General features: G+C 34.7%; 9 protein-coding genes and 3 pseudogenes across 13 annotated transcripts; 8 read left to right on the top strand and 4 right to left on the bottom strand.

The window, feature by feature from the left end:
• The first annotated feature begins 4068 nt into the window (after window positions 1-4068).
• Window positions 4069-12077, top strand: LOC147412216 (developmentally-regulated G protein 2). The gene is made up of 12 exons (XM_086457718.1): window positions 4069-4235; window positions 5167-5251; window positions 5546-5613; window positions 6431-6507; window positions 7482-7662; window positions 8127-8183; window positions 8589-8663; window positions 9218-9337; window positions 10306-10476; window positions 10823-10936; window positions 11051-11221; window positions 11649-12077. Exons 2-12 carry the CDS (start codon window positions 5182-5184, stop codon window positions 11742-11744), a joined length of 1200 nt encoding a protein of 399 aa, XP_086313844.1. The 5' UTR covers window positions 4069-4235; window positions 5167-5181; the 3' UTR covers window positions 11745-12077.
• Window positions 12078-18375: 6298 nt separating this feature from the next.
• LOC147412215 (serine/threonine-protein kinase CTR1-like) lies at window positions 18376-20859 on the bottom strand. Its single transcript, XM_086432631.1, has 4 exons — window positions 20614-20859; window positions 20194-20282; window positions 19994-20081; window positions 18376-18939 (listed from the first exon to the last, which is right to left on the bottom strand). Exons 1-4 carry the CDS (start codon window positions 20815-20817, stop codon window positions 18376-18378), a joined length of 945 nt encoding a protein of 314 aa, XP_086288757.1. The 5' UTR covers window positions 20818-20859.
• A 1283-nt stretch (window positions 20860-22142) lies between these two features.
• On the bottom strand, window positions 22143-27011 carry LOC147412214 (vacuolar protein sorting-associated protein 2 homolog 1). Its single transcript, XM_086457712.1, has 5 exons — window positions 26816-27011; window positions 25313-25443; window positions 23986-24090; window positions 22544-22804; window positions 22143-22427 (listed from the first exon to the last, which is right to left on the bottom strand). The coding sequence occupies exons 1-5, from the start codon at window positions 26850-26852 to the stop codon at window positions 22290-22292; spliced, it is 672 nt and encodes a 223-aa protein (XP_086313838.1). The 5' UTR covers window positions 26853-27011; the 3' UTR covers window positions 22143-22289.
• A 9304-nt stretch (window positions 27012-36315) lies between these two features.
• On the bottom strand, window positions 36316-38115 carry LOC147412213 (protein BIG GRAIN 1-like A pseudogene; annotated as a pseudogene).
• A 6709-nt stretch (window positions 38116-44824) lies between these two features.
• Window positions 44825-53905, top strand: LOC147412212 (polyadenylate-binding protein-interacting protein 4-like). Its single transcript, XM_086457695.1, has 16 exons — window positions 44825-45171; window positions 45736-45787; window positions 46994-47192; window positions 47259-47417; window positions 48000-48136; window positions 48246-48436; window positions 50178-50355; window positions 50448-50609; window positions 50931-51022; window positions 51198-51270; window positions 51397-51430; window positions 51621-51949; window positions 52062-52208; window positions 52967-53068; window positions 53169-53231; window positions 53533-53905. The coding sequence occupies exons 3-16, from the start codon at window positions 47126-47128 to the stop codon at window positions 53551-53553; spliced, it is 1755 nt and encodes a 584-aa protein (XP_086313821.1). The 5' UTR covers window positions 44825-45171; window positions 45736-45787; window positions 46994-47125; the 3' UTR covers window positions 53554-53905.
• Window positions 53906-62241: 8336 nt separating this feature from the next.
• LOC147412211 (nuclear transcription factor Y subunit A-3-like) lies at window positions 62242-69361 on the top strand. 3 transcript variants are annotated; one of them, XM_086457678.1, is made up of 6 exons: window positions 62242-62665; window positions 65074-65431; window positions 66515-66627; window positions 66709-66774; window positions 68522-68689; window positions 68770-69361. In XM_086457678.1, the coding sequence occupies exons 2-6, from the start codon at window positions 65317-65319 to the stop codon at window positions 69127-69129; spliced, it is 822 nt and encodes a 273-aa protein (XP_086313804.1). In that variant the 5' UTR covers window positions 62242-62665; window positions 65074-65316; the 3' UTR covers window positions 69130-69361. The 3 variants fall into 3 exon arrangements, with proteins under 3 accessions (XP_086313804.1, XP_086313795.1, XP_086313813.1); XM_086457669.1 differs by having other exon boundaries at window positions 62243-62665; window positions 66709-66777; XM_086457687.1 differs by having other exon boundaries at window positions 62245-62665; window positions 65074-65374; window positions 66709-66777.
• Window positions 69362-70604: 1243 nt separating this feature from the next.
• WAV2 (alpha/beta-Hydrolases superfamily protein) lies at window positions 70605-77855 on the top strand. Of its 2 annotated transcripts, none has more exons than XM_086457644.1 (8): window positions 70605-71004; window positions 73198-73233; window positions 73344-73422; window positions 73847-73901; window positions 74025-74141; window positions 75914-76078; window positions 76206-76446; window positions 77395-77855. In XM_086457644.1, exons 1-8 carry the CDS (start codon window positions 70767-70769, stop codon window positions 77418-77420), a joined length of 957 nt encoding a protein of 318 aa, XP_086313770.1. In that variant the 5' UTR covers window positions 70605-70766; the 3' UTR covers window positions 77421-77855. The 2 variants fall into 2 exon arrangements, with proteins under 2 accessions (XP_086313770.1, XP_086313779.1); XM_086457653.1 differs by having other exon boundaries at window positions 70611-71004; window positions 77404-77855.
• A 7788-nt stretch (window positions 77856-85643) lies between these two features.
• LOC147412209 (6-phosphogluconate dehydrogenase, decarboxylating 3, chloroplastic pseudogene) lies at window positions 85644-87989 on the top strand (annotated as a pseudogene).
• Window positions 87990-91746: 3757 nt separating this feature from the next.
• Window positions 91747-97139, top strand: LOC147412208 (PHD finger protein ALFIN-LIKE 4-like). Of its 2 annotated transcripts, none has more exons than XM_086457616.1 (5): window positions 91747-92184; window positions 92317-92349; window positions 93341-93569; window positions 95608-95740; window positions 96640-97139. In XM_086457616.1, exons 1-5 carry the CDS (start codon window positions 92085-92087, stop codon window positions 96910-96912), a joined length of 768 nt encoding a protein of 255 aa, XP_086313742.1. In that variant the 5' UTR covers window positions 91747-92084; the 3' UTR covers window positions 96913-97139. The 2 variants fall into 2 exon arrangements, with proteins under 2 accessions (XP_086313742.1, XP_086313746.1); XM_086457620.1 differs by having other exon boundaries at window positions 91830-92184; window positions 96643-97139.
• Window positions 97140-101524: 4385 nt separating this feature from the next.
• Window positions 101525-103370, bottom strand: LOC147412207 (uncharacterized). Its single transcript, XM_086457605.1, has one exon. The coding sequence runs from the start codon at window positions 102779-102781 to the stop codon at window positions 101735-101737; it is 1047 nt and encodes a 348-aa protein (XP_086313731.1). The 5' UTR covers window positions 102782-103370; the 3' UTR covers window positions 101525-101734.
• A 1913-nt stretch (window positions 103371-105283) lies between these two features.
• On the top strand, window positions 105284-105989 carry LOC147412206 (17.3 kDa class II heat shock protein-like). Its single transcript, XM_086457593.1, has one exon. The coding sequence runs from the start codon at window positions 105357-105359 to the stop codon at window positions 105831-105833; it is 477 nt and encodes a 158-aa protein (XP_086313719.1). The 5' UTR covers window positions 105284-105356; the 3' UTR covers window positions 105834-105989.
• A 2474-nt stretch (window positions 105990-108463) lies between these two features.
• On the top strand, window positions 108464-109246 carry LOC147412205 (17.3 kDa class II heat shock protein pseudogene; annotated as a pseudogene).
• The last annotated feature ends 3672 nt before the right edge of the window (window positions 109247-112918 follow it).

Raw genomic sequence — 112918 nt, 5'->3', positions numbered from 1 at the left:
TATTTTCTCTCATATTACTCCACTCTTAAAATTAAAAACCAATGCTATTTTATCATATTCCTATATAATGCAATCAAATATTTGCAAAAATATTTTCATGAAAATCCATTTCCTTACAATCATTTTCTTATAAATTATTTTCCCAATAAAGCATTTTCTTTGTAATTATATATGGCTTAATGGAATTTTCAGAAAGGGAAATCCACATTATTGGATGTGAGTAGTAAATCCCAAAGTTAGATTTTCTACCTAACAAAATCACTTCCTCATTTATATTTTTTGTTCTATAAATAGTAATACACAAGATACGAAAGATTTACATTGGACCAAATATTTCATTTTTCGAGGTACCGACTTCTTATAAAAGAGTTCATCCTAGCTCCATAACCCATAACTGATCAAACAATTACACAATCCAAAGGCCCCCGCCCTTAGCTTCTCAATCAAAAATAATGGGTTGTTCAAAGTACTCAATAAGGCTCTGTGATGCCATGTTCCAAGGGTAGAAATATATAGTCTATATCTCTCTTTCTCTTTCCTATTTTCTTTTTTTCGAATTGATAGGTTTGATTTGATCTAGAAATGTGATCAAAAGTTTGATACCAGAATGATGAACAGTTCTAAAAAAAAATAAAAACCTATGAGCTATAAATCATGATGATTCTTGGTAAAATGCAATTTCTTTATGTTTGATTGTGTATTTTTATAGGAAAACCATTTCCGTATAAAGATCGATTTTATATTTCTAGCATAATGTTATATTATTTACCGACCCATCCTCCCCCTTCTCACAAGAAAACAATTATCACGTAAGAGTAGGTAAATCCTAATATTTTCTCTCATATTACTCCACTCTTAAAATTAAAAACCAATGCTATTTTATCATATTCCTATATATATGCTATCAAATATTTGCAAAAATATTTTCATGAAAATCCATTTCCTTACAATCATTTTCTTAGAAATTATTTTCCCAATAAAGCATTTTCTTTGTAATTATATATGGCTTAATGGAATTTTCGGAAAGGGAAATCCACATTATTGGATGTGAGTAGTAAATCCCAAAGTTAGATTTTCTACCTAACAAAATCACTTCCTCATTTATATTTTTGTTCTATAAATAGTAATACACAAGATACGAAAGATTTACATTGGACCAAATATTTCATTTTTCGAGGTACCGACTTCTTATAAAAGAGTTCATCCTAGCTCCATAACCCATAACTGATTACTGATCAAACAATTACACAATCCAAAGGCCCCCGCCCTTAGCTTCTCAATCAAAATAATGGGTTGTTCAAAGTATCTCCTTTGTGTGTTCTTCTTGATAGCCATTTCTTCTCTCCTGCAGGCTCATGCAGTATTCGAACGCCTTCCAATTGTTGTTGACCTCCAAGCCCCCTCACCTATTCATCCCCTACCATGGGGTTTGTTAGATTTTTTCTTGCATGTTTTCTATATTGTAATTTTATTTTATTCTTTTTCCTCTCAAAGATATTTGATCTTAATGCATGATTATACAGGATGTAATGGACCATGCAAATGCTGTTTATGCACAATGGTTCGGACAAGGCCATTTTGTGCGATTTGCTGTGAAGATGGGGAGACTACCACCTCTCAACTACCTTAACTCCCTGTGAAATGGGTTATGTACTAGACATGGCTTTGTTGGTGAATCCTTACTTTTAAAGATGGAAATCAAATGAAATAAAATAAAAGGGTTCTTCTCCAAAAAAATATACAGATGATCATTTATCGAGTTCAACCCCTCTTTATTAATATTATTATTATTAATTTCATCATTGGTCCCACTTCGGAAACTATGTAAAGAGTTTGGTTGTGCCCCTGTGAATCATAAATGACCTTAATTATCCATGCCCTAGCTCAGTCCAGACAGGCCCAAGCTTAGTCCGGGTTTGATGAAGTTTAATATACATATTTTCAACTCCTTCCCGTGGAAAGTGGTCAAGAGAAAACAAATTCTATTAAAAAATAAATTGTGTTTGATTGTTCTTAAAAGATGTCAAAAAGAGAGTTAATTTTGGGGTGAAGATGAGTAAATAAGATCAAGAGATAAGACAATCATTTTCTTGGGAGGTCATTTGGTGGAAAAATAGCTTTTAGTCTGAGGGAAAAACCCGCTTTGAATCGTGAGGAGTTGACTCAATGGCAATTTGAGACTGATAAACAGTTAATGCCCGTAGATCATGAGTTCGATACCTAGTATGAGCATTAATTCCTCAGAGGCAACCCTCGAAGGTGCTCTCTCACTTACTTGGTGTGTGTGATGTGTAGGTGTTGCATGTGCCTTGGGATTAATCCTTGGACAAAACCATAGTCTATGGACTGGGCAAAACCTAAATACGGACCTGGTTCCCTATATATAGGAATACCCAATTATAATAATAAAAAATCATTTTTGGCAGGAAAATGATTTTTGTAATGAAGGGGAGCCACTTTATATATATATACTTAAAAAACACTTTTTTTTTTAATACCCAATGGTGGATGGCTATTTGTAGGGTCAATTTTCATTCAAATCCATCCCCAACTAAAACGAATAAGAATTGAAATCAATATTTATTTAGATTTCAGTTCTCAATATGTGGAATCGTACTATAATCAACCCATCGACACAATTGGGTCACAAATTGAAAAGTCCAAATCAAGTACAATATACGATATTATTACTACTTGATGAACCTAAACTTAAGTGCTCCATGTCTTTCAAATCCTTACATTTTCAACTTCATTACAAAATCTTAGTTTACAATGACATTCATTTTAAATGACAAATATACACCGCATTATTGAAGATAAAATGCCAAATAAAATTACAGTATCTAGTTGTATTGGACACAAAATATTTCACACCATTAAAATTATACAACTTAATATTTTATTTGAAAAATAAAAGTAAGCATAATCCAACAAACAAACAAAAAAAAGCTAACATCCCTCTATATATATATATAATAAAATCAAATACCATGATTTACTTGGAGACACCACTAAATATTGTCACATGACACATCTTATGGCCCATTGACACCACAACAATTTTTTTTTTTTTGCTCTACTCTTAAATGGAAATAAACACAATAAATTAGTCAGGTTATAATAATCTAATTATTTGTATATGAGTATTTCTTATTTTTATGATGGATGTAAAGTAATTTGATCTAACAATTTTAAAATAAGAATAAGAACAATCATTTTAGTACCTCTTTCTACAGTGTGACAAGTAAAATCACTAGATACCTTTGATTTGGTTGTGTTTCATTCTCTCGTGGTGAAGATTTTGTATTAAAAAATATATATTTTGGTTAACTAGGGGCCTCCTTATAACTTAAAAAGCAAGATGTATGCTAATACTATATAATTTTTATGGTGTTTGAAAAATAATTATCTTATTTCTATTTTATCTTCGATAGTAAAGGGTGGTATTTTTGTTATTTAGAACAAATAGTATTACGATTTAACGAAGGAAGATTATGAAAGAAACTTTAATAAGTAAAGTTTTTGAGAGATTTTTTCTTATTTTAGGGGTGAGATGTAAATTTTATTTGGATTTTAGGTAAAGGTGCAACTTGGGTTGCTTTGATTTGGTTTGTGTCAAAATTAAAACCAAACCAACATAAGACGATTCCATTAAACAAGAACTAATATATATTTTTTTCCTAAAAATACACAACTACACATGTTTTATGAGGATGTACAGTTGTGTATCTTGAGGGAAAATTCTTCAATTCTTGCAAGATACACATTAGTTGAGTTTTTGAGTTAGTCATTAATTGATCCATAAAAAAATATGTCACTCATTTATTCATAAAATAAAATCATTAATGTATGTGCTATAACGATATGAGTTTGGTTTTTGGTTTGGTTTGGATTGGTTCAGTTCTATGGAAGCCTTGAACCCAGAATCCAATCAAATTGATTGATTCCATTTTCTTAACCCGGAATGAACAGTAATTTGTTTCAAACCAAATCGGTTTGGTTTGGTTCGTGGTTTGTGCTGGACCAAGTTGCACCCTAGTTTTAGGGGTGGTTCGGTCATCGGTGAGGTGATCTTGTTTTATTATTGAACTCTCTCAAGAGGTTCCGAAAAGCTGAGTCTCAGGGTTTTGGTGGAGTGTACACTAAATCCTCGAGAAGGGATTCTGGTGATCACAACTAAGAGTGTCAGATTCCTGCAAGTTCTGGTGCATCAGAGTTAGAGTGGAGATTAAGAGGTTTGTTAATCCGTTCTGCCCCTTTTAGTCTTCTTTTTCACCATTAAATTTCAACTTCAATGGCTGATAATCAGATTTCCTACAAATTGTACTTGTTTTCGATCTGAATTTTTAAATCTGCTGATACCCATCTCAAAATTTTCAATATTCTCCAACTAAAACGAGAACCCCATGTTAGGATTCACATTGGTTTCTGGCGAATTACTGTCTGTTTCCATCAGGGGTTCTCAATGCATTGACGCTCATCTCAAGCTTTCCTTTTTCTCTTTTTTTTGGCAATTGAGAGAGAACTACTTTGGTTTCTGAAGAAATACAAATTTGAATCCCCACACTTTGATTTCTGCAACCAATCTACGATTGTGACAAAGGGAGTGTTTTTTTTTTTTTCTTCAGAACACAGAAGAACCGAATTCTTTCTTTGAATTTATTAGCCCTATTGGATTTTGGATACAATGGGTATTTAATTTTAAAAAAATGAAGAAAAAAATTGATATAAATCACCAAAGCACATGACATGATGTTCTTGGACTCATTGATCTAAACCATTTTATAAGCTAGAGACTGTTAGGATGGGATTGGTTACCAATAGATCGTTTTGGATTTGTTAGTAGCTTATGTTGCTAGGATTCTTCTAAAAGGGTGAACTACTCATGTCGGATTCCAACACCCCACAGATTCTTGAGCAAAACATTATTTTTCCAATCATTATTGTAAGATAGTGATTGGCAATTATCATACATTATTAAAGGTAACTTTCTAACTATCATTGGCACATAAAACACCAGATACATCTAGTGAACTTTTACCTTTGCTGCCGGAACTTTCTATCATATCTGATTAGGGTCAGTTCACTTTGTGCTCAATCAAACTTTGTGATCATTTTTTCTGTTTTAAATGTGTCCATTTATACTAATTTTTCTCTTGGTAACAGGTTTATTGAGGAAAAATGGGTATCATAGAAAAGATTAAAGAAATTGAAGCCGAAATGGCACGCACACAGAAAAATAAAGCTACAGGTTCGTCTTTACTTTATCCATCACAGATGAATGTTATGTACCTCATATCATATCATAACTTTTCTTCAAATTAGTGATGTTGCCATACTCTTCAAGTATTCAATTTTAAGATTTATTTCCTGTAGTTTTTTCCCCAAATTGCATCCACCCAAGATATTATTATGAAATTGCTTTAAGTTCCATTCTGTATAGCTTTTATATTTTGGAGAATCTGCAAATGCTGGCTTTCTTTTGTTCTGTAGTAAGGCTGTTACATACAATTGAAATATTCATCTGATTTCACTGATTATACAGAGTACCATCTTGGGCAACTCAAGGCAAAGATAGCAAAGTTAAGGACACAGTTATTGGAGCCTCCAAAGGTATTTAGAAATCTCATCCTTTCATTCATGGCAGATATGGAGTATTTTGTAAAAATAAATACATCAGTGACTTGCTTATTTATTATATGGGGTATTTCATTCGCATAAACACCATTAACAATGCCTTAATCTAGTTATTTGGGGTTGGCTGCTTGAACCCGTTCTACCAATCATCTTGAGCCATATTCTTCGAAGTTTACTGCATCTGCAGTCCTGTCGAATACCGTGCCACATTCAAATCTTTACATATAACTTGAAGATATTTTAGTATCTGTAATTTGTGGAATTCTGTGGTTTATAGCTGACTTCAAAAGCCGCCTTCACCCACTTGCTTACCAAAGAATTCTGTGTATAACCACTCACAGACTTTACCACTTCACCAATGTGGCACCTTGGTTCCATTTGCCACACTTTTTGTAATATTGGATACCATATCGGGGCATTTTAAAGCCTTCTTATATCTTTATCTGCTTTTACTGATATCCTGGTATCTTCTCCTTGTTGGCCCCCCTTGTGAGGGACAAGAATTTCAATGATGCTTTTGTGGTTGTAAAAAATCCAAAACTTGTCTATAAATGAGCCATTTTCTTCGTATTGTTAATTCCGGGGTTCTAAGGGTTGTATTTATATTTTATGTAAATAGTAGTTTGATGCTAATCACCACATTTGCTCTTAGTATTGGTATCTTTATGGTTTCCCTGGATCAATAATTACTCTTTTCAAGCATATAATTTTCAGCACACTGTTTTATGTTTTACCAATCCACACCCTTTTATTTGTTGTGGCAAATTTGATAATATTGAAACTTATGAATCAGGGTTCTAGTGGAGCTGGAGAGGGGTTTGAAGTTACGAAGTTTGGTCATGGACGTGTTGCGCTTATAGGATTTCCAAGGTTTGTTGCCTGATATGAATTATCAATCAGATTTAAGGAAGCAGCAGATATTGATTTCCTAGCTTTTAATAATATAGTATGGGTCAATTTAGATTCCCTATTTTCTTGTCTATGAGCTTCTAGATATCCCTCAATACCAGATGCTTCAAAGGTTTATGATCACGAGGAAATCTAAAGGGGAAAAGAAAAAAAAACAAATTTCTTGGAGAATATTTTACTTTCTGTTTCATCATAATAGTTGATTACCCTTGTGTATTATATGCAATCATACACACCAGTGCTTTTTTTTTTTTTTGTGGCTAATTGATGGTAATCAGTGCTGTTATTAGTAGTAATCTTTCTTCTTTTCCCCAGTATGCTGTATTATATATTTCCCTTGCATTCAGGTATTTGAAAAACCTACCCAATCTCATTTTCCTTGCAGCTCTCTCTCTCTCTGCCATGAAAAAATATTATGTTATCCAATTGATTAAAAAGGCAAAATGATAAGCTTTCTGTAGACATTTTAAAATACATCTATTGTCTCTACCCAACAGGCTGTTTTTCTATTTGATTCACGGTATGACATAATATTAATTATCCATCATATTAAGGATATTTGGATAATATTTTATCACAATGGTTAATTGTCCGTGCCTTATACACAATATCACATAGTACTCACCAGTGCTCTTTTAAAAAATAAAAATAAAAAAAAGAGTACATGCCCATGCTATTATTAGTAGTAATCTTTCATTTTTCTTTTTTTCCTTCTCTTCTCTTTCTTGTTTGCCGCATCACCTATTTCCCCCATGTTTTGCTATTTGACAAATATCAACCTACTTATAATCTAGCTTTCCTTGCAGATGTCTCCCTGCCGTGACAAATTATAATGTTATCCAATTGATCAAAAGGGATAAATAATAAATTCTATGTAAATATTTTAAAATCTACATATTGTGTCTCTTAATTGAATGTCTTTTTTTTGTTGGCAGTGTGGGGAAGTCGACACTTCTAACTCTGTTAACTGGAACACGTTCAGAAGCTGCATCGTACGAGTTTACGACACTTACTTGTATTCCTGGAATTATTCATTACAATGATACTAAAATTCAACTTCTTGACCTTCCTGGAATCATTGAAGGTGCTTCCGAGGGCAAGGGACGCGGTAGGCAGGTAAACAGCCTGTAGTGCTTCTTCTATTCCTGTATGCATATATATCTGCAACAATAGGACATATTATCATAATCTTACTTCTGATCTTTGGATTCGGCAACATGCATAGTGCATATTTTCTGTTAAGGCATGTGTCCTCATATATATATTTAATGCATTTGTCCACATCATTTTGGGCTAGCCATTTGCCCTTTTGAACCCTCAACTTACACCAAAGCACTCTTCCTCAATCATCCTATCCTTGATCTTCATTATGTATACTCAATCCATCTCAATTGAATGTCGTTTATATTATCTCTTCTACTAGGCCTGTATAGGCCTACTGTTTGTTATTTTTCCTTAAATTTCATTTAATATGATCCTTGAAGAGATGCTAAAATTGCTGTAATTAGTTGTATTTGCCAAAATGAAGTTGATTATTATTTGAAATCACAGAAGTTCTAATTAATATTTATATTTTACAGGTCATTGCAGTTTCCAAGTCTTCAGATATTGTGTTGATGGTTCTTGATGCTTCAAAGGTAAGTTTCTATTTTTGGCCTGCAATACTTTTGCTAGTACATGATTGGATGCCTTTTGTAATACTGCCACCCATGACTTTCCATTGCCTAATGTTTTACTAGTTCCCAAATAAGATATGGATCACCCATAACTGATTATTCTCTGATGATTGAATTTATAAAGGATTACATAAACTTGAGTGTGGTTGTACTTTCCATGTTCAGATTGTATTAGTTTCCATCAAACAAATGCATTACAGTGTTGTCAAATATTCATTGTTATGCAATTTTCCTGACATCTACAGCCTGCCTTGAATTAACATATTCTTTTGTCCATTGTAGTTTTTCCTGCTATTTCATTTTATATGTAATTGTTCTCTTCTTGTTTTGTCATTTTAAAAGTGTGCTTCTTGTAACATACTTTAGAGTGAAGGTCATCGCCAAATTTTGACCAAAGAGCTGGAAGCTGTGGGTTTGCGTCTAAACAAGAGACCACCTCAAGTAAGATTATCCCTTCAAGGATTCTCATAGCTGTCTGTAAGCTCAGAAATCATAACATTGCTTTTATACCTTTTTCACATTATTTATTTATCATATTTCCTAATGTTTGAGTTTTTCAACTGTGCTTCAATTGGTTGTCTAATAATTTTATCCAATTCTTAATGATAAATCTCTTATCTAGTTGATGTCTCTATCAATGAGCTCTCACTCTCACAATGTAATGGGCATTTTAGGTTTCTTGAGTACATAGAGTGAATATTATGTATCATTGAAAAATTATAATACCAGGTCTATTTGGTATGAACATATTTGCAATATCAGAGGATGTGGCTTTAGAATTGAATGGAAGAACAAAATTTATTCAGCTGACCCCCAAATTTTGGGATAAAGTTTTGATGGTGATTGTGATGATGATCTATTTGGTCTAAAATGTGAAGAATGGATGGCTAATAACATTGAACCATGGAAAGCTTGCAAGAATTAGTTGATCATTACGTACTCTATTAGGGTTTTCCTTATTATTGTTTCTTTTTATGATGTTGTCCCATTGACAGATCTACTTCAAAAAGAAAAAGACGGGGGGCATTTCTTTCAACAGCACATTACCTTTGACTCATGTGGACGAGAAGCTTTGCTATAATATTCTACATGAATACAAAATACACAATGCAGAGGTCTCATCTTTTTTATCTTTACTCCTATTACATTTATTTTTGTAGAAATTCAATAAAATTAATTTTTGGTAAGTATAAGAAGAAGCTGAAGTAAAAGTGATAAGTCGATTATACAATTTTCTTGTATTGTCTCCTGATAATGCACACTTTGAAGGGTGATTTTCAATTTTAGTTCATAGGCAACTTAATATTTGAAGGTATTTTCTTCTCAGTTTCTAGTCTCTACATGGTTTATATATTTTTTGAGCAATTGGTCACAACTGCTAGAGATTGAAGGATCATTCTAATTCTATTGTGGGCGTCAAGAAATTGTTGGGAGTTGGGGCCATAGTAACTTGTTAGTTTTAGCTACTATTTTCGTGATCTTATTGTGAAACTTAGTATTGTGTTTTTGTGTACGTACAAAATTGCCTATGAGAATATTGTGAACGTACAGAATTGCCTACGAGAATTGTAACCAAAGTGTAGAACAGGTAGGATATTTTTTTATTTGACAATCATAAAAAAATTAACTTTTTGAAGAGCTAGCCCTATCATCCCAACCTTGCAATTTACGCCATCTCAACCAGCTTCTCTGAAAAGCTAGCCCTATCCTTCCAATCCAAGCCTGCAGGCACCGTTCAGTTGAACCCAGGTCTATGGTACACCTTTAAAGGGCCTTCATGGGACAATTTTGCATTCAAATGGGACATCACTGTAAAGGATCAAAGATTATACTTTATCATTGGTTAAATGAACTGCTCTAGTGGTACTTGTCCTAATGAACTCAAGGTTTTCTATGCAAGCGTGTTTGAAGTGTTCCTTTGAAAGAAAGATGTCAGGGATCCCTTTAAAAAAATGAATAAAAAAAAAAGTTCTGCTGCTATTTGTCTAGTCACTGCTTACAAATTTTAGATATTATTATTAAGAATTTACCAGCCTACCTAACAGCACGTATGTTTTTTTTTTCCTGATTGCTTTTCTTGTAGTTGTTATTTCGTGAGGATGCCACTGTGGATGATCTCATTGATGTCATTGAAGGAAATCGCAAATACATGAAGTGTATTTATGTCTATAACAAGATTGATGTAGTTGGTATTGATGACGTCGACAAACTAGCTCGACAACCAAATTCCATCGTCATTAGTTGCAATCTGAAGGTAGGTTCTATTTTCCATTTACCCTTCTTAACTTTTGGATCGGTATCTTCCATTATAATTAACAGAGCGAACTAATCAAATCTCACTTTTGGGTGCAAAACTTGGGCAACCGAGAAATGTATACGATTCTTGTAAGACTTGGCCCACTCTATCAGTACTGTGCTTACTTGGTCCACGATTATGTGAAGTTTGCCACCTCAATGACAGATAGCCAAGTTGCACCACACCCAACTGGACCAAAACTTTAAACCCTATAAATAAAATGTGACTGGTGTACAACTTTTGCATTTTTCTTGGTGCATGGGACGTGAGGTATTGACTAGTTCTTTTTGTTCAATTAAAACAGCTCAATTTAGACAGGCTACTTGCAAAAATGTGGGAGGCAATGGGGCTTGTAAGAGTTTATACAAAGCCACAGGGGCAGCAACCTGATTTTTCTGACCCTGTAGTTCTTTCTGCTGTAGGTTATCTGATCTTCTTTGTTTCGAGTATCTACGTTTTGTATAAGAAGATATTTATGCACAGAAGTTCTGTTTGTTTTGTAATCCGGGTTTCTGTGGTACCTTGATTTCAGGACAGAGGTGGCTGCTCGGTAGAGGACTTTTGTAACCACATACACAGGAATCTGGTGAAGGATGTGAAATATGTGCTAGTGTGGGGCATAAGTGCGAGGCACTATCCACAACATTGTGGTCTTGGTCATGTTCTTCATGATGAGGATGTGGTTCAGATTGTAAAGAAAAAGGTACGTGAACATGGTTGCCACTTTTAGATGTTTTTTTTTTTACCTTCCATTTCTTTATGGCTGGTTAGGGATGAAATCTTCAGAAACTCCATGACCCTTTATGTTGGACAAGAAATACAGAGAGCTTCACTTGGCAAATAACGATTTGAGCCTGCCCGATGAGGTCTTGGATTACCGAATCAATACCATGTTTAACTCAACACCAAGTCCTATACACTTATTTATAGATCAATGAAAAGAAAGAAACTTCTAACCTTGTTTAGAACATAAAATCAGTTTTCCTTGGGTATGCAAGTTGTGAATGTGGGGTTATTTATTCAAAGAACCGAAGAAAATTTTCTATGGTCTATTTTTTTTGGTAGAGGAGGTTATTTCCTTGGGAAGGAAAATTTAAATTGCTCATAAGTAACCTCTATGCTTTCTTCAGGAGACTGATGATGGGGGAAGAGGCCGGTTCAAGTCGCATTCTACAGCCCCTGCTCGAATATCTGACAGACAAAAGAAGGCTCCTTTGAAGACATGATCTTGCAGGTGGACATGGCTTGCGGTGGTGTTGGAGAATGATCAATGGTTTAGGGTATAATTTGTTTAAGACCATTATTACGACTGTCAGAGAGTAAGTCGGTGTGGGTAATTAGTGAAGATTAAGAAACCATATATTCGTCCATTTATTCTCATTTTTATAATGAAGGAGAGGGCGAAAGAGAGATGAGCCTACGAAATCAGGTGATCTTTAGATTCACATGGCATTGTACGATCAAATGGGTAGTAGCTTTATTGTGATGCATTCAATCGGGAATCATAGAGGCTCAGTTTTTGGATCCCGTATTTTAATGTGAAATGTGATTTTATGTTATGTGGCGTCGTTAAAGATATTTGTTTTGGTTTTACTTGCTTATATTTACATAGAGAGTATGCAAAATATAAAAAAGTCGGACCAATTATATGACATAAATGTTACCTGGTTGGTTTGGTTCAAATTTTGGCTTCTTGGTAACAATATGATGCATCATCACTGTTTGGTAACAAATCTTAAAGAGTCGTCCTGTGTTGGACAGTGTCAGATCCAGGAGAAAAGCATCTATGGTTCTGAAAAAGGATGGCTGAGCTTCCACCTAACTTCCAAATTTAAAATTAAAATTTTACATTGAAAAATAACTTTTTTTTTTCAAAGTTCATTCTACAACCCTATAGCATCGGGTCATGGTTTTGGATGCCACTAGTTGAGCCCAAGGACCCTGCTAAGGGCAAAATCCTTAAGATTAGTTGGAAGTGCGTTAAAGACCAGATTGGACCGATGGTCCAATCGGAAAATTTTAAAAAGTTGGTTCGGTTCCAGAATTACTTGGAAATCGTCGTTTTTTTCAATTTAGTGGTTGAACCGTTAAAATCGACGATTTATATTCCTAAAAGAAAAAAGGAATTTTTTTTTAATGAGAAATTAAATAGCTAGTCTTGACTTATACGTACTTCCATCTCTCATCAGTTTTCGAGATTTTTAAAGAAACTTCTAAATTGAGATATTATAAAATGTGCAAGCCTTTGAAGAATTCATTTTTATGGGCTTTTAAAAAAAATCGTCTTAAATGTGATATGGGTGAGTTTCTAAAACATGGAAAAAAAAAATATTTAAACCAATCTTTGTAAATGATTAAAGAGTTTGATTATTCAAAATGCTATAAAATTCATAAATTCTTCACCTATTTATTAAAAATTATTAATAATTAAAATTATATGTTATTTTAAAATATATATAATTTATTATATTTTAATATTTTGAGTTATATTGAGTTATACTTCACTATAATTTACACACACACGTGCATATATACTTCACAACATTCTAGACAAAGCAATTTGTCTTATATGAGTTAAAAATTTTGGAATAGGCAAAATTTTTGTGAGGATGATCCCTATGATGAGAAAATCATCCTCACAAAAAATCAATGAATTCTGAAAATTTTAACCTTAATTTATAAGATGAAGAATCGTGAACCATCAATTTTTACCGTTAGTTTGTAACAATTTTCATGGGGTTAGAAATTTCAGAATTGGCTGATTTTTTGTGAGGATGATCTACTAACTATAGAGGTCATTTTCACAAAAAATCATTTTATTTCGATACTTTTTAGTCATATAAGACAAAACTTCGTCTAAAATGTTGACTAGGATTTTGTCAAAAGAATGCTACCCATATATGTATATATGGATTAAAAGTTTCAGAATGAGATAATGTTTTGTGAGGATAATCTCTATGATGAAAAAATCAATCAATTCTGAAATTTCTAACCCTAATTTATAAGTTGAAGAATCGTGCATCGTCAATTTTGATCATTAGTTTATAACCACTTTTCATGGGGTTAGAAGTTTTAGAATTGGCTGATTTTTTGTGAGGACGATCTAATAACTATAAAGATTATCCTCACAAAAAATCAAAACTTTTTAACCCTATAAGACAAAACTTTGTTTAGAATATTGTCTAGAATTCTATCAAAACAATCCGACCCGTTCGATTTTTTATGACATTGCAGACTCTTGATAACACGCCACCTGGCTTATTTGAGTACAGAGGGCTTTGATGGAGTAGCGAAGAAGGTTTTGGGGAAGCATTGGGATGAGCACTGAATGGTAGTGATGGGTTTGGGTTCTTCGTAAGCGGAGTCATCGAGTTTTGTTGTGATGACAGCCAAAACGATTTGCTTGGAGTTACGTGGCAAGCATGCAAGGTTGATGCATCCCAGTATTTTGTAGTTTTGTGCGTATTAGAATTTACAAATAAAAATATAGGTTAAGCATTTTTAGGATTTGATTTGCTGAAGAACTTACATAATCATAATCTTTGTGTTTGTTTGTGAATTGTGAGAGTTGAAGATTGGTCTGTGGCAGGTTGTAGTAAGTTTGGACAAGGACAGGAAGCAAATTTGTTTTACCTGTTGAGTTGAAGATTGGTCTGTGGCAGGTTTTAGGAAAGTAAGTGATTGTCCAGATATTTAGTTTTTCACATCCCGATCATCATATGAGTACCCCCATGATGATCTGAAAAATCTAAAACAACTTATAGGACCCTATATATATATAGTTCTTGTGGTTCTCAAATGATTGCAAAAACAAACTTCATGATAGATTGATCTCCTTGTGGTGTACATACAGTATTGGTTCCATGGTTGGATGAATAAAGTTATGTCAATTTTCTTCTAAATAGATATTTCACATTGGTAGCCTTAATTAGGATTGTTGCTCTACTCTCAGACTGTGCTACAAGTAAACTGGTTACGTGATTGTTAATAGCTTGAGACTCAACCCTCAACAATGAGGATTCGAGTATTAGGTGAAACCACTCAGACTATAACTTCATAACTAATTGAGTTAATCAATTCATTCCTTTAATTGAAGACTTGAAGGAAAGCTAAGTAGAGAACAAAAACAGTATCAGAAATGTAGGCCAACGCCTATAAAATAAATAGCCAAGATTGTAATATGTTGTGATAAATACTAACAAGTGGACTAAGACATGTAAACAACCGATAGATATTTAAAAAAATAAAGTCTCACAAAAACTACTTACTAACTAAAGTGTCTTCATTCTTAATCAGAAGTCAGTCCATCCACTAAAAATCAAGGTTCCCATCCAATAACCCATTTGACCTAACTGATGTGAATTGTCAAACAAGAAGACCTAGAACAGGCACTACAACATTTTTGATCTATAGCGACGGATTTTTCCATCGTTACAAGGTATTTTTTCCATCGGTAAAAACTATAACGGCAGATGAGCAGAAGTAGAATCCGACATTGTTCCCTCGATCGCTAAATGTAGCAACGGACAAGCTAATCCGCTGTTGCAGGTATTATATTCAGCAGCGGATATTAATATCCGCTGTCATAGGTCATTTTTTTAACAAATAGAATATAATACATGTAGCGGCGGATATTAATATTCGTTGCCATAGGTTAATTTTTAAAAAATTAAATAAACTACATATAGCAGCGGATATTAAGATCCGCTGTAATAGTTCAATTTATCATCCCTAGGGAGTGATGGGTTATGTGTATTTATCTGATAAAACCAGCCAGGTAATTTATTGACACCAATGAAAAATCTAATAACAAGTTAAGGGGCTGAAATAAACTGCTATTTCCGTGCTTTAATTCTCAGCGACAACTAACTTTAGCTCCACAAACAATAAACACAGATTGACTCTCGCTCAGGTTGTGTAGTCTTCTTTCTTATTTACAGCATAAAAGCACATGACAAATGGATCAGTTACCATGCCCTTATATTTGGATGAAAAACTTTTACAATTTTTCTATTATTTCTACTCTATTGTCCATGTTGAACCTTGCCTTTATTTATATATCATGACTTCTATGATTTTTTTCACACAATGCATTACATATTCGGCACCTATTAATCCTTCCACTTTCTAATTCCAAGGCAGCTGATAATCAGGTATTTTTAAGCACTCATCCTCTTCTGACTTTTCTTCTTGTGATACAAACATGGGGTTTGTGAAATTAGTGTTTATGAGCTTTATTTTGTTTTGGTGGTATTTGTTCGTTGCGACTTGCTCACCAGCTCAGAACTCTTGTGGCTACTATATGATTTGGGGCCATTCTACTCTTGTTGGACCTGTAAGAGTGAACTTCACACTAGATATTATGAGACCCCATTCAAGACATTTGAATGATAAAAAATTAGGTTTTTTCATGAATTGCAGTTTGGTGAAGTACTTGCCACTGCAGGCAATGAAGAGACAACTGTGATTGCTGAGATCGATTATTCTATGATTGAACTTTAAAGGTGACGCTAGCATACTGGAATAAAATAAATTTAGTTAATTTAGTTGTAGCTCTAGTATTAAATCTGATTTTTCTGTAGGCAAGATAATCATGTTCACTATTGGAAGAAATATTCTACTAGGGTGGCTTTGTTATAAATGCTAAAAGAAGCTTTAAGATTAGTAAAAGGTTCACACTAGAGTCTTAAGTGAACGTGGTTGGTATGTTGTATGCAAGTCTCAAGCAAAGAAGCAGCTTCAAGAGAGCAAATCCAAATCATTAATCTAATTAGCCAAGGTTTTAGGCAACACTTTCTTTTTGAGAAGCTCGTGTCTAGAAAATCCTAACACTGCAATGGATGCGTGTCATCGTCATCATGGAAGCCTATTCCAGAAAGCTTGGCGTTTGATGTATTAGAGTCATAGGAAGCACTGTAAAAAGGTGTAATGTGATGCACCAAATCATATTTTAAGATTAAATCAAATAGCTAGAGATTAGGTTAGATCTAATTGTGATTTTCAGATAGGTTAGATTTTTAGGATTTATAATATTTTCTATGTAAACCCTCTTAGGGTTATTGTACTTCGTCAGCTCATTATCAATTATACTTGAGTTATTACTCTAGTAAGTTGATGGGATCCTACTTCTCCACCATATACCATCTAAAGCCACAACAACAACAATAACAATCAACTCTTATCCCTAGGTTTAGGATTGGCTAAATGAATCATGTTCCTCATAGCATATAAAAACTTTCTTTTTAATTTGATTGGGATGCATCCATCACATGGCATATAAATCTAAGTGTGATGTCCTTCACCTTCTTTAATATTATGGAGAATGTTTTTCTTTCTCCTCAAATTGGAATGTACAAATTTCCAAAGTAAGCTCATTTTATTCTCAACTTACTCTCTTATAATTAAATTGTATGTATTTGCAGAGAAAACCTCCCTCTTGAGAAGCAAAGGCGGGGAGATACATACAAGTTTGTTGACATTCATGAACTGAACACCAAAAGTGGGATTTCACAATACTTTTTGCCTACCTCTAATCCAACATAATCAGGTTTGTACTATTCCAACATGATTTTTGTTTATTAAGGGAAGATGTAAATATCTTTTAGACTGTTAAATATAACTTACAACAAAAATGACAACAACAAAGCCTTATCCCAAAGATTTGAAGTCCAATGAGAGGTAAAGTGGTCTCAATTACTTTTTTTCCTAGTAGAAATTTTTTACATGAAGCATTGAGGGCTCTTAGTCTTTTACAGAGCTAAACAGCTGTAATTAATCTCTCTAGGATCTTTCTGAGAGTACATGTGATGGTAGCAAATGGTGGTCTGATCGAGGTGTTTTCATCCCATGATTGGCGAATGAGATCAATGAGGTCTGCAAGTTGGCCATCATCCTCGGGAAGCTTTGGCCTAAGTTTACCCTCTCCAACTTCCAGGGCGATCTGTTTGATATTAAACAAAGTGACGATGGAAATTAGTGATTAGTATATTTCAATTGCTAGCACTTGAAAATAATTACTTTTCTTTCTGGGTTGTTTTATTGTTCGCTAAACGCAGTTGAAGCGTGGAAAAAACAAAGGAGAGGATCACCTTCTTATTACGATAGAACCTTATATTCACAACTACAAGGCAAAACAAGAGAAGAGTTTATGTGGAAGAGTTGAATTTGATTTGATAAGTAAAATAGAAATCAAAATAGTCTATTATATTGGCTTAAATAGACTTGTGGACTTGTAATTTGATTCCATTTCCTACTATACTCTGGACTTACCCAACATAGTAAAGAAATTGAATAATGACCCAAACTTGTAGTTGATCCTATAGTAATACTAAATTTAACTTTTAATCGCCTAAATTGACTAAAAATAATCTAGGCAAAAGAGTTGCTAAAAGTACTGAAGTTTAACTTTGAATTAAATTTTCAATAAGTAAGGAATATTCAAAGTGTAAGGAACACGTGCATGTATCACACATGTGCCATAGGCACCGGCATTTGCTAGTAATGGTACAAATTCCAAAAGCAGTATGAGTGAAACTAATTCGATGGAAAGAAGTGTGGGTTTAATACCTCGGTGGGACCATAAGTGGTCTCGATAAAAGGATGTTCACCAGTGATGAGTTCATTGAGTATCACACCATAGCTGTACACATCACACTTCTCATTGTACGGCTCGCATCGTATCACCTCTGGTGCCATGTAAACAAAGGTCCCTACAAGATTTTTTTGAAAAAATCCGTCATTTTTTTTTTTATCCGATAATGTTCATTAAATGGTCTAAAGTTTGACAGTCTCGGAATATTTTCCTCCAAACATCAAAATTTTGAAGATCATTTTGAAATATCTTGGTCTGAGATGGTCTCAATTTTTCTTCTGCGTAAGATATAGTCTTGAGATGAGATTTAAAATCTTGCCTATTTCACCACTGTGTGCTTTCTCTCCATCTGACAAGAATCGAGCATGGCCAAAATCAGCTACTCGGACATGCATAGCATCATCCATGAATATGTTACTGGGTTTCAAGTCACGATGAATTAGCTTCGGCCTTTGTTCATGGAGGTATTGCATTGCTTGGGCGATCTCCAGCGCCTTTGCTACTCTATCTTCCAATGGCGGAAGAGGGACTGACCTCTCATCCCGCCTTTCCTCATGTCCATGCAACCATGCCTGCAGTGTCGTGCCTAAGAACTCTGTGACCACCCACCCATGGTCCGGTGGGTCTAGACAAGCCCCCATTAATCGAAGTACAAAAGGGTGGCGTTGTCGTGATAATGACTCAATTTCTTGGACAAAGAAAGCAACACCGTTCAAATTTGAGTTGAAGAAGTTGGGGTATATACACTTCACAGCGACATCGAGTCCTTTCCATGATCCTCGATATATATTAGCAGTGCTACCTTGGCCTATTTGTTCACACAGTTCAATCTGTAGATTGTGTCCCATGGATATACTTTTAATACCTCGTAAAAGTTTTTTATACAGCAAAAAAAAATTTCATATGTATATGACATATGGGTCGTTGAAAATTGTGAAAGTACGATTGGGTTATATGTTCATAAAGTTCTATGTGGATGTTTATGTAGCATCCAACATGATCCGTCACATCAGCCTAAAGGATACCTAAATCTTTTAGGGTTCACGATTTAGATTAAGTTTAAAAAAAATCAAAAGCCATTGAATTTTCAAACTAAAATGTGTAGATGAAAATATATATATATATATATATATATATATATATATATATATATATATATATATTTTCAAGTTTGTAAAATTTTGCATTCTACATCCAAGTAAAACCTCATCATGTGTTTGGTCAACGTTATATCTATACTGGTATTTTAGTCAGGGGCAGATTTAAAGTGGGGGAAATGGGGGCACTTGCCCCCATAAGAATTTTCAAACCTTCTTTGGAGAAATGAACTATTGCAATAGATAACAATGGTGAATAATGAACTATTGCTCTCCCAATTTGTTTTACACTCTTAGTTGCCCCCACAAAACAGTTTCCATTGTTATGTTGCCCCCACAAAAAAAATTACAATCTTCGTTGCCCTCACAAAAAAACTTATACTCTTACATTGCCCCCACATGAGTTAAATCCTGGCTCCGCCCCTGATTTTAGTAGATACAAATTTTGAGATTTTGTAACATTTAGAAAAATCTAATTATGTAATGACAATCAAAACTCGTTCTTAAATCACTGTAAAAAAAAAAAAGATTATATTAAAATATATTTGGTATTCGTGTTTGCTAACATCACCCCATTTTCTTGGATCTTGAATATCATTTTTTATAGGAGTGGGGATAATAAGATTCCCCCAAGTGGTAATGGGGATGTGCGGTTGTATATCTCGAGGCATAAAGTCTATGGTCCTGGCACACCCACGATAGGGGAGTCGATTGAGTATGCCACGTGGGAGAGTCATATTATCACGACTCTTTTTATAGGGATAGAAATTTTAGAATGTAAACTGACCTCGTGTGGCTCAATATACCATCCATTGATCTTGGCTTGATCTATGATGACTGCTAGATCGAGATTGCTGGTCAAGATAGGTGATACTCTGGGATGTAGCAATTTAGACAGAAATTAATTTGGAAGAAATAAGAAATAGTTGTTAGTAAATGGAAGCAGAAGAAGAAACCATTCTTGTGAGTTAGGTCAAAATATAGTACCTGAGATAATCTTCCACCCTTTCCAGTTGTGTTGTACACATTGCCTTGTGCACTCTCTGGGGTGGGGTTCGTCTTTCATTGTCAGTCATCTTTATCAACAAATTAAGTAAACCGAATCAAGGCACACCACAACTAAACAAATGTCATTTACCAACCTCACGAATACAATATCAACCTCATGAAAGTTGATTTAAAATTAAGAATTCGAATTATTTTATTAAATTGTTAACCATATAATTTTCATTATGACTAGCAATAAAATGGATTAGATCTTTTTTATAAAAATGTGCTTTTAACTCTTTTATGCTTGATTTTTTTTTTTTTAATTTGATAAATCGTGGATAATTCATATACTCGTATTATTATTATTCGCTTGTAATTCATGAATTATTCGGAGAAAGCTAACTAACTATATATGACCTTGTTATGGAGTTTACGAGTGGACCGGTGGTGGTGCTCGGGAGAGGTGGACCCCATCCCCCCCATGCAGCCATTAGCACTGCAGCATTTGGTTGGTTTAGGGGGCTTTTCCTTCTTTACTGGTAACGTGGACACCGGAGATGCTCTAGTCTTGAAATGCACCTTCCTTTGCTTCATCTGCTGCCCTTCGATTCCTACAATCATTATCTCTGTTTTTTTTTTTTTTTTCTTTTTATATGAAGATGAGAGCGAGCAAAGCAAAGAGGAAAAACATGGAAGAGGGGTTTGTGCTTCTTATGGTCTTGGATTTGTCCTTTATGGTCACAAAATGATGGATTTGGACGGAGTTTCTGAGGATGTATCACATATTAAAATAACCTCAACTTTGATATCAATCAATAAAATGACTTTGACATTGGGTTTTGCCGTTCTATTAGATAAATTAATACTTAGGTATCCTAAACAAGCATGTGTTACCTCGAAGATGACTAAATAAATAATTGAATTACATTCGACAAGATTCTGCCATCCTAACAAGAGTTTGGCAAACTTGTAATATTGTGGAAAAGGAAGTGCTAGACAGTGGCGTGTTGTTCCAAGAATAGAGACGACAGAACCGAGAGCTTGGAATGGCGGGACCTTCTTGGACTTTCTTCTTACACTTACCTTTATTTTCAAATATCTTATCGAAGAATGATTACTAAGTAAGGTTTCCTCTCTGTGCTTGGCATCCAAAAACATGATCCCATGTGGTAAAGAGGACAAAATTTTCAAAAAATATTTATTTTTTACTGTTGATTTTTATTTTAAATTTAGGAGTTTATTTTCAAAACCAACTTTTTTTTTTCTTTTTTTCCTCCCCATGGGAACTTAGTTTTTTCATGAAATTTAGAGTGCTGTGGGGGTTGGATTGCAAATATAGTAATCCATTTTAGTAAAATGACCTTTTAAGTCTTAAAATCTTACGAAGTTAGAAAGGAAAGTGTTTTTCATTGAAAATCAGAGGATCCTCCAAACGATCTTGGCAGTCAGCCATCACATCTTTTGATTAATGATAAAAGGTCCCAAAATGGTGCAAATCCATACTGATGTGTATGATATATGTAGTCTTTACATATTGATCCTTTTATTTATTTTCTCAGATTCTACATGATTTGCAACATAAAGTTCTTGAAAAATATTAACATAAAGCAAATTTTAAAATCTAACTTGTACTCAAAATAACTTTTAATACAAAATCATTTTTCAAATTCACCAAAACTCGCAACTAGCATCCTTTTTCAATACAAAAATGGTGAAAAATACAAGCTTTGTCAAGGTTGGCACTTCTCTGAAAAGTTTTTTCTTTCTCCTTTCCCCCACCCATATTTTTAAATCATGTATTTATAGAACTCCGACATTGGTATCTTATCAAGTTAACAATATGTACGTGTACATATGTATGAAGACACATGTTTAGGAATGTATGGTCATATATGTAAAAAGGGCACAAGTAAGAACTTTCCTTCTATATTAGAAGACATAATCTGTTGCAGCATATCAAGTAATTTGATTAAAATCACCAGCATTTCAAATATCAAATTAAATTCAGGTATAATCTCATTAATTACATCATCGATAACTTTCTGTCACAGTCGAACTTACATTTATATACTATACTATACAACACAAGATGATTACATTCTTCTTAAATTGTCTAACCTTGCCTGAAGATCATTATCTATCCCACCATCTTCATTCCCGGTTGATTCAGCTTGGGCAACTTTGTTATTTGCGGTTGGTGCAGTCACAGCCGATGCAGGTGCAGTCACAAGCTGAACAATTCAAACAACAAACATTAGAATTATTTCTCAAACAACATAACCTCTGCACTCGAGAAAACTTCCCCTTCCCCTTATATTAACAAAGACAGTTAAAAAGACATCTATACCTCTGAATTGATATCGATTCCAATCTCGTCGAGCACCTGACTCACAAGCTCTTCTGTTTCTTCCTCTTCCTCGTCCCCTTCCAAAGCATCATCAATGGCATCACCCATCACCTCAGTCACCATTTCCATCTTCTCATTCTGCCTCTCAAACTCTTGCATTATCTTCTGCAATGATGGTAAGTTCATCTGCCTATTCATCTGGCCCATTGCCTTGGTCACACCTTTCATGGCCTCGCCCATTGCTTGTGTCGATTTCAATGTCTGAATTTTTTATGAAAATGAGCCAACCATTCAGTAAGTTTCTGGCTCAAAAAATACTGTAATTAAACAAAAATTGTGGGGATTGCAACCTATGGGATACCCGAAAGTTCAAGTTTGCATTGGTGACCATTTTGTGTTACTTTGGTTGGGAGTTTCTCTACAGTTCTAACCTCAGGAGGGTGTCTCCCTTAGCTAGGGTTGTATTATTTCTTTCTTCTTAGAAAATTTGTTGAACTTGTGCCCCCCCCCCCCCCCCCCCCAAAAAAAAAAAAAGATAAGTAAAAGTTTTGTTGACAAAAGTGTTTGAGATGACCAACGATGTGTCTGACCAAATCCCACCAACAAATAAAATCCTTAAAAAAGACACCCTTAAAAACTCTTTAAAGACTTCATATCGAAAATCAGAAAACTTAGAATTGAAAAAATGATATCTTGCACTGAGTGCTTCAATCCATCAAATGCACGGCTACTCTCTCCTTCCAAATAGCCAAAAATTATGAACTAATGATAGATTAGAAATAATTATAAAAGTAATAGCTACAATGCAAAGAGAGATAAAAATGATAACCAACAAGCAAAAGCAAACCTCTCCTGTCAGTTTCCTTCTTTTATTTCATTATATTTGTTCAGTGATCTAGAATCGAAGGAGTTTAAAACAATTTTATTTTTATTTTTTCAAATTATAAGTGTCTCATTCCTCCTATCATCACTATATATTTTCCACAAACTCCTTACGGAAGATAAAATGGATTCAAGAAACAGTAGAGTAATTGTCTATATACAAAATGAGCAAATCCAGGGTTTTCAAAATAGTAATTTGTTAAATTCAAAAGGTCATCTTAATTGTTAAGGCATACCATTCGGGTGTCATAGTGGATGGTTATCTGTGACTAACATGAACTTGTGAGAACATAACACTTCAGCCAACAACTATTATGCAATATTCTTTACAAAGATACTTTGAAAAATATAATAATAGCAAATAAAGGAAACGCCACACTGCATATTATTCTGCATCACTAAATCAGATAGAGTATTCAAAAGGAACTATAGGTAACAAGTATTCAACAGGAACACCAGACAGTGATGAAAACATGTTGAGGAATCTCAGGAAGACTTTTTTTGCTACACATAAAATAAAGAAATCAACATAATATAAAACCAGAGTATGCAAACAGTACCTGAATTCTAAGAGCTACACCTTGGAGTTGTGATTTAAGTTTATAGAATTTTTCAACCTGATGACGTGTTCTAATAAGGTCCTTCGCCATTACTTTCACAGCTCCCTGAAATAGTATATAACACTGATATCAGAATTTTTTTTGGTTCAGATGGCTATGAAGCTCCTCTTATTTAGTCTCATTAATCATGCTACCTGCATTCCGACAAACAGATAATCACATAGTAGGTGATCCAATTTAATAGCACAAAAGCACTTAAATTGTTAAGAGTAGTATTAGGTACAAGAACTGATGAGTTAAATAAACCACACATGTACACACACAACCTACTAAAGGAACCAAACCAATGAAGGTGCAAAACTGAAAAAATGATGCACTAGGCATGAGAGGCAACATCACAATACAAACTAGAATGCTGGCTGTAAGGTTGGTTGGTGAGAAAGCATAAAAGATTCCACCAACATGAAATTATCTTGCATCAGTTGCAATTAGTTGGCATTCTTGATTTATTACTTTGTTGAAATACGTCAAGTGATTCACAGATTGTTGGATGACATATATTTGCATATTGTAAGCTACCCTTAGCTTTCTCTTTCCTGTTTCTAAACCAAATTTATAAAATTATTTAAAAGAAGCAAAGCTAAATGCTTACATGGTGAATACTAGTGACCAGGTTGTCCTACATCATTATCTTACACATTCTTTTACTTAAAATAATGAAAAGTACTTCAAAAATGACATCTACTACCATAAGGAGTACATTGTATGGACCAGTAATTGAATTGGGTTCGATGGGGCCAGTTCGTTTGACACTTCCATCAGTGTAAAACAGTAAAACATCTGCCTGTGTCATTGTTACATAGCCATAATGGGGAAAAGGGTTACACGTACATATAGCTAGATGCTGCCAAATACCTGAGCACTACCAAAACTTTTAAAATCAGTGCTCCAAGCCAGCCATTTTGAGTTATGAAAGAGACAGCAAAGAACGAAGAGCAGACGAATCCTAATTGAGATAATAATAATACTAAAATAATGGATTTTGTATTAGGCTATTTAAAGTGAAAATCCTACCCAAAACAAATCTACAAAGAATGGAAAATAGGCATTGAAAGACTCGCGTATTGTTAAAATTAACAAGCATAAAAAAAATAAAAATAAAATACTAACGTTGAAATGATTAAGCTTTGCTATACAAAGGTAAATAGAGAGACCCCCGCTGCTTATGTTAAACCCTTGAATAAGGATAAGTTGACTCGCTGATACAACATGCCAAGTGCTACACAATCCAACAAAATCGTAACTAGTATAAAAGAGTTAAACATACCATTTGTCCTTGCTTAGCACTTTTCTTTATCTCTAGAATGAGCTTCTTCTCTTGCGCTTGTAGCCCTTGTCTCTCCCTTTCTATTTCTCTAATAGATTTGTCTATCATCCTCTTATTTTCCCGGAGAAGCTCTGAACAATAAAACGACGCATAAGAATACAACACATAAATTTGAACTTCATGAGTGTCGTTAAAGGCATGACTGCCAGAAAGAGAAGTGGGTGGGAGAAACTCTATGGAAAGAGGAAAAGGGAAACGACCAGTAAAATTCATGTGATAAGGGAAAGGGGAAATCAAATTGAAAATGTATATGGAAACAACATAAATACCATGAGGAAAATGGCATAGAAAATGCTAGGTACCTTCTTATTGTTGTCCCCAATTCCCTTTCCTCTACAACCTTTACAATACTAGTATACTTAGCAAATTTCACAACCACATCGGGTCAACTTAAGATATTTTCGAAGTTAAAAGCTGACATTATGAGGTGATCTCAACCATCCAATCTATGAAGTATTTGAACATTTTTATAGATTATTAATTGAACCGAATGTGCTTACTTAAACATTTCCGTCTACTTGGGAATGAATTTCAACGCTTACCTCTCTTGGTCACCTAGACAAGAACACAAACCCAAGAAGGTGTAGCTCTGATGATCAGGCAAGGGAAATGTGACGACCCCAAAGAGATATAGGCTTGACTTTTCACACCACAGACGCCTAGCTATTTTTGGTGTATCGGTTGGGTTCGTATAATTTAGTATCAGAGCCAACACCATGTCACATATTCAAACCTTGGAAGGCCGGACTTGTGGTTTCCTCTACCTAGTGCCCCAAAAATAAGCGTAACATAGTGAAAGCTGCCACAGGGTAAGCTATGGAGGACATTCACAGCAAAGTGTGATGGTATATTACAACCTCAAAGAGATATGGGCCTAACTTTGAGCGCCACTGACACATGGGTATTTTTAGTGTATTGGTTGGGTTCCTATCAAGAAGCACCAGAGTGGGTTTCCACACTTCTACATGATCAGGTAAGCGTCTTGTTATATGATAGAGAATTGCGATCTACAATTTATTGATTCTAATCTTCATAACACAGGCATACCTCACTGTTTTAACAACCAAAATTACACACTTAGGTTATTTAAAATCAATAAAAATTTAAAACCCAAGGGTTCAAACAAGCACTACAAACCCTAATTGCTGCAATTTGTTGTGATTACTGAAGCTAATGTAATCTGATTGTAGGAACAAAATTCTCTTCAGATGCTTAGAAAGAAAAATTCATAATAAATTCAACAGAAAAAACAGCAAACCCTTTCGTTTTTTTTTTTTTTTTTTTCAATTTCAATTAAAAAATCAGCCCGCGAGAGAATAATTAAATAGGGAAAGGATTCGGAAACCCCAATTGTATGAGCAAAATCTCGAATTTTTTCGTTATAATCTTTTATTGAAATTTATATATTTAGAAAAAACGAGAAATTAATTGAAATATATTCACCTGCAGGGCTCTTTTTCTTGCCGAAAAGGAAACTCATCTTGACGGAAATTACAGTAGTTTTATATATTCTTCGATGCTTAAATACGCCGAAGTGCGATGAATGATCTGATCTCTCTCTCTCTCTCTCTTCTCTGCTCAAAAGTTCTCAAAGAGGTTGCTTTGAAGTTTGATCGATCGATGGACTTTCTAGTTTTTCCGTCTAATTTACGCGGTATTAATTATTATAGACAGTAGATTGGGAAGGATATTGATCCTTCATTCCTATTGGTACACGTGGCGTTATCTAGCATGGTTGGATTTTTATTTGGTGTGGTCAACCAAAGATTTTTTTTATGATTTTTTCGCTCACCCGATGAGACTGAATCATATTAAGGACTTTTCTTTCGGGCCAACGAGATGTTTCGAGGCTACGGTTGAAATAGGAATAGAATTATCTTCCCATTCCCATTCCCATCTACCCCAATAGTTTAGAGTTTGGGCCTTAGAAATCATGTTCTAATTTTAGTTAATTAGGAAAAACAATAAGTTGGTGGAATATCATGGAAAAGGAGAGAAGCATGGCTTCAAGTCATCTCCATATTGTTTAGAAGCATCGAGCCGGATTTTATATGGGTCTCAAACTTCACACTATCTCGCAAGATAAACAAGATGATTTGGATGATATTTTAAAATTTTTGACCTAATCAATTGATATTTTGTGTTTTTTTTATTTATTTTTTTTTGTATTGAAATATTTTTAATATAAATAAAATATGATTTGATAACTAAACATCTTATACTCTATCATATTTTATTAAGAAATTATAATTATTAACTTTTAAATATATATTTATTAATCAAATTAAATGATTTATTTTGTTAGAGACAAGTTGACTCGTCTGAGATAACTTAATCTCGTCCATGGATGAGACAAGGCGTCTAATCGAGTTTTTAGATCATGGGAAGAAGAAGAAAGAAAATAAAGTGGGGGCGAGGGGAGTGGAGGGGGATTCTTATAAATGAAGTAATAAAGTTGAAGTTATCATTGAGATATATTTTTGTAGGGAATATAGATTTAGACAAGGGAGGATAATCGACCAATTTTATCATATAGATTTGGAAAAACTCTACACTGTCTATGTTAATAATTAAAAGTCTTACTAAGGTTTCTAGGGTGCCACACTTACTAATCAACTATAGCCGGTTTTCTCTCAATCATACACCCAAAAGCCACTAAGTGCCACGATATGTTTTTCACAATGCCACATATGGTATACAATCAATCAATCAAGGCGTCTCCATCAATAGGTTCACATACAAGACTGTGATCTAGTCATTCTAAAATCTAAAAAGAAATGAAATCTTTGAATCATATATTCTTCAAAGGGAAAGGGTCGTCTGAAGCATTAATGGACTCAAAAGTTCTATGGTTATTCTTCTATATATATACATAGTTTTTATTTTATTTTATAAGCAAGAGAGTTAATGGTTAGTAATTAGTAGTGAAGACAGGTCATGAGGAGAAGAATTGTTAAATTTTAAGGTGATTTAGACATACCCTAAATTCTCAAACAGATGACATACCCTTGTTGACCTTGGTCTTCTCTTTGAGACAAATAGAAAATGAAGTAAATCCTCTCTCTCTCTCACCCCCTTGGAAAATGCATTTTCATCTCAAAGAAGTGCAAAAGAGATTTTTTATAAGTAACAATGGTGAAATCAATTCTTGGTGATCTACAAGTATTCGCTCCTTTAATCAAGTGATTGTTTTAAATTTTGGAAAAATAATCTAGCCACATAGAAATTAGCTTTGTATATATGTAAGGTGTAATGGGCAATGAGTGGACCAAGTAATTCTATATCGAAGGCTGGTCCAAACTAAGTGTTGTTAGGCCCAGGCCCACACACTATTTTCTATCTCAGACTTCTAAGCCCAAGCTTAACGCAATATGTGTTGTTGATATACAACGAACCAATTAAATTGGCTATTTTATGTAGAGCCCTGCTAAACTGACGCAAAAAACGTAGATACTCAAAAGTCAAATCACATTCCACATTTGTTGACCGGATTTGAGATTTTTTTTTCTTTTTTTTTTACTCAGTTTAATATTATGTTAATTTTTTCTTTTTTATAAAAAAACACTTTCCTAATTAGTAAGATTTTAAGCCTTACTAAGATTCGGCTCAAATGGATTAACACATTGGAAATCCAACACCACGGACCTCTAGATTACATGGAAAAATTCAGATATGATAAAATAAAATAAAAATACTTTTGAACTTAATCTAACATTTTGAAAATGAATGGCAATTTTTTTTTCGAAGTTCATAGAATTTTTTCCTCTACTATCCTAAAGCATTAGATCATGGTTTTTGCTGCCACAACTTGAGCACAAGAATAGTTAGGCTAGTTGGACTATTTTTTTTATTTTCCCTTCACATATTGATAATATATAAGATATCCCCTAAATTTTAAAATTGAAATCATTCCCCTTTGACCTTTATCTTTATTGATAAATTAATAGAAAATATCAAATACCCTCATCTTCAACTTGTAAATAAAACAAATCTGATTTTTTTCTTCTCAAAGTCAACCATCTTCGATATCTTTTTTACCCTAATTCATCACTTGAACATTTAAATAACATCATATCTATCGACTCCTAGAACCGGGTTCATTCTTGATTGACGAACCACGAATCCAAATTCATACTGAGTGAACCAACGAATCAGGTAACATAGGCCATCAAATTTGAAATAGGCTTCAACTGTAAATGCCAGATGTTATACTAGAAAAAATCTTTAGACAGGCAGTAACAAATAGTTGAGATTCAAAAAGCATCTCGAGGATAATTCCCTATTTCAGTATTGACTCTGAAGTCAATCAGCAAGCACTATTGATCTATAGTTGAAGGGAATATTCCTCTCCCACTTTGGATGAAGAAATGTAAAGATTCGATGAGATCCGAAAAGGGGATACGTTGTTGACCCAAGATGCAAAGTTGTGAGTAGTTGTAAGTGATGGTGGGTGTGTAATGACCCTTGGTAGTGACTCACTTTATACAATGTGCCCCAAAGATGTGACAACAAAGTCAATTTGCAACTTTTGTTTGGTCCCTTATTAATTACTACTAATAGAATCATCCAATCTAATTAATTATAATGTAGGATGTTATCCATATGAATAGGAAATTCTTATGCAGTAATATAATCCAAGTCTGAGACCTTAATTATCGACTAGTCCTCGGGCAAAATCATATCCACTAATGTCACCAAATTGGTAAAAGTAAACTCTTGATGAGCCATCCCAAATTGCAATCCAGGGGATTGCCATAATTATTAGCTTTTTTTTTTTTTTTTTTTTTTCACAAAGTAATCAAACGTTAATTTTATCACATGGGCCAGCTAGGTAAATTATACAATGCTATATATTAAGGGACATCTTTCTCTAATTATCCTCTTTTATATTTTTTTTAGTTGAGGTTATGGGTGAAATGCCACAGCAACCCTGAGGTAGCTTGTTTGCCCTAAAATGTCTTCAAGTGTTGTAGTTATTTGGACATTTAGGGGTAAACCACTTTTTCCGCGCATTCAACAAGAGTGATACCAAATCGATGGTGATATTGAATCTCCACCATTAAGATATGATCGTAAATAATAATATATTTATTATTAATTAATTAATTAAGTGTCTTGATTAAGTTAGTCTTATAACCCCAATAGGTTGGATTAATGGCAATTTTGGACCGATAAGCGGTTAATTCCCATAGGTTGTGAGTTGATAACCAACATGAGCATTAATTCCTCAGAGGCCACCTACAATGGTGCACTCTCACTTGTGTGTGTGTGTGTGTGTGTGTGTGTGTGTGTGTGCGCGCGCGCGCGCTCCTGCTTGCACACGTAAGCGTGCGCGTGTGCATTGTATGTTTTAGAAGTTGAGGGTTCTTTTCAATTTTTTAGATTTATTTTGAACTTCAGACTTGGTTCTACCACTTGTTCAATGCCATTTTGAAAACAGTAGTTTGTTCAAATAAGAAGAGAGAAAGGAAAGGCTATGCATGGACCATCAAAAGAAATCCCATTTTTTTCAATCAAAATAAGTTACTTTATACGATTCAAATTTTATCTTTGAAATGTGTTCCATCCTCAAAGATACATGTTTTACGTTGACAATTGGATATCATGTTTACTCGATGGGGATTGCACGTTTCTTTGACGACTATGCTATGATTTTTTCATGTCTTTAAGACTATTCCAACAGAAAGGTATTGCCTAGTTTAGGTGGTAGAGTCTATAGAAGATGATGCCACAAACCTAAATTCGACTCCTGTCATGACCAAGTTATTGATTGATAATTTACCAATAAAACAAAAATGATTCTTACGAAATTTCAATTAATTCATAAATAACTCAGTGAATTTTAACTACATAAAATCATTACTCTATGTCATCTTTTAAAACAATTTTTAATATTTGAATATAATATTTTTGAGACAAACCATTATAAATGTTATATATTATTTTACATAAATCTTAAATTTTTAATAAAAATTATGTTATTTAATTCTTATTATTTAGAAAACTCTATTGAATGTGTACTTTGAATTATGACACATAGTCAAGCATCTCACACGAGGCACTAACGTTTCATGTTTCATAAATCCATTAAAAAATAAATCAAATTGAATTTTTTTCAAAGACCAGAGAGGGAAAAAAAAGTTCAAAAAAAGCAAAGAAATTTTTTTGACCATATGTCACAATTTCTTCTCGGGATTCGCAAACTCATTGATATTTTTCTCTCTCCATTTTTAGGAAAAAGCTGACTTTGTTTCATTTTCGAGCATCGTATCCATGGAAACGTGTCATAATGGAAACATTGTAGATACTTTAATTAAGAAAAAATGGTGTGTGTTGGATAACGTGTAATACTTTGACGCGTGTCGAATGACTAATTTGCTAGGTGGAAAGGAGGCAAAAGATCATCTTACATGATTATTGATATCTTGTTTCTGACTCAAAGAGTCCAAGTGTTTTATGGGGATACGTGTCAGAAAGACACACGTGCTAAGCCCGAAACTGGTTTCGGACAGCCAGTCCAGAATATCACGTGCGTGACTGTATTGGACGATGTACTTACTTTGTCCATGTTAGCACGCTTGAGCCGTAATTACGCCTCAGCTGCCAATGTACAGCACGTGCAGGGCCACACCTTAGAGATCCCAACTCTAGTCATCGTAAAATAGATAGGGACGAAGCAAGAAAATGTCACGTACGACAATAAAATTTTATATTTTTTCTCTATTGCCCACCCAATGTGTGCTAATTCTTCTGCGATCAACATGTGAATTGGGGTGGTATTAGCAATAGTTGGTGTTGTGATAGAATTTCTATTTCTTTTTTCGATAAAAGATTGAAATTTTTTTATCATTCTACTCAAGTTGTGTGATAGTTATGAAAAGGCGAATAATAAAGTTCGAGACAAAATGACGATTAAGCACATATGATGAGCATGTGATGATATAATCAAATAACATGCTTATGAAAATTAGATACAATTGAAGCATTATTATTGAAAGAGTTGTGATAATCTGACTACCGCACGTGACATACTCAATCGACTAACGTAAAAAGTTTGAAAATCATAGATTTGCACTCTTCAGAATACATGATTCCCTCAAAATACTCATTTTTATGAGAAAGTGCAATTGTGTATCCCGATGAGCAAATATCTATGATTGTCGAACTTGTCATATCAAGATAGTCGATTGAATTTGCCTCATGGGGTAGTCAGATTATCACGATTCTTGTTGAAAAAAAAAAAAAATATATATATATATATATATATCATTTATTAGTGTCTTTAGGAAGTTCATCCTCGATAGTATTGCAATCATTCAATTGGAGTGATATGGATCAATCTAAATATGATATGAAAAAAGATTTTCAAAAACTATTTAAATCTATAACCAAAGTAAAGATATACAATTTCTCTTAGAAAAAATATTTTACTCTATCCAAAATTTAGTGATTTGATCACCATAGTGTGAGTAGGCGAAGAATGAGATTGAAAATAAAAAAATTAGAACTTGTTAGATGTTACCAAACTGACAAAAGAAGAGATTTGGAATTGAAAAGAAAATTACTCCTTATGGATAGTATTTCTAAAAATCAATCTCGAAGGTTAAGAAGATGTTTCTGCTAATTATAAGTCACTACTACATGAAAAAATGGGTAAATTTGTTGTTCAAGTCCATTATATTGAACTGTTTTTTCCATGTAGTGCTTGAAAGAGTCACATCTAATTTGCTCTTTTTCATGTAATGCAGGATTGGTTCAACTTACTAGAAATAAAAATATATTTTTAATTATATAGAATATATAAAATGTGATTTCTATTAATAATGAAATATTTTTCTACCTTAGATGAATGAATTAAATCCTACCATGTGGAATTTGTATGTCTGACTTATTATGAGAGTCTAGACAAATAAGGGTATCAATTGAACTTGTTGGCTCATTAATCATACCTAGCCCACCCAAAAAAGAAGGGTTAGGGCCTTGAACTTGAGCCTGCAAAGATAGGATTAGGCTCAGATGGATTAAAGCTTAATAGTGCCAAAACCGGCTCAACCTAGGAATATATTTTAAATGTATATATATTCATATAGATAAATGTATGATTTTGTATAAAAGATAATTAAATTATATTAGGATCAGGTTCGGATATAACCAACTTAAGCCCGATAGAAGTATAAGGTCAACTTCAAGCATAGCCAACCTCTTTAGAGCCGTGTTAGGACTCAACCAATCTCTGCCCTAATCCTCCAATTGGCACTTCTATACATTGGTCATAACTGATTAAGAGATGGATGGGTTGAATGTTGAACTTTTTTTTTTTTAGTGATACCTAAACTGGCCAATATTTTAAGAAAATTATTGACCCAACAAATTTTTTGACATATTTATAATAATAAAAAAAGATAAATATCCATTTTTGTATTTATGTCTTCTTACCAAAATAGGTATATGTTGTCAATATGAGTGGACAATTTTGTCTTATACATTACTCTTTTGGTGTTTTCTTTTTTTTTTTTTTTTTTTTTTTTTATATTAGAAGTCCTTGATAAAATGGATAAATAAGACAATTTCACTTTTTAATAACTTGTAATAGACAAATGATAATGATGAAGGAAGTAGTGAAGGGTCAAACCCTAGAATGATAGGATGTCACACCCATGTGAAATTTGATCAAAAGGAAGAATGATCAGATGAATTAGGGTCCAGTATATAATTTAATTTCCCTAATATTGTAAAAATTTTATCAAACCTTCACAAAACGCCTATAATTCTCTAATGATATTTTATTTAAGTCCTATCCTCGAAAAGAATGCAAGTAATATTGATGGTTTCAGTCATCCAATCATTTTCTTTTTTGACTAAAATAGATGATTTTTTAAGAACAACCCTTGGATTGGCGGACTTGAAGCCCTTGTACATTCCCATAAATAATTTTCTAGGTTATTTTGGTCTATCATATTAGGGATAATTTAGGAATTTGAAATCGATGAAGACAAGTTCAAGATTAAAACAAAATTAGTCAATAAGTAATCTCCAATTAGATTTGGTATTGATGTGATAATTTTACTTTCTATATAGGCCCATTGATTATTTAATGTGGTTTAGTTCAATAAGTAGGTGTCCAGAGCCATTAGAATTGATTAGTGATAACTTTATAATTTAGTTAGAGTACGTAAGTCAAAAAAGAACACTATTATAATTTAATCACAGTGTTATGATTGTTTGGTACTCCAAAATCACTTATTTAAGTTTATTTTTGGTTTTAATAAATATATCATGGCACGCTTTCATCGTAGCACACTACACACCTTTTGAGAGCTATACAAAAAGTAAGTTTTAAATAAAACAAATAACAAAAAAAAAAAAATTATAAATCAAAGGTGTTGCAGAATATTGTATATTATGTTGTGTTACGCAGAGTTGTGAGGGGCAACAGCTAGCACTTCTATCTAGGTCTAGGGTTGTAAAACTCATGAAAAAATAGTGATTGTTCTTGTTTTGTTCTGTGGATGAAGTCACATTGTCGAATCACGTAAATCTTTGTATTTTGTGTAATTGTATTATCTTTGATATTTCATTTTTTTTTTACACAAATCATGATTCCACATATGAGGATGTTTATGATTTTTTCAAAAGTTATAATATTTTTCACCACGAATACAAGAGAGTCTCTCAATGAAATGTTTCAATTAAATGAACAAGAGCTGAGTTTGATAATAGGGACTACTGACTAGTGACTAATCCCATCCCAAAGGATGTGGAGAAACCACCATGAACGCAACAAATAAATAAATATCAAATCCAACATCGGAGTCTTGTGTGATATGTATTCGACTTGGACTTGACGTATTAGTCAAGGGAGGGTTTGATTACTGAAATCTAGGATTAGGATTTTTGCATCCATCCAAAGGAAAACTTATAAATATTTGAAAATATATAGAAGAAATTTGATGTATCTATTATCCTAATATCTTCTACTATGTATCAAACGACTTGGACCTCTGAATAATTTTTCTAATGCAAACTTGAAAAAGTTGGATAAAGATGAAATCAAGCTCGAATTGTTTGCACAAATCCGAAGACATTGCGTTTATTGCATCCACAACCCACATCCATCATTGTAGGACAACGAATATTTTGTGGTCCATCCATTTAACACTTGTATTTTGATCAGATTGAGAAATTGATAGCAGGAGATTCATCCATAAAATAACATAGAGGTTGTAAGCAAAATATTATTACCCATATGACAATTTCTATATAAATTATGTATTGGATAATTAATTAAAATTATTGTTTTAGATAATATTTTTATTGGATTAGTAATGTGAGTATGTAACTGATAAAAAAGTTGCTATTTTTTTTTTTCTTATTTGATTACACAAAAAATAATAAGATAAATATAAGAGTTGTGCCAGAGTGACATTAAAATTTACATCGTTCCACACATCGCTGACATGGAGGTGCCCACAAAACCGTTGATGATTTCCCTCTTATCTCGATGAAAAGCATCCACGTTTAACAACGTCTGAAACGATGTAAATTTCCGTCTCACTTCAGCATTTTCTTCTGAAGTGAGATTGAGTCAGTGATTATTCGCCATTCTGAATCTTAATAACTGAAGTAAATGATGTAATTTTTTACGACACCATACGTTCAATTGAGGTGAGGGCCCAAGAGAAAGCAAAATCTCTTCTCTCTTTCTTTCTCTCATGGAGAAGATCTGCCTTAGCTTTACTTTACCTCCTTTGTGTCGTCTTCGACTGTCGCGTGTGAACACGATCTCGAATCTTCATCAACTACTTTACCTTCTTTTATTTATTTTTTTCTTTTTTTATTTTTTCACTTTAATCACGATTTCGATTTCTCTTCGAATTCGAGATTTATGATTCCTCAGACCTTTGGAAGATCTGTCCCTGTTTCGTAAAAAACAAAAATTCACAAAAATACACACAGATTGGGAAAAAGAAATTTTACCAGATGTCATGTAAACCCCCAAACCAGTCATTAAGAAAGATAAAAATTAAAAAAAAAAAAAATCATTTTTTTTAAGGTTATTGAACTACAGAATGAAGCCACTAGCGATGGCGCGATTCGTCTCGAGATGAGTCGTTTCGTACACTGGAAGCTCTTCTCTGTACCTTTCGATCCCAATCGCTGAAAGATTGTCAAGTTCGAAGAGATCAGAGCTCGAACAGCTCGCTGCATCATCTTCGTCCTCCTCATCTTCATAATCATCGCGATCTCTTGAACCGAAATTATTCTTCTCTCGATTTTCTAGATAAACTCTGAGTAGATCTCTTGAAGCTTCTTCGACTCTTCGATTCTTCTCCACGAGATGGTTTTTGAGTTCCTCATTAAGCGACATTAAGTTTGGATCATCTTCGAAAAGACATTTGTGTCCGCACGGTCGAGAATCTTCATCCACGATCACACTAACAGGATAAAATCTGACGGACCTTTGGATGCCATTTATTAATTTTCCTCTCGAAGGAGTTTTGCTTAAACAAGATCTCGAAAACGAAGAAGCCGAAGAACACGTCGATGCTTGCGCAGATTTCGATTTCCTCTCATAACCTAAATCTTCACCGATTTTCGCTTTTTTTGTGTTTCGTGCTGTGAACATCGAATTAAGGAAATTCGCAAGCCGGCCTCCTGGAGAGATCGGTTGCTTGACCTTCTTTAAATCTCCGTAGATCTTCAAAGCTCTCGATTTCGTCTTGTTGAAGCGTCCTTCGTGCTTTTGCTTATGCTGAGAAACAGAGTTTTTCTCGTGATGATCAATTTCATAAACGTTTGATTTCCTCTCTTCAAAGTTCAGAGACCTCTCTAACTTGATAGAAGCACCGGTTCGAACCGGTTTAGGCTTCTGCGAGGTGAAGGACGATGATCTTGATCCGTGGACAGATTCTGCTTCAGAGGACGAAAAAACTCCTCCGCAGCTAGAATCCGAAGAACTTGAAGTCGAATGGAAGACAGTAGAAGAACGATTGTTGTTTAGTTTTCGATCGAAATCAGGAACTGATTTCCGCCTAACAACAACCTTCTCGCTGACCTTCTTTTCCATCCATTTCTCGATCATACAAGCTTTTCTGAAACTCTCCATCTCTTCTTCATCTTTTATTGTGTTAACCGCTCTTCTTGTGCTGCTGGTACTGTTTTGCTTCTTTTTCATGGCTTCTCTGTAATGAACAAAGTTTTGATCTTTTCCTTCCCTGTCTCCTTCGTCGATTGAACGGTAAATGGCGTCTAAAAGAGTCGAAGAGAAAGATGGACTTTTCGTTCCGTGCTGAAATTTATCTTCTCGTAATGATTTCTTCCACTGATCCATGGGAGACTTATAGAACAATGAGATCAAAGAAAAAAACAAGAACCACAGTAGTTCTTCAGGTTGTGTTGCTTTATTGTCTGCTATGAGAACGCCAAAAACTGCAGTAGAGATCACTCAATAGAACCAAACAAAGCAACAAGACAGAGACTCTCAGATAGAGAGAGAGAGAGAGAGAGAGAGAGAGTAGAGTCTCGATTTGTTTTTCTCTCTAACTGTTTGTGAACTCTGAGTGATTCTGAATGAGAAGGAAACAAAGCAGACAAAGTAATCGATGGCTCTTAGACCTTGGAAGTCTTTTTTTTTTACTAGCTTTTGATTTTTGAAGAAAATTGAGAGAGAGCAATGAAAGGCAAATGCCACGCCGGGGGAGCAGTGACTAGTGAGAGATAGACTTTGGTTTCTACTCGCTTTTAAAGGCTCACGCGTGTGTATAATGTATCAGTATGTACTGCCAGGTTAGATTTGATGACGTGGCACTAATGCGAACTTTTTTTATCCTCTCGGTACCCTTTCTTTATTCTGAAATGACGTATCTTACCCTCTTTGTCCTCTGTTTTAAATTTGAACTTGCTATCCTTATTAAATTGGTAAAATTACTTAATAGTCCCTGATGCTAACTTTTCTTTTAATTTAGTTCTTGACTTTTACAAATTATCAAAATAGTTCATTTAGTAAATCTCTCTTTTTAAAATAATTCTTGAACCTTACTCTAGACATTTTTCACAATTAGAATGTCGAAACTGTCATAATCATTCAAATTCACCATTTTCGTTAGAAAAAATTGGATTTCTGACATCTTAATCGAGATTTAGACTCCATTCCAATGAAAAGGGTTTGAGAAGGAAGAAACTATTTTCAAGTATTTTGCAGATGTATATAAGAAATTGAGAATTTTTTTTCAATTATTTTGCTTCATATTTGGATGAAAATCGATTAGAAATGGTTCTTTTGGTTTGAAATCAACTACATAAGTCATCATGTCAAATTTTTTAAATCAATCTTTTCATGTATTTTAGTTGGAAAAACTTTAAAAAAAAAAAAAAATTGGTTGGGTTTTTACAGTGTTAAGGTCGACAATTTTTTAATTATTGTCAACCTCACCAATTATTTTTATTGCTAAGGTCAACAATAATTAAAACATTGGTGATCTCAACAATAATTTTTTTAATTTTTTTTGGACCTTGATGCCGTAAAATTCACCAATTTTCATTTTTTTTTTGAGTTTTTCCAACTAAAATACATGGAAATATCAACTTAAAACTTGATATAACGAATTATGTAAATAATTTCAAATCAAAAGAACAATCTTCGATTGATTTTCATATAAAAAGAAAGCAAAACAATTGAAAAATTCTAATTTTTTGCATACATCTTTAAAATACTTGAAAATAGATCTTCAAAACTCGATTGATATGCCAAAAAATCAAACTTTTGGTATGAAAAATAGTGAATTTGAATGGGTTAAGGCAATATCGACATTACAATAGTGAGAAATGTCTAGAGTGAGGTTAATGAATTGTTTTGAAAAGAAGAATTACTAAATGAATTATTTTGATAATCCGCCAAAGTTAATGACTAAATTAAAAGAAAAATTAGCGTCAAGGACTTTTAAGTAATTTTTCTTGTTAAATGTTTTTATTTATTTAGTGTTTCCTTGAAAATAAGTATCTAGAGGTATTTTAATAATAAAAATTAAAAAAGGTCATGTTGGAGTAACATTGAAATGTACATAGATTCTGACATTCTCATGTGGTGGTGCACACATAATTATAGATGCTTCAATAGTATCTCAATGAAAAGCATCTATGATAATGTGTGGACCACCATATTAAAATGTACAATCGATGTACATTTTAATCTTACTTCAACATTATCCTTAAAAAAATTTAAGGGCAATTTTAATAGAAAAATATATTTCCAAGATGTTTTTAATGCACCTTGATCTTAAGTACAATGCGTATTTCCTCTTTCGGTTGTGTTGGAGTGACCTCAAGCTGGGACCTCATCCCACTTCTTGATGGGAAGTGGATGGAAATCATAGATGTTTTTTCACTCGTCTCTTAATGAAAAGCATCTACACTTCTCATACACTTTGACATCAAGAAGTGGGATATGAGGTTCCAGTCCGAGGTGATCACTTCGGCATTATTCTTCCTCTTTGGGGCTATAGATTATCTCAGCACGTTTGCAAGTGCAGCCATATGTTTGATCTTTAACAGATGGCTCTCTGGGTTGGCCACGTGGATGGGTATTTTTATTTGGGTCCCTATCCGTGGCCAACAGTTTGGCAAACATTTTGACAAACACTTTTTCAAAACATGGGTTAGAGGTCTTGGAATGGGCTGATTTTTGGTGAGGATGATCTCTACGGTGAGGAGATCATCCTCACCAAAAATCAGCTCATTCCAAAACTTCTAGCCCCATTTTACAGGTTGAAAAATCGTGAACCGTCCATTTTTTGTAAATCATTTTTAATGAGGTTAGAAGTTTTGGAATGGGCTGATTTTTAGTGATGATGATCTCCTCACCATAGAGATCATCCTCACCAAAAATCAGCCCATTCCAAGACCTCTAACCCATGTTTTGAAAAATGTGTTTGCCAAAATGTTTGCCAAACTGTTGGCCATTGAACGCTACTCTTTTTATTTTTATACAAACACGTGTTGCAATCTAAGGGAGTAGTATCAATCTTGTAGTAGAAACTGCCCAGCAAAGAAAGTGGGAATCATCATGGAGAGTGTCCACGTCAACAGACACGAGGGAATGAACATTTTTTTCCAAACGAAGAACCATCCCCCAACATGTATATCGTTTCAAGTCATCCATGATCAAGACCGTTCACATAACCCACTCATACAGTTGATTGATCTACATCCTTGAATTTGGGACCCTCCATTACAATGTGTTCAATCCACTAATCATCCAACCAATCTCCACCAATTATCTAGCAAAAGGTATTATCCTATCGAACGGTCATAATTGAATGGATTGCCCACCACTTGAAATTGTCCTGTCGGTGCTTACTAGTTGTCAATGAATAAGGAGTAACAAACAATCTCTGGGCCTAAAAATGGCTGAGAGCTGTGTCATTTATGAAATATTAGGAAAAAAAGAAATTATCTTTTTTTCTTTTTTTTTTCTCTTTCTCGATCAGTCTTCTTCTTCTTTTCTTTAAAAGCGTATTTAGAGCATCTCCAACGCAATCTCAGCTCCCAACACTCTACGACTGAGAAGTGCTCTGGAGTGTAGCTACAGAGAACTATCCTCTCACTTCAATTTAAAATTACCAAATTATGTTTCCATTTAATACACCAAGTAGAAAGTAATATAAAGTACCTTCATCACCATCGGCCCCCAATAGAATTGGAAGCATGCGTCCAAATACCCTCCATAATTCTTATCAATCTTCATTCAAACATGGGCCCCTTATTTACTCTAATGGGCCCACCTTTATAACACGCCCTCTGCTAAGATCTTATAACACACTCCATCAAACATCCAATCAACGTCGGACACGTCATCTATCCAACACCTCTTAATAGTAGTTTTAGGATCAATGGACCACCTTTTGTTGGCCATTTAATATAATTCTATTGATCTTCAAAAAGCAAACAAGACATTAGTTATAAACTTATATAATATAATGTGAAATGTCGGTAGTTAGATAAGTACACATAATCTCTAATTAGAGAGGCATGTTTCTCACCAACCATGCTAGGGGATCTAGCAATCCGATACGCCACTCCAGCTAACCCGAAATTCTTATCCATACCACTTTTGCTACTGTCCCATTGTAGTACTATCCCAGGGGTTTCAATTGGGTCCGCTGGTTTGTTAGTATTTTTTTTTTATGTAAAAAGTAACTAAAAATAATAAGATTACTTTATTTTTGAATTAAAAAAAAAAAAAATTGGAAATATTAAACGACTGCCAATGATTTTGACTAAAGCCTTAATTTAGTTTTTTATAAATCTGAAAATCAACTCCAAAATGATCCAAGCCCATTAGTATTGGACTTGGACTTATCTAACTTAGGCACGATAGGTGAAAGTAAAACAAGCCCAATCATTTTACAGCCGTTAGTCCGGGCCGGTTAAACCACCCCACCACACAAGCACAAGCGCAATTCAGTAGGACCATTTGCACTCATGTTCACATGTGTATAAAGCAAGGAAACAAGAGGAGTCAACTTAAGCAATTGTTACATCACTCGGATTTTCATATAATATTCTCCATCCCACGTGCGGTAGGGCCCATATATTTCCAGTCCACAAAAGGAGATTTTCATCTTTTATCTACAGTTAAGTTTTGATGATGACTGACATAATATAATTAAGCGATGTAGGGTCACTTTTTAAAACCATATTGGTGGTACAAGTGACGGATCTCATTCGATTGAATTTGAAACCTAATATTAAGATCCGATAAGAGCTTGAGCCTAAGATTGTCAAATTAGTTTTGGGTTAAAATTGATTATAACCCATCTGATTCCTCATAGATCCGATTCATTTATCCTTAAGAGTGGGCCTTGGGCCCAGTAATCAACGTCTACAACAGCAACCCTACAGTGGCATGTGAATCCCTCCTTGTCCACACTTGTCGCAGACATGTCCAGACACGTGCGGGTTCACTCCTTCTCCTCTTCCCCAGCATCAACGTCATTATTAAAGTTTTCAGCTTTAACAATCCAACTGTCTCTCAAATTGTTCTATCTATACATACCTATGTACGATGGTCTTCTCGATTCTAGATGGGAAGGGATACTGTAATATCTTATATAGGATAATAACCGTCTAGTAAAGCAAGCTTCATAAAAATACCAAGTGAAAACAAAGTCGATTATATATATATATCAGATTTACAATCCACAATACTAAGTCATTACTGGAGCTAGTTTGAATGGAAAAAAAAAGAAGAAGAAAACTTTAAGTGTCCAGACAGCTTTTATTAAAGAAGGTTTAGAATGGTTTGAAACGGAAAGAGGCAAAGAGGAAAAAAAGATTCCTTTGGTGATCCCGATGAGGGTGTGAACGTCGTAATCATAGTGCACACAAGTCCTTTTTTTTTTTTTTTTCTGACAACGATCGAATCACCTTTAATTGTTCCATCTCGAGGAGGAGTGGGGGTGGTCGCGCGCGTGACTTATCACGTGTATCGCATGTATCTCATTGATGGTTGTAGGCCCACTTCCCTGGGATAGGGAGATCCATTTCTTGTGTGTACGGTCCATGTTGGATTGGAATGGGCATTAACTATGGTTGTTAATAGTGTTTTCAGATGTCCAGCCATTGTTCAAAAAATTTATTAGGGGAGACAATGGATCTGGATCCATCCAGGACCAATGTAATTTGGATCGGATTAGAACCCAACCCAATAAGAATTGGATTGAATTTCTATTGGATCTATATCCAATCTGATAACAATTTGATCGATCCGAATCGAATTGGATCAAATCCAATTTGTCATACAAAATAGGATTCAAAATCAATCCAATAAGAACTTGACCCAATTCAAATTCAATCTGATAACAATTCGATCAGGTCCAGATTGAATCATAGAGTCACCGTAAACTGACGTGCTAAAAGATACGTGGGTATGTGCACATGCCATGTCAACCGCGTTCACCGTATATGTTTTAGTGAGTAAGTTAATCATTAGTTTTGAATCAAATCCAATTTGGTGTACACAATATAGATGAACTTTGTGCATTTCAAAAAGGTTGGGACCCGTTAACACGTGAAAAATGACTCATGGAAAAAACACACAATCCCAACAATGTAAACATAAGATCCAAAGATTGAGATTTGTCCTTGAAATAAGTATCCTCAAGATTTGTGTTATTTGCATACATATAATTTCTGATTTTTGGATTTTATGTTTGCACGGAGATCATGTGTTTTCTCATGAGTCACCGGAGTCCGACTCATATATATAATATAATTTTCATGCTTTCAACTATTCATTAAGATCGAGGTCCTATTTGGATTAGGTATATTGGAACTGTTAGGTTATCCAGTTGAATCTTTATTGGATCGTAACTCATTGTTCCAAATCCAAAGTTATTGGATTGGGATTGGTTTTCTCATCAAATCCAATTCTTTGACAGTCCCATTGTTTAGCATCATGGGCTGCTGGAGCCCATATATTAGTCCAGAAGCAAAGCATCCTTGCTCATCCCAACCAAGCAAAGCATTGGTGCAAATGCATGTGCCACCTACTAGTACCAGTCCAATCAATTTATTTGACTTGTCCATGGACAGCATTATAAGGTTGCATGGATCAACAAAGTATAATGTATAGCTTGGGCTGGCAGACTCTTTATTTGGGCCACGCAGACTGTCATGTTGTCCAAATAACAACTTAGTCCTCTACAATTCATGGTCAAAGTCAGGTTTGATTTTTCTTAACAAATGTAAGATTTTGAAACTATAAAGCTATTAAATTCTCAATTTAAATCAAACAATCAAAAAGTATTTTTAATTTTTTTCTTTGAACTCATAAAATTTTATGTTTTACACCAAAGGGTATCCATAATATACAAAAAGGTTCAGATTTGGTAATTATTCGTCTAAGTTTCAAGTTAGTTAATTTGGAAAAAAAATGGGAAAAGTTTTTTCTAAAAAAGTCAGGAAATAATCCAATGTTTTTTTTACCCAAACTCATAATCTTCAACCTCCATTAAAATCCTATTTTGTTTTCGTGATTTGAATATTGATAAAGAATTATTATTTTTAGGGTGAAGGGTAGAAATGTTCCAACATTCTACAATTAATCGATAAATCGGGTTTAATTAGTTAATAAATTTTTTGGGAGAATTTTACGAATTTTGTGATTATGCTGACATCTGATCATGTTTTAGGGTGCAATATGAATCAATCAATATAGATTGGTGGTTCATACGTTACTAAGATTATTATCATGTGGCCCTGAATTTACAGAGCATAAATTTAGAGACACCAACTTTTACTAACGCCACACCAACTGTGTGCAATTAGTAAAGGAATTGGCGTGGCATTAGTAAAAGTTAGTGTGGCAATAGTATCTCTCTAAATTTATTATGAAGGAAAATCTTATATTAATATCTAATTTTTCCAATTTATTAACTTCTCTCACATCCATCACCCTTTGAATTTTCGAAATTTCCTTTCAGTCGCTTTCTTTCCTCCAAGCACCTAAATTCCGACATCGCTGATTCAACTCTCGGTGTCATTCATTTTGGCCCCCCTTCTTATCGTAGTATATGCCCTAACCCCCTCCCATCCCTAATCCCTATTTTAATTGTTTCGAGCCCCTAATCGATCCTACTCTCCTCAATTCTCAGAGGAACTTTGTGATTCGTCTTCCTTGCTTTGTTTTATATAATTTTGTTCTTGGAATCCTTAAAAACCGTAGGCTAGTGATCTTTCTCTCTCGATTTCTCTATTTATCCGTGGAGAAGAAGAGAAAATAGAGTTGTCGAAGTTGATTGGTAAGGATCTATTTGAGGCATCGCTTTTCTGCATAATTTATTTGATTTGTTCTCCCATTTTTCTCTTAATTATTTATTTATTAATCTTTTTTGGTCTCTAGCTTCTGACACCTATTTTTTTATGGAGTTTTTATTTTTGGTTTGATCTGCATTGGTGCTAGTTGTTCTTGCTGTACAGTAATAGTCAAGCTTAAACCAGCTTCGACTTTATTGGTTTCACTGGTCCGATTACTTTTCGGAGTTTTTGAATCTGATTTTACACTCTTTGGGTTAATTGGTGCAATTTTTTTATTATTTGTATATTGGGTTTCTATGCTGCATACTGATATAAGCAAGTCTGCGAGGGATTTGCGCTACCTGAATGTCTATAATTTTAATTATTTCATCGAAAGGAATTGAAGGAACATTTCGATTGCCATTTTTGCACCAAAATAGTATATTTCAAGAGTTTTTATGCTTAAAAAAACAGCCTTTTCTCCCCTTTGCCCCAAATGACAATCTAAACTCACCTTTTTTACGATATTTAACTAAAAGAAATCTATTAATTTTTCTTTATGATTGCAGATAGATTGGTTCGACTTTGGAGAAGCTTCTGCCTGCAATTTAAATAAAAAAGGTAGCATTTTTTTTTTTTTTTGACACTTGGCAAACTAACTTGGTGATATTATATGATTCCTTGAGTGATGAGCAGGCCTTCCTGGCACATAGTATGTTATAAGCATTTGTGAAGATGTTAGATTGCATTCTAAATTATTGAAAAAGGAAAACTCCCCTTTTGATTGAACACCTGATTTGGACATTGCTATACTAGATGATGTTCATGTTATGTATATAAACCAACTACAAGTTATTTAGTCCTAAAATTTAATTAATCAACATGGGTACATGATTCATTGTGAAGTATTCAGGTAAATATAGAAGTCTAGGACGCCATGCGCCTCCTTGCCATTGTTCTTGTGCTAAAAACAGTTGGTCATAATTCACTTCGTTGATGTGGTTCTTCCCTAAGGCCGTTTTCCTTCCTTAATCCCTATTTTCTCTTATTCTCCACGGATAAATAGAGAGATCTAGAGAGAAAGCTCACTTGAGCAACACGTTGAGGCTATGAGCTGCATCTGAAGTTCAAAACCTAGGATGGAACTGTAAGCCCTGACGTGAGGGGTGCATTTGGGATCTCAGAAGGATGGTTTAGCAAGCAATGGAATTTCATGGAAGGTTCATAAGCATGCTTTTGGCTCTGTTTTGATTGGGTGTAGGTGTTGGATTTTTTTTTTTTCCTTTTAATTTTCTTTTATGACATTCTCCTCATATTATTGGTGAGGTTGAATCACTTCTTGCTAAATTTTAGGATTTTTCCTCTTCTCTGAGGTCCTTGTGAAATCTGTGTAACCCTTATCAAGCATTATTTTTGCCCCTTTGCATTTTCTCTTCATTATATATATATATATATATATTGCTTATCGTGGGTATCCCCACCCTTTGGGTGAGACTAATCCCACAGTCACACACACCACCCCCTCGGAATGTCCTACATGCAATGACGGTCAACCGGACCTTAGAGGGTGGCCCCAAGGAATTCATTGTTTCGTGGGGTTTCAAACACTTGACCTACCCTTCCTGAGGAGCCTATCAAGGCTTGGCTTGCCACTAGGCCAACCCCTTGTGAAAAGCGTGTAGCCTTTTGTTTATGGAAATTAGCGTTTATCAGCATGCTTCTTTTCTCACTATTGAGGGTAGTGTTGCATTATCATGTCAGAACATTATCAGGTTTTCCACCTTTTATTTTCTTGTGATTGATATTGCATCTGAATTATATTTGTAGACCAGGAGTGCCATAATTATTTGAACTGGTCCTCATTTGGGTTAGAAGTTACTGTCGAGAATGAGTACTCAACAAGTTGTACAACCCAGGCCTTCTTCTAATTGATTTGGCCATAGAAAAGTTGAAAGGGAGATGGGGACTCGGCTGGACAGTAAGTTGCAGTCTGGGAAGTCGAGCCTTGGCAGTTATAGGAATGCAGGTAAAAGTTGCTTGTCTGAATTTGTTATTTTATTAGCTTGTTCCTTCTAAAGGCTCCTTGGTTCAGGTGCACTGAATAGTGGCAAAGTCGGAGATGCAAGTCCGTCAAGTGATCGGCTAATATATATGACAACATGTCTTATTGGACATTATGTGGAAGTTCAAGTGAAAAATGGATCTATGTTCTCTGGAATATTTCATGCAATGAATGCTGAAAAAGATTTTGGTATGTGTCACTTCGTTTGAATGAATTTTTTCATGGATCATGATTTTGCATTTGAATTCTAAGGATTTATGAATTTGTTTGTTCTCAACTTTCAAGGTTTGTCAATTAATCGTTCTTTGCTGTTATCCAATAATACCTGGTTTGGAACATGTTGTTAGGAATAGGGACCCAGTGGGGGATCCTCTCCAATAAGATATCAGATAGGCTCCCCAATCCAATAATGACCTGATCCGATAGTATATGAGCGAGTATTATATTTTATAAATATCATTTGTTTTATATGCATTATGTTTAGTGGTTTGGATCAAGTCTAGACCCCACTTGACTGTTCTGAATGGATTAGGAAAAAAAATGGAGATCTGATATGGGCCCCATTCGCATAAAGGGTGTGATCCAATAAGCCATTGAATCAGCTATGGTCCCAATCCTGTTAATTGTTTCTGAACCAACCCTACCTAGTTCGACCTGATCTTCACATGATCCATTGACAACTCTACGCCTTCCTTTTTTGTAAGTGCAATGAAAGTTCTCCTATATATCAACCGTTTGTGTTCTGAATATTACGTTCCTTGTTAACTGCAGGAATTATTTTGAAAATGGCTCGGTTAACCAAGGATGGTACCATTAGAGGACAAAAGCTTGTTTCTAGTACTGTTAGCAAGCCTCCTTCAAGGACTTTAATCATACCTTCTAAAGAACTTGTGCAAGTTATTGCAAAGGTTCTGGTGCATTTTATATCTAAATTTAAATGAAAGTATCTGAGGCATTTGGTGATTTTATTTGAGATTTGATCATTAGTGCTCTCATTATGTTTTTTAATTGGGCCAGGGTGTGTCTGTGACTGGGGATGAGTTGACAAATAGTGTTCACCATGATACACGTCAGGATATTATGATAGACTCCTACATATCGCTGTCCCATTTTGCAGAGGTGGAGAGAGAATTGGGACGTTGGACTCCCGATGGTGATGATCCCCAGTGTCCTGAATTGGAGAACGTTTTTGATGGCACCAAGAATAGGTTTGCCATATCAACTTTTTGGGATTTGATTAGGTTCATTACCAGACATTTCTTGTGGTCTCATAGTAATCTTTTCTGCATCCCTGTTGGACCTCATATAAACGGTTGTTAATTTTTGTATTCTATACTTCTCATTTTTCTTACCTAGCTAGAATAGCTTTTTTATCAAGGCTGTTTTCTTTATTTTTGATATTCATTTTCTTATTGAATTTTGTGTGTGGTGTAAGTGTGAAGGTGGGGTTTTGATCCGAGGTCTGTGGTATTACCACACAGACTTTGTCACCTCACTGAGATAGCACTTTCCACTCACATCATATTTTACATGTTGGTCATACCTTTAGAATGATTCTACTAAAGTTTTACTCTTGGATTACCTAGAAGTATCTGAAAGATGTTGGAGCAATTAATCCTCACATTTTTCTTTGGTGTGTTTAATGAGTGGAGAGTATATAATGCATGGAGACATGATTTTTCCTGAGAAGCTTTCTGAAGTATGCTTAGCTCCTGTTTGAATCTTTTTTGAGGCCGACTGATTACTGTAATTGAAGATTTTACATGGAGCAAACTTTGGTTATCTTGGGTCTACTATACGTACATATGGAGTGATTGAGGAAGATGTCCATAGAATTAAAGCTAAATATTAAAGTGGAGGTATACTTTTGGACTGTTATGTGATAGACGTGTACCAATCAAATTAAAAGGAAAATTTTATAAGATGGTAGTAAGACCAGCTATGCTTTAAGGAGCAATCTTGGATGGCCAAGAAGCATCAAATTAATAAATTGAGCATGGCAAAGGTGAGGATGTTGAGATGGATGAGTGGAAAGACTAGGAAACATAAATTATGAATGAATGCATTTGGAAAATGTAGGAGTAGCTCCAATGGCGATAAACTAAAAAAATTAAAAATAAAATTTGACTGAGATGGTGTGGGCATGTTCAACAAAGGCTGATTACAGCCCCAATTAGAAGAATATCCAAGTTGAAGAGTGAGAGGAAGACCCAAAAGAACATGGATTGAGATCGGCGAAAGTAGATATGAACTCACTTTCAAAAACAAAAGAGTTGGCTTTGGACCGAGTGGAATGGAGGAATAGGATCCGTCAAGCTATTTTTAAATGATATAGTGGTCGGAAAGTGTTCTTTGTCGTTCTTACTAGAACGCTTTGAAACTATCAATTTTGCTTAAGGCACGGGTAATTAGGTTATGAACTGTCCGCCCAACCTTTGGCTGATTAAAGCAAACATGTTAATGTTTGAAAATATGTGAAAATGCCAGTATATGGTAAATTAATGGTACTCGACACCTATTGATAATCTCTGAGAATAATCCCCGACTCCCTGGGATAACTGAACGAATCCCTTGCTTGTGATCAAGGCTGCTGTATCTTTTATAATTGTTAAGTTTCTCACCTATTTTATGTGTGAAATATACCTAATGAATCTTACCTTTTTATTTGACAGAATTAGACCTACAAGTTTGATTTTATGTTTTGGCTTCTTTATAGTGGGTTACATGTATTTTTATGTGTGGTCCAAATTAATGAACACCATCAGCGTTGGGTAATAAGTGCGCCAAGAACGGTTAATAATTTTCAGTTTAATAAATCTTCACTCCTTTTACTTCTTAGTTTTAAGTAATCTCAAATTTAAAAATGTCTGTGGTTCCACACCTTTTTTGTTTAGTTTTTCTGTCACTCCATCTTATATTTGACTGAGACCTGTACATATTATTTTTTAGGAAATGGGATCAGTTTGAAACTAATGAAGCATTATTTGGAGTAAAAAGCACCTTTAATGAGGAACTCTATACGACAAAACTTGAGAGGGGTCCTCAAATGAGGGAACGGGAAAGGGAAGCATCAAGAATAGCAAGAGAAATTGAAGGCGAGGAAACTCAAGATCTTCATTTATCTGAGGTGTTATTCCTTAGCGTTTGTGTTTTTATCTTCTTTGTCAAGCTTTTGTTTGATTTATTTTCTAATGGTATCTGACATGACTTGATTTATAGGAACGAGGCCTTCACTTTCATGAAGAGTTTGATATTGACGAGGAGACCAGATACTCATCGGTATTTAGGGGCCTTGATGATGGTGGATACGAAGAAAATGAGGACATATTGTTGGATTCTCATAATACTGAAACCTTTGGATCCTCAAGCTCTTCATTAATGGTAGTCCCTTGACCATCATGTTCTTTCTATGAATTCTTTAATATATTGGTTGCAGAAATGCGTATTATCATAAAGTCTATCTAAATATTACACTCTTAACTGCATAGATTATGGTTTGTGTTGGAATGTTAAATTGTTCCTAGTGAATTTCATGTGTGCATGGTCTATTGTTGATTGCGAACTTGCGATAAACCTGCAATCATATTTATATTGTAATGCGTCAAGCACTAAAATGACAAACAAAGTCGCATGCATGCATTCATGCGTGCCTGCCTGCCCATATAGATAATATTCCATGTTCTTTTTGTTTGTGCTTTGCAGGATGAAACACAATTTTCTAAACTAAATTCCGGAACAGATCCCTACAACTCTGGTTCTAATGATCATGCTATACAATTGGTCAGAGAGAACAGGTTTCTAGATATGCTCCTTTTGTTTTAATTTTTAGTTGATTGTACTTTATTTCATTTTATTCAAGACTAAGTTTTGAAATGGAGTGCTGGTTGTTTATAAGTTTTGCTTTCATGAAGAAAAATTATTAAATAATTTTTCAAAAGAAACCCTAAATTTGACATTTTGAAATTTTAGGATGAATGAAAACCCATTCACAGAACAGCACAGGGGGAAGAATTGTACAAAGGAGTTTACAGAAAGAAAAACAGTGAGTGAGATTTTCATTATTATTTTGGAGTTGTTATTGTCGCAAATTTACTTATTATTTGATTAATCTAAGCTTGGATTCTTATGATATCTTTTGAACACAAATTCCTTATCTTTCTGAATGCAGGTCAGTGAGGAGGCTCAAACATCAAAAATTGAGGGTGAGCAGGAACTATTTCTTTATTTGTTCCATGCTTCAGGCCATATATGTTTGTGTTTTATGGACTTTTGATGGGTTATTATATGGAGAGAGATTGGAATTTTTTTTTTCTAGTTCGGTATAGATTCATTTGATGATAATGATATGTATCAATGTGATTTTCTGTGGGAAAATGCTCTCACTTGATGTAGATATAGAGTCACGACATCTCATGAAGAAAGCTCTCTCCAACAAAGAGGGATTATCTCCCAGTGCCACAGCATACTCGCCATCATCTTATGTTTCCTCCAAGGATCAAGATCACCTCAATTCTTTAGGTGAATCATCAGATGGTGCAGGATCTGGGAAAGCAGATGAGGCAATCCAACCTATCAAACCTTGCAGACAACTTGGCAGTTCTACATCATCCATTTCAGATTGTAATGGTGGTGCCTCAGCTTCTAGTTGTCCTGGTTTGTCACCATGCTCATCCATTGGTTCTTTATCTTCAGAAAAATCAACATTGAATCCTTACGCTAAGGTAATACTTATTCTATCATATTATATAATGTTCTCGTGCTAGCTCCAGCTGTCTCATTGATGTGTGACTAATACGTTTTGTCCTACTTTGTTTCTATGAAATTTTGATCCAGGAATTTAAGTTCAATCCCAATGCAAAGAGTTTCACTCCATCTCAAACACCTTTGAGGCCTCCTTCCCCAGTATCTGATGGTTCTTATTATCTCCCCTCTAATGTATCTGCTGTCCCACATATGCATGGCCTACCAGTGGGCATTGGGGTGAGCTCTTAGTATTATATTTGTATTTCTATATTATTATTTTTTTAAAATTCCCATTTTTAGGTTCAAATTTTTAGATAAAAAAAGTTCTAATTTCGTCTGTGTTCATACTATCATTATTCATCTCTCTTGAGTGACTTATTTCAAACCTCACAATGGCATGTACTATCCTCTGATCTCATATTCATAATGAAAATCTCACAAATGGTAAATCATTTCCCAAAACAGCCCCATTCTTAATATGTTCATCAAATCATAACATCTGAGAATAATGATGATTTGAAGTTTAAAAATCTGGACCACCAAGTAAATTGTTGCTTTAGGTGGAATTTTTATATGGTTTCTAATGGAACTTAGATGATTTATTTTGATGAACATATTAGGGGACAATTCACCATTTGGTTGGATTGTCTGACATGATTTCTATCTGGCCCCACCCCCATGTACAGGAGTAGAAAATTAGTATAGATTTACCCTAGCTCAATTTAATCAGTTTTATTGCTATTATGAAGGTGCCAACTTAGCTAAGTTGGTAAAGGCATGTGGAGGGTTGATCCCTCGACCTAGGTTCAAACCCCAGTATTGAACCCACTTTCACGTTGACAATTAACCACCTTGCGTGCCTAGCAAAAAAAAAAAAAGGGTTTTATTCCTATTATTACTGTAATGATTATTATTAAGATACTCATTGTGAATGGTATCTATTTTTAGTTCTATTTTATATTCCGATTAATAGCTATATTCCATGATTTCTGCAGTTTGGACCCTCATATGTTGGTCCCCACCAGCCTGTTACTTACAATACACATGCTGCTCCAATCCAATCACCACAGGCATATTTCCATCCAAATGGACCTCTGGTATGCCCTTCACACATTTGGAAATTTACTAATACATGTCAAGGTTGAAATATCCCTTAAATTCTGAAAGTGACCACACTTATATCCATCTAAATTGCAGTATGGGCAGCAGATGATTCTAGGCCATCCCAGGCAAGTTATGTACATGCCAAGCTATCCCCCTGTAAGATAAACAGTTCCCTTATTTGTTTTTGTATCCCAGAATTCATTTGTTTATTTCCTATTTGGACCAAAAAAATTCTGCTTCTGTGAAAAAAAGTTGGTTGGGATCTTACTTCAATGAAAGTTTCCTCACTATCTTGTTAGATACCCAAAACTTACTAGGATAATCAAGATTCACAATCAGCATAAAGTAGATTTGACTATTCGCATCATTAACAATGCTTTTCTTCTATGTTTCATTTCCTATGACCAATGCTTGGTTCTTCTTACCCTTACCCCTCCATTCATTCTTGCATCAACAGGAAATGCCATACAAAGGATAAATTCTAATTCACAGGCTGACTGCCCACCTTCAGTCCCAAAATGGTTCTAAGGTGCTTGTAAATAAGATACTTCTGACGGACTGGACCACTCAAAATAATTTTTCATGGGAAGAAGTCCGTGTTTGATTGATGGTTCGGTAACTCTGAGCTCACTCAGTCTGTTCCGTCATTGAAGATTCAATAATTCTAGAGCACTCTCTGGAGTCACAGGAACTTGTGTCAGTAGATCATCACTGTATTTGTAAAATTTGAGTACCACTGTCTTACTTAACGTGACTTGGATGTCTCTGTTTGATTCACCATGTACAACTTTTTCTTTTATAATGTTATCACGAAATTAATTTGGGATCAACCCCGGAGCTAAAGTCTATATTCTCTGATGGAACAACTCTGTTCCAATTCTTACTTTTTGGGATAATTTCTAATCTTTGGTGACATGTAGATTTGATATAACAAGCTGAGAATAAAAAATAAATGTATATATAAAAAAAGACTCGTGCTGGAGTGACCTCAAGATTGGACCTCATATTGCACATCTTGATGTGAAAGTGGATAGGAACCATATATGCTTTTTCACTTGTATCTCGAGGAAATTATCTATGGTTTTCATACACTTTCACATCAGGCTGTGCGATGTGAGGTCCAATCGTGAGGTCACTTCAGCATTATTCATCAAATATATATATATATATATATTACATCAAAAGGCCACATTGACCTATCAGATACTTTAATCAAATTGTAACCCTCGGTATTCATTTTCAAAGAGATGCTTCATTAAATGAATGATGAAAAAAGAATATTAAGTGATGACAACTCTTTCTTTTTTTCTTTTTTTTTTTTAAACTGAGGGAGTAACCCGTCTACACTCTCATGTAAAAGTGACAGACTAATCTCCCTTGGGGGCCCCACATGACAAATCCCATAGGAGTTTTAAGGGGATGAACCCAAACCCATTTAAGTGCCACACAAGGTGGTGGGCAGGGGATTCAAAGACAAGGCCTGGGGAGCACACCCAGTCTTACCATCGAGCCCAACCCTGGTTGGTAAAAAAAAAAGGGTGATGACAACTCTTACACCTAGTGAGAAATTAACATTTATTTGAAGGTTGAAAGGCTTTTAAGGAAAAGATGATATAAGAGAAGGACGTCTTTGGTAGCTTCTCAATGTAATGAGACAAAGGAGATGAAATCAAAATTTTCAAGCAAATAAGTTTTCACATCTTGGTTGGTCCATATGTTTGGTGAACCCCAATGATTGAATTTGCAGATCTATTGGTATGTAGTTTGTTGTAGAATTGAACTTGCAGATCTATTGATATGTAGTTTGTTGTGTGAATGAAAAGTGGGACATAAACTACATCATTTCGTACAGATATAGGATAAGGAAATCCAGTAACTTTGGACCAACATGCATTTTTCAGTAATATTGGAACATTTTTGGTCGACCATGGATTGGTATTATTTTAAATTGAGAACATAAGGTTTGTATTTGGCATTATGTGGAAACATGGCCTTGAAGACATGTCTGCTTTCAGAGGGACAAATAGATAAAAGAGAATTCCAGCTAGTGGAATCCTCACATAACGTCGTAAGGTACGGTAGAAAAATTAAAATAATAGAAATAAAGAGTTGCATCGGTTATCATGGAGTTTGGTGGTATCGATCATTGGCACGAACACATTAATCTCAATCATTCAGAATTTTAATATTTAGTTGGCCATCTCTTGGACCACCTTTTTATCAAAGAAGTTGGTGATGGTTAAATAATCTAGTTTATATTCATTTTATGTGGGAAATATTCATATTGCCTGGCCCATCTTCTTGCACAGAGAGACATGTCATCAGAGTCAAGAATTTTGCTATGCACCTAGATATAAAAAAAACAAAATGTTCGATGTCTAGTGTCTTATGGAATACTATTTTGGATCCTTCACCTCATAAATGAATCTTTTGATGGACCCATCCATAAACATTCAACTTGATTGGTGACTTCTAATCATTCTTTTTTATAATCTTTCATGGTTAGCTTCGAGTTGTAAAATATATATATATATATAAACATAAAATTCAACATCAAGTTGTAAATTATAATCTAACCGTGTAAACATAAAATCCACCATATGATTTATGTTATCTAGATTCATGTAATTCCTGACCATTGGATTTCATATTTACACGGTTGAAATCATGTGTTTTCTTGTGTCTCATTCTTGATAAGACACTAAGAGAAATGAATCAAAGTTGGTAGGAAATGGTCGTAGATGTGCTGTTGGGATGAGTGATTGAGTATTCAATAGGGTAAGCAAGAGATGTTTATATCTTTTTATAATGGTCTAGCAAGATGTGTTTCTAATTCGATGAGATTTTTGGGCCCATTTAAATGTGCAACAAAAGAAGATAATATCAATTAATTTTATTTTCTACCCCTTTTTAATAAATAAAAATAAAGAGCAAATTTGCTCCAATGGAAGAACTCGAATCAATCTCGGATTACGTATCGCCTAGCAAGTCCAAATAGAAAGATAACATTGGCCTATTAAAAAAAAAAAATAGAAGTAATCCAAATGCATGACAAGTGCACAACAATGACATTAATAATTTTAAAATTCTCTGATATTACCACACCATTATAATATAACTATACCCCTTAACTTAAAATATGACATACAATGACTACTATATAGGGTTTCTAATCACAGTGGTGTGCGTTTAGTTGTTTTACCTTCCTGAAAACCTAAAAAATCTGACCCCACAGTTATTGAACTATTAAGGGAAAGACAAAGGAGTGGGTTCTTCTTCCAAAGAGTAAAACAACTTTGTTTTTTTTAAAAATTATATTTTTGGATTGAATGTGTATCAACATCAAGTTTGATTTGATCAAATCCAATATGAATCAGATGATAAGATCCTTAATGGATCAGTTTGTTAATCGATCGCTATAGATTGGTATCCAAATTTGATCCAACAATTACACTTGTATTGGATGAATCTGATTTGATATATAAAATATAACAAATAAATCTATCATGTATCTAAATAAAATATGTCCTACAATTTATATATTATATCATATGGGGACTATCTCTGTTGATCCAGATATGTTTGATACAAAACTTGTTAGTTATCAATCTCATCGAACTGTGTATCCACATGGATATCAAACCTGGGTTTTATTCCCACAGAGAAGTAGTTGACCCATTTGAGTCTTCTCGTTCTAGACGAGTTAAATTCTTATAAACCGATTCAAAGATGGTTTAAAAAATTGATATAATACATGTTGTTAGAAATTTAATTACAATCATTTTACGTAAAATAAGAATATTTGAATCCGTAAAATCAACTACTTTTATATGTAAAAAATAATCAAAACTAATCTACTCAAGTGGAGATTTTAAATCTCTCACGTGAGTCATCTTAGATGTTGAACGAGTCGTGCAGATAAGTCATAATAGTAGAGATCTCACTCGAATATCTCTAGGGCTATCAACAAATCATACCCGAATTGGATTTAGGTTGACTTGTAATCAATTTGATAAGGATTAGATCAGACTTTGAACCAATTCGTTATAAATTGGATCGAACCCTTTATTAGATCAAATTTTTATCGGAACTCAATATTAGGATCTGAATCCAAATCCGATCCAATAATAATCAAACATATTTTTATCGAATCCAGTTTGATACACAAAACATAATTAAATTTCATTAGTTTGAAATTTGAATAAAATATCTTTATTATAATAATGAGAAAAGGTGGAGTAAAAGTGGTTCAACACCAATATATAGAAGGCCACAAATTCTTCGACACTTACATTTATCCTTACTTTTATCAATCACGTTTACGTCAAAGAAAAAAGAACTACAATCCCATGACCCCTACAACCTTGTTAACTAGTTTTCTAGAATTTTAAAAGTCTCATTTTATTATATTATTTTCAAGGTGGCGTTAGTTGACATTTTAATTAGAAGAAAAAAAAAATTACAATATATTAAATGATAAAATATAATATAAAATTAAATTATATATTTAAAAAAAATTAATAGTCATGTTTTTTAAGTATTTATAAAAGATTCAATCATGTATAATCCTAACTTTTGTGATACATGTGCATTTGCACATGCCACCAACTAGTATGGTATAATTGACATATATCTTCTCATATTTTGCTCGGGTCAGGTCATAGTTGATCCAAGATTATTTTGATGGATTAGCGAATCAAATCCTATTGGATCCCAAGTTCTCATTTGATCCACACAAATTGGATTTCAGGTCTGATCTGATCCGATCCGATCCATATGCAGTCTGCCTACGAGTTTTAGAACCATGCCATAAATACTAAAATAGCTTGAGATGGAAGGATCAACATAAATTTCCTCGGGATCGGAGTTTGATCATCTTTCATTCTTTAAATGGGCTACTCCCCCCCCATCAACAACGGTGTTTTGGTCGTCAAAAGTATTGTGCAGGGGACATTTTTAATTTCTCCTTGAAAGTTGACTTTGTGTCTTTTCAGGAAAATAAAATTCTAATAATAATTTTTTTTTTAAAATTAGTGTCTCAAAAGGCACCGTCTTATCTAATTGGTTGAAAATTTGAAAGGAATTTCGATTTTGATATTTGGATACAATTATGGTTTTGGATTTAAGTGATAGAATTTTGTATGAATCATACCTCACTTTTTTTTTTTTTTAATTTTTCATTCACAGATTCATTTATGGGTTTGTTAATGTGTGCCCTAAGGGTACACCTTAAAGTACAATAAAGACACTTTAAAAATTGAATTTTATATTAAAAGTATCCTTAAAAAAAATTTACTTTTTATCGAAATACCCTCGTATTCTAATTTTCAATTTTTTCATTTTTAAAATGTATTTATTGCACTTTAACGTGTCTATTAACAAAATCCTTCATCTATTTTTAAAAGACACAAGACTTACCCTCATTTCGCATACAATTGAATATAAATTATAAAATAATATTTATAGTGTTGAAACATAGCAATCAATCAACACCATTAAAATGGAATATCATTAAAATATTAATTTTGTTTTTTTTTTTAATTAAACCCATCACTTAAAATCGATGAGGTTCATTTCTTTGAAGATGAAAATACAAACACCACGGCTACAATGCAATATCATTAAAATATTAATGTTTGTTCATTTTAAAAACCCATCTCTAAAAATTGGTGAGGTCCATTTCTTTGAAGATGGAAAAAAATAAATAAGTAAATCGTGATAATTTGACTATCCCATGTGGTAAACTTGATCGATTACCCTGACATGACAAGTTTAGGAATCGTAGATTCCTAAACTTATCACATCAGGTAGTCTATTAAGTAAGTCACGTGAGGTAGTTAGATTATCAAAACTCAAAAAAAAAAAAAAAAAAAAAAATTATAATATTCATTAATTTTGCACATAAAAAATATTCAACACCAAAAGGTTTATAATATGTACATTGAAAACCTAAAAATTATGGGCGAGTTCACTTTTTTTGTTTTCTTTATGATAAGATATAAAAGCAACACAATGGCATACCTAAAAATACATTTTATATTTGTAAAAAATACATTTTTAAGAAAAAAAAAACTCATAAAAGATTGAAAACATTAGTTTTTTTTTATATATTATTATTTATAAAAAAATGTCATTAGAATCTTCGTAGAATATAGGAAGAAAGCAAGAATTTGCTTCTAACTGAGGAATATTTTATGTTGTACAAATAATTTATATTTTAATGATAAAATTATAGTTTTAATTGAAAGGGACGTTTTTAGTCCGAGAACATTGAACACCATTGTCCTTTGTACCGTATATTAAAACAAGATAACCCTATTATATTATATTTAAAAAAGGATAACTTTATTTAAAAAAGGAATTTGTAATAAAATTGATATACCAAGGTTTGTTTTATAGCTTTTCAACTCTAAGGAGAACACTATAAATAACGATTGATTTCGGGACCTATAAGTTGAACTTTAAAAAATAAAATAAAACTTGGCATACTGTAGCCATAAACCGTAATCCGGCTCAGCTGTACGGCGGCGCACTTGTTTTTCTTGTACGGCTAGCTGGGAAAAGCACGGCTTTTGGAGTTGACAGGTCAAGTCTTCTTTGACTTTAGTCTACAACCAACCTGCACCTACCTTAGACTCCTAAACAGCTGATGCAGCCACCACCGTCTGACATAATCTTTCCATAAGACGAAATTACCCTCAGTTCATGTCTGTCCTGACTTAGTCAAGTTTCGAGAGGAACTGTACGATGTGTGGCTTGTTGCAATCCAATCTGTTAGTATAATATTTTGATGTTTCACATGATAACCAAACCGTTGTGAGGATATCATCACCATTCTCTAGGTTCATTCACGGATTCGGAGTTCGTGTTGATTTCGAATTTTATTAAAAAACCAAAAAAAAAATTTATGAAAAAAAAAAAAAAAAGTCGTTTGATATTTCTTTTTCATCAAAACAGGGGTTCAAACTCCACCCCAATTTAACATGTGATAAAGATGATTATAAACTTGTAATTTTTATAATTACATTCAAATTATTTTTTAGTATGAAAGTATACATCTAAAGCTTGATCTTACCTTTGCGGATTAATATCATGACCCTATCCCTAATTATTATTTTTTTTAGGTGGGCTGACAAGTCCAACTAATGGCTCTAATAACAATGAAAAGACTAGTGATACATGTCCATTGCTCCAAAATACGAAAGAGAGAAAAATTACTTAGACATCGTTATAGGAATTTTTTTCTTCTTCGATATACCTAAAACTTTTGGACAACAACTTCATACTTACAATGATTAAAAAAATTTATTTCTTAATGCCCCTCATCCCTCTTTCAATTATTGAATTTGATGATTCAAATTGTCAAGAATATTGATTCAAATTGTTGACATTGATATTCAATCTAATCGTTGAGATCACCCTCTTACAACTATTGAGATCAACGATTACAAATCAGTGATATAGACATTTGAACATGAATCATTGAGATGGATTATTCAAATATTTCAGATGGACAACTTGAATTTAAAGTTTTATAGGGTTGAAGGAGCGTTAAGAAATAAAGATTTTTCTAACTTCATTGTTAAGCTATTACCAAAAAATTCAGTGTGCATTAGACTTATACCTATAAGCAAATTGTTTGACATATTGCAACCTCAACTTTGATGTCATGAGTTCAAGTCCTATTGACCCATAAAAAAAAACTTAGGGTGCATTTAGAAAGAAATCCTCACTGCAAGGTATGTTGTGTACGAGATGTCTTGTATTTTGTTAGCATTATGCAGAGTTGCAAGTGTGTAGGGGGCTCGTTGCTCAATCAATAGGCATGGGCAGAACCCTTTCACCCAAAATCTTTTGGGTTACAAAACAAAATAATTATGTAATATCTTTTTTAAGGATTTACTATTGAGGGGGAGCGGGGAGGGGGGTGGGGGAAATAAATGTGTTTTAGCAACGCCTGATTTTATAAAAGTTCTTGCTAACGTGTGCCCTAAGTGCAATAAATATACCTTGAGAATAAGTATATGAGGGTGGGGTTGCAACTTGGGTGGGCTAACTTGAGCTCAACTGGATTGATGGGCGAGATTGGATTGGGTTATATGAAAAATGAGTCAAACTTAAGTTAGGAAATCTCAAACGAATTAAATTAGGGGTTGAGGTTCCAAACAACTTGACTCAACCCAAATCCGATGTTATATATTTATTTACTTATTTAAATATTAATTTTCTCTTCCTAAATATATTTGCAAGTTTAAGGAAAAAAATATTATATAAAAAATTAATGAATTTGGAGGTTGTGTGTAAATTTATTTACTAGTGATCTTATTTTTTATATTGTATGTATTTTTTAAGATATAAAATAAAACTTATGTGCTTATCAAAATGAAATTAGGCTTATTCAATGAGTTCAACTAGTCTAAAATTATCTAACTTGGGTTAACCCAAGCTCAATCTCAAGTTGAACTTGGGTTAATGAGTTCTAACCCGATGATCGGACTGAGTTGAACTCAGGTTAAAGGTTCTACAATTTGGATTGACCCTCCAACTTGTCCAGATTGTAGTCACTATTAGAGGGTATTTTGGTAAAAAAAGTTAAGGATATTTTCAATATAAATTTCAAATTTCAAATTTCAAAGTTTATGTTTACGTTAACAATTTTTTTTTTATAAATATAAATCTTTAGGACTGAAACTCATGAGAAAAATAGTGATTGTTTTGATTTTGATCCGTGGACATAGACACACTGTTAAACCATGTTAATCCTTGTGTTTGCTTTTGTCTCTTTGTTTTTTGATTTATATAAAAAAGACTCGTTAAGTAAATTTTCAAAAAATAAAAATGAATAAAAATCACTTTATCAATTGCAAAAGTTGTTTTGGATGATTACTTTTGTATCGATCTCTGGCTCGTATGCTACGTAGAATAAACTTGATTTATCAAATAAACAATTTGGATTATGAAATCCAAACAGTTACTAAGCTGACTATTTCTTAGTAGAAACTTAGTTGAGGGTATTCAAGTAAAAAATGTTGAAGCATTAATGGAGTGACATGGATAAGGGGTACCCTCGAAAATAAAAATACACAGATGGGCATTTAACGAACAGCTGTCATTTTAAAGCTGTGGATTAAAAAAACATACAAAGAGAGAGGAGAAAAGATTAAGGAAAGGAGGGCGGCTGAAGACAAAAGTAATTGGAAGAGAGCACTACTCTGAGATTATATATTGTATATAAAGTTTCATGTTATGATCTTTCTCATGCAACACGTGTCTTTAGTCCAAACTTTAGGGACACGTGGCGTTACATAAAGGGTGTGTATCAAATTACTTACACTCTTTTTACAGTGAAAGAGGGCTTTGTGATCTGAATAACTTAAAGAACAAATTAGTCTGAGAAGGTGATGATGGTGTGGGTGTTGTGCTTGTGAAGTACATGTGGTGTGTGAGAGCAACATTGGTTCCGTTGTTTTCGAGAGAGAGAGAGAGAGCAAAGTAGAGTTTTTTGCAGCAAAGCCAAGAAGGGGATTCTGGGTTTGAAGTAAGGGGACATGTTTGGATCCATGCCAACGGTTCTTCTCCTCATCCCAAAGGTCTCTCTCTCTCTTTGTTGCTTTCTTTAATTTTGCTTCTTCTTCTGTTAGTCTTCTTTTTTTCCACTCTTAACCATAAGAGAAATGAAGATAACATTTTTTTTTCCCTTTTTTTTTTTTTGGGGGGGGGGGGGGGGGGGGGGGAGGATGGGGGGGATTTTCATTTCTTTTTATTTTTTGTCTACTTTTCTCAATCTTATTGTTCTTTTATAGTGTATTTGTTATCTTGGAATGTATTGGGGTATGAGTTCATGGGCTTGTTTTTGTTGAAAATGGGTTTATGAGTTTTAGTAAAGTAAGGTAACTGGGGACTTGGGTGTTGTTGGTTTTGGACTTTTAGTAGTTTTGGGATTTTTTGGAATGTATTGGCGTATTGGAGTATCAGATCATGATCATGCTTTGTTGAAAATGGGTCTATGAGTTCTAGTGACCCAAAAAATGTTGGGGACTTGGGTGTTGTTGGTTTTGGACTTTTAGAGGTTTTGGGATTTTTCTTTTTCCCCTTTTTGGGATTCTAGTCGTGGGTTTTTGGTAAGTTACATAGTTGGCTAAAATGGAGATTTTCCATTATGGTAATGTTTGGCCTTTTGAGAGTACATCTTTATTTTTTTGGGTTTTATATATATTATTATTATTTTTTAAATTCTTTTTATTTCATTTATAAGAGATCTGTTTCAATTTTTTTGGATTATCCGTGTAATTTAGTTCAATTTGATATATGGTTGATTAATGGGTTATTTGAGTATTCTGCTATTAATTTGGATGAATCTTCTGAGTAAGATATGCGTTTATTTATTTGCTTTATTGTTGTGGGTCAAGTTTGATGGGCTTGGTGATCCTGTTTTGTGGTTCTAGATTGATTTTGTATTTTAAAATTTATGTTTCTGCAGGTATCCTGGGTTTGCATGTCCCCTAGTTACTTTGATTATTGGAATTGTTGGGTGATTAAGTGGAACATATTTGTTGAAATCTGCATTTCAATCAACTTGCTTGTGTCTTAGCTTTAGCTATTGCGAATTGTTTTGTCGGCATCTTAATTTGTTTGATTTAGAATCTATAAGTGAGAGGAATGGTTTGTGCTGGAGGGGCATTGCTCATAATATTTTTACAATTAAAGACTTTGTCCATGGGTTTGCACCCATCTCTTGAACTAAGTGTTCACTATGAGTGTAAGTATGCATGTCGGCAATAACTTTCCGATTTTTTGGAAGCCCCGTTGCAGATGGAAAAGGACTACAGTCTCTTGAGGAAGTGGCCACTAGCACAGTCTGAAATTTGTATTCAGTTGTCAATGATGCATCTTTACTAGTATAATGAGAGAAGGCAGAGTACAAGTGGTTCGACACCAAAATTTGGAATCCAAAAATGTCCCCACCTTAACACTTACAATTTTATATAGTCAGGGTCATTTTGGTCAAAATCCAAAAAATTGCAATCCCACCGTAGCAAGTCTCGAAAATTACGTTGGTTAGTTTTCAAAATTACAACAACCAACCATTCAATTAATATAATTTAAATTACAAATAAGCCCTTTCAATACAGGTGCGTTTGCACATGCCACCTTCCAGTTTTGTAATGGCACTTCTATTCGCTTTGGGATTTCAAGTTGTTAATTTTTATTTGCTTCCCATCTTTAATGATCTTGATGTTATCTATCAAGGAGATACTTATTAGATTCTAAATTGTCAAGTAGATAAATGATTGTGTTTTAAAAACTTCCAAAGATTACATTATTGGAGTTGTGATAGTTATGGGTGATTTCTATTTTTTAACGCTCGAGTGTTGTTTGTGAAAGATTTTAATGCGGGGACATTAGCCATTGTTTTTTCTACATTGTGGTCCCAACCCCAAATAAATGACGGTTACATCAGTTGGCAGCCAGTGTAATAACTTTTCTATCTCATTATGCTTATGGACTTTATAGAGATTTCTGTCATTAATGGCTCTCTTGTTGCCATCGATTAATGTACTCATCTGTTTTTTCGTAGCTAAACTTCAATATACTATTAAATTAGATTGATGCCTAAAATTTACAATTTGCAATCATGGTAGAGGATGGCATAAGTTTTTGTTCTTTGTTATAGTGTACATACTGATCAAGAATGACACATTCTGTCCACATGATTCAGCTCACAAGAAATCATACCTTTTTGGAGAATTGCTTGTATTTTTTTAAGATTATCAAAATTATATGGGGTCTTAGTGATGATTTTTTGGTTGTTTAGTAGTTTGATTCTTCTTGGAGTTCCTTCTCTCTGGATTATTATTATTAGTTTTCTTTTTGTAAAGAAGTTTCCTAAACATTTTGGTGATTTACTTTCAAATTTGACAAGTCTTTTGTTATTCATGTTAAATTCGATAGAACCATATGGCTACAACTTATTTGGTGATCTGTTTTCTTTGAGCAGGCGTAAGTGGTCTTCCAGAATGTTATTAAGGAATTAGAAGATTTTGCATCTTAAATTGGATATACATTGTAGACAAGAAAAACTCTAGAAGAAAATTCAACAGATATCCGAGAAAGTCTGATCAAACTCCCCCTTGTTTTTAATTGGCCGTGTGCTAGAATTCCACCGGATCACAAATACCAATCTTCTTCATCTTACGGTCTTAGCTTGAGCATAGACTCTCGACATCAGCATTGTCATAACATGAAGCAAATAGTTCATCAATTGCAAGATCAGGAATCATCCTCAACTCAATCAACTGGTCAGTCTAATCTTGAATTGGAAACTATGGAGGGAAGCAACCCTCATGAGCAAACCGGTATAGGTTACTCTTAATTATATGGCAATAAGAGATACTGTAGTTATATTCATTCTCTTTTTTCTTTTTTTCGGGGGGGGGGGGGGGGGGGGGGGGGGGGTTATTACACTTTTCCCTTGTTCTTGACAACTATTTATTCTATATATTTATGCCGCTCTTCTCTGGAATCAGTCAGGTCTTTAGAGTTCTGAAACTTTCTAACAATGATTTAATTCTAACCTTCCTTCTAGAGAGATAAAATCCATTTGCTTGTCCATTTTGTTTCTCGAATGTCAAAAGGACCAAATTGGAATGAAAAGTTGCTCTTTAACACCTGAGAAATTGAAGATCACATATATTTCCAGGTTGATTTTGGAGGCAGTGTAAATTGTAGACTAATGAATTTTCAGGAGCTTAATTGATGCAGTTTTTGTGTCTCGTGCTTTTCATATTTGTTAAGTGGACAGAGTTATGCTTACTCAATTTGCAATTGGGGGTCATGAGATCTATTAGTGCCTTGGGTTCTTTCAGTCTATTGCTATTTTTAATATATCACAATAAGTATTCTGCTCATTATCAGGTAAACTTGTATTGCTAGATCTCAATGGAAAAAATTGGTCCTTTCAAAGAGATGGATCATGAATAATTGGTGGTAACAAAGTTTTGCTATTCTAATTTATTAAAAAACATCTCACTTTCATTTATTGAATAAATCATAGAACTGGACTATTTTATTGTGTTTTTATAATATTTCTTTTTTCAGAATGTGATGTTCCGAAAAAAGATCATCTTTGCATGGGAGGATGGGGAAGGTTTAAATTTTTTGATATATAATTCGGGTGAAAATATTTATCTTTATCCTTCATTTCAAGGAAGAGTCTGAAAATTCACATTCTTTGTGGGCTGTTTTATCTGTTACTTCACATTCTTCATGGCCTTAAGAGTTTCTTTTTTACCTCACCAGTAGAACTTGCCAACCCAGTGTTGTCCACAAGTCTCAAACAAAATTGTCTGGGATTTTCTTCTCAAAGTAATGATGTCTATTGCCTAGTCTTTGTTAATGGCCTGCATCATATTTATTTTTGCTTATGTTCTTCCATTTAGGGTATGATGAAACTGATAGGAGGCAAGCAGGAGGTTGCATGAAACCAGTTGTATCTCTGGGAACTCCAGATTTTATCTATGCTCCTTCACAAGTTGATTACGGTCAATCACTAGTAAGTTGATGCTATGTGTTAGTTGGTGGTTTTGAGCGTGCATGCATGAGAATCTAATGCTTGTTGTCGTTCCCATTTCAGGCTTGCATTCAATATCCTTACTCAGATCCGTATTTTGGAGGGTTATTTGCTGCCTATGGATCACAGGCTGTAAGTACCATCAAATAATTTTGTTTCTTTATCAAGATGGATATTTGCAAAGTGTCTTTATGTCCATTCTTTGTTTACAAGCTTACCTTAATGTGAAGTTTATTTCAGTCTAAAGTGATACGAGACTAGTATCTCTATTTTTAGTTGGGTTTTTGAAATATCTGTGAACAGATATGTTTTACCACATACCATTATACCTCGTTATCGTGGGAAAAAGATATTAAGATACATGCTTTAATGGAATATTTATCTCTATATAGAATCGGATAAAAAAGAATTCATGCTGCTGACACCAACTCTCAAGTAGTTGGGACTTGGGAGAAGGCATTTAGTTCTGGCTCAGGTATTAAATTTTGATTTCGGTGTCTATTTCGATTGTTCTGGAAATGGAAATATTTTGTAAACATATTTCGATCAGTGTGGAAATGAATACAATTGTTGGAAATGACAGAAATATTGAACAAATTTTCATTGACCCTATAGGAAATGATAAAATAGGCGTTAAAACACACTCATCAAAATACAATAATAAACTACCATATCGAGTGCAAAATTGAATATCAACAACATTTTGTTATGCATATGCACATGTATTGAGAGGCTGACAGGCTGATTGTATGCGTGCTTATATAATGTACTAATATGCTTAGAATACATTAAAATAGGATGATATTGATAACTAACTAATCATATTTCATTTTTACTAACGGATGAATGTTATATGCAATTCTTTATTAGTAAATACTATGTGTAATTTACAAGTTCTTTCTAAAAGCAACTATAAGTTTTTTCAAAAAAGAATATTTCGGTCTAAATTTACTTTTATCAAAATATTTCCACTGAAATATTGCATTTTCATACCTAAAATTTGAAAATTTCAGTTGGAATTCACTATTCGTCGAAATATTTCGCGAAATGAATAGTGATTTCCACCAAAATATATACAAAAAAGAAACTATCAGTTAAATTTTGTATCGGAGCTTGTGGAAATGGAAATATTTCGTGGAAATATGTTGAAATTTAATGCTATTCTGGCACAACTTTTGATGCCTAAGAAGATACTGGAGTCTGACTTATAGTTAAATATAGACTATTTTGTTCCAAGTATCACTTATTGACGCATCTGGGCTATCTGATAATCATCAAACAAGGTGATTGTAGGGAAGCATCCTACTGATTGTGAACTCCACATGATGAAGGCTCTAGTCGACTCTAATGCCATGGGTACCACAATCCAAAGAGTTAGAAGGTCGAACTATGCTGCCTACATCACATTTCTCCAACACCATGGACCGCTAGGTCCATGGGATGGAATCATAAGACATGGTTATAGTTGTTTTGAGATGAAAGAACATAGGTAGTAAGCTAGAATCTCTCTCTTGATATTGATTCTGAAGTACTTTTCAATTGTCTTGTTTGATCTGCAATGGAATTTCAACTACTTTCATTTGATTGCTTTACTGCTATGGTCGAAAATGTCCATTGGTATCATAATTTGAGGATACCCATTTGATACATATGAATTGTATCAAGATTACTGATATATATCCCCACTGCTCAGAGACATTTAATGCGTTAATTCATACTTGTGTTTCGAATAAATTTTCAGCTTACATGGAATGTAATTATGCATGTCATCTTTTCTACTTATGGATAATAATATACCTTGGTTGCCTCATGAGGATATGCGTCTTTCTATTACACCTAAGTTCATTTTTAGACATTTACATTGGAACTTAACCAGATTCATCCCCAAATGGTGGGTATGTCGCCTGGACGGGTCCCATTGCCTCTTGATCCTGCGGAAGGCAAACCCATATACGTCAATGCAAAACAATACCGAGGGATCCTCAGAAGGAGACAGTACCGTGCCAAGCTCGAGGCTCAAAACAAACTTATCAAGGATCGAAAGGTATGCATATTCATCATCATCTATATCGCATCGTCATTTATTTATTTGGACTCTCGCTGCTTAATACTCTCTCATTGCAGCCTTATCTTCATGAGTCTCGGCACCTTCATGCATTGAAGAGGGAAAGGGGGTCTGGTGGACGTTTTCTCAACACGAAGAAGCTGCAGCAATCTAACCCTCCTCTCACCTCTGCCGCCAATGGTGTTTTGGTACAAATGGGTGGGAAACAATCAAAATCTGAAGTTTTTCTGTCAGAAACCAGTAATGCCGCCGCTTCCACCACAACCTACTCTGACGTCACTAGTATCTCCAACAGTGATGATATCTTCATGCAGAGGGATCATAGGTTCTCGGGCTACTCTCCACATGTAGGTGGGGCCTCGCTTGGTGGAGGGGGCATTATGTGTAATGGGTCCCAGCATCGTGCTGTCATCCGATGATGGGATGAGTACGACCGTGCCAGTGGGTTTCATTTACTGGCTGTCTGGTGTTCCCTTGGGCAATTCATCCTTGGCTTTGTTACTTTGCTTTTGATGTGTCATGCATTTTAGCTGATTTGTTGAGAACAAAAACATGTGGTAAAACTCTCAAGACTGCGTCCTCTTTAATCATTTTGGATGGATAATATTAACTTATGGTTGAAAAGAGGGTATTTTGCCTGATGGGCTTCAATATCAAATGGCGCAGAAAATTCTACTAGATATCCCAAATCTTTAAAATGACTCATGTATGGTTCAGCGAGGGCTGTCTGTAAATGGATTGGGTTTGGACTTTGGAGTTTGGATTGATATCTATCCAATATGATATGGTATTGTTCTGGATATTTTTGGATCATAAATATACACGTTATTGGATTGAGTACCTAGCGGATTGGAAGATGGTTGAACCCAAAACTGATCCAATTAGTCACTCACTGCGATCCTATTGAGTTTGATGTGGTCCATATTAGTAGGTCCATGCAACCCAATCTCTCTTACCAAAATACAGGTTTAGTTTATGGGAGAATCACTAAAGTACATTAGTCTTCAACATGTAAATATGGGATTAAAAGTTTTGGAATGGGCTGATTTTTTTTGTGTTGTGTAAAAATGATCCTCTAACCATAGAGATGATTCTTAAAAAACCAAAAAAAAAAAAATCAGTATGAATCATTTAGCCCATATAAGATAAAACACGTAGTTTTATGAGTAGCTTTTGTGGATGTGGATCCCGACCCCAATTATATATATATTCAAGCTTATATTTTCAGAAACATGTTGACACTATTACTTCTATAAAAAGCATAGAAGAGTAATTATTTCCGTCATCTGATTATTACAATGCAACAGCAACATGACAAAGGCTCAAAACTAGCCATGTATATCTTGTTGATGGCATCTCTAAAAATGGAACAAAACACTTGAGACACTGATGAGTGAGTGGATCCGGTTTTTCTACTTAAAGATTTGATACCAAGAGACATTCTCTATCAGATAATCTCTTAAATTATCCACCCTTATCTATATTTTTGATAGGGTGCAACACCATTATTATTATTATTATTATATACTTAATAATAGAACTCTTATTATTACTTGGTATCGCTGTAGACAGTGGACTGGATCTGTATCTGAGTTTTGCCCAGTTCATAGACTATGGTCTTGTCAAAAGGATTAGTCCTAGGTCATGCGTAACACCTGTGCATATACACACGAACCAAGTAAGTACTTCCGGGCATAAATCACTTATCGATCCAAAATTGCCATTGAGCCACCCACTGGGGTTATTCCTATTATCTTCATGAATCATAGTATATTCCTTTAAATAACTAACATTTAATGGGGGTTGGTGTCATCCTATTCCTATTCCTATCAAGGCAATAGTAATTAGTAAACAACACAATGAAAGCTCAACAGATCTGTTGGTTAAATCTATCCAATCATCTCAGTTTTTGGGTGCGGAACCTACAGTATGGTGGGGCCCACATCTTGCATCACACGAAGTACATCATTTTACACATGATTTGGCGTTAGAGAAAATAAAAAATAAAGTAGTAAATCAGATAGATAGATCGATCGATCGAGAGAGAGAGAGAGAGATGGTGTCGTACGTGTGTGCCTTGTTGTACGTAGTAGTAGGGATAGTGGTGGTGGCAGTGGCATTGCTGGTGGCGTTTCAGGAGAAGTTGGTTTACGTGCCAGTGCTGCCTGGCCTCACCAAGTCCTACTCAATTACGCCAGCTCGTCTCCGCCTTAATTATGAGGATGTCTGGTTGAGATCTTCTGATGGTGTCCGTCTCCATGCCTGGTTCATCAAGCTCTTCCCCGATTGCAGAGGTAAGGTTTTTTTTTTTCTTTCTTTCTCTCTACCAATTCGATCGATTTTTGGTGAGTGCAAAGGCTGGATTGAAGCTAGGGTTAAGATTGTGGCTTCTGAAATTGGAATTGGTTATTTATGGCTTCTTTTTTAATGGATTCGAGTTAGGGTTAGTGTTTTGTTTCTCTTGCTGATTTATTTATTTAACTTGAATTTGTTGTTTCTGGGTTCATGATGGATTCTTCAAATAGGGAAATTTAGAATTTAAGTGTAACTGTGATTTAGATTAGCTGAAATTGTGGATTTTCTACTTTTTATTCGATTTAAGTTGATAGAATTGGAATTTTAGTTTGGGACCAGATTAGATAGAATGACTGTAGCCGAGTGATGACAAGGCTGAGTGTGAAGATTAAGGAAGAGACAAGAGTTGTGAACAAGAGCTTGCGTGAGGTAATGTAGAAGTAGCTCCATAAAGTGGGTAATGAAATGAAGGAGAGTTGATTGGCATGGTCTGGTCATGTACAACATAGGCAATTGACGAGGATGTTGAGATAGTGTTGTTTTGTAGATTGAGGGCTTTAAGAGGGAAAGGGGACTCTGAAAGAACTGATGTGAATCGAGGTAGCTTGGAGAAGCCCATCTTAATAGAAGATTGGCCTTAGAGTGGATGACAAAAACAGGATTCACGTAGCCAAAACCTAATTGATGCAGGATGATGAGGGGAGATAAGAAAATGAAATTTGATTTAGGAAAAATAGGGGATTTAGGGAAATCTGGTTAGGGATTGGGCTAAGGATTTGGGCGACAATAGAGAGATAAGAAAATGTAATTTGATTTAGGAAAAATAGGGGATTTAGGAAAATCTAATTGAGGATTTGGTATAGGATTGGGTAAGGATTAAGGATTTGAGATTGGGTTTACGATTTGGGTTAGAATAGAGTAAACCCAAAAGATAAGATGCAAATTTTATTTCAATTATTGTAGGATAGTGAAAATGGTTAGAGATTTGTAGGGTTAGGAAACGATTAAAGGTTAAGGTTTATAGGTTTTAAGAATTAAGAAAGGGATTTCAAGAATCGGGAAAATTTAGTTTATGGATTGGTTTCTTGAAAGGATTAAAGGTATCTTGATCTCTCACAAATAATAATAAATAAAAAGATAGAAAAGATGGATTGAAGAAGAGATAGATGATAAGAAGAAAATTAAAGAAAGAAAAAAATGATACTTATCTTGGAATCATCCAAATAATTTCCATGGCATCAACATTCAAAAGAAAACAAAAATTTCTTGTTTATTCCCTTCATTCTCTGTAAATAAACCCTAATATAATCTATAAATAAAGAAAATCAACCATGAGTCCTAATAAAACCAAAATACCTAATTTTCATAACTTTCTCTCTCCTAAAATTTCAACCCTACATCCTAAAGTTATCAAACTGCCCCTTAAATATCATACTAAGACCATGAACCAATAAAACATGAAAATAAATTCAAAAAACATAAAAATAAAGTCCTAAAATATAAATCTAAATAAAAATTAAAATCTACTCTTTAAGATTTGATGTCCCCATCAATTCTCCTCGACAGGAAAGATTTCGCCATTGGTGAAATAAAATTCTAGTAATTCTCATCATTAGTTGAGTTCCGCATTACTAATGGGGAACGTAAATCAAGCCAACAATCGAGCGTTTAAATTTTATGATTACCTTTTAGGATATAACCAATTGGATTTCTGAAACCTTGTTTTCATATTTTTTTAGTTGTTCATCACCACCTAATTAGCCCTTTCCACCAACCTTCCCAAAATAGAAGAACCTTAGAATAGAACAAATTTAGGTTGTCCTACATCACAACCCATTGTTTATTTAGGGCTCCAATAGTGATGATTACGAGATTTCACATGTTTAGATGATCAATTCTCTTTCGTCACACCAGAAGTTTTCTAGCTATTTGCAGTGTAAGAATAAATGAAACAGGATTTATCTGTGTGAAAGCATCTTTGGGTGGTTATGTGGATCATATTACGTGCATGTTGGATGTTTTTTTTTCCTTTGTACCTGGTTGTGCCCTTTTCCTTGGATGCTATGTTCCTGCTCTGTCTGGTTAGTCGATGTTCTTGTGGTCTTCATATCATGTGAGATCAGTATGTTTTTTTTCGGTCTGTTGGGATTTTAGAATGTCTTACAGGGCTGACACTGGTGTTCTTTTTGCAGGTCCAACCATTCTGTTTTTCCAAGAAAATGCTGGAAGTATCCTAGTGGTTGTCTTACTGGAATTGACTTGTTGGGTTAAATGTTTGTCCTTTGTCTAGTAGAATGGATACGGTTTCTTTTGAAAGGCCTTTACTGTTATTCTGCAGATATTGCTCACCGTCTTGAAATGGTTCGCATAATGTTGCAGAGATTACAATGCAACGTGTTTATGCTCTCTTATAGAGGGTACACATCTCCTCACATATTTGAAGATTTGATTGTTTGTGATTTTAATCACAGTGACAAAACTCCTTGACTTTTTTAAAAAGTAGTGATTAATTTGCGACTCTTTTGATCGAAATTTAATCCCCGATTATTTTGCAAAGTTAGGAAAAAATAATATATTTTTGAAAACATTGTGAGTTAATCGCAGACTTTGAAGTTGAACAATTATTTGATTTTTGTGATTGATAATATATTTCTTTTTTCAAATTTTCCGGGTTTTTTCCCCACCTTGCTTTTCCAAAATTTTCCCTTACCGAATTATTCATGAATCCTGTTAATATGGTTTTAATAACTTATTGGGAGTTGGTGCTCTATTCACTTGTCATTTATTATCTCAGCAACTCATTTAACTGGATAGGACAAATGTTTCTTTATTTATCAATAGATATGGAGCAAGTGATGGCTTCCCTTCTCAACATGGCATTACGATGGATGCTCAGGTTTGTTTTTATTCTTGTTAAACTTTTACTTATTTCGACTTCGACCTATTATGTATAGATTGAACTCAAAGTCTGATTAATATTTCTTTTTCTTTTTCTCTTTCTTTTTTTCCTCTTGGTCAGGCTGCATTAGATCATCTGTCTCAGAGAACAGACATTGACACGTCTAGAATAGCTGTTTTTGGCAGGTCACTTGGGGGTGCAGTTGGAGCAGTGCTTAGCAAAAATAATCCCGATAAGGTTTTTTCTATTAAAATTTCCCAATATTCTAATCTTTTTTGTAAATAATGAGCATTATTATTATTATAAGTAATGAACCTTATTCATACTTACAAACATAAATCAATATTGTTAAGATGTGTAATTTTTACATAGGCTTTTATTGTAGTATAAATCCTGGTATATGGGGATTAACAAAGTTGGTGCAAAGATTTGATGCAAGTTGGGGCTACTTGAATCATTGTCATGAATTTAGACCTCATTGAATTTGATTGACTCTGGGTGAATGAACCTATGCAAAGTATGACTTGGATATGTATCATTTCAAAATACTCAATATCATACAACTACAATATTGCACAATGATTTTGGGAAAAAAATCTTTGTTATAAAAAATGGTTGGCCAAATAGATAATTTTCCCATTCTTAAAATTTCAGACCTTAAGGCTAAGTTTCATTCATTAACACAAAATTAGCCTCTGATAATTTTTCCATAACTACATTTATGTGACAGTAAAGTCCTTTTAAACTATCTCTAATTCTGATCAACTAATAAAGGCATCCTTGTACTTCGACGTAAATCTAGCTCTAATAATGACTAGTGCCTCTAAATCTTTTAACTAATTGTATAAGTTAACTTTTATTAAACATTTTTATAAGTTGAGTGTATTGACGTTATTTAGGATATGTATGCTCGAGTTGAAATTAGGTTAGAACAAGTGGGAGTGAGATGAGAAAGTTTTTAACTCAATGAGTTTACACTTGGTATCTACATTAAGTTCGTACCTTTTTTGTTCTGGTTTTGGATGGATTAGTTACAATAGGAGATAGGGTAAAGGAAAGTCTTTTATGATGGTTTGGGCATGTAGAAGGACGATTGATGACATCTTCAGTGAGACTGAGAATTTTGGTGCAAGTCAAAGTCTCAGCGAGAAGGCCAAAACTGATGTGGATAAGAAAAGATTTGAGGATACATTCTTTGACTGAAGAAAATTTTCAAGATGGAGAAATTGAAAAATCTGATTCATGTTTCAACTCCAATTTCTGGGGTTAGGCATTAAAAAAAATGATCATGACTGTGGGATTGATCAACTGCTCGTATCCATGGAGCTGTCCTTTGGTGTATTATTGAATTAGAGAGTGGGTAAATTCAAAACTAGATCTACGGAGTGATGCCTAAAAACTGAAGATTTTAAGATAAGTAGGATAAAAATAATAATACATGCAAGGCAACTTTAGTCAGGATACTCCAAGGGATGAAACTCTAAGTAAGATTGTTGGGTAAGAAATACCTTGGGTGCATAAAATGGTAGAGTGCTCAAGGAGGAGTATAATATGGTCAATGTGTATGTGTATCAATCAAACTAAAATGTTTCGAGACAACAATTAGACAAGACATGCTATCTTGATCTGAATCTTGGTTTGTAAGGTAACAATATGTTGCACAGTTAATTTTTAAGATAAGTAGGATAGTGACAGAATATATGCAGTGCAACTTTATTTAGGACACCTTGCCTTTAAAAAAAAAAAAAAAAATATTGAGGACACCTCGAACTATGAAACTTTAATTAAGATCAACAAGCAAGAAATACCCCAAAGAGAACACTTCCATGTTAGATGGGACAAAATGGATGTAATGAACTACGAATTCCATGAACTCATCATGAAGTGAATATAGTATCTGCGAAGTTTTAGTTTATCTTTGTTTCATTGCCATTGAATTCAGTGGAGGTTTAAAAGACCTAACAATGCATCTATTTACTAATCACCTGTCTCTTGACTGGAGTTGACAGGTTGCTGCTCTTATATTAGAGAATACTTTCACGTCTATCCTGGACTTGGCTGGAATTGTGCTACCTTTCCTAAAATGGTTCGTTGGAGGCAGTAGTTCTAAAGGTCCCAGGGTTCTCAATTGTCTCGTACGTTCTCCATGGACTACAATTGATATTATTGGCCAGGTAAGGCAGTATGTCATATAAGCACTTACTCTGCTTTCCTTGAATACATACTAAAATAAAATGCACCTGCAAATGTTTCTGAGAAACTCGAGGGTGGAGCTTCATATTTTTTCTGCATATACTGCAGATCAGACAGCCGATTCTGTTCCTCTCTGGCTTGCAAGATGAGATGGTTCCTCCTTCCCAAATGCAGATGCTCTATGCTAAAGCAGCCACTCGTAATAGTCAATGCACTTACGTCGAATTTCCAACTGGTATGCATATGGACACTTGGTTGGCTGGAGGGGATCACTATTGGAGGACAATTCAGCTGTTCTTACAACATAATCTCTCAGAGAATGAAAATGACACAAAACAGAATGTCGATGGTATTTGAAATACAAAATCTCTCTACTCTTATATGACTTCCAATTCTTCTCTCTTGCATTCATACATAGTATGTCTCTAGTTGGTTCCACTGCTTGGAATTGGAAAATTTGAACCATTCATTTGAGGACTTCAATTTGGGTTACAATGATAATCTTTTTGCTTCCACTATTTGTCTTTATACTTCACAATTTTTTTTGAAAAAAATCATGAAATTTGCAAATTAATCGCGAAGTTTGAAGTTGAAGAATGTTATGGTTTGTAATTTTGTTTAATATATGACATGCACGCTTTTATGTTTTTCCATAATATATATATATAGGTCCCTTTCAATGGCTAACTTTTTGGCAAAACATTTTTCAAAACATGAGTTATATATATATATATATATATATATGGGTCCCTTTCAATGGCTAACTTTTTGGCAAAACATTTTTCAAAACATGAGTTAGAAGTTTTGGAATGGGCTGATTTTTGGTGATGATGATCTCTTGAGGAGATCATCATCACCAAAAATCAGCCCATTCCAAAACTTCTAACCCCATAAAAAATAGTTTACAAAAAATGGACGGTCCACGATTTTTCAACTTGTAAACATGGGTTAGAAGTTTTGGAATGGGCTGATTTTTGGTGAGGATGATCTCCTCACCGTAGAGATCATCCTCACCAAAAATCAGCCCATTCCAAAACTTCTAACTCATGTTTTGCCAAAAAGTTAGCCATTGAACGCTACCCTATATATATATATATTTATTTATTTTTTTAAATTTTCCCATCTTTTGCCATTTTATCAAAATTTTACCCTTGCTGAGTTATTCCCAAACCCTGGCTTTGTTCACTATGTTGGGAACCATCATATCATATGAGGGATCATTCTATATAAGCTTCATACCCACCGAATTCATCATATAAGCACCGCAACTTAGTCATTCCTTGATGATTTTAGATAGTGGTTTCAGATTCTGAGAGAAGGTGACTGGTGGGCATTTTAAACTCAAGCTGAGGTGTAAAAGTAATAGTCACCCCCGGAATACTCAAGATGAATTTTGGTTTCTTTTATAGTCGCTGCAAAAGAAAGGTTTTTGTGAGGAGAGCTGTTGGTAGTCACAAGCTGCAGCTTCCATTCAGGTATTTTTCACCAAGTTCTGGGCCCTTAATAGTTCCAAAAATGTGAATCCACTTTGGATCTGTACCACCCACTGTGCTACTACCTGCACAAACATCTGATTACCTTTGACATACCCCCATTGTATGAAATAAGAAAATACTGAAAAGTGCATATGTACTTTAAACTGGTTTACTTGTCTGTATTGAATCTCTATACACTGTCGAGGTTTTGCATTTTGTGTTGTGCTTTGAAGTCACATATGATCAATTAGTTGTTAAATAAATAGATGAGTGTTTTAATGGAGATTTTTATTTTTACTGTCAAATTGATTAAACTTCAAAAGAGATTGAGAAGAGAAAAAAAAAACTCAATAAATGGAAGGTAAAAGATTTTCCTCTGACCAATTATACTCTGGGGAAGCCTCCCCCCTTCAAATGTTAGTACCATGGATAACTTTGAGGAATCCCTCCATATTTTGGTTGAACTTAAGAGATGCCCCCCTTGGTTTTTGAAACTTATGAAACCCCTTCTTTGAACATATGCAAATGAAGAATCGAGAGAAAGGGAAAGCACCGGTAAGTATTTCCTTGTCGGACAATATAGAAGATGTAGAGGGTTGTAGAACGATTGAGAATGAAGCAGGCTGCTCGATGTCTCACACAAGCAAGAGAAATCTGGAGGAGATCCAGATGCTCGGCAAGGGAGACGAGAGCTATAATATGGATCGACAATCTGAGATGTTTAGAAACTACTCTCCATCAGTGGAGGCTTACGAGGATGCAGGGGAATGGGGTGTTCGGAATATCGATGAAGTTACGGTGCATACAACGAGTGACTATACGAAAGCGATCTTACCAGAAGAACTACAAAGGGAGGTAGTACAGGGAGCGAAGATTCCGGAAATTGTTAGGTGGAATAAGAATTGTGGAGAAGAGGGTGAGATGACAGTGGTAGACAGATGTTCGAATTTTAATGAAATAATGGTGGGGCCCAGAGAAGAGGTTTGGGTTGCAACTTCTGCGGCAGATTTGGATTTAAATCCTTATGGACATTTCAAGCCCATGGATCAGCCTATCCATTATGATCACAGTATGTTGGGGGGACCCTTGATGGACCTAGGTCAAGTATCTCTATTTTCCTTGGGTGAACAGGACTGTTTGACGGGATGGGCTTTGGACACAAAGAGTTACAAGGGGGAAATTGAGGCACAAACAGAGAAAGAAGCCACAAAAGTGGGGGTTAGAGGGCAAACTCAGGGAGATTGTTCAGGTGCAGGCAGTTATACTCTAAGTACTCTGTCAACTGCGGTAGATGATACAGATGAGATGTTTAAGGATGGAAGCGAGGAATTGGAGCTGAATAAGAAGAGGGAACTACATTCGAATGGTTCTATTACACTGATTTCTAAGTCTTGGGACAGTATGAGTAACAATCTTTGGGATTATCTTGGGGTGTCGCTTGATCCAGGGAGCTCGAACAATCTGAGCTTGTGGAAGGATAGTCGAGGAGAAATTTCTAGAGAAGGTATTTCTTACTGTTCTACGTTTCCAATAGCTTTCATTCTCACTACTTCTTTGAACAACTCATTATTGGTTTTTCGTATGGGTTTTGCTGGGGCATCCTATTGTTTTTCTATGTTCCCTTGGCATGATGTTAACAGGTTTCAACCTCCTTTAGCCTTGATTAATTCTCCCCAGAACAGTGAGTTCTCTCAAGAGGAGGATAGTTTGAGGGAGAGCAGTCTAGATGTCCCTCGTCTTTTTTCATCGGCGGTTCCCTTGACTCAGATCCATGATGAGGTGACTGGGTTGAATCAGACAGAAGGGTATTTTGATGGACATTGGGTTGACAGAGGGTTGGAAGACCCAAACTCAGTCCAGATGAAGGAATTGTTAGTGCAAACGGAGATGGAAACAGTTGAATGGTTGGTGAGCCAAGCCTTGAGTATGGCGGAGGAATTTGGAATAATACCTGAGACAAATGATAAGGATTGTTCGCTTATTTTGAGAGTAGTTATAGGAGATTCGAGGGATAGAGCTCTTCTTGAAGCAGAGTTGCAGGAGCTGAGCAAGGAGAGTGGAGTGGGTGTTGATGAATTGGGTATAGTTGGTTCAGACAGCCAGGAAATTCAAACTTTCAGGGATGGTCAATCGAATGAGGTGGTTGTGGTGGCCCCTATGGACTCAGTAAAGAGGCTTTCTAGGCCAAAAATGGCCAAGGAGGTGGAATAACTTAGAGGTGGTTTGTGGTTTAGGTCGGGGTTCTTATTTAGGTTTCTATGTCGATTAGGATTTTGTCTTGGAATGTGAGAGGATTGGGGGATAGAATGAAGAGAGCTGCTGTGAAAGCTTTTATTAGTTCAAAAAGGCCGACATTAGTCGCTCTTCAAGAGTCGAAGCTAGCAGTTTGTGAGGATAAAGTGATTAAGGAGTTGTGGAGGGGGGATATTGGTTGGGTTGCTCTTCCAGCTATTGGGAGTGCGGGTGGCATAATTTTGATGTGGAACAAGGATTTGATTCAAGTAATTGACAAATTAGTTGGGGCTTTCTCCATCTCGATTCTCTGCAAGTACGTGGATGAGGATTTTCAATGGGTTTTCTCAGGAGTTTATGGCCCCACTATGAGTAGGGAGAGATACCAATTTTGGGAAGAATTGGAGGATATAGCAGGCTATTGGGATAAGCCTTGGGTTCTGGGTGGGGACTTCAATGTTATCAGATTCACTAATGAAAATAATGGGGGACAAAGAATCACTAAGGGGATGAGGGACTTTAATGCTTTTGTTAATAGATTTGCCTTAATGGATTTACCCTTGTTAGGTAGAAGGTTTACTTGGTCTAATAATCAAGCTAATCCTAGGATGTCCAGATTAGATAGATTTTTGGTGGGTGGGGATTGGGAGGAGAAGTTTCGTAACGTGGTGCACACGGCAGCTCCCAGTTTAGTTTCGGATCACACTCCTATTATTATTGAGGCGGGGCAATCTAGAAATAATCCTATTCCCTTTCGTTTTGAGAATATGTGGCTTATTCACCCAAATTTTACAGATCTTGTCAAAAATTGGTGGAGGGAGTGTCCAACGGTGGGGTATCCAGGGGTGGTCTTCAAGAACAAGCTCAAATATCTGAAAGAGAAACTGAAAGAGTGGAACAAGGAAGTAGTGGGGAGGGTAGATTTGAGAAAGAGGGAGATCCTCAAGGAAATGGAGGTCCTAGATTCCAAGGAGGAAGTGGGGGAGTTAGAGATAGATGAAAGAGTGAAAAGATCGGAGCTTAAGTTAGAATTCCAAAGAGTAGCTTTAATGGAAGAGATAAGTTGGCGGCAAAAATCGAGGATTAAGTGGCTTAAAGAGGGTGATAATAACACTAAGTTTTTTCATAAGATGGCCAATTATCACAGAAAAAATAATCAAATAGCTAACTTGATGATCAACGGGACTATGGTAGAAGGAGAAGAGGGTATTCGAGAGGGGGTAGTGGGCTACTACAAAGAGCTTTATAGGGAAAGAGAGGACAAGAGACCTCGTCCTGATAATCTCGAATTCAACAAGTTAACTCATGAAGAAAGGGTGAGGTTGGAAAGGCAGATTGGGGAGGATGAAGTGAGATTGGTTGTTGCTTCCATGGGTGGAAACAAAGCACCGGGGCCAGATGGTTTTACAATGGAATTTTTCAAACATTGTTGGGAGATTGTATCCGAGGATTTCATGAAGGTGGTTTGGGAGTTACAGGAAAAAGATTGTTTAGAGTATGCCCTTAATAATACCTTTGTGGCCTTGATTCCCAAAAGAATGGGGGCGATTGACTTGAATGATTTTAGGCCCATTAGTTTAGTGGGATCGGTGTACAAGATTATCTCCAAGGTGCTGGCAAACAGATTGAAAGAAGTCTTGAAGAATTTAATTGGTCCTGAACAAGGTGCGTTCCTTAGGGGAAGACAAATTCTAGATGGGGTGTTAATGGCTAATGAATGTCTAGATTCTAGGATTAAGGATAAGAAGGTGGGGCTCATAGGAAAAATTGATATGCAAAAAGCTTACGATCATGTGAGTTGGGATTTTTTGGAGTATATGTTAGGTAGGATGGGCTTTGGTGACAAGTGGATTAGGTGGGTGATGAAATGTGTTACTTCGGTTTCTTTTTCTATATTAGTTAATGGGAGTCCGGCAGGATATTTTAGGAGCTCCAGGGGTTTGAGACAGGGTGATCCGTTATCCCCATTTTTATTCCTTATAGTGACAGAAGCTTTTGGGAAATTGTTCAGGAGGGGGGTTGAGATAGGAAGGTTATCCGGTTTTAGAGTTAACAGTGAGGGTCCGTTGATTTCGCACTTGCAGTTCGCAGATGACACCTTAGTGTTCTTAGATTCTTCTAGAGAACAAGTTAGAGTCCTTCGGGTTTTATTGTGCTGTTTTGAAGCAATTTCAGGACTTCATGTCAATTTGCAGAAAAGTAAGTTGTTTGGGGTTGGTGAGGTTGTTAACCTGCTAGTCTTAGCAGCTACTTTGGGGTGCAGCAGTGATACGCTTCCTTCTTCCTATTTAGGTTTACCTTTAGGAGCGTCGTATTGTAGTAAAAATATTTGGGAGGGAGTGATCGAGAAAATGGAAAAGAAATTGAGTACTTGGAAGGCAAAGTATCTTTCCAAAGGGGGTAAGGTTACATTGATCAAAAGTACTTTAACGAGTATTCCGATTTACTTCTTATCCCTTTTTTCGTTGCCTAAGTCGGTGGAAGTTAAGATTGAAAGACTCATGAAGAATTTTCTGTGGAATGATAATAACGGTGGTAGAAAGTATCATTTGGTGAATTGGAAAATGGTTTGCACCCCAAAGAAGAATGGAGGCTTGGGGATTAGAGGGCTAAGACTAACAAATAAAGCTCTCTTGGGCAAGTGGCTTTGGCGGTTCGGGGAAGAAAGAGACAACTTGTGGAGGAAGGTGGTTCGGGCTAAATATGGAGAGAAGAGGTTTGGTTGGTATAGTAAGGAGGCTAGAGGAACTTATGGGTGTAGTGTGTGGAGAGGTATTATGAAGGGTGTTGATAAGTTTGATAGGGAGATTAAATTCAAAGTTGGGTTGGGAGACAAGGTTAGATTTTGGGAGGATCTTTGGTGTGGAACTTCATCTCTGTCTATCCAATTTCCATCTTTGTACGCTTGCTCTTTGAAAAAAAATAACACAGTCCAGCAGTGTCTGATTCGAGACGGGAACACGAATTCTTGGGATCTGGGATTTAGGAGGAATTTCAATGATTGGGAATTGACGGAGGTCACATCTCTTCTAGATCTCCTTAATTCGATTCAATTCAGAGAGAACGAGCAGGACAGAAGAGAATGGTTCAAGGCTAAGGATAAGAAATTTTCTGTTAAGTCTTTCTATGATTGTTTGCTTCCGTTGCATGAGGTATCTTTTTCTCCATCTATCATTTGGTCAACTCTTGTTCCTTCTAAGGTGTCTTTCTTTTTATGGCTTGCTTCATTGGGTAGAATCTTAACCTTAGATAATTTGATCTATCGGGGGTGGATTACCCCAAACTTTTGTCATCTTTGTTTGAGGGATGGGGAGTCAACCAACCACATTCTTATTCATTGTTCTTTCGCCCGTATTATTTGGATGTTCTTCTTATCTCGTTTCCAGGTGGATTGGGTTCTTCCATTTTCTATCTTTGGGCTTTTAGAGAGTTGGAGTTTCAATATCTTCTCTGCTAGAAAGAGGCATCTTTGGACTATCCTTCCATTCGCCATTGCTTGGGGTCTTTGGAAAGAGCGTAACAACAGGGTGTTCCATAACAAAGAAAGCTTGCCTCATACGGTGATTTTAGAGACTCTGGGATTTCTTTTCTTCTGGTCAAAAATGAGTAAAGATTTTGAGGGATTGAGCTTCCAAGACTTTATTTTTAATTGGGATATGGTTTGTGAACCATAGCCTCCCGTCGGGCGTGTTTTATTTTTTGTATTTTCTCTTTCTTGTTTTTATGGTTTTGTTTTTTGGGGGCTATCTCAGCCTCCTCTTATCCTTTTTCTTTCATTAATAAAATTTATATTTATCAAAAAAAAAAAACTTATGAAACCCCTTGATTTGGTATTCCATGAGGGAGTGAAGAGACTGACTCAAAATGACCCAAATACACTTGCCTTCAACCTCTAGCGGAAATCCGGAGACCCTTGATTTGGCACCTTTTGCCAAAACTCCTTAATTTTATTTTCCCATATACCCATTGTCTTTGACCTTCCCAAAAATTCATTAACTCTTTTATCTTTTTCAAAAACTCTAGAAGTCTTTGAGCTTTGAAGGTTCAAGGGAATTGACTCTTTAGGTTGATGGGGTATACATTTTTACCCAGGTGATAGGTTTTTGGGGGAGAGGGTTTTTTCTTTCTTTTTTTTTCCTTTTTCTCTTTTATATGTGGGAGGAGGTTGAAGATGAGAGCATTTCGGTCATCTTTTCAGTTTGCCTTTGAACCCTTTTGTTAATCCACCCCCAAAGTTTCACCATTTGGGCACACAGCTGATTTAAACATATTCCTCTCGGATCTGATCTGGTGAATATTTGATGAATATTGGAGAGACATGTGTTTTCAAACTGATGACACGCTCCCTTGGGCCTTGACCTCACGTCTTGTTTGAGAAACAAGACGTGGTCTTAAGTCTTAACTACTCTCCTTTTCAACTTTTATTTTTCCCCCCAAATCCGTAATCTTCAAACTCTAATTCTTTTTAACCTATATGCCACATTTTCTTCAATTGATCATCTTCAACCTCTATAGGCATGTTTGGTTTGGATTGTTAAATTTTGATTCCAAATCCTGATTGGTTAGAATCATATTCACCTTTTTTTATCCTATTTCTGTAGTTATGAAAAAATATTATGTTACCTGAGAGCAAAAAATGCCATTGCATAAAATTGCGAGAAACAGAATCCAAAATCATAAAAATTGGATTCTACTTCGTTTCTGATTCTGAGCATGGGAGAGTTGCCTCTATATTGGGAAGGAACTTAATATCAGATTATAGGGTGGTGGGAATCTAGAATCCTTCCAAACCCCACTCTTCATCCTTTTGCCAATTTTTTATTTTATTTGTTTATATATATATAGGAAATATTCAGCAACAAACATTTTTCAAAACATGGGTTAGAGGTTTTAGAATGGGCTGATTTTTTGTGAGGATAATCTCTACGGTGAGGAGATCATCATCACCAAAAATCAGCTCATTCCAAAACTTCTAACCCCATAAAAAATGGTTTACAAAAAATGGACGGTCCACGATTTTTCAACTTGTAAACTGGGGATAGAAGTTTTGGAATGGGCTGATTTTTGGTGAGGATGATCTCCTCACCGTAGAGATCATCCTCACCAAAAATCAGCCCATTCTAAAACCTCTAACCCATGTTTTGAAAAATATTTTGCCAAAATGTTTGTTGCTGAACGGGACCCTATATATATATATATATACTTTGAAGGTTTGGATCAGGGGACAACTATTTTTATAAATTTTTGAACATTGCTTGGATGCCATCCATTTTACAAAGATCCAATGGCATTTGGTGGTCTTGTAGAAAACATTGAAAAAATAGAGAGCATCCGAGTATTGATGTTAAGAAACGTTGTAACAAATAGTTGTTACCTGATCCTAACCCATATATAAAATCTTATTTTCAACTTCCCAAAAGTCTTAGGCTCTGTGTGTATACCTCTCCGCATAAGAGCAAAAGTTCAATCTCTCTCCGCAAGAGCAAAAAATCTCTTCGTGGAAGAGCAGATTCTTGGAGCTTCTTAATAAAGAGTAAAAAATCTCTTTCTAAAAGAACAAAAATCTCTCTGCGCCAGAACAAAAATCTATCCAAACGTTTGTTAGTTCTCACAGGAGCAGAAGTCGTCAAGAAATTCTATCCAAACGCAATGTTGACTTTTTAATGTTGAAGGAGATAAAATCTTTGAAGATAGATGAAGGTAAATTTTTTTCTTTTTCTAGAGATTGAAGATGATGGATTATTAAGAAAAAAAAAAATCAAGGGAGCAATGGTTAAAGGGTGAAGATGAGGCCAATGGCATAGTTTTAAAACCTGGTATCTCGTGTCCCATGGAGTTCGAGTTAACTTACTCGGGTCATCTCGTCTCAACAAATCAGTTAAATAATTATACTCAATATGTAAGTGGTTGATGCGGTAAGTGCACGTAACTCTTTTTCTCTGGGATGCACAAGAAAAAGATGTACGGTTGTGTGCACTTTCCATGTCAATCGTGTAGATACGGCTTATGTTTTAAAGTCATTTTATCATTATTGGTCTTTTTCTTATTTGGATTAACAGGTGCTCAGGCACAAACTCGTACTTATTTAAATAACATATATTTAAATCATTAAAATATTAATTATTATGTATGTATATATATATATATAAAAACAGTCAAGTTCGAGGGCATTTCAATCATGGTTAATCTCCCGCACAAGACCGTAATCAAGGGGCCATCTCATCAGTTTGAATACCAAGGAGGTGTAGTCTCTTAACTTTTACCAAAACTCGGAGGGGTACCTCAAAATTACCCAAAAGCCACCCCCGCTCCGCTCGTGTTTGATTCATCTTGATTTCCCTCGAAGTGTCCGTCAGGCAAATAAGAACTGTCCAACGCAATTCTGATCTCCTCCTCCATTTCTTTCTCTCTCTCTGCGAAATCCTAACCTTAGTTTTTCTGCCATGGAAGCAGCAGCATCTCTCTCCCGTATTGGCCTAGCGGGACTAGCCGTAATGGGACAAAACCTCGCTCTCAACATCGCAGAGAAAGGTTTCCCAATCTCCGTCTATAACCGCACCACTTCCAAAGTCGACGAAACCCTAGACCGCGCCAAGCAAGAAGGCGACCTACCACTCACCGGTCATTACTCTCCTCGAGATTTCGTTCTCTCAATCCAACGCCCAAGATCCGTCATCATCCTCGTTAAGGCTGGATCCCCAGTCGATCAGACCATATCCACTCTCTCCGAATACATGGACTCAGGCGACTGCATCATCGACGGTGGAAACGAGTGGTACGAGAACACTGAGCGACGAACCCGCGAAGTCTCCGATAAAGGCATTCTCTATCTGGGCATGGGTGTGTCCGGTGGCGAAGAGGGTGCCCGGAACGGCCCGTCGTTGATGCCCGGTGGGTCATATGAGGCCTACCTTAACATCGAGGACATCGTGAATAAGGTCGCTGCTCAGGTGGAGGATGGTCCCTGCGTGACTTACATCGGTGAAGGTGGATCGGGCAATTTCGTGAAGATGGTTCATAATGGTATCGAGTACGGCGATATGCAATTGATATCGGAGGCTTATGATGTGTTGAAGATAGCTGGAGGGTTATCCAACACTGAATTGGCTGAGATTTTCGCTGAGTGGAACAGAGGTGAGCTCGAGAGCTTCTTGATTGAGATAACAGCCGAGATATTTAGGGTTAAGGATGGATATGGGGAAGGTGAATTGGTGGACAAGATTTTGGATAAAACTGGGATGAAGGGGACTGGAAAGTGGACGGTTCAACAAGCGGCGGAGTTGTCGGTGGCAGCCCCAACAATTGCTGCTTCGTTGGATTGTAGGTATTTGAGTGGGTTGAAGGAGGAGAGAGAGGTGGCGGAAGCAGTTTTGAAGGAGGCTGGCATGAGTGAAGAGGTCGGAGCAATGAGGACAGTGGTTGATAAGAAGAGATTGATTGAGGACGTGAGGCAAGCATTGTATGCATCCAAGATTTGTAGTTATGCCCAAGGGATGAACTTGCTGAGAACAAAGAGTGTCGAGAAGGATTGGAATTTGAATTTAGGGGAAATGGCGAGGATTTGGAAAGGTGGGTGCATTATACGGGCTGTGTTCTTGGATCGGATTAAAAAGGCATACCAACGAAACCCACATTTGGCGAGTTTGATTGTTGATCCGGAGTTTGCAAGGGAGATGGTTCAGAGGCAGGCAGCGTGGAGGAGAGTGGTGGGGTTAGCCATTGAAGCAGGGATTAGCACACCCGGAATGTGTGCTAGTCTTGCTTACTTTGATACGTATAGGCGTGCGAGATTGCCCGCGAACCTTGTCCAGGCACAGAGGGACTTGTTTGGGGCACACACTTATGAGCGGATTGATCGTTCTGGGTCATTCCATACAGAGTGGACAAAGCTTGCCAGACAGAGTAAGTCTGGTGTGGGTACTTTTAACTGATCTTCCCTCTTGTTTTACCACTTATTTTGAATTAAGGATTGAATGATTGTTGTTGTAGTTTTAGTTTAAATTGGGTAGCATATCTTTGGTCTTCCTAATTATTGCTACACCTTCAATAAGCTGTGCAACTGCCCTTTGAGGTCAACCAGCTAGACCGCCTTCTCTATGAGATAATTTATGCATTGTGTTGCTCTTTGGTGTTTTTCGGGAATTATGATCATAAGTAGAGCTAAACATACTTGTATTTCTGGAAATTGTTGTAGCCTGAATTCTTGCATTGCTACTAAACCAAATGTTTAAGGCAGTTTATCCATTCTAAGTTTCGAGGGGCACTAATATCATCTTCAACTTCTATCTAGGTATGCTTCTTCATACAATTTCTTATGACATCAGATCATCCTTTTTTTCTTGGCCTTCCTCTTGTCTTTTTAGAACCATCAACTTGCATTAAAACACTCCTTAGTGTTGTCATTGTTGTATGTGCTCAAACCATCCTGATTAACCTTCATTTATTTTACTTCCCGTTGAAACGTTTATTTGCTTTCCCTGAATCTTGATTTCATCTTCCCAATACATCTGGTCATCTGTGACCGATGCATATCAATCAAGTTAAAAGGAAAATTTTATAAGACGGTAGTAAAACCAACTATGTTTTATGAAGCTAAATATATTGAGTATAAGCAAAGATGAGGATGTTGAGATGGATGAGTGAAAATACTTGGAAATATAAAATTAGGAAATCTATGCAGTTGGGAAAATGCAGTAGTTTATTCAATAGAAGATAAACTAAGAGAAAGTTGGCTGATTGGATTTGGGTAAGTTCAACGAAGCCTATTACAGTCCTAGTTGGAAGAAATATTCAAGTTAAAAGTTTTGAAAGGACAAGAGGAAAACCCCGAAGAATGTAGATGGAGATTGTGGAAGCATCTATGAAATCACTTTCAATAATAGAAGACTTTGCTCTAGGCAGAGTGGAATGGATGAACAAGATTCATCTAGTCGACCCCAAATCTTCGGGTTAAGTTTTTGTTGTTGTTGAGCTTCACAAAGCATATCTGGTCTTTACTGCTGTTTCATAAAATTTTCCTTTAGTTTTATCAGTACTAATCGGTCAGAATACACTTTAGCTACCCAAGTCGGTGATATCATGATGGACAAAAATGGTTCTCTGGAGATATATCTCACCCATCTTAATTAATGTTTCATCTCTCCTGACGATTATTCTAAAGTGCCTTACATACATAATTTAATGGCCATACTGTTCTGAAACATGAGTTGTGAGTTTTCCTTTATAATTCTAGTTTTGCATGCAATCTCTCTCTCTCCCCAATCTCATTAAATAACACTACATCCTCTGCAAATAACATACGCCATGAAAACCTCCTCTTGATTACGAGCAGTTAATTGTTTCTCATCCATAACTAGTGCCAAAAAGATACGTATTAAGGACTCAAGATGCATGGTGCATCTTATGTAAGTAGGTTGGTCTAGTTGTTACAAATCCGTAAATTTGTTTGTGGTGTGCCACTAGTTTACTTTGTTTAAAAAGCTTGTTAGATTTCTCTCTCTTTGAAAATTTATGGTTTTAATTGATTGTTGATTTTCAGTCTACAGTTGTCTTGATCAAATTTGAAGCTCAGAACTGTAGTTTAAGGGGAGTTGGAGCTTTTACCATCTTTGGGTCTGTGGGATTGCAAATGGAAAATGGGTTGGAGAATGATTTTTGTTGGAAAATGCAAGTTTTGGTTGTATCATTGTTCATTGTCCATGGATTTCATTCTCTCTTGGGAAATTTTGCACCCCGGGTGGGTAAATGTTTTACAGTCCCCACACCTTAGGAAAATGATTTTACGCCTCCGAATATTACTCTCTCGTGCTTAACCCACTCTCAAAACTACAGTTAAAACTCAATTCTCTTTACCCACTCTCGAAACTACAGTTAAAACTCAATTCTCTTTATGGAGATTTTCCAAGGTACAATCAAATGATGAACTCATTTTTCAAACAGGTGACATACCCCTTGACCTCAGTCGTCATTATAGAAAATGACCTAAATGCCTTCATCTTCGACAACTACCTGAAAAAAGAAACAAAAAAATCATTGATTTTTCTTATCCCATTATCAGTTATGTTTAATTAAAAGGTAAAAGTTTACCTTTCTTCATTCTTTTGACTTTTGTGATTCTATAGAGAAATCAAGCCCCACCCACACCCCGAGGTTATCAGTAATTGACGAAAATGTAGAGCGTAAAATAAAATACAAAATGCCTCGTGTCTTGTAACGAGGGCTTCCTTCAAAATTTGAAGCGGGCTGGCCCCTTCAAAGTCAGACTCATCTCATTTTCCTCTCTTTTCAAGACATTATATTATGGCATCCTTATTATTCCATCACCAAGTTACGAATGTGAGTTTATGATATGTGGAATATTTGTCAAATTGGTTGGACACCGCCTCAATTGGGTTGGATCGGTGTGTTTTTACTAAAAAGCATTAAAATAAATATATATATATATGTTTACATTTTCCCTAAAATATCTATGATTAATTTGGATCAACAATACTCACTCTATTTTCACATAAGGGCATAAATCAATCTTTATACATTTTTGTAATTAAAAATAATAATTAATATTTGTTGGGGGGGGGGGGGGGGCGTGATTTGGATCAATAATACTTAACCTTCTCTCATTATGATAACAATAATGTAAAGTTAAAATTAATATTTATGTAAAGTTAAAATTATTTAAATAATTGACTTAAGAGATGATTTTAAAATTGTAAATAGATGATCTAACAATACAATGTCTTGTGATAATGCAATAGTATCCTTATAATTCAAAAAATTAATTAATGTATATTTACATCATAATACTCGTCCCTCTCTCATTGTAATGCCAAAGATACAAGTAGTTGTTGTATTTATGCTCAAGATATCAAGTATACACATTCAAACGGATTAATGTATCATCTTCTTTATGTTGTCCATCAATTTCTTTGCTCTACTTGGGATACCACTTTAACTATGATAATGGTTATCAAAATCAATTCATGGAATCTTATTTTTATGTTAAAAATTTTCATTTTACTTTGTAAATGAAAAATTGATTTTCTAAATCAAGAATCATAATCTCATTTTGCTGATTCCACTACTATGATTGTGATGCCAAATATTATACATATTAGTGCAAAATGTTAAATTTTGAAGGAAAAAAAAAAGATTTTAAAATTGGTCTTACTTTATTTCTAAGTTTGACCGATTTGTGATTTTGATTATAGAAAAATGGTGGTGACATTACCATTCACTATATGAAGTGATTCTCATAATAAAATCACTTACAGTGTGATTTCATATTATAATGATGTGGTATTATCAGAGGCCTAGGAAAATCACATTTTTATAATCCAAATCCAAATGTAATGCAAAATCAGATTCTAGAATTGAATTATGGGCAAGAATCGGATTCTAGAATTCCAATAAAACGAACCCCTATTTCCAAGAGGTGGGCCCATTGATTGACATCCACATCTATCATACCCCCATTGTGTATTATATTGACCATAATTTTCATCTTTACTTGCATTTTATTTCTCTCTTAAAAACAAGAGGGGCATATTTAGTAGTACTGAATTAAAGTTTATTTTCCGGAAATCCAAGTGAAAACGGCAACATATTTATGATAGATGTTATTGTGATTGAGAGTGGCATTTTCGTCATTAGGTCTCAAAAATCTGACGGACCTGCTGGTGCTGTTGTAACGAGTCTGGTTTTGGGACGGCGTGTACCCTAAAGAAGGCTAAATCAGCAAAATCCTTGAGTTGTGTATATTTGCTGACGCATAACGTCGTGTACAAGATCGACTCAGTGGGTCCCACTACTTGATCACAATGGAAAACCATCAATCTCTGTTGCTTTAAAAGGACAATTGAGAGAAATCCCATCAAAGAGACGAAAAAGATTCACAGATTGGATCGATGGTTCACTTTAGCATACAACAGCGGACTTATCACCAATTTCTCAAATCCAATTAACAAATCCATTTAAAACGCGATTGAAATCCGCTGGGGTTTTCTCACTCTCTCCCTATCTCACCCTTTCTCTATTTGTTATAAAAGAGGTCAAATATTTTGCCCTTTCTTCCCTCCTTTTAAACTTCTCTCTCTCTCTCTCTCTCTCTCTCTCTCTCTATTATGCTTGTTTTGCTCTCAGTCTCGCTGCCTACGAATCCGCTAAATACCCTTAAGAAACCATTAAAATTTCCATTGTGTCCTCTCTGGTGTTCATCTTCACTCTTATTCTTCGTTCCATTTTAAAATCTAATTAAAAGGGTTTGAAGCTCTGATAGAGAGCCATGGACGGAGGCGCCGCACAGTACAATCCTAGAACAGTCGAGGAGGTTTTTAGGGATTTCAAGGGCCGAAGAGCTGGCATGATTAAAGCTCTCACCACTGGTTAAATTCTTTCCGCTTCTTGAAGCATTTGTGATTTTTTATTTATTTTTCGTTTTGTTTTTAAGTTTGAATTTAGGGATTTTGGATGTTTTGGTTTGATTGTTTATGTGTTTTTATTTTTAAATGTTGCAGATTTTCAAGAATTTCATGAGCAGTGCGATCCTGGTTAGGGTTTCTTTCTCATCATCTCTTAATTTATTAGATTTTTATTTATTTGCATGTCCGAGTTCTAAGTGATATATATTGGTTTAGATCTCGTAATGTGGTGGTAATTCTCATATTAGGGTTGTTTTTTAACAAATTATTTGTTTTCCGTTCGTTTGGTCTACTCTGAGGTAGTTTCAGGGACGGAGTCAGGATTTTGCTCATGTGGGGCAGCCAAGAGTAGAAAAAAATTTGTGGGGACAATTAAGAGTGAAAAAAATAGTTGTGGAGGCAACTAAGAGTGGAATTTTTTTTTTGTGGGGGCAATAGTGACAGATTTCTTTATCTGCTGCTAAAACCTGTTGCAATAGCACATTAATCCATACAATTTGAAAACTCTTGTGGGGGGCACTTGCCCCCATAGCCCCCACTCTAAATCCACCCAGGGTAGTTTGATTACTGAGTTGATATTATCACTGTTGTTTTGACGATTCTAAGTTATATGGGCTTCTATATGATCTTTATTTATTTATTTTGTTTGTTTCTTGGAGTTAGCGTTTTTTATGTAATTTAGCTTTCAGTCTAGGTTAATAAGAATATTATATTGGTTTTTGTGTCTGTTCTGTATGCTATCTTTATTGCATCTTTTATTTGTGGGATGAAATATTTAATTGCTCAATGGAGTTGGCATTCATCTAGTTGTTTAAAGGTGAGGTGTTTATTAGTTCTGCCATGGTTCATTGACTTCATAACCTCATAGACATAATGGTAAGTTATAGGATAGGGTGTTTTGGTGAAATGTGCATGATCTGCACTTATGTTTTTGTTGTAATAGAAATGGTAAAAAAAAGGACAAATTATGAAGCAATCGTACAATAGCATATGTGGTCACATCTCACTTTTTGTGTATATATGTAGGAAAAATTGCAATTATTACTTTACTGTTGTTTAGAATTAATGTTACCCCTCATGCAAAACTTAAAACCCCAATTGTTTTCTTATTTTTTTGCAGCGAAGGAGAACTTGTGCTTGTATGGATTTCCCAATGAGCAATGGGAGGTTAATTTACCCGCTGAAGAGGTTCCGCCAGAGCTCCCAGAGCCAGCATTGGGCATCAACTTTGCCAGAGATGGGATGCAAGATAAGGACTGGTTGTCTTTGGTTGCCGTCCACAGTGATGCATGGTTACTTGCCGTGGCGTTTTATTTTGGTGCCAGATTTGGATTTGATAAAAATGACAGGTATGCATTTTTTTCCTACTCAACTATTTTACATTCCCAAGTTTCAACCTGTTGGATTTCTTAAGTACAGAATTTTGTGCATTATTTTGGATCTTCGAATAGACTGGGAACAATGACTTTATTGTTGATGTGATGGTTTGTTTCTGTAATAATTTGTTATTTGAGATTGTTACTATTTGTATCATCATGTGAAATATGTCTAGTTTCATTAGTGACAATGTTAAATGGATCAGCCGCTGTTGCAAATACAAGAACATAATTAAAATCATTACATATGATCAAAACTCATCTCATGTCGAACTATTTGTGAACAACCTTAAATCAAATAATATCTGTACTCCCACCCATGCGTGCACGCACACATTTTGATGTTGATAACAGTAAAAGATAAGAGCTGATATTGCATGTCTTCCAACGTAAAAGGACATTATTGGAGGTTTCTAAATAGTAAGAAGATAAATGGTGGTGTATTTCTGATTCATTGAAGAACATATAAAACTTTAAAAATATGTTAGTCTTTTAGAAAGTACTTGAGTTAATACTTCTTGAATCTTGTCAACAGCTCTATTGATATGTTGTGTACTACTTGAAATACTTCCATGATGTATTCTCTGAGAATTTATAGGTTGAGAATGCTAGCTTGGGTTATATAGAAGGTTGTAGGAACGTGTAGGTGACCAGCCCTTTTGGAACCTAGTTTTGGTATCAAGCCTTAGTGGTTGTGACTGTTATATATATCAAATGGGCTAGTCTCACCTACACATGTACCACCTTCTATGTATACATTGTGTGTGTGTTAATTAGCACGTGTTCACTTGTATTCATGTCTTATACACATGCAAAGACCCACATACACAACTTTCAAATAGGTATTTGTACACCTGCACCACGGAACAAATGCTTATTCCAGATCTTCAATGAGATATTGATGGTAATCTTAAAAATCTGCATTATCTATTCAACATTCTTAACCAAAGAATGAAATCTCTGTCTCTCTGTCTCTCTGTTGTGCATGTGTTGGGCTCACCATTTGTGTTTTTACGTAATGGTGGGTGTTTTTATGTTTAAGATGGGGTGAGAAATAAGCTTTTAAAAAATATATATATGTGTGTTGGATCATCATGCCTCAGTTTGCTGGGCTATGGTCAAGGTCTAATATTGATTTCAGTATTTTGTTTTGGGTTATTTTAGAAATATAAATATTTGATTAGCGTGGAAATAATGTCGAGTTTACAAATTATGGAAATATTATTGAATTCATGGGAAACATATAAATTATACTTCAAAATAAAATAAGCACAAAAGCATGCATAGTTCCTAATACTACAATCAACAACTATGAGGCATGTTACACTGCCATTTTTTCCTCTTATTTTACTATAATGTATAATTTCTTTTGAAGGAGATTTACTTTTACTAAGCATATTCTTAAATTATTTGTCTCAAGTCATCACTAGAATGTTGAAGCAAAAAAAGATATTTTTTGGCAAAAGGCTCAATAAAATTTAGTGGTAGATACCATTTCCTTCCAAATGAAATCAAATGGGCACCTATCCATAATGATTCTATTGGGGGATTAGTTCACAATTGGTCACATATCCTCTTTATTTGTTCAATTTTTTTTTTTTTAGCATTTTTTTTTTTTTTTTTTCTTCTTTGACAGGTCTTCTCGAACTCCTGTCTTTTATTATGTAATCTCTTTTAACTGGTAATTAATTAATTCTTTATACTATAAGAAAAGTGAAACTGTTAACTGAATAAGAATCTCTGTAGTCTGCAACAGTGATTTATAAATATGAATGTGCACTAACACTTTTTCATATAAAGATAAAGGGCAAAGACGGGCTAATTTTGTTTATCCATGGGTAGGGAGCTAAGATCTCGATGTTAATCCATGCTCATTTGATGTATTGGTTCTGTAATACGAAGGCTGCATATATTTTGTATGTGATGTGTTGAAGTTTGTTGCATGTAGAATGCTGGTTTCGAATATTCTTTTAACCTTTTCAATAAATTCTTACTGGTATTTGTGATGCAGGAGACGATTATTCAATATGATAAATGATCTCCCAACAGTATTTGAGTCTGTCACTGGAACTGGAAAGAAACAAGTGAAGGAGAAGTCGTCTTCAAATCATAGCAGCAACAAATCTAAGTCAAACCCCAAAGTGGTAACAAAAAAAAAAAAAAAAAAAAAACCTATTCAACTACCTAGCCAATACTTCAATCTGTTGAGCTGAATCTGAATGACAATGACTATTAAGGGTAGTAATGGGACTGTTGTGTTGGCATAGATTAATCTAGGTTTAGCTTCACTGTTGTTTGGTATGGCCAAGTGTAGTGTTGAAGTTTTCTGTAAGGAGCTCATCGATAGTTACAGAAATTTCCTTAACATTAATGGGTAGGTTCATAACCTCTGATTATCAGATGGAAAAAGGGATCTGAGCCCTAGAATAGCGGCAACCAACACCAATACTCCAAGCTTGAATTCCCACTGCAGAAAAAGAAAAGGCTTGATATCTCCCTCTTATATGGTTGAAGCATAACATCAACATACCGACCTACAAAAAAAAAAAAAAAAAAAAAAAGAAAGTAGAAGCAAACATCAACGTAATAATCATGAGCTTTCCCTGTTTGTTAAGCTTTACTGTTAATTTCCATATCTAGTACTTTTTAATTTTGTTAGAATTAATATTTGAATTCAGGTAGGTCTCTTGACCGCCTCTCTTTTCATTGTTTAGCAAAATTTTATCTATGAAAACGTATTTGAATCCTTTAATTGTTCACGAGTACTAACTCGTACTTGACCATTAACTTCTAAATATTACAGAGGTTTAGAAAAATATGGTGCTCACTTTCTTTTAGTAATTTCCCGAAAGGCCCTTGATTTCTTTAGTATCTTTTCCCATCCCAAAAAAAAACCGACAGTCTAAGTTTGTTATACATTGCTTTAGCTTGTTTCACTTTCTAGACTTGTGCACATTGAGTTGCTTGAATGTGAATATACTAGTTAGTCACTATTAATCTGGTATCATTTACATCGTTTATATTCAATTTTTGGTAATATAAGCAGCGGGGATCCGAGTCTCAGGGGAAGAATTCAAAGCCATTACAACCAAAGGACGATGACGAGGGTTTGGATGAAGAGGAGGATGAAGATGAGCATGGGGAGACCTTGTGTGGAGCATGCGGGGAGAACTATGCGTCTGATGAGTTCTGGATTTGCTGTGATTTATGTGAGAAGTGGTTCCATGGCAAGTGTGTGAAGATAACTCCAGCAAGGGCTGAGCATATCAAGCAGTATAAGTGTCCGTCTTGTAGCAACAAGAGAGCACGCTCTTGATTGCTGAGGGAGGACAGCTTCTCACTCTTGTGTATTTTCCATGAACTCTCTGCTAACTGTCTAGTTGATCTGGTCTGTTTCTTGTCTCACGTGCCATGTAGGGCACAGTACTTCTGTTTTTTTTGGGGGGAACTCATTCTGGGATGTTAGTACTAATTGGTAGGCCTTTAAAAGTATCTTTTATTTGTTTCTAAGTAGTGCTATAAATATATTTTGCTTTATAGTAACTCTTTTTCTGCCATGCTGATGATAAAAAAAAAGAAAATCCTTCATAATTTATTTATTTGATGAAGCTCTGTTTGGTTTCTTGGGCACGCATTACAGAAAACTACATTCTGTAACAAAAACAGAGTGCAATTGTGTGATTTTGTTAGAGTGATGCATCAGAAGCTATTGTTTATGAGAGAAAAACTTCACCCATTGCTGTTGAAATGCTTTGGGTTTTTTCATTGTACTGTTTTGGGAGATGATCTAGAATAATAAATAAATAAAAAAAGCCAAATTCACTATGGATTGTTATTGTAATTTGAATTGTTCGGATTTTGGACTAATGACATAACCCAGAGGTGTGACATGATATCATTTTTAGAATGCATGCCGATTTTATGGTCTAGTTCTTCTAACCTTGGAACTTTCAGAGGTACCAAACAACAACAAAATCTAATCCCAAAGATTTGGGATTGGCTAAAATCTTGTATTTGTTGAAAGTAGGTAATGCTATGGTGTGCTATGTGCACTTTGTGGTTTTGTTATGCTCTTGAATCTTCCTTAATGATTACTGTTAATAACTAGTTCATGTCCTACTGCTAATCCTGCAGATCTTTTGAAACATGAAGATTAGTATTATTAAAGAAACAAGAAAATGATTACTTCCAATGGTTGATCGAAACGCTGATTGTGTAATCATGATCATCTATTTTATCATCGAAGTTTTAAGCAAAGGATTCTTGAGATGGGTTAGATGAAATCTTATTCCTCTAATCAACTTTGGCAAACTCCAAGAAGTCTTCTGTTATATAAAAGTTGATTTTCTTTATTGATTTATGGGAAAATTATAAAAAAAAAATTAAATATAATAATTATTTAACAAAAAAGTACAATTTTAGTAAAAATTATGAAAAAGATAATAAACCGGCCATGCAATGGCCGGTTTTTTTCTCTCTCCATTTTATTCTCCTTTTTTATTTTTTTAATTTAAAAAAATCGAATTTTTTACATTCTAATCGGCCATTCAATGTCCTCTACATTTCTCTCTCCTCTTTCTCTCTCTCTTTTGTTTTTTTAATTAAACAAATCAAAAAAATTTCATTCCAACCGGCCATTCAATGTCCTCTAAATTTCTCTCTCCTCTTTCTCACTCTCTTTTTATTTTTTTAATTAAAAAAATCAAATATTTACATTGCCATTCAATGTCCTCTACATTTCTCTCTCCTCTTTCTGTCTCTTTTTTTTTAATTAAAAAAAATCAAAATTTTTTCATTCCAACCGGCCATTCAATGTCCTCTAAATTTCTCTCTCCTCTTTCTCACTCTCTTTTTGTTTTTTTAATTAAAAAAATCAAATGTTTACATTGCCATTTAATGTCCTCTAAATTTCTCTCTCCTATTTTTTTTTTAAATTAAAAAACCAAAATTTTACATTCTAACTGATTTTTTTATTTAAAAAAGTGAAGAGAAAATTTCATCGGACATTGAATAATGGTCGTTTCATTTTAAAAAAATTCCGAGAAAATTCAACGAATAACTGTTTAGAATGTAAAAATTCCTTTTTTTTTTTTAATTTAAAAAATAGAGAGAGAAAGAGAAAGAGGAGAGAGAAATTCAACGGACATTGATTGGTCGTTTAAAATGTAAAAAATTATTTTTTTAATTTAAAAAATAAAGAGAGAAATTTAGCGAGCATTGAATGCCGTTTAAAATATAAAAATTCGTTTTTTTTTTTTAAATTTAAGAGAGAGAGAGAGAGAGGACATGGAATGGCAATGAAAACATTTGAATTTTTTAATTAAAAAAACAAAAAGAGAGAGAGAAAGAGGAGAGAGAAATTTAGAGGACATTGAATAATCGGTTAGAATGAATTTTTTTTTTTTTAATTAAAAAAACAAAAAAGAGAGAGAAAGAGGAGAGAGAAATGTAGAGGACATTGAATGGCTGGTTAGAGTACAAAAAATTCGATTTTTTTAAATTAAAAAAATAAAAAGGGAGAAAAAAATGGAGAGAGAAAAAAATAGGCCCTTGCATGGCCGGTTTGTTACCTTTTTCATAATTTTCATAAAATTTGTACTTTTTTGTTAAATAATTATTATATTTAATTTTTTTTTATAATTTTTCCTTGATTTATCTATCGGAGTGATATTTTCAAACTCTTACAGGGCTGTTCAAGAGTTACCAAATTAGCATTTATTGCTATTCTCTGACATCTGATCAAGATGTTTGAAACTGACGCTGTGTTTGGATTGATAGAAATGAAGAATAGAAATGAAGAGAAGAAAAGAGGAGAAAAGGTGAGTTTTCTTTTGGAGAGGAGAGGAGAGGAGAGATATGGGGAAATTTTTTTTAAAACATTTTATAATTTCAACTCTGTTCCTACATCTTTTTTTATAAAGATATTTTACATGAGTTTTCTTTTGGAGAGGGGAGGAGAAATGGGGAAATTTTTTTAAAAATATTTCATAATTTCAACTCTGCTCCTAAATCTTTTTTTATAAAGATATTTTACAATTTCAAAGTTATTCCAGTTCTCCCTATCATGACAAACAGGGTGGGGAGAAACTTTCTCCACTTCTCTCAATCCAAGCATAGCAAAATATTTGTCTCCATGTGCTAATTTTTATGTTTTTTTTCATTACAGGTTATCTCGTTTACAAATAACTTATTTTTTTTAAATTTGCATAAATGATAAGGGTAAAATTGTAAAAAAAAAAAAAATATCGTAAATCACCGAAATATGTGAAGGACTTAAATTGAACGGTACGGATTGATGTACAAGTGACTGTTTCGTAGGTATAAATGATAAAATCTGATTCTCATTTCAAGTGGCCCCGAATCTTATCCACTGACAAGTACTTGATGCCATAGGAAGAAAGTAAAATAATAGGACAATGTTGTTGTGTGGGTCCCACCATTAAAACGGTGAGAGTGTGTGTCAGTGGGGTCGACAATTGATGGTGTCTAATCACTGCGCTCGTGGATAACGGGGACAAAGCAGCCATAGTTTAAAAACATCTCTAAAGACATCAAGTTTCGATTCGGTAAACACAGGAGTTATCACGCCACATTGATCCAGAATAGAAGTTATGGGTTTGGGGGTCTGATCCCACCAATTGACATAATAATGTTAGAACCGAAATATTTTAATATATTACATATACACTAACTATTAATCGGTTATTATAACTTAAATAGACATTTATAAACTTTTGAATTATATGAAATCTCGACTATTGAGTCATGAAATCCTTTCAAGACTTTCTTCCTTCTCTTTTAATTACCATCCATACAAATAAAAAAGCAAATGTATGTAAAACTAAAGACTAAAATATGGGAATAAAGTTTTCATTTCAGCCCTCTATTTTGATTCCTTATATACAAAATTCAGAACTATTGCATGATTCTAGGGTTGTTGCAAAATCAACTTTATCTTTAAGCATCGTCAACATAGAAATCTTATCCTAAAGATTTGAGGTAGGCAAATTGAGTGACAATTTGAACCGGCAAAATGTTGCACCTTGATCAATGAAAATAATCTAGCTACTCAATATCTCATCCTCCTGTTCCTCTATTTTCTTTGTTAAAATGGTACTAGGGTTCCTAAGAGGACCCAATCTAGTTTGGTATTGGATTGCATCGAATAATCATGCTAGATCCATTACGACGTAAATATTGAAAAGCATATAAATGATATTTACACATTTTACCTATATACATGATGTGTTTCTAGTTTCACGTATCAAAATATGTTTATCTAAATTTCATGTCATATATTGGATCAATGTACAATTTGATTCATGCAACTTTAACAATGAATAGATTTGCATATAGACAATCAAACCCCGGAAATTTTGACAAAACTCAAATCGTTTAACTCTCAATAGCTTAATCTTCCGTCCCAAAAACATCCATAAATTAGGTCAGATTTTATCAACTCTTTATAACTCATTTTAAGGAGTTGCAAACTATGAATAACAATAATCTGACTCTCTCTCAGACAGACACCCCTACTCCTCTCGTGATTCTGATATATCGCCCTTCCACTTTCGAGATGTGGCATGTGCATACAACCATATATTTCTCTTAAGATACACGACTATGCATATGTCACATCAAAAGAGTAGAGAGCGAGTATATGACAAAATCACGACTTTACAACCTATATATAAGTGAGCATTAACAACCAAATACTCCTATGGAAGACATGATTGTGACCTGTGGAGAAAAGGAATGGAGGAATATGATTGACCCTAAATCTTTCGAATAAGGCTTAATCAGCTAGTAAGCATTTAGCTCAAAAACATCTTTGCTCATATAATATATTATATTCTAATGATATTTCTTATTTTCTGATAAGGGCAGATGATTAAAAAAAAAATACCCACTTACTCAAATACACCTACTTGATAACATTTTTTATAATATATAAAAGATGAACAAGTGATTTGGTGAAACCTGCTTCAATTACATAGATCAGCTCCTCTTAGTCCTTTCTGGTCATGCAGGCTAACAAAACCACCAGAAACAAAACAAAAGATGAAAAAAGGATTGAAAGAAAATGAAATTATATCGTTATTATTATTATATTTTTGTTTGGATTGTGGATCAGTTAATCATGTCAGGGTCTCTTGGTTCTTGGCAGAGAGACGTTTGAGAAACTCATAGGTAGTAATCATGGTGGTTGCAGACATGGACATTGAAGCCCAACGAGGCCCCAATCCTCTGTAACAAGCTGCCCATCCACCTTCCTTAACCAAATTCCTAACTGTCTGTCCAATCGTCAAGTGTCGTCTCCTGTTGTCTTCTCCATCTAAAACCTGCATTCTAGTCTTAATTGTATCCAATGGCATTGTAATTAAAGCCGAAACACCACCTGCCATTGCTGCACTCAATCCCTGGACCGCCACTATAGTCTTCCCATCCGGCCTGAAACTGCTACTACTAATACTATTATCTTTACTCTTGTCGTCTTTTTTACAGAAATAGTAACCAATTCCATCCCAAACAAGCCTCTGCGTGACAGAATACGATGCCCACCAGACCGCATTCGATGGGGCATAGGTTACTATCGACATCCCGAATCCCCTGTAAAGGCCTCGGACGCCATCGACATTAAGAATTTTCCGAAATGCATCGATCCCACCACGATATTTACAAGTGGGCACATTTGGGGTATTCGAATTATTACAGCCTTGGACCATGAGACGTTGGCTTACAACGTCGATCGGTGTCCAAACAAGTTGGGCAGCCATGGCAGCACTCAAGCCTGCAGCAGCATTGGCAATTGCTGCTGCTGTTGGTTCAGGAAACCCTAATCGCACGGTAGCGGTTCCAACATTGCTTTTCGTGACCTCGAGCGCTGTCATGTAGAGTGCTCGAGCAGGAATTGTTCCTGTTAGTGAAGTTCCGAATCCTCTGTAGAGACCTCGAAAACCCTCGAGCCGCAATATAACAAAAGCTGTTTTAATGCAAGAAACCTGGGTCTGAGAGATCTGTTGTCGAGTTTTTAGGACCACAATAGGGTAAAGAGCAGCGGAGACACCCGAGAAGAGAGCGGCACCGAGAAAGAAAAACTTCGATTTATCGAGCATTTGCCAATCGATATCGGCTGGGAGATGTATTTCTGGTGCCGAATCTTCCTCGGCAGCGCTCAAACTCATTTTCGCCACTTTGTAGACAGAAAATTTAACCGATTTTTCTTTTTCTCCTCTATTTGGCAGCCATCTACAGCCCTAAAAAACTGTACAAAAATCGAAGAAAACTCCACGAAAAACCCTAGATCTAAGCGCTAAAATATACAATTATTATATCGATATAATACAAACTATAGATTCGTGTCTATTCTTATGAAATAGAGATTGAGATTACAGATTTTACGTGTTTTTTTCTTTTGCGAAACCAAAATTTAGATCGAACAACATGAATCAAAATAAACGGATCAAACATCTCTTAAGAGAAAGATCTGATTCAACGACGATGATTCTTACCGGAGAATCGAAGGCATTCATCATCCCTTCCACCTCCGACCGGTCACCGAAAAAATCCGCCGAAAAGAACAGATCTTAAAGGATAAATCAAGAGTTTTGCACATCAGAGATGGAGATTTAAGGAGAGAAATATAGAGAAAATGGATTCTATTTACAGGTAGAGAGATAATCGGAACGGCTCCGCAAAAATGGAAACAGAGCTTGTGGTGACAAGAAAGCGAGCGATTGGGGAGAGAGTCCGTAGGGCTTCTTTTGGGAGGAATGAGTTTATGGATGATGAAGACAGGTGTCGGCTTTGTGTTTGGGATCATTTAGGGTTTTGCGTTGCGACTGTTTGACACGTAGATGACGTGTCAGCCCTATCCGCAATGGTTCATGGGAGACAAGCTTCATGGACCACTTGCCACCTGGCACTTATAGATCTTGATTGGGTGTAAAATAATGACGACGATCCCTACGAAATTTGTATTTTTCTTCTATATTTTCAACGCATAGAGGTTTTTGTTAAGTGTCTTTTAGTAATCTTAATTTCTAATTAAAGTTGTTTATTTTAAGAATCGTTTATTAATAAAGATTAATAAAAATTATCTTTTATGAGCTATATAATTTTCTTTGATATTTTTCATACTTAGAATTGATTTATCGTTTAAGATGATTTTAATTTTCTTTAGTGATTTGCCAACACCTATCATGTCTCCTTAAAGTGGGATGTGTTGGCCTATCTCATCTCTTTGATATTAAGATATTAAATCTCATCATGTTCTCTATCTTAGGCCGGTGTATTGATGGGATCATGACATTTTCTATACCCAATAGGATGAGTCGTCATTGACTATAATACCACTTGTAGTGCCCTTGACCCACACTTATATTCGTTTTGTGTCGAAATTTGCATGACCTTAAAATGCGACTTATATGATAGAGTCGAGTTTGTCTTTATACGTCAGACTCTAAACGCCTATTTCGTTTTTCTATCCAGCATATAAGATGGCTCCACTTTGATCTCTCAGTCTCAAAAAACATTTCTATATTCTAATTAAACTCACTAGCAAGATCATGATATTGCATCACTTATTTAGAAGTGAAAATTTTATGATGGTGAATAAACTTAGATGTTTGTTATCACCACCATCCAGATGAACATAACACTTGCTTCTACAAATTTATAAAATTTTAAACATTCATCTCAATGCACTTTTGATTATCTTGTTTACTCATGAGATACATTTTACCTCAGAGACCAATAACCCATACCCAATAATACCACTAGAAAAAAATTAGTCAAAGAAATCATACCTCAAAAAGTGAGTATTAAGAAATAAATTTTGTAAGAAAATATATGCGTTTATTTGATTTTGATTGAAAAAATTATGAAGAGTCATTTATAATTTTTGACATTAAGATAATCGTGATTCTTACATTAAAATTATTTTTAAAAGAAATTCCCTTAAAAAATACTTAATCATACACATTTAAATCATATGTGCTTTTAAAAGTTATATGTATTTATTTGAGAGAACTTTCACGCTAAGAAGTGTTTTATTTAGAGTAAAAGTGGGCATTTATTTTAGGGTGAATTATCATTTCGTGAGTTGAAAATAAGTTATTTACGATTTTGGCTCACTATTCATTTTAATTACTAAATGTGAACAATCACGTTTTTGTTATAAAAAAAAAAATCAAAAAGAAGTGACTATTACACATTCATAGGTTTAGAATGAAATTGTCACTTTAAACATCCGAAAGAATCACTTTCAAAATCTATAAATTCGTTATCGTTCATGTTTTGATAATTTAAATGAACAATGAGTTAGAATTGTAAATTCGTCAAAATTTGATCACTTTTTTTTATATTTTAAATATCTCTTTATTTTACATCTTGACTTTCACTTCCAAAATCTTACCAACTTGAAAGTTGTATTTTGGATAAGCGAACGGATCAATTTCAATTACTAGAAAATTTTACCCAAATTTGATCACACAATTTTCCCTGGGATAGATCCATTCTGTGTCCAACGATGTCGGACACTAGCATTTTCCAAAGAACTTTTAGAACCTTCCACCATGTTCTCGAACAACTGTAGAAGAAAAAACTATCGAACTTCCTCGAACCCTTCTTTCCTTCTAGAAACTACTATCCATCATTATATTCTTATATAAATTAGCCTTCTTGCAATCATCTTCTCTCAGAAAAATCGAAGCAAATTAAATCGCTTTTGTTGTTCTTACTTTTTGCGCGCGCAATCAAATGGATTTGAGGATCATGGGTTTAGAATCTCATCCCCTCTTCTCGACACTGCAACAAATACTGGATGTTTCAGATGAAACAGAGAAATCACTCAACGCTCCAACACGAACATATGTTCGAGACGCAAAGGCAATGGCGACAACTCCAGCGGATGTGAAAGAGTACCCGAATTCGTACGTGTTCGTAATCGACATGCCTGGTATAAAGTCTGGGGAAATCAAGGTTCAAGTGGAGGAGGACAATCTGCTTGTGATCAGTGGAGAACGCAAGAGAGAAGAAGAGAAAGAAGGGGCGGCGAAGTATGTAAGGATGGAGAGGAGAGTGGGCAAGTTCATGAGGAAGTTTTCTCTTCCTGAGAATGCAAATACAGATAAGATATCGGCTGTTTGTCAGGATGGGGTGCTCACTGTAACTGTTGAGAAATTGCCCCCACCAGAGCCTAAGAAGCCCAAGACTATTGAGGTGAAGATCGCTTAAATTTTGGGGGGGTTTTCTAGTCGAAGTAGTAAGTTGTACGTGGTGGGTTGGTTTGGGTTGTTCTGTGTCCTGTTTCTGGGTTTCTAATCTGCTATGGATCATGTATCAATCGTTGCTTTTGTGTTATAAATGAATATTTCTACTTTTCTCTGTTTATTTCTTGTTTAATAATTAGCATTCCGGGAAGAAGTGTAAACTGGAACATCTCTATATCAAACTCAAAGGGAAATTACTAAGCCAATAGAGAAAATATTGAAATTTCGGAAATATCACTATTCCTAATTGATCACTTTTGGAACTAAAACATTTTGCGTAAGTGGCAAAAAAATTTGTTGAGAGATTTCTTTAAATCATTTGCTAAAATTAAAGTGAATATATATATATATATATATATATATATATATATATATATATATATATATATATATATATATATATATATATATATATTATCTCCACTAATAATGGAAATGTTTTAAATTTTAATTTATCATTTTTGAAATTAGATAGATGATAGTTCCCTTTCGCTCGTGCCATGATAGTATATGACCAAAATGTTTGGTGATCGCTTGTATTGAGTTATTATTTAAAATTTTTTTTAAATTATTTCACATTTAAATTAAGAAGAAGAATATAAATAGTTTTTTTTTCACCCTAATCTACTGTAAAACACATCAAAGGTGGAAGATGATGAATTTTTAGCCTTAAAAAAAAATTGAAGAACAATAAAAAAAAAAAAAAATAATAACTAAATAAAACCAAGAGTTTTCAAACAAATTAAAATTTGAATCTAAAGATTGAAGAAACTAAAAATAAGTTTTTAAAAGAAAAATAATTTTCCATTTGTTTTTTACGCTCCAAAGCCCATCATTATTTACTTGGTATGTGTGTTTTGTAGGGTTATTGTATGTACCCGGGGATTTGGATAAGATATGGTGCTCTAAGAGGTCAGTTGCCTCACCGCTACTAATCGGATTTATGAGTCCAGAACCCTTGTCCTTAAAAAGTATCTCAAATATGAGTTGTTCTAAGCTGATTTGAAAAACACATTGATGTGGTAATGTGCACAAAATCATATATATATTTTTTTTCTTTTATCAGAAAAAAAGAAATATTAATTGTTCTCATCACATTGTAACACTAGTGATTATTCTTTTTTTCTAGTCAGTTCAACATTTTTTCTCAATATTCACCAAAACTTTGAAGGAATAAGAAAATAGTTAAATTATTAATTTTTTTTTTTCATTTTATTGGATGAAATTCCTTTAAGGTTTGGTGATTAGGGGTATCAAGTTTTTGGTTTCTAAGGCATTTGGAATTGTAATTATTATATTTTTCTGATTCTAATTTTTGCTGGTTTTGATATTTATTTTCAAGAAATGAATGGGAAAAACAACATTTCAATTATTATATAAAAAATTAATATATTATCTATAAAATATCAACTTAATTACTCTTTGTTCCACTAAAGATACGAGTTAATGATTTTTTTTTTTAAATGAAAAATCTTTTTTACAAATAATAAATTTTTAGAATAGGTGGTCCATTTTAGGTTTTAAGTTTATATGTAAAATTGAAAAATTTTAGATAACATGTATCAATTTTAAAATGTAGGAAAATCTTAAATTATATGTAGTATAAAAAGAACTAAATAAATCAGTTCTTGGTATTTGTGGGAATCCAACTGATATAATTGGGTTCTAATTTTTATAAGTTTGATTCCATATTAAACCCAACTTTAATTGATGTCATTAAGAAAGGATTTAAAATATTTTTGATTTTTGATTCCAATTAAAGGGGTATCCATTGCACCCCTATTATTGGAGATTGTGAGATAAAACCCTCTGATCTCAAATTGAAGCATACCCCTAAAACTCATCTACTGATTGAGACTAAAGGGAAATGACTTAAATGCCATCATCTTGATTTTAGTTAAACTCCAAAAATTCAATATTTTGGAGTAAATTCATTGCATACATCTTCTTCAAGTCATTGTCATCAATCTCATTTTCAAATGTATGCCGAAAAATCATAATTCTTTTTATTTTTTATTATAGATTCATCATTCTCGACTTCCCCAAAAATCATATACTATTCTTATGGTTTGAAGGGTAATTAAGGAGTTTAGTTATTGAGATTGAAGATGGCGGTAAAATTTTTACTCAAAATAGTCGAAGATGACAAGTTTTGGGATGAAAATTTCAGACCTATTTGGCTAAAGGGTTAAGACGGGGGGGCATTTACATCATTTTAGCTAATCCCTCTTAAAAGACTCATCTGCAGTATTATTTCTACCAAATTAATGAAAATGACCTAAATGCACGTATCTTCGTCATTTAGCTAAAATCTCCCAAAACTGAATTCTAGAGAAAAAAAAAATATTTTCCCTCTTATTTTGGATAGAAAATTTTGGGAGCTATGAGGGCATTTAAATCATTTTCTGTTAGTATATAAAAAAAGACTGGTCAAAGACAGGGGAATATCAAATATTCACCAAAATAAATATTAGAATTTAGAAACTTCCACGATCTTCTCCACGTTTCTAGAAGTAACAAACAAACGAACCTCCTGGAACTCGACCTTGCGAAACCTCAGTTTCTCCTTTTTTTTAATCTTTCCAGAAATTACCATTCGATACTTATATATATAAACGCTCGCCTCCATTTCCTCTCACAGAGAAATCAAACAGAAATCGAAGAAAAAAAAAAAACTCCAAAAATGGATATGAGATTTGTGGGCTTAGACTCTCATCCTCTGTTCTCGACATTGCAGCAGATGTTGGATGTCTCAGATGAAGCAGAGAAATCACTGAGCGCTCCAACACAAACATATGTTCGAGACGCAAAGGCAATGGCTACAACACCAGCGGATGTGAAAGAGTACCCGGATTCATACGTGTTCATAATAGACATGCCAGGTCTCAAGTCGGGGGAAATCAAGGTTCAAGTGGAGGAGGACAATGTGGTTGTGATCAGCGGAGAGCGAAAGAGGGAGAACGAAGAGAAAGAAGGGGCAAAGTATGTGAGGATGGAGAGGAGGGTGGGTAAGTTCATGAGGAAATTTGCACTTCCTGAGAATGCAAATACAGATAAGATATCGGCTGTGTGTCAGGATGGGGTGCTCACTGTAACTGTTGAGAAATTACCCCCACCAGAGCCCAAGAAACCTAGGACTATTGAGGTGAAGATCGCTTAAATTTGGGGATGTTCTTATTTTTATTTTAAAGAGTCCTAGTAGTGCGTGGTGGTTGGTTTGGGTTGTTCTGTGTTCTTTATTCTGGATTTCTAAGTAATATTTTCCTTTGGGTATCGTCAGTTATGTATCAGGGATCGATTTCATCCTATTATGTAATTGTTTGTTATGTTATGTTATGTGGTATTAAGGAATATATCTAGTTTTCTCTTCTTTTTTAATTATTTAATAATTAGCAATCTTGAACAATGAAATTGAATCTGGAAACAGAGACCCCATGTAGGATTCCCAAATTACTGGTATCAAATGCGTTTATTAAAATATTTATCAAAATTAACATATCTTTTTTCGTCTTATTTTTATAATTTTTATTAAAACAATTAACTTATTAAGCTATCATTTAAGCCTTTCTAATTAAAAATGTGTCTCGAAAGGAAATTATTCAAAAAATATTCGTCCCTATTAACAAACATCCAAAGTGAAGTGTAAGCCAGAAATAATTTTTTTCAAGGGAAATTACTAATCCAATAGAGAAAAAAAATTGAAATTTAGGAAGTTTGTAAACTATTCATTCTATTTTAATAAATGGTAATTTATCCTTTTGCAAAATTAAAATATTTTTTAATTAAAAAACAGTAATTTTAATCTCCATTAATAATACAAAAATGTTTTCGTGATGGATTTTTAAAAGTTCCAAAATAAGTTTGTTTTCATTTGAAGATTGAGGAAGTTGGGATGGAGCATCCCCAAGACTCCTAATACCGATTCATTATACTAAATCACTTTTAAAAAAAATACATTTCGTCCATTATTACGATTGCACTTCAAAAAATAATTACTATCATAAAGGAATTATAACACCAAAGTTTCATAAACTCTAGTTCTAATTTTCAAAGGTTCATGATTTAGAAGTAAAATCGGGTTTTGGTGTAAAAATTTTTCATTGGGTGCAACAAAGATATGATAGAAATTCAAAAAAAAAAAAAAAAAAATGCATTGCAGCTAGGTTGGACGGAAATTGGTACTAGTCATTTTATTGTTTCCTACAGTCTTAAGGGGAAGACGTATATCAAATATTCACCAAAACTTGAGGGGGAATGACTAGATTATTATTTTTTGGTTTTACATTTTCAGAGATTCTATTGCGACTCTAACTTTTGCTAAGGGCACCCCAATTCATATGAAATTAACAAAGAATTAGCACAGATCTAGAGGTGTTCTTAATAGGGGTGCACATGGTTTGGATTGGTTCGGATTTTGGCAAAATTGGAACCGAACCAAACATGATCGGTTCTACAAATTTGAAACCGAACCAATCCAATTACCCTATAGAACCGAACCAATCCAATCCAATCTTGGTTCGGATCGGTTATCGATTTTCATACTTATTGAAGATAAATACCTTCTTCCTCAATCCAAACATTCTATCTCCTCCAATCTTCAAACCTTAAAAACAAGTAGGACTTTTTTTAAGCGTGGACTTTGGGGTAATAAAAAAATTAAAATTTTTCTATTTTTCATTTAAGAAATTTGATGTAGATGAGGTTCAATAAGTAGAAAATAGTAGATTTTATAGAAGATGAGATAGAGGATGAGTTCAATAAGTTGAAAATGAAAAAAATTCTCCAAGAAAAATGAAGGGGTTTTGACTTGAGTTTAAAATAATGGCATTTAAGCCATTTTATGTTATTCTCCTAAACAAATAAGAAATATATTGAAGATCTATTTGAGAAGAATTTAAATTTGTTTACCGTTAATTGAAGGCGTCTGAGAGATCTCAGAGATTTATCGAAACTTTTTGAATCAAAATGAGAGAGAGAGAGAGAGAGAGTTCAATCTTCGTTTTCCGATGAGTTGGCGAGACGGTGAGGTGAGGTGGGTGAGAGAGACGACTGAGATTGAAAATGACAATGGCTAGGGTTCTATTTTCAGAATTCTTCGAATAGGAAGAAGAAGAAAGAAGTAAAAAATCAAAATTTTTATTATATATATATAATTAGTTCGATTTTCGGATTGGTTCGGTTCTATTATATCATAATTCGAAACCGAACCAAATTAATCGGAATTTTTTTTCTTCAATCCGTACCCGAACCGTGGGTGTGTTTAATTCGAACCAATCCAATCCAAAGGCTTCGGATTGGTTCGGATCTCGGATTTACCCAATCCAATGTGCACCCCTAGTTCTTAATAAAAGTTGGTATGGCAATAGAATCTCCCTTTTTTATTTTACATTTTATTGGATGAAACCCCTCCAAGCTTTTGGTGGTTATAAGTATTATATCTTCGAACCATTGTCATCAATCTCATTTTCAATTGTTTCTTGAGGACACTTAACTTTTGTAATAAAAAGTCATCGTCTTCAACTTTTCCATAAATTGTACATTATTTTGACGATTTGAAGGTTTAAGGAGGTGAATCCTAACATTTAAAATGGTCCACAAAGTTAAAGATGACTGGTTTTAGACAAAAAAATCTAGGCTCATTGGCTAAAGCTTCAAGATAGGGGTATTTACAACATTGTATCCAATCCTCATAAAATACTCATTTGCAATATTTTATCTAATAAATTAATACAAATGATCTAAGGGTATGTTTGATTGCATGGAAAATGACTTTTCATGGAATTTGAAATTCATAGAAAAATAGTGGTGAAAAATAGGTAGGATTGAAAAATCAAATTCCATTGTTTGATTTTACTTGGATAAAATCATGAAAAAAATATGATAAAACAGAAGAAGAGAAGATGATGAGGAAGAGAGAGGGGGGAGGATGTGGCAGCGACGGTGACGACGACGACAGAGACGATGGTGGTGACGGAGGAGACGGTGGTGTTAGTGGCTGCGACGGCGACGACAATGGTGATGGTGGAGGTAAGTGAGGAAGAAGAAGTGAGAACGTGATGGTGATGGTGGCCGTGGCAGAGGTAGGTGAAGAAGAAGATGATAAGAAAGATAGGGGGAAAACGTGGTGGTTGTGGCGGAGGAGGTAAGGGATGGAGAAGAAGAGAGAGAGAAGGTGGCTAGAGATGGTGATGATAGAGACAATGACGGTAAAGGTGACGACGGCGACGGTGATGACAATGACGACGAGATTAGTATAATGCTAGTGGTGGTGGAAAAAAAGAAGATATGAGTGAGGAAGAATTGAGGATGAAAAATATTTGTGGATTTTACTTTCCCACCCATGTGGGTGAAAAAGTGAAATCCATATTTTGGTGGACTTTTTTTTTTTTTTTTTGATAAGTGTAATATATTGATTGAAAGAGACAAAATACAAAGAGGCCGAGAAAGCCTCTAAACAAACTACAAATCAAAAAGAAATTAAAGCATCAAAGACTACATAAAGAGTTCCATCTAAAAACGAAGTCATCAAAAGTAATCCCCTTGAACTCAATGTTCTGCTTCGCCCAAAGGTATAACAAGCCCAAAATCTCCAAGAATGTGCCGTGGGAGTTTCTCATCTTATTGTTAAACACCCTGTTATTTCTCTCATTCCACACCCCCAAGCAATAGCCGAGGGAAGAATAGCCCACAAGAATCTTTTTCTGGAAGAGAAAACATTACTGGCCCACCCTTCTAACAACAAGGAGAACTTACAAGGAATGACCCACTGAATACGAAAAAGACCAAGGAATAATGACCAAATTTGATGAGAGAATGTACAATGAATTAAGATGTGGTCGACAGATTCCCCATCTTTCATGCACAGGGGACAACAATTAGGTGTGATCCACCCTCGAGCAATCAAATTATCCAATGTAAGAATTTTCCCAAGGGAAGCCAACCAAACAAAAAATGATATTTTAGATGGGATGGAAGTAGTCCAAATGATAGATCCCAAGAATGATCGCTCGACATAAGAATTGAGGCACTTAAAGAATGAGCTGACAGAGA

This window comes from Akebia trifoliata, chromosome 1 (assembly GCF_017979445.1).
Source record: "Akebia trifoliata isolate Shusen 1 chromosome 1, ASM1797944v1, whole genome shotgun sequence".
NCBI classification, from domain to species: domain Eukaryota; kingdom Viridiplantae; phylum Streptophyta; class Magnoliopsida; order Ranunculales; family Lardizabalaceae; genus Akebia; species Akebia trifoliata.
The sequence above is the reverse complement of the archived record's forward strand: the minus strand, read 5'-3'. Positions and strand labels throughout refer to the sequence as shown.

Coding starts and splice junctions, on each gene's coding strand:
- WAV2 (XM_086457644.1), top strand. CDS start 70,767: ATGGTGTCGTACGTGTGTGCCTTGTTGTACGTAGTAGTAGGGATAGTG. Junction 73,423..73,846: donor TTTATGCTCTCTTATAGAGG/GTACACATCTCC, acceptor ATTTATCAATAG/ATATGGAGCAAGTGATGGCT. Junction 73,902..74,024: donor GCATTACGATGGATGCTCAG/GTTTGTTTTTAT, acceptor CCTCTTGGTCAG/GCTGCATTAGATCATCTGTC.
- LOC147412208 (XM_086457616.1), top strand. CDS start 92,085: ATGGACGGAGGCGCCGCACAGTACAATCCTAGAACAGTCGAGGAGGTT. Junction 92,350..93,340: donor TCATGAGCAGTGCGATCCTG/GTTAGGGTTTCT, acceptor ATTTTTTTGCAG/CGAAGGAGAACTTGTGCTTG. Junction 95,741..96,639: donor CTAAGTCAAACCCCAAAGTG/GTAACAAAAAAA, acceptor TGGTAATATAAG/CAGCGGGGATCCGAGTCTCA.
- LOC147412214 (XM_086457712.1), bottom strand. CDS start 26,852: ATGAGTTTCCTTTTCGGCAAGAAAAAGAGCCCTGCAG. Junction 25,444..26,815: donor CAAGAAAAAGAGCCCTGCAG/GTGAATATATTT, acceptor TTTATTGTTCAG/AGCTTCTCCGGGAAAATAAG. Junction 22,428..22,543: donor GAATCGATATCAATTCAGAG/GTATAGATGTCT, acceptor TGAATTGTTCAG/CTTGTGACTGCACCTGCATC.
- LOC147412212 (XM_086457695.1), top strand. CDS start 47,126: ATGGGGACTCGGCTGGACAGTAAGTTGCAGTCTGGGAAGTCGAGCCTT. Junction 51,431..51,620: donor TCAAACATCAAAAATTGAGG/GTGAGCAGGAAC, acceptor CACTTGATGTAG/ATATAGAGTCACGACATCTC. Junction 51,950..52,061: donor CATTGAATCCTTACGCTAAG/GTAATACTTATT, acceptor ATTTTGATCCAG/GAATTTAAGTTCAATCCCAA.
- LOC147412206 (XM_086457593.1), top strand. CDS start 105,357: ATGGATTTGAGGATCATGGGTTTAGAATCTCATCCCCTCTTCTCGACA.
- LOC147412211 (XM_086457669.1), top strand. CDS start 65,317: ATGAAGCAAATAGTTCATCAATTGCAAGATCAGGAATCATCCTCAACT. Junction 66,628..66,708: donor TTGATTACGGTCAATCACTA/GTAAGTTGATGC, acceptor TTCCCATTTCAG/GCTTGCATTCAATATCCTTA. Junction 68,690..68,769: donor AACTTATCAAGGATCGAAAG/GTATGCATATTC, acceptor CTCTCATTGCAG/CCTTATCTTCATGAGTCTCG.
- LOC147412215 (XM_086432631.1), bottom strand. CDS start 20,817: ATGATTGTAGGAATCGAAGGGCAGCAGATGAAGCAAAGGAAGGTGCAT. Junction 20,283..20,613: donor CTCGTAAACTCCATAACAAG/GTCATATATAGT, acceptor TTGTTGATAAAG/ATGACTGACAATGAAAGACG. Junction 18,940..19,993: donor GGTATATTGAGCCACACGAG/GTCAGTTTACAT, acceptor CACAATCTACAG/ATTGAACTGTGTGAACAAAT.
- LOC147412207 (XM_086457605.1), bottom strand. CDS start 102,781: ATGAGTTTGAGCGCTGCCGAGGAAGATTCGGCACCAGAAATACATCTC.
- LOC147412216 (XM_086457718.1), top strand. CDS start 5,182: ATGGGTATCATAGAAAAGATTAAAGAAATTGAAGCCGAAATGGCACGC. Junction 8,184..8,588: donor TGGTTCTTGATGCTTCAAAG/GTAAGTTTCTAT, acceptor AACATACTTTAG/AGTGAAGGTCATCGCCAAAT. Junction 9,338..10,305: donor ACAAAATACACAATGCAGAG/GTCTCATCTTTT, acceptor CTTTTCTTGTAG/TTGTTATTTCGTGAGGATGC.